The sequence below is a fragment of the Scardinius erythrophthalmus genome, assembly GCF_964197995.2.
Source record: "Scardinius erythrophthalmus genome assembly, chromosome: 3".
NCBI classification, from domain to species: domain Eukaryota; kingdom Metazoa; phylum Chordata; class Actinopteri; order Cypriniformes; family Leuciscidae; genus Scardinius; species Scardinius erythrophthalmus.
This window is the reverse complement of record NC_138223.1, coordinates 56,441,877-56,586,055: the sequence shown is the minus strand read 5'-3', so window position 1 is coordinate 56,586,055 and position 144,179 is coordinate 56,441,877. Positions and strand designations below refer to the sequence as shown.

General features: G+C 38.2%; 6 protein-coding genes across 10 annotated transcripts; 2 read left to right on the top strand and 4 right to left on the bottom strand.

Annotated features, from left to right (window-relative positions):
• Nucleotides 1–9,128: 9,128 nt before the first annotated feature.
• Nucleotides 9,129–15,253, top strand: LOC308687974 (sialoadhesin-like; the record flags this gene model as incomplete). Its single annotated transcript, XM_081360791.1, has 4 exons — nucleotides 9,129–9,168; nucleotides 9,285–9,641; nucleotides 11,381–11,620; nucleotides 14,967–15,253. 4 exons carry the CDS (start codon nucleotides 9,129–9,131, stop codon nucleotides 15,251–15,253), a joined length of 924 nt encoding a protein of 307 aa, XP_081216917.1.
• A 24,892-nt stretch (nucleotides 15,254–40,145) lies between these two features.
• On the bottom strand, nucleotides 40,146–56,220 carry LOC308687510 (uncharacterized protein). Its single transcript, XM_081360100.1, has 4 exons — nucleotides 56,195–56,220; nucleotides 55,472–55,639; nucleotides 54,873–55,266; nucleotides 40,146–45,620 (listed from the first exon to the last, which is right to left on the bottom strand). The coding sequence occupies exons 2-4, from the start codon at nucleotides 55,637–55,639 to the stop codon at nucleotides 44,521–44,523; spliced, it is 1,662 nt and encodes a 553-aa protein (XP_081216226.1). The 5' UTR covers nucleotides 56,195–56,220; the 3' UTR covers nucleotides 40,146–44,520.
• A 3,420-nt stretch (nucleotides 56,221–59,640) lies between these two features.
• On the top strand, nucleotides 59,641–65,587 carry LOC308687973 (NACHT, LRR and PYD domains-containing protein 3-like; the record flags this gene model as incomplete). The annotated part of the gene is made up of 6 exons (XM_081360790.1): nucleotides 59,641–59,780; nucleotides 60,678–62,513; nucleotides 63,529–63,702; nucleotides 63,831–64,004; nucleotides 64,896–64,942; nucleotides 65,040–65,587. 6 exons carry the CDS (start codon nucleotides 59,641–59,643, stop codon nucleotides 65,585–65,587), a joined length of 2,919 nt encoding a protein of 972 aa, XP_081216916.1.
• A 12,149-nt stretch (nucleotides 65,588–77,736) lies between these two features.
• LOC308687511 (uncharacterized protein) lies at nucleotides 77,737–96,611 on the bottom strand. Its single transcript, XM_081360101.1, has 5 exons — nucleotides 96,586–96,611; nucleotides 95,857–96,024; nucleotides 95,258–95,651; nucleotides 80,360–80,416; nucleotides 77,737–79,343 (listed from the first exon to the last, which is right to left on the bottom strand). Exons 2-5 carry the CDS (start codon nucleotides 96,022–96,024, stop codon nucleotides 78,325–78,327), a joined length of 1,638 nt encoding a protein of 545 aa, XP_081216227.1. The 5' UTR covers nucleotides 96,586–96,611; the 3' UTR covers nucleotides 77,737–78,324.
• Nucleotides 96,612–107,636: 11,025 nt separating this feature from the next.
• LOC308687513 (uncharacterized protein) lies at nucleotides 107,637–122,147 on the bottom strand. Of its 2 annotated transcripts, none has more exons than XM_081360105.1 (4): nucleotides 121,701–122,147; nucleotides 120,811–120,978; nucleotides 120,275–120,659; nucleotides 107,637–109,749 (listed from the first exon to the last, which is right to left on the bottom strand). In XM_081360105.1, exons 2-4 carry the CDS (start codon nucleotides 120,976–120,978, stop codon nucleotides 108,737–108,739), a joined length of 1,566 nt encoding a protein of 521 aa, XP_081216231.1. In that variant the 5' UTR covers nucleotides 121,701–122,147; the 3' UTR covers nucleotides 107,637–108,736. The 2 variants fall into 2 exon arrangements, with proteins under 2 accessions (XP_081216231.1, XP_081216230.1); XM_081360104.1 differs by having other exon boundaries at nucleotides 121,547–121,710.
• A 1,750-nt stretch (nucleotides 122,148–123,897) lies between these two features.
• Nucleotides 123,898–133,320, bottom strand: LOC308687517 (uncharacterized protein). Of its 4 annotated transcripts, none has more exons than XM_081360114.1 (4): nucleotides 133,215–133,320; nucleotides 132,456–132,623; nucleotides 131,883–132,252; nucleotides 123,898–127,375 (listed from the first exon to the last, which is right to left on the bottom strand). In XM_081360114.1, the coding sequence occupies exons 2-4, from the start codon at nucleotides 132,621–132,623 to the stop codon at nucleotides 126,360–126,362; spliced, it is 1,554 nt and encodes a 517-aa protein (XP_081216240.1). In that variant the 5' UTR covers nucleotides 133,215–133,320; the 3' UTR covers nucleotides 123,898–126,359. The 4 variants fall into 4 exon arrangements, with proteins under 4 accessions (XP_081216240.1, XP_081216239.1, XP_081216241.1 ...); XM_081360113.1 differs by having other exon boundaries at nucleotides 133,067–133,222; XM_081360115.1 differs by having other exon boundaries at nucleotides 133,198–133,222.
• Between the last annotated feature and the right edge of the window lie 10,859 nt (nucleotides 133,321–144,179).

Below are 144,179 nucleotides of genomic sequence, written 5' to 3'. Positions count from 1 at the left end.
ATTTTAATAAAATAGATTTGTTATGGTGAGAGAAAATATGATCAGATGTTTCTTGATGATGTCATAATCAACAAGTGCTGATCTGGTCAAGTTTATGAGTATATGGATGGTGTGCATTTAATTTATTTATGTGCTGTTAGTTATAACACTCTTGTGACACTACCTCATGCTGTCCAGCAGTGCAGAATAATAAATAAATGTTTTCTGTAAATTTTAATCTGCAGCAGAAACTAGTCAAACACAGACATCAAGAATCAGCGTATGAATCTCAACAATGGTGACAAATGAAAAGCTTCATGCCGCAATGCATGCTGGGAGTCATGGATGAGATTTGTACTAGGGCTGGGCGATATATCGCGCGATATTGTTATGCGCATCTCGTCAGTAAAGCCGGTTCTTTGATTAGTAGTAAATCGCCATCACCTGCTTTCAGATGGAGCGGCATTTACTACAAAGAGCCGTAATTAACTGACAAGCTGAGCCATATCGCATTAATATCGCGGACGTATCGCCAGCGATATTTAATGCGATATGGCTCAGCTTGTCAGTTAACTACGGCTCTTTGTACACAGCGAAACATCCAGTGTTAAATTAACACTCCTGGGAGTGTATGAGTCCACACTCAAGAGTGTTTAAGTTAATGAGATAATTAAGTGATTAATTTAGTGATGATTGACTATTATTGAAGACACCTGATGTTAACAAGCAGAATCACAGAAGGAGAAAATCACAAATTGTAAGTTACCATTGTGGTGATGGGTGTTTGCTTTAGTTGGTCTCTTGAGCCTTATGTGTTTAGTTTAGACTTTGTTTGGCTGTTGTATCTGAGTTATAACTGCCAGATGAGCAAAGAAAAAAAAGTGACTTGATGGTGTTGGTTATATTATGACATTCATCATTTGAACTTGATCATTAAACTCATTAAGATCCTTCTTTCTGACTTCGATGTATGTAGTTGGTTTCAGCATTACTGTGAATCTGCATAAATGCCCAGAATTTTTAATATAATATAAAAGATTTCTTAAAAGTTGTTTTAATTTTTATTTTTTTTTAGGCACACACAGACGTCAAGATTCAGTCAATGTATCTCAACAATGGTGACGAGCAGAATATTCAATTAGGAAAAGTAAATTACATAGACAATTCTGATCATAATTTAATCATACCGCAATGCATGATGGGAGCCATTAATGAGTTGTGATTGGTGGCAGCCACTGCAACATGCTTTATTATTGTCACCATTGTTGAGATTCACAGGCTGATTATTGATGTCTGTGTTTCTAAATAAATTCATTTGAAAGTCTTTTGATCAGGACAATGTTTATTAAATATTTTTGAATTACAAGTAAAATACTGATAATCGTAAGCTGAAGAATCACAAAACTGCAGCTAACAAATCAAACCAAACTATCTCAATAAATTTCTTTTCCAGATCACAGCATTATTATGTCAAAACATAACCAATACTATCAGATCACACTTTACTTTGTTCATTTAACTGATATAAATCAATAACAGCAGACAAACAACAGTATAAATTAAAGTAAACATGTAATGGTCTAGAGTCCAACTAAAGCAAACACCCATCACAATAATGGTAACTTACAATTTGTGATTTTCTTCTTCAGTGATTCTGCTTGCTAACATCAGGTGTCTTCGATAATGTTCAATCATCACTAAATTAATCACTTAATTATCTCATTACCTTTAACAGTCTTGAGTGTTAATTTAACACTCTTATTTTAACACTTTACACTCTTGAGTGTGGACTCATATACACTCACAGCCCCAGGAGTGTTAATTTAACACCGCTCCATCTGAAAGCAGGTGATGGTGATTTACTAGTAATCAAGGGAACCGGCTTTACTGATGAGATGCGCATAACAATATCGCGCGATATATCGCCCAGCCCTAATTTGTACTATGGTGGCACCCAGCATGCATTGCGGCATTAAGTTTTATGTTGGTCACCATTGTTGAGATTCATACGCTGATTCTTGAGTTCTGTTTGATACAATAGACTGTAAGAGTCTGTACGCACTGTGATTTTTAAATTTCAAGTTAATTGTAATATGTTAATCTGTTTAAATAACACCTTTTATATATTACATTCATCTTTAACATATTAAACGCTTGTTGAGTTTAACAATGTTACATGTCCATGATGATAATATTATCATCTGAGCATATTTTCCTCATGATTATTTCTGCTGTTTCAAATGTGTTAAAATAAACACACATTTACAGCAATAAGAGAAAAATAATGTTAAAGGGTCAAGGGTCAAGAGCCCAAATAAAGCTGACACTAAGCTGACACTGTTAAATGAAATATTCAATGAATCGTCAACACCAAAACCTGTTAACTCTTGTTGTGGCAAAAATATTCATTAAACAATCATCACCTGCGTAAGAGACATTTCTGAGTCAAATTGTCTTTTAAAAGTATTTATTCTTGCAAGAAGGCCCAGTTGCCACACAGAAGTCACCAGTACAGTCTGTGAAACAAGTGCGACCAGGGAGGGAGGGCAGGAGTCTTTATACTGATTTCAAGGTCTCTTGCTTACAGGCCCTTATCTAAACAAAGGAAGGTTTCTCTGCTAGTCATCTAATTCTGCTGAGTTTATTCTTACAAACTCACAAGTTCTAAATTGGCCGGCCTCTGACCCTAGGGGTCAGAGCCCCTTTTCAACCTGCCTCCTCCTGATGTCTCACCTGTTTCCCAGTGTTTAAAAACATTAGTCATATGTTGGCAGACTACGTACAGTCCAGCAAAGATCATTTCAATGTCTTAATAATGAAAATAATGAAAATCAACACTGTGAATCAATGAAAATCTAAATTTTCCATTACACTCTCAATAAGAGCTTCTGTAGAGTCTGACAGAAATAAAGTTAATCTGGTTATTAATAACAAGTGAAAGCCGCATTTGTAAAAGACATTGAAAAAGAGGCATGATGTGATTGGCTGCAAAAAAACACCCGTTAATCTTTAAGTTTTCATGAATTAAGATTTAATTTATTTATTTGAATGTATTGCTTTATTTATTTTAGAGTATTTTATGGGATACTATATAAAATATACCTATAATTTTGTTCATTAACACAAACTGCCCTCCACCCAGTGCTATTCTATCCAGAGTTACATTTTAACACACATTGTGTGCTAAAATCTACACAACATGTGTCAAAATGCCATCTACACAGTCACATATGTTGTTTTTTGACACATCTCTTTTTTGCAGTGCAAGAAAAGACTTTCCGAAATACTAACAGAAATGAAAGACTTTGCCTTTAGATAAACTTTATATGTTCTTCTACTTCTAGCTCTGACACCATTGATTGATAATGAAGTATAGTAGAAAATTATACAGGTTAAATTAATTAAATGCAATACAATAGTGTTTTGTTAGTAAAAGAAATATACGTGTGTTATTTAAAAAAAAAAAATATTTGGGTAAAAAGAACAGTGCCAAAAAACCATTGCAATGAGTCTGGCTAAACCGTAATAAACACCAGTCCCTAATAGTCCAGTCATTTTAAGCCAAAATGTGGGTCAACCTTGAACAAATTGCAACAGAAGTAAACTCAACTGATTTTGTATCCTCAATATGTCCTGAGTAAGGGGAAAAAAAGTCCCGAAGAATCCCATTAGGGAAAAGATTAGAAAAAGACCCAAATATAGCCTATTCATACGCCTATTCATTCTTTTTCTTATGTGAATAGGGTACATTTTTTAACCTTTAGATATCACCATGAAAATTACTGAGTTGATTACTTATATCAAGGGTTGGGTACCGAAACTCGGTTCCAATAGGGAACTGGTTCCGACGTAAACGGTAGTAACCAGACCGAATAAGAACGAAACTCGCGTCTCAGATGAGTATGTGCGCGGAGAGTTTGTGTGTGTGTGTGTGTGTGTGTGTGTGTGTGCTCGCGTCTCAGATGAGTATGTGTGCGGAGAGTTCTGCGCGTCTCGTGTGTAGAGTTTGCGTGTGTGTGCGTGAGCGACTTTAAAAGTTGTGCATTTCATATGTATTAGTTTGAGCATTCAGTAGTATACATGTATGTGACTACCTAATACATGTGTATGCAAGGGTTTCATATGTGCGTGAATGAAGTTTGATTTAAGCCCTAGAAGGCGCCTCATATCTATTCGTTCTGGTGAAATCTCAAAATATAATGGACACAAAGTGTCCCTGCTTGATATACAACCACTGATGAGCATAATCGGTTTTAAAAAACTAAAAAAAAAAAACAACAACTACGAATGCGGATTAGAACCCAAAACCTCTGACACGCTTGACTAAAGTTCAAGTTCAGCTGCCAGTGTTCCTCTTCGGGTAAGTCTAGTATTTTAATGCCAACTGCAAATCTTGAATATCAAGTATGAAGGATATCATTATCAAGTATATTTATATGGCTATACTGTGTGTTAAATATTTCTGCTCAGTGTCAGATATTTCTCAGTTTTGTAAAAGTCATAATATGAGAAGACAAAATTTTGATCTTAACTCAAGTGTTTTGTGCTACATCAGTAGCCTTTTAAAAGGGCACAATTTTTCATTTAATCAGAAATCAGAAAATCTTTTTCCGAAAATCACACACACACACACACACACACACACACACGCACGCACGCACGCACGCACACACACACACACACACACACACAGAGGTATTATTTTTTTGATAAAGTGTGTACGGTTTAGTTTTCTTAAGTACCGTTTCAAGAACCGTTTAAGCACCGGAACCGTTTGAAAAATACCGAGTAGGTAATGGTATCGGATAAAACCTAACCAATACCCAACCCTAATCAAGACAAACAAAAAGTGTATTACAAGTTTTTTGAAATTGTTTTTTAAGATGGACAAACGGTGCATAATCTAATTGTGTATGTGCTAATTTGCATAAATACCACAACAGATCTAAACATTGGGTACAGCCAGGTGAAAATGTCTTGTTGAATCTTGTTGACATATAACAGTAAAATACTTAATGTTAAGGTCTGAATGGAACCCATTACGGCTACCCATGAGCATTAACACACAGAGGCAGGAAGAAGTACTTTAGAAACCAGCCTTTATTCATTTTTAAGAGATGGGGTTTGGGGCTGGATCCATGGGACTGTTTCTGGGGGACTAGTCTGAGGGAAGAACAGGAGACAATGGTACACAGCAAAATCCCCAGTGTTAAATTAACACTGCTCAGAGTTTATATGAGTCCACACTCAGGGTGTTATAATTAACACTGAAGCAGTGTTAAAGTTAATGAGATAATTAAGTGATTAATTGTGTGATGATTGAGCATTATTGAAGACACCTGATGTTAACAAGCAGAATCACTGAAGGAGAAAATATTTTTTTTAAATGGTCACCATTGTGGTGATCATTGTTTATTTTAGTTGGGCAGTTGACCTTTATATGTTTAACTTTAGATGTTGTTTGGCTGCTGTAACTGAGTTATAACTCTCATATTAGTTATAAATCAATAACAGCAGACAATCAAAATTTAAAGTGAATGTATAAGGGTCTAACTAAAGCAACTACCCATCACAATAACGGTAACTTACAATTTGTGATTTTCTCCTTCAGTGATTCTGCTTGTTAACATCAGGTGTCTTCAATAATGCTCAATCATCACTCAATTAATCACTTAATTATCTCATTAACTTCAACACTCTTGAGTGTTCATATACACTCCCACTACGGCGTGTTAATTTAACACTGGAGTTTTTGCTGTGTACAAAGAGCCGTAGTTAACTGACAAGCTGAACCATATCGTAGGGCTGGGCGATATATCGCGCGATATTGTTATGCGCATCTCATCAGTAAAGCCGGTTCCCTTGATTAGTAGTAAATCGCCATCACCTGCTTTCAGATGGAGCGGTGTTAAATTAACACTACTGGGGCTGTGAGTGTATATGAGTCCACACTCAAGAGTGTAAAGTGTTAAAATAAGAGTGTTAAATGAACACTCAAGAGTGTTAAAGTTAATGAGATAATTAAGAGATTAATTAAGTGATTATTGAGCATTATTGAAGACACCTGATGTTAACAAGCAGAATCACTGAAGGAGAAAATCACAAATTGTAAGTTACCATTATTGTGATGGGTGTTTGCTTTAGTTGGGCTCTAGACCATTATATGTATACTTTAATATTTACTGTTGTTTGACTGTTGTTATTGATTTATAACAGTTAAATGAACAAAGTAAAGTGTGATCTGATAGTGTTGGTTATGTTTTGACATAATCATTCTGTGATCTGAAAAATGAAATTTATTGAAATTGCTTGGTTAAACTTGATAGCAGCAGTTTTGTGATTCTTCGGCCTATGATTAAAAGTACTTTACTTATAATTCAAAATATTTAATAAACATTGTTCTGATCAAAAGACTTTCAAATGAATTCATTTAAAACACAGACTTCAATAATCAGCCTGTGAATCTCAACAATGGTGACAATAATAAAGCATGTTGCAGTGGCTGCCACCAATCACAACTCATTAATGGCTCCCATCATGCATTGCGGTATGAATAAATTATGATCTGAATTGTCTATGTAATTTACTTTCCCTAATTGAATATTCTGCTCGTCACCATTGTTGAGATACATTGACTGAATCTTGACATCTGTGTGTGCCTAAAAGAAAGATTTTTTTAAACAACTGTTAAGAAATCCTTCATATTATATAAAAAAATTCTGGGCATTTATGCAGATTCACAGTTATGCTGTAAACAAAACCAAACATCAAAGTCAGAAAGAAGGATCTTAATGAGTTCAGAGATCAAGTTCAAATGATGATTATCATAATATAACCAACACCATCAGATCACTTTTTTTTCTTTGCTCATCTGGCAGTTATAACTCAGATACAGCAGACAAACAAAGTCTAAAGTAAACGTATAATGGTCAAGAGCCCAACTAAAGCAAATACCCATCACAATAATGGTAACTTACAATTTGTGATTTTCTCCTTCTGTGATTCTGCTTGTTAACATCAGGTGTCTTCAATAATGCTCAATCATCACTAAATTAATCACTTAATGATCTCATTAACTTAAACACTCTTGAGTGTAGACTCATACACTCCCAGGAGTGTTAATTTGACAGGAGTTTTTGCTGTGTACAAAGAGCCGTAGTTAACTGACAAGCTGAGCCATATCGCATTAAATATCGCTGGCGATACGTCCGCGATATTAATGCGATATGGCTCAGCTTGTCAGTTAATTACGGCTCTTTGTAGTAAATGCCGCTCCATCTGAAAGCAGGTGATGGCGATTTACTACTAATCAAGGAACCGGCTTTACTGATGAGATGCGCATAACAATATCGCGCGATATATCGCCCAGCCCTACCATATCGCATTAATTATCACTGGCGATACGTCCGTGATATTAATGCGATATGGCTCAGCTTGTCAGTTAACTACGGCTCTTTGTAGTAAATGCCGCTCCATCTGAAAGCAGGTGATGGTGAGTGTTGCCAGATGTACGATAATTATCGTAGGCTATTTGTACGATAATTTTGACCTCTGTAAGATGTACGATCAATAATGGAAAAAATCCTATAATGTACGATAATTTCAGAAATGTGTGACACTTCAAATGATGGTCATTGTAATCATAGGGCTTCTCATTGATCTAGCTGTGGATTCTACGTCTACCGGCCGGAAGAACGTGTAGAGAGAGGGAGCGAGAGACCTTGCGTGTGTGTGCTAGTGTGCCTCACGAAGCGCATGTCATTACGTGATGACGTAAAAGAACTGGTGAACCGATTGAAATGAACTGTCCGAAAGAACAGGTTCGCGGAAAAGAACCGGACTTCGCATAACTAGAGTTAAGTTTACCTTATGGATTATAGAACCACTGTCCTTGAAGAGCATGCCATTTTTAGCCTTGTCAATGAAATCCAAATGATCAAATCAATTACAAAAAAAAACTTTTTAAAAGTATTTCATGTAGGCACACACATACATCAAGAATTAGCGTATGAATCTCAACAATGGTGACAAACATATCAACTCTGAACATAAGCTCATTATTTATTCATGCAGCAATGCATGATGGGAGCCATTCATTTTTTTTAATTGGTGGCACCCAGAATGCACTGCAACATGCTTTATAATTGTCACCATTGTTGAAATTCACAGGCTGACTCATGATGTCTGTGTCTACAAGCAATATAAAGTGTCCTTGTATGTGAACAAGTTTTAAGAGATTATTTGGATTACATTGTAAAAGTTAAAAGTAGTATTCTTTTCAAGGACAGTGGTGCTATAATTACTAAAGTAAATCGAACTCATATATTGGGTTCTATATGAGTTCAGTGATTCAGATTAATTGGTTCGGAAATAATGATTATGTTGAAACACAACCAACACCATCAGATCACCTTTTCGCTCTGTTCTTCTGGCTGTTATAACTCAGATACAATAGCCAAACCAAATCTAAAGTAAATGATTTAAGGGTCAAGAGCCCAACTAAAGCAAACACTGATCTCCATAATGGTAACTTACCAATTACATTTTCTCCTTCAGTGATTCTGCTTGTTAACATCAGGTGTCTTCAATAATGCTCAATCATCACACAATTAATCACTTAATTATCTCATTAACTTTGACACTGCTTCAGTGTTACTTATAACACCCTGAGTGTGGACTCATATAAACACTGAGAGTGTTAATGTAACACTGGGGATTTTGCTGTGTAAGGAGAATGCAGAAGACAAAAGGTAGGCAAAATAAAAAGTGAATCCCCAGAAACAGTCCCACAGATCCAGCCCTAAACCCCATCTCTGCAATAATAATTAATAAAGGCTGGTTTCTAAAGTACTTCTTCCTGTCTCTATAAATGTGGGCTGCATGTGGGCCATAACAATGTTGCTATGTGGGGTGCGTCTCATTTTTATGTATGAATCCTTGCTTCCTTTCCTTGCATCTTAGCAAGGAAAGCGTCACAAGTCATTAGTAATTTGATGGCAAGTATTACAGGAGAAACAAGAAAGTATTTACAAATATGTTTACTAGGTATTATTAAAAGTACAATGAGAGATTAATACAACTTCAGTACAATATAAATGAGCCACTGTGCTTTTGTTGTAGGTGTTGCTTTGCTGATGTCAGTCAGAAGAATGGCTCCTCTTTCTATGATCTTTCTGCTCATGATTCACGGTGAGTGGCTTCAACACTTCAGAAACTCTCAAAGGATTTTGCAATTTGTGTACAGATGTTTTTCCAGTATCTTTGATGCACAGGCTAATTCATTCAGTCTGAATTCTGTGTTTCAGGGGTTTCTAGTGGTGATTGGAATGTGAGTTACAGTCCTTCACACATCTGTGCACTAAAGGACTCAACAGTGATCGTGAGATGCACTTATACATACCCTACTGGACATCAGATCGAGAAAGCGTTCTGGACCAAAACACTGGTAATAGATCATGTCGAGCCTCCAGATCTGTCTAATGACACTGAATACAGTCAGAGGCTTCAGTATCTGGGAGATAAACAGCAGAACTGCACCGTCAGACTGAGTCATGTGACACAGAAGGATGAAGACGAGTACTATTTCAGATTCATCACTAATATAACAGAAGGAAGATGGATTGGCGCTTCAGGAGTGACTCTGACTGTCACAGATGACTTTGGTGAGGTTTATCTCTTCTTCTGTGCATTATGTTGAATAATAATCAGTGTATTGCACTAGATATAATGTGTACACAGCAAAATCCCCAGTGTTAAATTAACACTCCTCAGTGTTCATATGTGTCCACACTAGGGATGGGCGATATATCGCACGATATTGTTATGCGCGTCTCATCAGTAAAGCCGGTTCCTTGATTAGTAGTAAATCGCCATCACCTGCTTTCAGATGGAGCGGCATTTACTACAAAGAGCCGTAGTTAACTGACAAGCTGAGCCATATCGCATTAATATCACGGACGTATCGCCAGCCATAATTAATGTGATATGGTTCAGCTTGTCAGTTAACTACGGCTCTTTGTACACAGCAAAAACTCCAGTGTTAATTTAACTCTCCTGGGAGTGTATATGAGTCCACACTCAAGAGTGTTGAAGTTAATGAGATAATTAAGTGATTAATTTAGTGATGATTGAACATTATTGAAGACACCTGATGTTAACAAGCAGAATCACTGAAGGAGAAAATCACAAATTGTAAGTTACCATTATAGTGATGGGTAGTTGCTTTAGTTGGACTCTTGACCCTTTTATGTGTACTTTAGATTTTGTTTGTCTGCTGTATCTGAGTTATAACTACCAGAGGAACAAAGAATAAAGTGATCTGATGGTGCTTGTTATATAATGACAATCATCATTTGAGCTTGATCACTGAACTTCTTATTTGCTTATTTCTGACTTAAATTTATGTTGTTGACCACAGAGTAACTGTGATTCTGCATAACTATTCAGAGTTTTTGATGTAATATAAAAGATTTCTTAAAAGTTGTTTAAAAAAATATATATATTTTAGGCACACACAGATGTCAAGATTCAGTCTATGCATCTCAACAATGGTGACGAGCAGAATATTCAATTACAAAAAGTAAATTACATAGACAATTCAGATCATAATTTATTCATACCGCAATGCATGATGGTAGCCATTAATGAGTTGTGATTGGTGGCAGCCACTGCAATATGCTTTATTATTGTCACCATTGTTGAGATTCACAGGCTGATTATTGATGTCTGTGTTTCAAAAAAATGTTTTAAAGTATTTTGATCAGAACAATGTTTATTAAATATTATGGGTTAAAAGAAATATACTGAAAATCATGCTGTAGACTCACAAAGCTGCTGCTAACAAGGTAAACCAAACTATCTCAATAAGTTTCATTTTTCAGATCACAGCATGATTATGTCAAAACATAACCAACACTATCAGATCACACTTTTGTTTGTTCATTTGACTGTTATAAATCAATAACAGCAGACAAACAAAATTTAAAGTGAATGTATAAGGGTCAAGAGCCCAACAAAAGCAAACACTGATCGCCAAAACGGTGGCTTACAATTTGTGATTTTCTCCTTCAGTGATTCTGCTTGTTAACATCAGGTGTCTTCAATAATAGTCAATCAACACTAAATTAATCACTTAATTATCTCATTAACTTTAACACTCTTGAGTGTTAATTTAACACTTGAGTTTTTGCTGTGTAGTAAATGCCGCTCCATCTGAAAGCAGGTGATGGTGATTTACTACTAATCAAGGAACCGGCTTTACTGATGAGATGCGCATAACAATATCGTGCGATATATCGCCCAGCCCTAGTGTGGACACATATGTACACTGAGGAGTGTTAATTTAACACTGGGGATTTTGCTGTGTGTGCAGCACTAGATATAATGTGTGTGTTGTGTTCAGATCTTCAGGTGGAGTCTCCTGAGAGAGTGACAGAGGGAGATTCAGTCAATCTGACGTGTAAAAGCAACTGCGTAAAAGCAACATTCATCTGGTACAGAAACTCACAGAGGATATTAACTGAGAGTAAATACAGTAACAAACTCATCCTCGATCCAGTCAGAAGAGAGGATTTAGGCAGATATAGCTGTGCTGTAGACGGACAAACTCACATCTCTCCTGCTGTTTATCTCAATGTCATGTGTGAGTATGAATTCAGTCAAACATTAATATATATAGTAACAAATGTGCTTTATAAACTCAAAGTTGGTACAGTCTGAGGAAAACTAATATTAACAAAATGAAAAGGTCAAGAGCCCAACTAAAGCAAACACAAATCACCATAATGGTAACTTGAAACAAAAAAACATAAAACATTACCGTCTAAACTTCTGTTGAATCTCAAGAACTTTTGTCGATGTATGACAGAAATAAAGTCAAACTGGTAAAAACAAGTGCTATAATGTGTAATGGCTCGAAGTCAGTTGTAGTTCTCGTGTTTCTCTTTTTTCTGTTATTGTTTTTTCTCTTTCCTTCAGTGATTCTGCTTATTAACATCAGGTGTCACCACTAATAGCCAATCATCACTTAATTAATCACTTAATTATCTCATTAACTTCAACACTGCCTCAGTGTTCATTTTTACCCCCTGTAGTTGGACATAGGGCTGGGCGATATATCGCACGATATTGTTATGCGCATCTCGTCAGTAAAGCCGGTTCCTTGATTAGTAGTAAATCGCCATCACCTGCTTTCAGATGGAGCGGCATTTACTACAAAGAGCCGTAGTTAACTGACAAGCTGAGCCATATCGCATTAATATCGCGGACGTATCGCCAGCGATATTTAATGCGATATGGCTCAGCTTGTCAGTTAACTACGGCTCTTTGTACACAGCGAAACATCCAGTGTTAAATTAACACTCCTGGGAGTGTATGAGTCCACACTCAAGAGTGTTTAAGTTAATGAGATAACTAAGTGATTAATTTAGTGATGATTGACTATTATTGAAGACACCTGATGTTAACAAGCAGAATCACAGAAGGAGAAAATCACAAATTGTAAGTTACCATTGTGGTGATGGGTATTTGCTTTAGTTGGTCTCTTGAGCCTTATGTGTTTAATTTAGACTTTGTTTGTCTGCTGTATCAGAGTTATAACTGCCAGATTAGCAAAGAAAAAAAGTGTTTTGATGGTGTTGGTTATATTATGACATTCATCATTTGAACTTTATCACTGAACTCATTAAGATACTTCTTTCTGACTTCGATGTATGTTGTTTGTTGCAGCATTACTGTGAATCTCCCTAAATGCACAGAATTTTTAATATAATATAAGATACTGAATAATCGTAAGCTGAAGAATCACAAAACTGCAGCTAACAAATCAAACCAAACTATCTCAATAAGTTTTCTTTTTCAGATCACAGCATGATTATGTCAAAACATAACCAATACTACCAGATCGCACTTTACTTTGTTCATTTAACTGATATAAATCAATAACAGCAGACAAACAACAGTAAAAATTAAAGTAAACATATAATGGTCTAGAGTCCAACTAAAGCAAACACCCATCACCTTAATGGTAACTTACAATTTGTGATTTTCTTCTTCAGTGATTCTGCTTGCTAACATCAGGTGTCTTCAATAATGCTCAATAATCACTAAATTAATCACTTAATTATCTCATTACCTTTAACAGTCTTGAGTGTTAATTTAACACTCTTATTTTAACACTTTACACTCTTGAGTGTGGACTCATATACACTTACAGCCCCAGGCAACACATTCGCCCCATGAGTGTTAATTTAACACCGCTCCATCTGAAAGCAGGTGATGGCGATTTACTACTAATCAAGGGAACCGGCTTTACTGATGAGATGCGCCTAACAATATCGCGCGATATATCGCCCAGCCCTAGTTGGACACATATGTACTAGGGCTGGGCGATTTAAATCGCGATATTGTTATGCGCATCTCTTCAGTAAAGCCGGTTCCTTGATTAGTAGTAAATCGCCATCACCTGCTTTCAGATGGAGCGGCATTTACTACAAAGAGCCGTAGTTAACTGACAAGCTGAGCCATATCGCATTAATATCGCGGACGTATCGCCAGCGATATTTAATGCGATATGGCTCAGATTGTCAGTTAACTACGGCTCTTTGTACACACTCAAGAGTGTTTAAGATGAGATAATTGCATGAGATAATTAAGTGATTAATTTAGTGATTGAACATTATTGAAGACACCTGATGTTAACAAGCAGAATCACTGAAGGAGAAAATCACAAATTGTAAGTTACCATTATGATGATCAATGGTTGCTTTAGTTGGTCTCTAGACCATTATATGTTTACTTTAAATTGTGTTTGGCTGTTATATCTGAATTATAATTGCCAGTTGAACAAAGAAAAAAAGTGAGCTGATGATGTTGGTTATATTATGACAATCACCATTTGAACTTGATCACTGAACTCATTAAAATCCTTCTTTCTGACTTTGATTTATGTTGTTAGTTGCAGCATAACTATAAATCTGCATAAATGCCCAGAAATTTTATATAATATAAAGAATTCTGTAAAAGTTGTTTAAAAAAAAAAAACATTATTTTAGGCACACACAGACGTCAAGATTCAGACTATGCATCTCAACAATGGTGAGGAGCAGAATATTCAATTAGGAAAAGTAAATTACATAGACAATTCAGATCATAATTTAGTCATACCGCAATGCATGATGGGAGCCATTAATGAGTTGTGATTGGTGGCAGCCACTGCAACATGCTTTATTATTGTCACCATTGTTGAGATTCACAGGCTGATTATTGATGTCTGTGTTTTAAATGAATTTATTTGAATGTCTTTTGATCAGAACAATGTTTATAAAATATTTTGAATTATAAGTAAAGTACTGATAATCATAGGCTGAATAATCACAAAACTGCTGCTAGTAAGTTAAAGCAAACTATTTTAATAAGTTTCCTTTTTAAGATAATAGCATGATTATGTCAATACTTCACCAACACTATAAGATAACATTTTACTTTGTTCATTTAACTGTTATAAATCAATAACAGCAGACAAACAGTAATATTAACATAAGCACATAATGGTCTAGAGCCCAACTAAAAAGCAAACACCCATCACCTTAATGGTAACTTATAATTTGTGATTTTCTCCTTCAGTGATTCTGCTTGTTAACATCAGGTGTCTTCAATAATGCTCAATCATCACTAAATGAATCACTTAATTATCTCATCAGCCCTAAATGCCGCTCCATCTGAAAGCAGGTGATGGTGATTTACTACTAATCAAGGAACCGGCTTTACTGACGAGATGCGCATAACAATATCGCGATTTAAATCGCCCAGCACTAATACTGAGGAGTGTTAATTTAACACTGGGGATTTTGCTGTGTAGATTTATATTTATTGCAAATAAATGTCATTATGAATTCAAACAGTGTGATGACATGGTTTCTTAAACTCTACTGTAGTACAAACTGTTTTAAATTGCAAAAAACAACTAAAAATAACCCATTTTCTTCTAGATCCTCCACAGTACACTTTTGTTGGGGTGAGTCCATCTGGTGTAATAGTGGAGGGAGATTCAGTGACTCTGAGTTGCAGCAGTGATTCAAACCCTCCTGCAGAAATCAGCTGGATTAAAGGAGGAACGATTGTAGGATCTGGAAGAATCTTCAACATCTCAAAGATCAGCTCTGGTGACAGTGGAGAATACAAGTGCAAGTCCACCAATGAACATGGGGAGAAATACTCTGATGCTGTGACTTTAAACGTCATGTGTAAGTTTAAAATAAAACACAAGATGCTCTAGAACATTCCAGTATGTCTATTATGATATCAGTAAATATTAGTAGCACAAAAAATGGTTCATGATCTTTGCCACAATAAGTTTGGTAATAATTTTTAGACCCTCCCAGGAATGTCTCACCCAGCGGGCACCTTGACGTCAATTTGACAACAAATAGTCAAGATGTTGACCTAGGGCTGGGCGATATATCGCGCGATATTGTTATGCGCATCTCGTCAGTAAAGCCGGTTCCTTGATTAGTAGTAAATCGCCATCACCTGCTTTCAGATGGAGCGGCATTTACTACTAGTGATGGGAAGTCCGGTTCTTTTCCGCGAACCGGTTCTTTCGGACAGTTCGTTTCAATGAACCGGTTCAAAAAACCGGTTCACCAGTTCTTTTACGTCATCACGTAATGACGTCAATTCTATCATCCCGGCGTATAAATATACATTCAAATAAAGGCATTTGTAATCATAACTTCAGTTAAATAATAGTACTCATCGTCATAATCATCTTGGATAGGTTTCTTACATTTACGTTTTGAAAATGAACCCAGTAGGCCCAAGGCAATGCGCAAACGCGGATGTTTTACATGTCTTAAAGTGAATAAACTGGTCTTCATCATTTTTATTTTATTTGTAATTAAATAAACTTACATTTCGCCGCTTAAACTTACATTCGGCCCCTCATTCAAGTCCTTGGTTCACCCGTGCTCATGTAACAGCACAGCACGCAGTATATAAACACAGCATCAGTTGGCCAAAAGAAAGTTCGGTTCAGAGACGGTGCGATCACGCATGCGCAGTCTCTCCAGCTCATCGGTTCTCCGTATCGAACGTGTCCGAAAGAAACAGTTCTCGGTTCTGTACTGGTGATCCGAGAACTGCTGCAACAATCAGTTCTTGACTCGAGAACCGTAGCATATGCCTGTGTGTGAGCTGAAAACTACTGAAACCTTACTAGGCTAATTCAGTCGACAAAACTAAAAACTTGATGCATGTCTGACTCCAGTAGGCTATGTTTAATACGTTATGTTTTGATTAACACATTATAAACATTTAATTTGCACCCTTTAAAACCTTGGAAAGAGTTTACGTCAAAAATGTATATCAACTTACTTAGAAATTAAATGATCTGTTCCTGAAAATAATGTTTTAGTATAATAATAAATGTTTAGTTTTATAATCCATTCATTGTGTTTCCAATCTTTAAAATAATACAGTGAAAAGGTAGTAGCCTATGTGATAAACATGTTTCTAACATGTTTTATTTTGTTACACTTATTGATGTTCAATAAAATACTTAAGAAACATGCATTTCGTCCCTCTGAAAAAATTGCACGCATGCTCAGCTCATCAGCTCATCGGTTCTCCGTATCGAACGTGTCCGAAAGAAACAGTTCTCAGTTCTGTACTGGTGATCCGAGAACCGCTGTATACCTGTACGTTCGGTAGTGCGCGCATGCTCAGTATCAACTGCTCGTGCTCATCACTTCTCTCAGCACAACATGTCTCAGTTCAGTGAACTGTTGGATTTACTAGAGTAACATATATGCCTATTTCGGGATATTGGTTTATTTTGAGTCGAAGGGACTGTCAGGACTCAGGCATGTCCGAAAGTGAGTAACTTAACTTGTGGATCAGCGCTGACGCAAGACGCGAACTGTTTCAAACGATTCAGTCCGATTTAGTGTACTGGTTCGACCAGTTCACTAAAAAGAACTGGTTCAAAAGAACGATTCGTTCACGAACCGGCCATCACTATTTACTACAAAGAGCCGTAATTAACTGACAAGCTGAGCCATATCGCATTAATATCGCGGACGTATCGCCAGCGATATTTAATGCGATATGGATCAGCTTGTCAGTTAACTACGGCTCTTTGTACACGGCAAAAACTCCTGTCAAATTAACACTCCTGGGAGAGTATGAGTCCACACTCAAGAGTGTTTAAGTTAATGAGATAATTAAGTGATTAATTTAGTGATGATTGAGCATTATTGAAGACACCTGATGTTAACAAGCAGAATCACAGAAGGAGAAAATCACAAATTGTAAGTTACCATTATTGTGATGGGTATTTGCTTTAGTTGGGCTCTTGACCATTATACATTTACTTTAGACTTTGTCTGCTGTATCTGAGTTATAACTGCCAGATGAGCAAAGAAAAAAAAAAGTGATCTGATGGTGTTGGTTATATTATGATAATCATCATTTGAACTTGATCACTGAACTCATTAAGATCCTTCTTACTGACTTCGATTTTTGGTTTTGTTTACAGCATAACTGTGACTGCATAAATGACCAGAATTTTTTATATAATATAAAGGATTTCTTAACAGTTGTTTAAAAAAATCTCCCTTTTAGGCACACACAGATGTCAAGATTCAGTCAATGTATCTCAACAATGGTGACGAGCAGAATATTCAATTAGGAAAAGTAAATTACATAGACAATTCAGATCATAATTTATTCATACCGCAATGCATGATGGGAGACATTAGTGAGTTGTGATTGGTGGCAGCCACTGCAACATGCTTTATTATTGTCACCATTGTTGAGATTCACAGGCTGATTATTGATGTCTGTGTTTCTAAATAAAATCATTTGAAAGTTTTTTGATCAGAACAATGTTTATAATATATTTTGAATTATAAGTAAAGTACTTTTAATCATAGGCCGAAGAATCACAAAACTGCTGCTAACAAATTAAACCAAGCAATTTCAATAAATTTCATTTTTCAGATCACAGAATGAATTATGTCAAAACATAACCAACACTATCAGATCACACTTCACTTTGTTCATTTAACTGTTATAAATTAATAACAACAGTCAAACAACGGTAAAAGTTAAAGTAAACATGTAATGGTCTAGAGCCCAACTAAAGCAAACACCCATCACCTTAATGGTAACTTACAATTTGTGATTTTCTCCTTCTGTGATTCTGCTTGTTAACATCAGGTGCCTTCAATAATGCTCAATAATCACTTAATTAATCTCTTAATTATCTCATTAACTTTAACACTCTTGAGTGTTCATTTAACACTCTTATTTTAACACTTTACACTCTTGAGTGTGGACTCATATACACTCACAGACCCAGGAGTGTTAATTTAACACCGCTCCATCTGAAAGCAGGTGATGGCGATTTACTACTAATCAAGGGAACCGGCTTTACTGATGAGATGCGCCTAACAATATCGCGCGATATATCGCCCAGCCCTATGTTGACCACCATGTATGACATGCATGAATATGCATATTTTCATTATATTTTGTAATTATTTCCTTTAGTGGTTGTAAAGATGCCTAACAAAGGTATCAATCTGACATGTTTTTTCTTGTCCCTACATCTCAGGTCAATATCATTGACATTAAATCGATGTTGATTTGATGTCAGGAAACAAGACGTCAAATTGATGTGAAATTTATGTCAAAACCATGTCTGAAATGTCTGAAAAAAGTATATTTATTACTCATTATAAATCAATGTGACAACATCTAAAAGACCTAGCCTGAATGATCTTGAAAGTTGTAGACCTAGGTCTATGTATTTTGCATGTGTGTTTTTATTTATTTAAATCCTAGCATATTTACATTTACTTTACATTTAAAATGACAGCAGACACTACAATTGCATATACTATAAAAGGTAAATTTAATCTGATCTGAATCTTAAAGCTTGATATTGAATGATATCAAAATAGCATTAAAATGACATCAACATCATGGCATCCTGACGTCAAATAGATGCCCAGCAGGCACAGGATATAGACTATAACATCGGTCAGTCGTTGGATTTTGGTTGAAAATGAAAGTCGGGTTGATGTCTAAATCCAATGTTTGTTTGACGTCAGGCTCCAACGTTGGGCAGTCATTGAATTTTGGTTGGAATGAAATGCATGGCCGTACACTTATTACCAGCTTCACTTAAAGCTAACCAGATTTACTTTATTTAATTTCCGGTTTAATGAAATCATATTTTGTATTTTAAAGTCGCCATGATGGTGGTTAGCGTTTGCTTTAGTTGGACTCTTGACCCTTGACTCTTTAAATTAAACTTTTCTCTGGCTGCTATAATTGTGTGTTTATAAAGCACAACTGTTGTAGTTAAAAAAGCCATGAGAAACTGAGATCAGGAGATCTATATTTTTGTTTGATTTATTCCAACCAAAATTCAATAACTGCCCAACATTGGGGCTTGACGTCAAACAAACATTGGATTTAGACGTCAACCCGACTTTCATTTTCAACCAAAATCCAATGTCTGACCGACGCTGTAGTCTATATCCTGTGCCTGCTGGGATCAGCATCATGACATCTTGACGTCAAATAAATGTTGAATTGACATCAAATGCCAACAAAGCATGACATCAAAATAACATCAAAATGACATCAGCAGAGGTCAAAATCTTGACATCAAATTGACATCGACACTTTGACGTCAATATGACTTTCATTTTTGACCTATTTCGTGACGTAATTTTGACATCAATGTTTGATGTTACATTGATGTTTGTTTAATTGACATCAAATGCCCACTGGGCAGTGTCCATTAGTTAGGCTGGTCAGATTAAGTGGGAGATTCAGTGACTCTGAGCTGCAGCACCAGCTCTCAAAAAACATGAATGTCTAAATTTAAGATTTATGTATTTGAATTTCATAGAAAATTTCCATCCATGTGGATTACATAGTTTTAACATACACAAATAATAAAGTGAATGTGATTCATATATGTCAGTCATACATAAATTACACAAATAAGATTTATGTAATTTGTGTAATATTTGCGGGCATGTATGATTGCGGGCTGTCTGACATTGGAGCTTGACGTCAAACAAACGTTGGGTTAAGACGTCAACCAGACTTTAATTTTCAACCAAAATCTGAGTCTAAATCCTCAGTCTCGTTCTGACTTAGGCACAATATGTACGATTTTTCGTTAAAATATCCAAAAACCACTTGAACAGTGTTATATATTTTGTTGATTTGTGTACTTAAATTATCCCAAATGTTTCTAAGAATGTTTAAATCCAGAGAAATAAGCAGTTTTAACCAGGACACGGATAGTGTCTGTGCGTCGCCTATCAGTGACATCAAACCTCTATGAATGTCTTTGTTATGCTGAACACAGAAGACGATAGAGTGAAGAAGGTGGGTAACCAAAAATAACTTTTTTTACATACTATGGAAGTCAGTGGCTACCGTCGTCTGGTTGTTACCCAGCTTCTTCACTCTATCTTCTTCTGTGTTCAGCATAGCAAAGACATTCATACAGGTTTGGAACAACTTCAGGGTGAATGATGACAGATTTTTTTTTTTTTTTTGTCTGAACTATCACTTTAAATTAATCATTCTAAATTGAAGTAAATTAATCTTTTCGGATGTTATACTTTTTGTCTCAGCTATAGGATGTTTGGAGATATTATACATATCCATTGGAGTGGTTTGTGGAGCTGCAGTGATCATTACCATGGTGCTAATTGGGTAAGATGTTTGCAATATTTGACTGCAGTTACTTGTACTAACATGTCTTTTTTTAAATGTACACTAAATATTATCCCATAGTTTAGACAAACTAAACTGAAAGGTTTTCAAATAAAAATCTGATCACATCACATGAATTGGTTTTCAAGGGTAAGCAAGTGGATGAAAAAGAGAAACGACACACTCAAATCTCAGGTGAGAAAAAATGAATTTGGTTATTTACTAATCAGGCAAATGAACTGCACTCAGATTGAAGTCCTGAATGTAGTCGTGACTTTTATCTAGTGGGTGTTGGAATATATTATTCATGCATTTTTCTCTATTCTGTTTTTTTTTGTTTGTTTGTTTGTAATGGAAAAGATGAGTCAGTCCAGAAATCATTATAGCAGACGTGAAGCTTCTGGTGAGGAGTTAAGTGAACCTGTGTATGAGAATGCAACAGTAAGTGTTTTAACTGAACTTTTCACACTATTCACTGAATATCAAATGTCTATAGACTAAGCATATAACAAAGATAAAAAGCAGTATTACTTCTATATTCATTCACTTACTCTCATTATTTTTCTCTTCATTTTTTCTTTCTTTCAGCCAAACATGACGCCGTAGTGTTTGGGACACAGAGCAACAAAACTGTCCGCTTGCAAATTCCTTTATGTACAGTGGAAATGGAAAGTCTTCACATCCCTTTGTGAAGCTGGGCATTTTTTATGTAAAAATTTAAACAAAAGATATATCATTTCAGAACTTTTGCATATTTAATGTAACAATTACAACCTATGCAATGCCACAGGACTCCGTTTGGATGGGAGTCTTATCAGTTTGGCACATCTTGACATGGCAATATTTTCCCACTCTATCTTTTATTTGCAAAAACACTTTGATTCACGATTCCATCCACCTTTCAACAATGAGAACCCGTTGATGTTTTGTATAAGCTCTTTATTTTTATCTTTGGTTGTCATTTTTTACATTAAATGTGCAAATGCTCTGACTGAGTTATCTTTGCTTCATGTTTTACATCACTGTTTTAACAGGAGTGTGTAGACTATTAATATCCACTGTATCTCTTGTGTGTGGAGCCCTGAAAAGCAACGTGAATATAAAAGTGTGTAATCATTTGTGTGTATTGTTTTTGTTGCATATAGTTTGTTTAACTTAGATGTTTTAAGATGTTTTGTTTAACTTTAAGCCTCATTGTTTGTTTTCAACGCAGAAAATAAAGATCTGATATTGCAAGTTTACAGTCTTCTGTCATACAACAGCATAAAAAGCTATTCATTTTTGGGGCATATTACGCAGTTTTCAACTAAAAACTGAAAACTTTGTATGCCTTTTCACTGTTCATTTACACAACAGTGTTCTGGGGCCTGAAAACGCAAAACTTTTGAAAATGGGTTTCAAGGTGCACGTTTCTTGTCTCAGAGTCAATTACAATAAAATTTGCTTTTGTGTACTTTCTTTACAATTAAGGTTTATCTGCCATTTTAATTAATAATTTCCACAAAGTGCCATAGAGGAAGTCCATATGATTGATGAGTAATATTTCTGAAGCAATACGACAGCTTTGTGTGAGAAACAAATTTAAACTGTAAGTGATACTGTATATTAGTTGAGGGAGGACTGTTGATAACTCTGACATTACTCTAAAAAAGCCCTGGATTTACACCGACATTGAAAGTGAAGAAGCAAACCAAGAGCACCAGAATAAAACTCAACTTCTCTGAAGAACATCTTTCACTAATATTAAAAAACAAACAAACATATATCTTTGTTTTTTCCGAACTTTAAATTAAAAGTCATTAAACACTAAAGTATTCTCTTAGATTTTAACGGAGGTATGTGCGTTCACATAATAAAAGACAATGACAGCAAAATTTACTGGATTTCAGATCATAAAAAAATTAATAATAATCAAATAGGCCTACTTTTAAACATTGCTTTAATAAGTAGATGTGAAAATCAAGAGTGCTTCAAAATTAATTTGTATACAAGATCTTACATTCTATAGTATCATAAAGACACCTAAAGACATGAAGAATCAGCATATGAATCGCAGCAATGGTGACGAATGAAAATGTAGCTTTTCATTCGTCACCATTGCTGAGATTCATATCTCAGCTGCAATGCATGCTGGGTGCCACCATAGTACAAAACACCTCCATGACTCCCAGCATGCATTGCGGCATGAATAAATTATGCAGCTGAATATTCCTACTATTTGCTTTTATTTTTGCTGTTGTTTTTGTTTTGTGTTTGTTTTGTGATTTTAGTTGCTTTTTGTTCAGAGTTGATCTGTTCAAATGAATAGTTTGTTGATTATAGGCCGCTGTACGTGAGCTGTATCGTTCAGTTTCGTTCCGACAAATGGGGCACTACTTTTTCTTTTGCTCATTATGTTCAACGTTAATAAAAGGTATCCAAGCAAAAAGTTCTCCACACATTATCCTGCAGTTAATGAGAAATTGTAATATATCGGCGCACTATATTGACCGCGTATTGAGACATATAAAACTGTTGAGCTAGATTTTCAACCAATCAGCATCGAAAATGTAAGTAGGTCACAGCCGAAATCAAGCCAATATCACTACGCACATGTAAACAGAGGAGGAGGACGTAAGCAGCGCATCTTCATCTGATAGCGGCGATCAAGCTCGATTAACACCCGTAAAGTGTATTCTTCATGTCGGAAAAGATGGTGGGAAAGGTCCGCAGCCCTTTACTGAAGTCCGATGGGAAAAAATCAAGCATAGGAATGGCTCAAAACGTCGGACACTACGGAGCTAACATTAGCTATTGCTAATAAACATGTTGCCCTCCTGGACAAACCGGTCTCTGATGTCCCAACAACTACGGGTTTCACCCGGCCTGCTATCTGCGTTATATAGACGCTTGACTTGTGTGCATGTGTGTGATGGGTAGATTTAGGGGTCAGGTTAGTGTGTGTGTGTGTGTGTGTGTGTGTGTGTCTGTGAGAGAGAGAGAGAGAGAGAGAGAGAGAGAGAGAGAGAGAGAGAGAGAGAGAGAGAGAGAGAGAGAGAGAGAGAGAGAGAGAGAGAGAGAGAGAGAGAGAGAGAGAGAGAGAGAGGCCGCTGTCGGTAGCCTAAAAGAGGCCTAGAAATAGGGTTTCGTTCCACCAAGTGGGGCACTTATGATATGAAAAAAATCTCAGCTCTCAGATTCTGTCAATTTTATTACGAAATTCAAACAATAAATACCGTTTTGGTGTTTGTAATTGATCCCTAGCGGCACGTGACCCGATCATCTCTACTAGCTAATAGTAAATAAACACGAATGAACAATGTTGAAAGAAACAGTACAGCTTACCGAAATGTATATTCTTCATACATAATATCGATCAATCAATCAAACAAAGGGGTCAATAAAACAGCTGGAGAACAATTATGTCACATAACATTTACCTCAGGAAAGCCATTTAATGACCATAATACAGACACGTTAGTTGGCTAGAAAGAGCTATAGAGAGTATATTTTGCTAAATATGTGTACTATATTACATATTTATTATATTTGTACTTATATCATTAAATAAAGTTGTTATTATAATAAAAAACGCATTATATTTAATTTGAGTTATTTTTAACCTTAAATAATACTACCAGCTGATAGGTCTGTCTGTCAGTATTTACTGTGAACCGATGTGTTGAAAACACTCTGTTCAGCATTAGTTAATCTTTGTTTATGTTAACTCGCACATATACTAATGCATCTATTCACGTTAACAGCACAATTAGCAGGGTTTTTCCTGGGTCAAAATTGGTCTTCGGTGGTGGCTGACCGACATGGTCATCCACACACAGCAAAGAGTACCCTAGTACCCACATGATCCGCAAGCCCAATATTGACAATACATGTTAAATTTAAAATAAATACAAAGAAACAGTTTGTGATTATTTTCTTAACCTATTTATTCAGGAAAAAACGATCACTGTCAGGCTAGATAGTAAAAGAAAGCGATTACAACTTATTTTATATCTATACCTTGATGTTTGTTTCTTTTGTTCCTCGTTGTTAATATTTGGTTGTTCATTCTTTTATTTTATTTTTTTGGGGGGCCATTTTCTTCCAGACTGGAGAAGGGTCTGACTGCAGAGCAGCAGAGCCACAGTTTCACCCCAGCAGTTTCACCCCAGCAGTTTTACCCCGCTCATTATTGGAGAAACAGAAATCTGATTTATCTGTCATGGTTTTAAATAGTCCTAGACTTAGTCTAAACCAGAGTTAGATTTTGCATAGGGCTGAATTGGGAGAGTAACGTTAGTGGTTTTGGGGTTACCATTGTGGTGAAGTGTCGAGCATGTGCTTGGGTTGAGGACCTGCTAACAACCATTCAAATTTAATTTAATAACAAATCAATCAATATTGTAGTGTTATAAATACAATAAGTCTAGCCTGGGAAAACCCAGACTACTTCCGACGAATTTCATTTCTCTCTTCAGGATAGTCTGGAGAAGAGCCCATTCAAACTCATTTCTGTGCCGCCGATATCGCGGCACCAATCAGAAACGTTTGGGGAGGGATTTACATGATGACGACAGAGCAGCGACGCTGAAGGAGTTCTCACGCAGTGAAAAATACATTGTGGAGCAGAGAGGAGACTGACAACACGCTGGCAGACAGGACAGAGCAGGCTACTTTTCGGTTACGTTTGATATTAAACATATTAAACAAAGTCTCAGCTTTCAAATTTGGTAATTTTTTTAAAGAAATTTAAACAATAAATACCGTTTTGTTGCTCTTTAATGTGCCGTGACAGATCGCTGTAGAGCATCAGTTAAAGCTGTTCTTGTGAACCGATCATCTCTTCCTTCTAGTTAATTTATAGCCTCAAATAAACATGAACAAACATATGAAGGAATGTTGTTTTAACCACGGAAAGGCGTCAGTACACTCCGTTTTTCAAGTTCAAATCCTCCTATGTTAATCTACTCTCCTGACTGCTTTGTCGGACAAAATGGCGGATGGCGAAGTATGATTGGTCAGATCACCTGTCAATCAAGCTGAGCTACGTCGGTTGGTGACGCCCCTTTGGAAATGATTCGTCTACATAGCTTCCCCAGACCCTTCACTCAGTTTCAACTGAGAAGGGTCTGGTTTTAACCAGGCTACAATAGGTCTGAAACATTAATACATTGACCTTAACACATTGACATTGTTCATCTTTTTTACGGTAAAGTACTGGAAACCAGCTGCCAGTTTTTTACCGTAATCTTTAGTTCGATGATGTAAAACTTTGTAAAAATAGTTAAAAAATTGCTACCATATTCTTTACAGTAAGGTACGGTAAATGCAATGGTAAGGTTTTTTTTTTACAGTGTACTTCCAAAATCTGTACATTTAACAGTATATTACTGTATATTACTGTAAAATTACATGAAATGTCCCATGAGAGCTATTACAGTTTTTCATTGTCCATAGTGAGGGCACATACTGTTCAGCAATTAACATTTCTTTTCCGTTTGCTTTTTTTAATTTTTTTACCGTTAAAATTACGAAAAAAAAATTACAGTGTAGATTTTGTTTAATATTCTATTCAAAATTCAATATTGGAGAATGAGTTGCCCTTTAAGACATTTGTTGTTGAAGAGGACTTTGTCATTTATTCTGCATGACTCTCTCTCTCCTTTTCTGCTGTCATATCAGGTTTAGTCGAGTTGCAATGAGTCTGCAACATTATCAGTGATATATAAGCATTTACTGAAAAGAAATGCACAGTAATTACTGTTGATGATACTGACTTGTGAAATTTGTTTTGTTGTCTAGTCATTTGAATACACACAGCTAAAAACACCACTTGAGGGCACTATAAACGTGCACTTGAGCAAACCTTGCCAGCTGTGTGCAAATTAAAATGTGCAGTTTCCACTCCTATGTCGTAGTAAAAATTAATAAAGGGCACCTTGTTTTGAAACTAAATGAGAAAAGACGATGAACCGTAAAAACAGTAATATGTACTAAATGCAACTGAGTTCACAGCACTGAAATATTACTGAGACTTGAATGACTGAAACAGAACTCAAACTGAATGAGTTATAGAACATTTCTAGATCCCAGAATGATAATTGTACAAATAAGTGATTAATTGAATGATGATTGAGCATTAGTGATGAACACCTGCTGTTAACAAGCAGAATCACTGAAGGAAAGAGAAACACAAGAACTACAACTGACTTCAGACACAGCCTCAGATGAAATCAACTGGAGATAAAAGAAGACATTAAATATCTCAAGATCTCAGCAGAGGAGGATTAACCCTCTGAGGTCGACAAACGCGCCGGCGCGTTTTGCTGCATTTTCTCCACATTGTAGCACTATAAACTTAAATTTCTCCGTCATTTATGGTCATACAGAAAAAAGAAATATAAAAAAAGAATCTGTGGTATTTCTACTTTTGTATGTGTCCACTTCCAATCAAATCAAAACATTGTGCTTTTGTAAAATAAAGAAAATAAACAGGGTGTGCGTTCTGCCTCTCCGTCGCGGTGAACTTTTTTTTCTTGAGCACGTCTATAAACTGAAACAAAACTCAGCGAATACTTGTCACACATTTATGAGCCATATACCTTTATAAACATTTAAGTGTGTACTTTTAAATGATCGGATTCAAAACGAAAACAAATATACTCTGTTTAAGTAATTTGTATAAAACCAACAAGATGTCCAGCTTCTCAAACGCTTCCTAATTATTTTTTAATTTACCACGCCCACTCGCGCAAAAGATATTCACATGCAAATCTCCACATGGAACGCGATCGCCCTCATTACCTCAACAACAAAACACTTCACTTTTCGTCGAGTTTGAAAGACGTGCCTGAGCTTAGATTGGATTTACATCAGAAGAAGAAGAACGATATTTGAAGACAAGAAAGATGTAAGGTAAGAAATTCTTACGTATTAGTTTGCTATTGTTGCATAAATTTCACATTGCAGTTGAACTGTTGCTAGATATATGGTGAATATTATAATATTTAGACCCGTGTTTACTGTGTTTGTGGATATCTGCTCAAACGTAGATATGTATATGGTAGGCCTAACCATAATGTTTTATATTTGAGCGCGATCGCGTTTGAATGTATCATATTTTTGATCGCGATCGCGTTTGAATGTATCATATTTTGGAAAAGCAAAACGCTCCAAACGGCTTCATGTTTTTACTATTATCTCATTTCATATCATCATAACGGATGGAAACATTTGAAGTAACATGATAATTAATATATTTTTCTCTAACTTAGTTGTTACTGAAATCTTTTTGAAAATATATATAGGCTGCTATATTGTTATTATTTTATGCAGCACTGCGCATAGCCTATACCTAGAAGGCACAACAAAACTGGTGTTCATTATATAATATATTGTTGGAAACATTTGTGTGAGTGTGTGTATTCTGTGAATTTTAAAAAGCAATTTTAACAAGAAAAATCTAAAATGTATTCCCAAAATCGTGCAGGCCTTTCTCTTGATATCAGTATGTTCACTTTTTTTTTTTTTTTTTTTTCAGGGCCCAGATGCCACTGAGTCCTGCTGACTTCAACATTCACAGTACATGTCTCTGTACATGAACATGGTAAAGTGAAAATCAAACACCTTAGAAAATGAAAGGTATGTACATACAATGTTTTTAGGAATGGCACAAAGGTCTCTTTCTTCAATAAGTGCTTTTTTGTTGTGTATCTTTGGATTATGTTGTGTTGTAAATAAATCCAAACAATTTTAAAAGTCATTCTTTTTTAAATCTCCTCATTCTTTGTGCAAGGGTGCTCAGAATGATGGGCCCTGATAAGCTCGTAATAGGGCCATTAGGGAGGTTCTTTGTCTTTCTCAGGTGTGGAAAGCTTTCATATTAATGAGATGATCCGCCCCTTCGCATATTGCTTTATAACACAAAACACGTCGTAAATTTTTTAAATCAATATATTGTCTTTGAATGAGCAGTCAGGGTGATTCTCAGATAGTTTTAGAGCAAATATTCTAGGCTACGTCATACAATTTTCAAAAGTCTTGTGAAGAAATAATCAGTATGGGTTTCATGACCTTATTTCAGTGAGAATTTATTTTTGTATTTTCACAAACCACGCATAAATGTCATTATCTCAAAACTACAAACTTTTACATACATGCTGCTGATATATTATTGTAGCAGAGTTTGTGCTGAATACAGTGTAATTTAGCCATGAAAATGTCACAAGTAACAGAAATAACCAGAAATGTCAGAGCATGTCAGAACACCTCCAGGGCCCAGAAAACAGCTCAGACCCCAGAGGGTTAAACAACTCAACGAACAGCATTACCAGCTTCACTTATTACTAACCAGACTGACTTTATTACTGCCATTCGTCTACAGAAGTTCTTATTAGAATTAACAAAGGTTTAGAAGTTGATGATTTGAGTTTCATTTAAGGTTACCATGATGGAGATCAGCGGTTGCTTATGTTGGGCTCTTGACCCTTGACTTTTGCACTTAAGATTTTCTTTGGCTGCTATAATTGAGTGTTTATAAAACATATTTGTTATGGCACAAAAGCAAAGGAAAAGTCTGATCGGGTGATGATGGTGAAGGACTGATGATGACAATCATCATATAGTGATTTGATTCACCAGGGCCGTGCACAGACCTTTTGAGGGGCATGTGCTGAAACTGAAAAAGGGCACCCCCCTCCCTTTTTTATATCAAAATTATTTAGTAAGCCTACATAAAAGGAAGAAATGGTCACGTCTTCATGACAAATTCAATAACACAAAATAATAGTCTCAAAAGCTGTAGATTTATTCACGATTAATAACAACCATAATAATAATATAGATAATATAGATAAACAGGGTTTTAAGGGCCTCTTAACCTAAATACAACAGCAACCTTCTGTTGCTCTTGTGTACTCCCTCTTTTTTAAATTGCATTTATAGAAATATATGTCAAAAATACTTGACTCATACATAAACATGTTAACCAAATAATACAAATTAGCTTACAAAACCAAACAGAATAGCTAAAAAAATTCTGTTTTTTTTTTTATTGAACTTTGCAGAGAAATATATATATATATATATATATATATATATATATAGAGAGAGAGAGAGAGAGAGAGAGAGAGAGAGAGAGAGAGAGAGAGAGTTCAGATGCAAAAGCCTCTAAGTGCCATCTGAAATTTTCTTCTAGAATGATCATTTTTATCAAGCTTGTATATTTAAGTTCAGTAATTTCACTTAAATGGCAATTAATAGCTAATTTTCATTGTCATTTAAGTGAAATTACTGAACTTAAATATATGAGCTTGATAAAAATGATCATTCTAGAAGAAATTTTCAGATGGCACTTAGAGGCTTTTGCATCTGAACTCTTCATTATTCTCTTTTTTAGCTATTCTGTTTGGTTTTATAAGCTAATTTGTATTTTTTGGTTACCATGATTATGTATGACATTGAGAAGAGGGGAAGGTAGAGCAATGAGTCAAGTATTTTTGACAAACTATTTTGAAATATAATTTGAGTAATTATGTCCAAATCAATTCCAGATTATAAGAAACTATAGCCATACCTTTACTATATCCAACATGTATCCGCCTACCTGGCAAAAATTTGATACTGTGCTGTGGAGGACAAGGGATGTTGGTCTCTTGAAGGTCTCTTATTCACTAAAAATATTTCACAATATGACTGTTTTTGCTGTATTTTGGATCAAATAAATGAAGCCTTGGAATTAATTCCAATACATCATGAATTACATTCTGCATGATACAATATAAAGATTTCACAGTGATCTTCTGTAATGTTTTTTTTTTTTAGTTACTACTACAACATTACTGTAGTAAAACCATGTTTTACTACATTTTATACATGTGAGGATGAGCGGAGAGTATAGAATAATATAGATTAAAAATTAGCTAGATAGCGAATACATGCATATTAACAGCCTTGAATTAACCATAATTGAATATTATTATCATAACATGATTATCCTAAATGTTAATGAATTAAGTGTATCTGCAATCATAAATCAAAGAAGAAATTTCTTAGAAATATGTTACCTAGGTGATGAGGATCGCTTTGTGTAAGTTCCAGTACGAAACAGCGCGGGGGCGCACCTGTTATGATTTTCCGATGGTAAAAACAAATTATATATTGTTGTATTACTTATCAATATATAGTTTTTGACCAGCGAATGTGTGCAAATGTGCATTTTTTTTGTCCGTCATTGGCGCAGGCGGTATCACATTACATTTTCATCAACAGGTTACAAACTAGTTTGTTTTTCCTGTTGTAAAATACATTTGGCCAAAATCGCATTTTATAAAAGATGAAATACTACTGTATGCACAGGATATTTAAGTTATTTGCGTTAGGCTATGTATTGGCTATGACTAGATGGCAAATGCTAGCCTAGACCTCTCTCTCAGGCGACGTCCCACATGTCTCAGTCAGTGAGTCATCAAATAAATAAAATGTGAGCCTTTATAGATATAGTGTTTAGTAGTACTTATTCAAACAACAAGATATTTATTTACCCTTCGCAAAACTTCGTTCAGCTGCTGTCTACTGTGCGGCTGCTGTGGAACTTCAGTTGATTCAGTGAATATAGAGGGGGCGGAGTTATCAGCTTACTGACAGCTTGAGGATCGAATAAGATTTACACAAGCTCGGTTTAAGAACTTTCATTGGCTAAATATTTGTAAAACAGACAGACAGACGTAAAGGATGACCAATAGCATTGATAAAAAAAAAAAAAAAAACACCACCAAAAAAAGGGCACTTCGGAGTGTGAGGGCAAAAAGGGCATGTGCTCTGCACAGGTTGAGCCCTACCTGTGCACGTGCCTGTGATTCACTGATTTCATTCAGAGTCTGATCTTTGATTAAAAGGGCAACATATTAGTTTCACTCAAAACTGTGTTTCTACAGCATAAGAGCTAGCCATGTTGTGTCCATCAGATAATATGAAGGATTTTATAAATAGTTGTGCACAAAAAGTTTCACAGGAAAGGTATTGCATTACTAAGACTCACATAGACATCAAAATCAGCATATGAATCGCAACAATGGTGACCATTAATTCATGCTGCAATGCATGCTGGGTACTAGCATAATTCAAAACTCATTTTTTAATGGTCACCATTGTTGAGATTCATATGCTGATTCTTGATGTCTGTGTGAGTCAGCATGATACCATAGAGGTTTTTAAAATCTGATTGTCACAACAATGGGCCTTACAGCAAAATCAGTTCTATTATAAGGAATAATACAAGCAATACATCACCTGTCTAATCAGAGATCAGGCTCAGGAAAACATCAGAGAATCAAGTCACTAAATGATGATTTTTATCATCTGAACACAACCACATGGTCATATTTTCTTTTGGCGTATGTGCCATAACAAATGTGTTTTATAAACACTCAGTTACAGCAGCCAGAGGAAAAACTGGTGTTATAAAGTCAATGTCGGTCAGATGTTTTGACTATTTTACATTTACTTGAACTCGATTTTCTAAACAATTTTAATAAATTTAACGTAACAATAAGTACATGAGCTTGTTTATTTTCCAGCTAATCGGCCTAGAGGAAACAACGAGAACAAATGCTGAAAAGTGATACAAATTCCTCTCTTACTCTCATTCTCATAGAAACACTCAAAGAAAAGTGTAACGGATGATCATGTTCTGTCAGCATGTCTTGTAAAGGCCGTCCAGAGGCTGTTAAATCTCACATAAAGACACAGAACAGTCTGACTGGAGCAGGAGATCCAGCATAGAGGGGTTCAGTGAATGTGTGTGTGTGTGTGTGTGGGAAGGACAGAGTGCGTTTAGTCATACGGTTTTGTGCGAGACAAGATATCTTAAACGAGAACACTTCACACCGGATAGCTCTGGGATCTCTGGGATCTAGGAATGTTTTCCTGGTTGCGTTCGCACCGCCAGTAGGAACTCTGAAGTGACGTGAGACAAACTTGTTGTTGTGACTTTTATTTTGACGGCGCTGAGAACGCCAGAACACACAGTGCTCACATTCTCCCTGTTCATTAGTTTACAATCTAATGCGTTATTAGACAGAACTGTTATACATAGAAAGTAGACGGTAATGAAAAGTTATTAGCGTATGCCGTGTGGTTGATGTAGCAGAAATGCATAATCATGTTTCTCTTGGTCTCCTCAAAGTTGTGTTGCATTTTCTCCTCAGGTTAAGAGGCTCATCTATCACTGTTTTCCATGTTCGTAGAGTCAGTTTCTGGAGTAAATATATAAGCTATAATCTGTGTGTTTTAGAAATGGCGGGTGCTGGTGTTTCGCATGCGTTCGGCCAATCAGCGAACACTAACGTCACGGATAGTTCCTATAGCGCTGGTTTAGACCGACTCTGAAGAGGGGCTTTCTCACCGGAGGAACCTCTTCATCGTTCCTAGAACTATTGGCGGAGGTTCCCGGTTTTTGCCGTGTACGCACCACAGGAACTAGGAACCATTTTAGTTCTAGGATCTCTTTTTGGAGGAACTAATTTATCCTACTTCAGAGAGCAGTGAATCAGCGTGAGTGAAACTAATAATGATGGTGTGACGTGCAGCTTCTTCTCCATAGTTCTCCTCAATCCATTTCACAGCGTTCTTCTTTTCGCCTGTGAATCTCTCTTCCAGTCTGATGACCAGCAGAAACACACGAGGACCAGGAGCAGATAATTCCATACACTTTATTTCTGCCTTCATTTTGTTTCAATACATTTATGTTGATGTATCTTGGAGGCCTGGAGTGTTGATTATAGAGATACTCCTGCTACCTTTTCTTCTTATTTTTCTCTCAAGATTGTTTTGTAACTGACTCTGGATTAATATCCACTGTAAACTGTCAGTTAATCAAACAAAATGTATTATGGATTAGAAGTTATATGGTACTTTTTGTCCTTGAGGTTTCACAGCGATCACTTTTTGATTTTCTCCTGGCAAGATAAAAGATAAAACTGGTGAAAAGTCTCATCGACTTTTATATTAAAGGACAGACCTGAGTCATAGAGATTTAGTAAACAATGGACCAGTAAACAACCACTTAGAACAATCAAATGACACCAAGTTTCTTAAGTGCTAAGTGGTTTAACAAGTACCAATGGAAAAATAAATCATGTTTAGTACTATTTTTTTTACCATTATGATTTCTTTCTTATAACTATTTCCCACATGCTTACACAACATAATTGATTCATTTATGAATTATTCCTCTATCAGGTCGAGGAATAAACTGATTTCTTGCCACTTTAACAGTTTACCTAGCCTGGATGCCAGCCGAACTTAGCCCCGCCCAAAAATTTTTTAGGTCGGGAAGTTCGGTCTGGACTCGATCCGTTGAGGGGCTATTATGCCTGAAAAAAAATTGTTCGGACAAATCAAATTGTCAGGGCGGGCTTTTCTTTCCTGGTTCGGTTGAAACACGCCCCATAATCACAGCCCAATGGTCTCGCAGTATCAGACTCACATTCTGACTAGAATCTGAGTATGACGACGTCAGGCTACAGTTTACCTGAAGTCAGGGTTTTTTCTAACTCTTTTTATTGTATTTATTTTTCTGTATTTTCCGTTTGATCTTTCATATTCTCATTAGTTTTAAATTTGCTTCTAAAATGTGTTATAGCTGTATATCAGTTTTTATCAAATTAGTAACTCATTTCTCAAATTTTCATTCTCATGTGGCCCCCATAATTTTCCAATTAATTTGACAATTTGTTTTTTTAAAAACCATTATTAGAAATCCAATAGCTTCGTTTATAAATAAAGTCAATACTCTAATTTTGTTAAGTAATCAAATGTTGTTAGAATGTCCAGAATAAGATTAATTTTCTTCTTGATTAAAGGGACAATGTGTAGCTTTTTAGGCATTTTATTATCTAAAATCAATATTTTTATTCATAAATATGCCTTCAATTATTCATAAATATGCCCTCAATGGTGTACAAATACCTATGCCAATGATCAGACTAATCCTCGTAAACGAAGAATTTATTATCTTTATATACATAGGACGGGTAGGTCCACGGAGGCTTCCATGTAGTTCCGCCATCTTGAAAAACTATAATAGCAGAGAGGGACAAAAAGTACTAGGCCAACGCGTTTTCGTTCAGAGCCAGCGTCACGTGACTGAAGCCAGCAGAAGTGGAGGAGCAGAGCAGTGAGAGGCGCTTGTCACTGCCCCGGCAAGTTTAAAAGGCTGCACTGCACGGTTATTTATACACTGTTCATTCATACATATGCTGAGTCACAGGATAAGGAGTCCTCGTCGTCGAAAAAGTCCAAAATAGGCCGTAAAAGGAAACGTGACCGGAGATTACAAAAACAAGGGTTAATGTCGGGATAGCTAATGCAGGAGAAAGCTTTCAAAAGAGATGCTGAAGTTTCCTGCTTTCTTCTCGTCAGGTAAGTCAATTTTACGGTCTTAATTACAAGCTTTTTTTTCATTGCTTGGTTGTGTACTTTATTATATAGACAGAAGAACATTTATAGTTCTACTATCTATTTATTTATTCTATTTATAGTTAAAAGGCTCTTTGATGAATAGCAGCTATTGAGTAAAGAAACGTTAGAGAAGGCTCTTATGATGATGATATCTAACAATGCACGTACTTCAAAAAGTATAACGAATAAAGAAGGCATTCCTACTAATTACCATAGTTAATGTTTTTCACAGTCAGTAATTCATACTGTAACATTGTTTTTTTTCGTTGTTTCAAGTTTCAGTTTGTTTTAAATAACAAACCTGTTCACCTGAAGGAAAACTCGAAGTGTTATTATAAGACATCCTGTCAAAGCTTTTCAGAGGTGTCAAGTAACGAAGTACAAATACTTCGTTACATTACTTAAGTAGAAATTTTGGGTATCTATACTTTACTGGAGTAATTATTTTTCAGACGACTTTTTACTTCTACTCCTTACATTTTCACGCAATTATCTGTACTTTCTACTCCTTACATTTTAAAAATAGCCTTGTTACTCCTATTTAATTTCGGTTTGTTTTCATTCCGGCTTGTCGTCGTTAAAAAAAAAAAATTGGCCAATTACACAAACGGTTAATAGATCTGAGTCCCGCCTCCTGAACACACATCGCTAAACTGATTGGCTTTGTGTTTTCTTTCTAACTTGTGAGAGGCTGTAGTCACATTTGGTTGTGCGAAGCGCCAAAACTCCTCCGAGTCCTAAGGAAACCTAGATGCGGGGGAGAAATCAACAGTTCTGTGCTCAAGAATACGGGGCAAATCGCGTCAAATATTGATCTGGGGACAGACGTTTTTACAATATGACAATCGTAACATAACACTAACATAATCGTTAGTGTGTGTGTGTGTGTGTGTGTTTGAGCGAGAGAGAGAGTGTGAGTGTGAGTGTTGTGTGTGTGTGTGTGTGTGTGTGTGTGCGCAACTACATTATAGGGTCAAAATATCCCCACAAAGATGTCAATATCCAAAATCCTTGTCCTTTTGGGGATTTTTTTTTCTTCTTCAGAAAACAGCTTATAAATCAGACTTTTGTTTTTTGAAAATGTAGAAATGCAGACAGTTTTCTGTAATAGGTAAGGTTAGTCTATAGGGGGGTAGAATACACAGTTTGTTTGTACAGTATAAAAATCATTATGTCTATGGAAAGTCCCTATAAAACATGAAAAAATAACATTGCTTGGTCTGTTGAAGGCTGGTCTTGTTGAAATGAGAGGCCTGTTGATCAAATCATCCCAGTCTCATCAGCTGGACTGAAAGAAGTTTCAGTGCTCTTAGGACACTGAAAACATGGCTCAGAGCAATGGTCACAAGTGACACTTGACAGTATTGCTGTGTGTCGTGTCCAACAGGACAAACTGGACAGTATTGATGTGAAACATATGCCAACAGTTAATTTCTGTTAAATGATTAATTCACTTAGTTAAAAATGAAAATTCTGTCATCATTTACTCACTCTCGAGTTGTTTCAAACCAGTTTCTTTCTTCTGCTGAACACAAAAGAAGATATTTTGAAGAATGTTGATAACCAGACAGTTGATGGTAGCCATTGACTTCCATAGTATTTTTTTTTTCCTACTATGGAAGTCAATGGGGTCCATCCACTGTCTGGTTATCGACATTCTTCAAAATTTATTCTTTTGTGTTCATCAGAAGAAAGAAATTCATACAGGATTGAAACAGTTTGAGGGTGAGTAAATGATTTTCATTTTTGGGTGAACTATATCCCTTTAATGAAAGATGCAGACATGTGTTTGGCTTCTTCAAAAAGCAAATTTTTCAACATCAACATTTTAATATAATTATAGTCAAATATGGCCTTTAGAAAAATGTGTTTTTTTGAGGAGCTGGGGTAGTGCACTATATAGGCCCCTGTGGCGCGGCCTAAGCTTTTGTCCTTAATGGCATTTTTTTCCTTACATTACTTTTACTTTTATACTTTAAGTAGTTTTGAAACCAGTACTTTTATACTTTTACTTGAGTAAAAAGCTTGAGTTGATACTTCAACTTCTACAGAAGTCTTTTTAAACCCTAGTATCTATACTTCTACTTGAGTAATGAATGTGAATACTTTTGACACCTCTGAAGCTTTTTGGTACATAACGGCTACCGTAGATGCAACGCGCATTTGAAAAAGTGAGGTGCTGGAGAGCACTATTTGTTTGAATGCAAAATACAATTTCACCACTAGATGGGAGAAATTCCTACACATTGTCCCTTTAACTGCATCAGATTAATCAGGTGATTTACTGACCTGTAATTGGTGGTGCCATTTATCAAGAAATCCTCTTTTTCTGATTCAGATGCTCAATGATCACTTTTACTTGCACTGATCACTGCTCTCTCTCTCTTTCTTGATCTGGATGAATCAAAGATGGATGAATGGAAAGGACAGACTGAAACTGCTCAGGTTAACTTCTGTAGAGGATTTGAAAGAAGGAAATTACAAACTAAACATAACTCAGATAATGGTTATGTTTCTAAACTAGAATATGCTCATCAACTGTAGCAGTTTGCTGGTAATTATAAGGGAATTTCGGTTTTTATCAAATTACTTTAAAACGTACAGTCATTGTGTGTGTGTGTTTGGATCCTATTTTCAGAATATAGTCACGTATTTGTAGTTTATTTGTTATATTTTTCATAGTGTAATTATATTGCAACCTAAAAGCTGTCAAATATCCCCACCTAGTGTTCAAGTCAAATATCTATACCTACAGACATATTTTACCTGATTACAAGAAGATATTTTAATTAAAATAATGCACTTTTATGTATGCACTATTATTCACCACATAAAACGTCTCGGTTACTCATGTAACCCTCGTTCCCTGAAATGAGAAGAAAAGGTAGCAGGAGTATCTCAATAATCGACACTCCAGGCCTCCGGGAGACGTAACGTTGACCTGATGACGTAATTGGGATCGCCTTGAGAGACCAATCTACTTCGAGAGTATTAAAACGAGCCAATGCACATTGGCATGCGATAATTGCATCAGCTGCTCTGCTTGCAGCGCAAGCATATAACAAGCAGCAGGTGCGAAACATTTGTTTTACGCTGAGGAGCAGAGACGTGTTTGGCCATACAGCGATGGTCAGCAATGGTGACGACGGGACGTTACGTCTCCTGTTCCTTCCTTTAGGAAACGAGGGTTACATCAGCAACCGAGACGTTCCCTATCAGTCGCTCGCCGTAATTGGGATCCCTATGGAAAACACCCTATGCAAGACTCTCAGACCCCAATTTGCTGGGGCGGAAGGCCTGCGTAGGGGGAGTTCAAACTGCTGTTCCATTATATCCCACACAGTGGAACACTTTGGATAACACTGGGAAAGCGTGCCTTTCCAGAGGAGAGGGACGTTGCGGAAGCCACATCCTGCCCGAAGGGAGGTAACATGTGGAGAATACACATATGACCTGGACGGTTAGGCGCAGGGCAACATATGGAATATCACTGGAGTGGCTCCAGCTAGAATTCTCAACGGGCCTGAAAATTACAACCCGACCCGACCCTGCCCGTGGCTTTTAAAGCCCGGACCCGATGAAACCCGGCACATAAACATGAATTATTTGCCCGAACCCGACCCGCGGCGTTTTTTTTTTTTCTCTCATACACGTATTATCATGACCAGCAGACGGGAATTCAAATCAACCTTTAATGTTCACGCCTTTTAACAATACAAACAATACAAACAACTGAAACAATACACTTTAAATATATAAATAGGCTGTAGTAGCGACGGTGAATTCACCTGCGGCAAGTCTACTTCTCACCAACTCCATCTTCTTCTCCAGGCTAAAGACGGGCACGCAGCGGCAACAGGTCTGCCCCCGCCCTTCTCCATGATGCACGTTACACGCAGCAGCCAGACTTTCTTTACAGTGACCAGCAGCGATGATTAATAAATGTTTTTTTTTTTTTTTTTTTTTTTACTGAGCGGAAAAGATTAAAGGAGAAGTTCACTTTTAAAAAAACTTTTGCTGATAATTTACTCACCCCCATGTCATCCAAGATGTCCATGTCTTTCTTTCTTCAGTCGAAAAGAAATTAAGATTTTTGATGAAAACATTCCAGGATTTTTCCACATATTATGGATTCCATTGGGACCCAAACGGTTCAAGGTCCAAATGACAGTTTCAGTGCGGCTTCAAAGGGCTTTAAACAATACCAGACGACAAATAAGGGTCTTATCTAGCGAAACGATCGGCCATTTCAAAAATAAATAAAAAAGTTTAAGTTTTATAAGCACAAATGTTCGCCTTGCTCTGTTCTGTGATGCGCGTTCGTGACGTCACGTAATACGCAATTACGTTGAAAAGGTCAAGTTTGATGTGTTTACAAATGTGCGGAAGGAGGACCATATACACATTTTCAAACGTATTTGTGTCAGTTTATCCTTTAAAATGCCCATTTCGTGTGCGCATCCTGGGTGTTTTAATATTAAAAAGCCAAAAAGAACATTTTCTTCAATTTTTCAAGCGTGACCTTTTCAACGTAATTGCGTATTACGTGACGTCACGAACGCGCATCACAGAACAGAGCAAGGCGAACATTTGTGCTTATAAAACTTAAACTTTATTTATTTTTGAAACGACCGATCGTTTCGCTAGATAAGACCCTTATTCGTCGTCTGGTATCGTTTAAAGCCCTTTGAAGCCGCACTGAAACTGTCCTTTGGACCTTGAACCGTTTGGGTCCCATTGGAATCCATAATATGTGAAAAAATCCTGGAATGTTTTCATCAAAAACCTTAATTTCTTTTCGACTGAAGAAAGAAAGACATGGACATCTTGGATGACATGGGGGTGAGTAAATTATCAGCAAAAGTTTTTTTAAAAGTGAACTTCTCCTTTAAGCCCGAGGTCCGACCCGACCCGAGTCATTTGATTATATTTTCGACCCGAACCCGCAGGTCCCGTTGGGTTTGTCGGGCCGACCCGACCCGTTGAGAACTCTAGCTCCAGCCTGAGAACGGGGAGGCTACACCAGACAGTGACGGTAGAGTGGACTCTGCCTAGGGAAAGACACAGGGGGTTCTTCTCAATATCCCTCCTTGTCTCCTCGCTCCTCTGTCCTCCATCCTATGACCCGAAAACCGATCGAGCTCAGCCGTCTTGAAGGATATCTCAATTCTCTAATTGCATCGCGAGGAGGCGAGCATCGAGGAGTGAGGAAGGTGTATCCTTTGCGAAAGAGCTTTATTGACTCGACGCACGTATAAATTCTCCTCCCCCTTCACATCGGTCACAATAATTTAAATGTATATTTTACCTTAGCAGTTTATATAAACCACACATCTCACATATTTCAACAGGGTATCTTGCTTTATTGTTATTTATTATGAATTTCTTAAATAACCAAACTAATACAACATAAGGGCAGATCCTTTGTGCGCAGCTGATGACGCGGTGAAGTGACGTTTGAGGACGCTGGAGTGAAGTATTCCAATGTATAAAAGAGCTTTTATTCGATTCCTCCGTCCTCATTTTCTTACCTTGCTTCCTTCCCTCGCATCCTACAGGGAGTGGAGCTGAGACGCGAGGAAAGGAAGTGAGAAAAGGAAACGAGGATGCACAAAAAAGTATTTACAAGCACCCAGGCTCACCACAGGGAGCTGGTCGTGGAAGAATAAGCATTTGGGATCACCGCAGGGATCACCACATATGGACCACAGCCTAGGACAGGTTACACAAGCCTACGAGCATTAGGCCAGGCGTCAAATGCTCTGCAACGTCTGACCGCCGAAAGGGGTGGGGAGGTACTCAACAGGGTTCGCCTAAGTGGGGAACTCGACTGGAGCAGAAAAGTGCATGTATCCACTCCATGAGGAGGGGAGTGGTGCAGCAAGCCGACAGTAGAGCAGGCACACAGGAAGAAACCGGCTAAACACTTAGGCTATAAAACCTAGCGTTAGGTGTTGCCCAGCCTGCAGCTCTACAGATGTCTGTCAGCGAGGCGCAGAGTGCCAGCGTCCAAGAAGTGACTCTTCCAGTGGAGTGGGGTCTCAACCCGGGCAGGTAGGGCACACCTTGGGCTTCGTAAGCCAAAGCAATGGCATCCACCTGGTCCCGGAACCCTCTTGATGGAGGCCAATGCAATCAGGAGTACTGTTTTACAGGACAGAATTTTTAACTCTGCTGACTACAAAGGCTCAAAGGGTGGTCTCTGAAGTGCCGAAAGGACCAGGACAAATCCCAAGAGGGTATAGAGAGCGGGTATATAGATTTAGTCTCCTCGCCCCCCTCAGGAACCTGACAATCAGGTCGTGCTTTCCCAGTGACTTACCTTCAACTGCATCGTGATGTGTGGCGATAGCGGCAACATACACTTTAAGGGTGGAGGGAGACAGCCTTCACTCAAACCTATCTTGCAGGAAGGAAAGCCGTGCTCTGATCAAGCAAGTTCGGAGGTTCTCCTCGTGAGAAGATCACCACTCAACAGACAGATTCCCCTTCAACGCATAGAGGCGCCTTGTATAGGGGCTGCGCCTCCATATCAGCTGAACCACCTGGGGATTGAGTCTCCATTCTCCCGGAAGCACCTGCTGCCATGAGAGCTCATCGACTGCATGGTTGAGCAGGCCTGGAATATGAACTGCACAAAGTGACCTCAGATGCTTCTGACTCCAAAGAAGATGGCAGGCGAGTTGTGACATACGGCGGGAGCATCGACCACCCTGGTGGTTGATGTATACAACGGTCGCAGTGCTGTGCGTAGGGACCAATACTTGCTTGCCTAGTAGTGGCGTTTTGAAGCGGCCCAGCACAAGATGTACTGCTAACAACTCGAGGCAGTTGATGTGCCAATGCAGTTGAGGCCCCGTCCACAGACTTGAAGTGAGCTCACACAGTTCAACACTGACTGGACATGGGACTCTGTGAGGCGTGCTGTCATGTTGATCAAGTCCAGCTCCATACTGAGAAAAGAGATCCTCTGCCCGGGGGTGAGTGTGCTCTTTTCCCAGCTGACCCGAAGCCCTAGGTGGCTGAGGTGTCCTGTGTTTGCAAAACTGCTCTTTCGACCGAGCCAGAATGAGCCAGTCGTCGAGGTAGTTGCAATTGCGAACAACACGCTCGCACATGGGAGCAATGGCTGCCTCCGTGACTTTCGTGAAGACACTGGGCGACAGGGCCAGCCCGAAGGGTAAGACTTTGTTCTGATATGCCTGCCCCTCAAATGCAAAGTGAAGAAACAGTCTGTGTCGAGGGGGAATCGAGACAAGAAAGTACACGTCCTTCAGGTCGATCACTGCAGACCAATCTTGGGGGCGGATGCACTTGAAAATGTGCTTCTGTGTAAGCATCTTGAAAGACAATCTGTGAAGGGATCGGTTCAAGACACGCAGGTCCAAGATAGGTCATAACCCACCGCTTTTCTTGGGTACAATGAAGTACGGGCTGTAGAAGCCAGTCTTCATATCGGCTGGAGGGATCGGCTCGATTGCGTCCTTCGCCGGTAGACTGCAATCTCTGCCTGGTGAATGCCAGGGGACGCCGGGAGAACTGAATTGCATAGCCGAGTCTGATGGTACGGATGAGCCAGTGAGACTGGCTGGGAAGCGCCAGCCAGGCTCCCAGACACCGTATTGACGGTGTCTTGACAGACGTACCCGGGATGGGGCAGCACGGTGGAATGCAGGGACCAGACTAAGAAGGCATAGCGGCCCGAAGTGGGGTCTGAGTGTGCAGTGCAACACTAACCTGACTCCACCGATCGGCAGGGGATGAGTGAGATGGCATAGAAGCAAGCACATCAGGCTAATGCTGGTGAAGCAAGAGGGTGGCAAAGCATAGCGTCGCACACCGCCAACCTCGCTTTCTTGGGACCCAGAGATAGAGAAGCTGCTTTTGCTGAGAATTTGGTACAGAATGATTCAACAAAAGTTTTCTGGCCGGCTCTCCTCCGGGGAGGAGGCTTCCTGCAAAAGCTTGACGTCACAGTAGGGAACTGACACCCTTGGTGACAAACAGACTGGGGGCAGCCCACCAGTGACTCAGGGAGCACATTGTGGCAAGCTTTTGGTAACCTCAGCCTGCTTTTGAACTGTGGAGATCCGCTGGGCACAGTCTCCAACAGTATCGGCGAAAGGCCACCTCATGAGAGGGGAGCATCGAGAAAGCGAACTATGGCAGTGTCTCACACCTCTGCAAGGTTTAGTCAGGGGGGCTCTTCTGGACCACTAGGGTGGACATCATCTGGCCGAGGGCCAGCGCTGTGACTTTAAACACAGTCAGTAACAAGGTGCAGCTCAACCCCGACTCAGAACTACCTTCATGCATTATGACTGACCCGGGAAAGCATGGCTGCCAAGTCTGAATGTGATTCAGCAAGATAAAGGCAAGACGAACAACGTGCTGATGTGGTCATGCTCTCATAAGAGAATATAACCACCCACAAACAGAGTCTCAACATGTTTGTGATGCGATAGAGGAGTGAGGGGGAGTGAGATCGCGGCCAGCACTGTCTGCGCTGTAATACCAACACCAGATTGAAGAGGCGTTCTCCTGAGGAAGCAGACTCGTTTTCTTCTTTTGAAGTGCAACACTGTCAGAAGATTGTAGAGCAGGAACAGTAGAACCGCTCGGCTCTAAAGCAAGAGACAAATATGCGACACACCTGCTGCTTGTGATATGCTTGCGCTGCAAGCAGAACAGCTGATGCAATTATCACATACCAATGTGCGTTGGCTCATTTTAATACTCTCAAAGTAGATTGGTATCTCAAGGCGATTTTAATTACATTGACGTTATGTCAAACGTGAGCGACTGATAGGAAACCATATAAAGTGGTTCTGATTTATAGTATGTTAAAAACTACCAGCTCACATAAAAAGCCATCGGTCAAACTGACCAACAAAACACTGATCACAATAATGATGACCAAATATATTCAAGACAAAATCAACATCTAGTTGTTTAGTCCTCCTCTGCTGAGATCTTCAGAGATTTAATGTCTTCTTTTCTCTTCAGTTAATCAGAATTATAACCAGACTCACTTTATTTTCCGGTAGACGTCTACCGGAGTTTGAGAATTAACTGAGAATTAACATTTATTAGCTGAGAAATAACATTAATTAGATTTTTTTGTGGCTGCTGTGACAGTGTGTTTGTCAAACATATTAGCTAATAGTAATAGGTCAAGTTACAATCATTGTTCTATTCTGTCCAAAACAACTTCATTTCCAGAGTTTGGTTCAATCCATTTCTACTCTCTCAATCCACAAGCTCAATGTGACACTGCCTCCTACAGGCAGAAAGAGCTCAATGTACAGTTTCAGGATGAGCTCAATGAGTCCTTTATCCAGATTTACTGATGAAAATACACTATGATGATTCTGGAGCAGTTTGTTCTTTAGCGTGTTTCTTCTGGTGGGTCTGAAAACTCCCTAAATAAGCGAATCTCTCGTCGCAGATGGAGCAGCGGTAAGGCTTCACTCCTGTATGAACTCGCTCATGAGTCTTCAGGACGTCCGATCGAGCAAACGTCTTGTCACACTGAGAACACTTGAACGATCTTTCTCCTGTATGAATCCGCTGGTGATTTTTTAAGGTATTCTGTTTAGCGAAACTCTTTCCACAAACGCCACAGTTATACGGTTTTTCTCCAGTGTGAACTCTCAGATGAAGTCCAAAATTAACCGGACTAAAGAAGCTCTTCCCGCAGTAGGAGCACAGGTACGGTTTCTCTCCGGTGTGAGTCCTCTCATGGCAAATCAATTGAGATTTGTGACGGAATTGTTTATCGCAGTGTGAACACTGATATGGTTTCTCCTGAGAGTGTATTTTATGGTGTGACTTTAGAGAACTTGAGTTTGTGAAGGTTTTCCCACATTCGCTGCACTGGAACGGCTTCTCGTTTGTGTGAATGCGCACATGCGTCTTCAAATGGGATCCATGGTTGTAACTCTTCTCGCAGTGAGGGCACTTGTACGGCCTTTCACCCGTGTGGATTCGCTTATGAGCATCAAGATTCCCTTTGGTGCTGAAATACTTGTCGCACTCACTGCACTGGAAAGACTTTTCACCAGTGTGTGTTCTCTTATGACATGAAAGTTGTTGTTTGTTCCTGAAATACTTGTCACACTCACTGCAGTGGAAAGTCTTTTCGCCAGTGTGTGTCTTCATATGAACTGTCATATTAGATGTAGTGGTGAAAAAATCCTTCCCGCACTGTTCACAGTGAAACTCCTTCTTCACTCTGTGCTCTTTTGAATGACGTCTCTTCTCTTTTAAGGTAGGAAAGCTGATGTCGCATCTCTTGCATGTCAAGTCTTTCTCTTCTGTGTGTGTTCTCTCATGTCTCGCTAAATGTCCCTGTGAGCTCAATGTTTTCCCACAGGTGACGCAGGAGAAACTCTTGACCTTCAGCTGCTCTTTTGATGTCGAGGTTGTTTCCTCATCAGAAGATGAACCTCCATTCACATCTGAAAAGAAAAAAAGGTATTAAAATCTTTGTTAATGTTAAAGGTGCAGTGTGTGATTTTTAGCGGCATCTAGTGGTGAGATTTGCGAATTGCAATCGATCAATAATTCGCGGCCTTTCCTTGAAATTTCAAACTCGAATGAGAGGCTACGGTGGCCGACGTAGGAAGCCGCGTCTTTTCCTGCTGCTTCTCATTCAAGTTAGTGATGAAACGCGCTCTGTAGCGCTGTCTGTTCGCTGTCGGCTACGGTAGAAACATGACGTCACGATATGGCGACCTTCATAGAAGGGGTGGCCGCGGTTATGTAAATATAAATGACTCATTCTAAGGTAATTAAAACATAACGGTTCATTAAGTAAGGTCTTTATACACCACTGAAAACATAGTTATGGATCTTATATTGCATTTCTGTCAATAGATCCTCAGAAATATCACACATTGCACCTTTAACTCACACATATACTAATGCATCTATTCGCGTTAACAGCACAATTAGTTAAGATGCACTAACCATGAATAATGCCTGTGAAAAGCTTTACTGTTTTGTAAGGTTAACCAAAATTCCAGTAGTCGGTAGTGATACCATTCAAATTTTACGGTTCTCGGTACCACAGCAAAATCTGTTGGAACTATTTTTCTATTTGATTTAACTATTTAAATTTTTTTTTTTTATTCAATTCAATGACTTTATTATTTATGACGGTAAGCATAAGTAAATTATACATGACCATTGAAGGCTATATGCTGTTTAAACGTAAATACTGCTAAAAAAAATCAAGTGAAAAATAACCTTCTATGCACAGATTATTATTATTATTAGTAGTAGCAGTAGTATTTTTAACCCTCTAGGCGCCACGGTCGAGTCTACTCGACAAGATGCGGCACTGAATAAAACAGCCGATTTTGACAAATAGAGTGTCAAATTTCATTCAACCTCCCCTCCACTAAATGGCAGACATGTCATACTTCATCCCCGACTCAAAAAAACGTCATGCTTCTTTACAAAATCTTCGAGCTAGAGCGCATTGAATCAGTGTGAACAAAAGCGGAGCTAGTGTGCGAGTGAGCCATTTTATCAGAGCAATATTGTCAACGTCAGCAAGTATTTGCATTAGATTATTGTTATTATTATTATGATTATTATTATCTAATGGCATCAATAAAGCTTACGCAATGAAGTGTTGGGTCTTCTATTCACGGACCCTGATTCTGAAGGGGAATATCTGCCTTCAGAAGATGACGGTGATTCTGAAAGTGAAAGTATAGCCCTACACCAAGCACAAAAGGTGAATCCTTTGCCCAATATAGATGGTCCTTTGCCCAATGTCAGTGGTGGGAACAATGTTCTCGGTAGGGGCACCGATCCACATTTTTTCACTTCTGATCTGATCCCGATACCTGAATTTGGATATCGACCGATACCGATACTATTCCGATACCAGAGCTGTGTTTGCTTTTATATTGTTGTTATCATTATTGTTTATTTTATATGATGCTGAAATAAACTTCTCTCAACAGGCAAGTATGATATGTACGTATGTATGCATGTATGTCCCAAAAGGCAACTTGAGGTAAGTATAAGGTCAGAAAACCAGGAAATCCTGTTAACAGAAAAAATCCCATTCTGAAAACAAATATGCAACTGTAAGGCTTTCAAATTGATTGTCATTTCAATATTTATTACATTCCCAAAATGTCAAATTCTTATACTAAATATATGAAAAGTGCAAGTGTAAACATTTTACACACACTTTCTGAAGGGTGACCCTCTTTCCGATGCGGTAACTCTCTCTCGATGAATGCTCGATCAACATCGGCATCTTTTATTAGTATAAACTTAGCTTTTAAAAGCTAATCTGCTAACATTCTAATTTGCTAACATATTAGCAAAAGTATGTTATACAGAAGCTCTTGCTGTATGAGCGTATCAATATAAAGGGATTATTTGCTCTCAAATCAAGCTGCATGCACCACTTGTCACCATGATGGTAACTATCCTACACCGTAAAAAAAATCCTAATTTTACAGAAAATAACAGATTTTTTGACGATCATTTTCTTTCATTTTAAATTGTTCTCAAAACACTGTAAAATTACAAATAATATCTGTAAAATAAAAAAGCAGCTGTTATTTTAGGTATTGTGACATTAATGACAAATTTCTAGTAATTCACATTTTTTATACAGAAAATTGATTGTATTTTTCATATAGTATTTTTTTCTGTTTTCTTAAATGACATAAAAATGTATGTAAAATTACAAATATAATCTGTAATTAAACAGTAACAGAACAGTTAAATGATAAAATGGTCAACTGACTGTCAGCTCCCCAAAAAACTGTAAAACATCCTAAATTAAATAAACTGCACTGTTATTTTACAGATAGTTCCTGAATAATCACGATCATATACCTTCTTTGTAAAATAAAATCTTTAAAAAATGGTCAAATGACTGGCAGCTACGGCTGCCAAACAAAAACCATAAAATTAATGTAAAATATGCTAATTTAAATAAAGTGTAAAAAACTTTAAAAGAAATTTGATGTCACCATGATTGAGATCAGTGTCTGCTTTAGTTGGGCTCATGACCCTTGAGTTTTTAACTTTAGTTTTCTCTGGCTGCTTTAACTGTGTATATGATACACATTTGTTATAGCAATAAATGCAGGAGAAATTATCAGATTTTGGTCAGTTAATGGTGATGTTATAGTCATCATATGATGGTTAAATCTCTTAATATATTAGCTTAGATTACATAATATGTAGAAGGATTTTAGCTTTATACAAAGTCTAAAATTAATGCCATAATTTTTCACATGACCCTTGAAATATTATGGAATCATTATTATAACAATCTGAAAAAAAAAAATTATTCAGAAAAGGTTTTGAGCTGATTAATTTTTATTGTAGTATAGAGACATCAAGAATCAACATATAAATCTCAACAATGGTGACAACCAACAAAGCTATTTTGTGACTTTATAGTAGTTCAGAGTTAGGGCTGGGCGATATATATCGTGAGATTGTTATGCGCATCTCGTCAGTAAAGCCGGTTCCTTGATTAGTAGTAAATCACCATCACCTGCTTTCAGATGGAGCGGCATTTACTACAAAGAGCCGTAGTTAACTGACAAGCTGAGCCATATCGCATTAATATTACGGACGTATCGCCAGCGATAATTAATGCGATATGGCTCAGCTTGTCAGTTAACTACAGCTCTTTGTACACAGCAAAAACTCCAGTGTTAAATTAACACTCCTGGGAGTGTATGAGTCCACACTCAAGAGTGTTTAAGTTAATGAGATAATTTAGTGATTAATTTAGTGATGACTGAACATTATTGAAGACACCTGATGTTAACAAGCAGAATCACTGAAGGAGAAAATCACAAATTGTAAGTTACCGTTATGACGATCAATGTTTGCTTTAGTTGGACTCTTGACCCATATATTATTAACTTTAGATTTTGTTTGGCTGTTGTTTCTGAATTATAATCACCAGTTGAACAAAGAAAAAAGTGATCTGATGGTGTTGGTTATGTTATGACAATCATCATTATGAACTTGATCACTGAACTCATTAAAATCCTTCTTTCTGACTTCGATTTATGTTGTTGGTTAGTGAATCTGCATAAATGCCCAGAATTTTTGATATAATATAAAGGATTTTTATAAAGTTGTTTAAAAAAAAAAAATCATTCTTTTAGGCACACACAGATGTCAAGATTCAGTCTATGCATCTCAACAATGGTGAGGAGCAGAATATTCAATTAGGAAAAGTAAATTACATAGACAATTCAGATCATAATTTATTCATACCGCAATGCATGATGGGAGCCATTAATGAGTTGTGATTGGTGGCAGCTAGGGCTGTCACTTTACATTCGAAAATCGATTGCACAATCGATTGGACCAACCAACGCAAGTTTCGAAAACGAAAATAGGGAATCGATTTTAACTGTCTTTTCTCGGAGTGCGTCCAGCTCGTCACGATACGCCCGCAGCGAACGCGCGTCATACAGCAACTGCAGGCTCTGACAAACACGTATAATAACAGCAAATTATCCTTCTGCATAATGCGTCTCTTTTTTCTACAAAACTGTGAATTCTGCCAGTATGCAGACAGTCTCATGCATTCAGATACAAATTCGGGCTACGCGTCTACAATCGCCTACGTAGGCGACATTTGTTTGACTTTTCTAACCGTAAACAGGCATGTTGAAGACTGAGGTAATGTTTTTCATTTATGCTATGGCAGTCCACTCTGCTTATTGTTTTTTCGAGAATGTTGCACTCCTGTTTGTCACTGTGTACGAAACTTCACGCCAATAAATCATCAGAAATATTGCAGACTTGTGCGCGTCTCAAGCGCCCTCTTTACGTTCGTCCTAATGCCTGTTAGTTGTCCGTGGATTTGCCCATATTTTGCGGTTAAAATGGAAACGTCTTTAGACATGGAAAATCGATTTTACAATCGATTCAATGAACACTTATGTCTCAAAAATCAAACAGGATTTTTTCACAAAAGTGACAGCCCTAGTGGAAGCCACTGCAACATGCTTTATTATTGTCACCATTGTTGAGATTCACAGGCTGATTATTGATGTCTGTGTTTGAAATGAATTTATCTGAATGTCTTTTGATCAGAACTATGTTTATTAAATATTTTGAATAAGTAAAGTACTGATAATCATAGGCTGAAGAATCACAAAACTGTTGCTAACAAGTTAAACCAAACTATCTCAATAAGTTTCCTTTTTCAGATCACAGCATGATTATGTCAAAACATAACCAACACTATAAGATAACATTTTACTTTGTTCATTTAACTGTTATAAATCAATAACAGCAGACAAACAACAGTAAATATTAAAGTAAACATATAATGGTCTAGAGCCCAACTAAAGCAAACACCCATCACCTTAGTGGTAACTTACAATTTGTGATTTTCTTCTTCAGTGATTCTGCTTGTTAACATCAGGTGTCTTCAATAATGCTCAATCATCACTAAATTAATCACTTAATTATCTCCTCAGCCCTAAATGCCGCTTCATCTGAAAGCAGGTGATGGTGATTTACTACTAATCAAGGAACCGGCTTTACTGACGAGATGCGCATAACAATATCGCGATTTAAATCGCCCAGCCCTACTATAAAGTCACAAAAAAGCTTTGTTGGTTGTCACCATTGTTGAGATTCACATGTTGATTCGTGATGTCTCTATACTACAATAAAAATTATTCAGCTCAAAACCTTTTCTGAATATTTTTTTTTCATATTGTTATAATAATGATACCATAATATTTCAAGGGTCATGTGAAAAATTATGGCATTAATTAAAGCTAAAATCCATCTACATATTATGTAATCTAAGCTAATATATTAAGAGATTTAACCATCATATGATGATTATAACATCACCATTAACCCTCTGGAGTCTGAGGTGTTTTCTGGGCACTGGAGGTGTTCTGACATGCTCTGACATTTGTGCTTTTTTCAGTTATTTATAAACATGTTAATGGCAAAGGTGTAAATTCACTCTATATAGCACAAACAGGGCTACCAAAATATGTGATCACCATGCATGTATATTTTTTTATTTTTAAGAGAATAATGCTTATGCGTGGTTATTGAAAAAATTAAAAATGAAAGTTGCTGAAAGAAGACCTCAAAACTCATAATAAATATGCATGAATAAGACTTTTGAGAAATGGATGTTCTTCCTTCGAGTTCTGGCTTCAAAATTATGTGAAAATAGTCTTGCTTTATCGTTCAGATAAAACAATACATTGATTTAAATTGATGTAAAACAGGTTTTGCTTGGAAATCCATTATGCGAGTGGGCGTGAACGAGGAGTGGTTTACAACTTGGAATACAAAATGTCCCACCCATTATGCATAATGACTCTGCATAATTAGCCATTCATTCAGGTGTGACTCTGACTGACTGAGCCACAATGCAAGGACAAAAAATTTGAAGACGACTTATATTGACCATTTAAGATTTTGCTTACATCTATCTTGTAAATAGGTTGTGCTATTTTATTAAAAAGGTTACAATTACAACAATAATTAAAATTTCAACAATATTTGAAGTGTACTCTTTCTTTGTAAAAAAAAAAGAAGATTATAGGCCTACATTTTAGGCCTATCTATGTATTCATTAGTTTGAATATAGCCAAAATTGGAACAGCTAACATCTTAGTTGATGACTTTATTTTATATATATATATATATATATATATATAAAAATTGCTAAACAAAAGCTTATTTGATATATATATATTCAGTATATTCTACAGTAAAAACTGTACTCAAATCTAGTCAACAAAATGTTGTCTTTCATATTTCGCCTGACTGTAACGTTGTTTTTATGAAATATTAGGGCATATAAATGTTAATTTGCAGTTTAATACGTATTGCTTATAATACAAATAGCCTACATTTTATTTCAACATATTTCAGTCGATTTTTACTCATCTCAGTATAGTAATACAGTTTGCTAAAACATCATCATTCATTCACACACGCGATTTAAATTTAAACTGTCTTTTTGCGAGCTGTGGTAAACAGCGCGCATCTCTGCCGTTCATTCATCAAAAACAGAAACCCGATTCACGTGAGAAGAAAAAAAAACTTACAGTATTCCTCAGCTCGCTCCTCGATATACCCGCACTTCTGAGGTAGGCTACTTTTTTCATCAAAAGCTTATGTGGCAGTATATTCTACAGTAAAAACTGTACTCAAATCTAGTCAACAAAATGTTGTCTTTCATATTTCGCCTGACTGTAACGTTGTTTTTATGAAATATTAGGGCATATAAAATTGCAGTTTAATACGTATTGCTACGTACAAATACGTACAAATAGCCTACATTTTATTTCAACATATTTCAGTCGATTTTTACTCATAGTAATACAGTTTGCTAAAACATCCTCATTCATTCACACACGCGATTTAAATTTAAACCGTCTTTTTGCGAGCTGTGGTAAACAGCGCGCATCTCTGCCGTTCATTCATCAAAAACAGAAACCCGATTCACGTGAGAAGAAAAAAAAACTTACAGTATTCCTCAGCTCGCTCCTCGATATACCCGCACTTCTGAGGTACTTTTTTCATTATTGTTATTGCTCACAGCGCTGCTGAGACGGTGTTAAAGTAATGATCTGAATAAACTGATATGTGGGCGTTCACAGGTTTGCTTGGATTGCCTCATTCATTTGCGTTTGAATAGTGCGCGCTCTCCATAGGCGGAGTCACATTACATTTGAATTAGCTCTAATGAGGTCGACTGGAATCGCTCTCTTTTAATACAGATTTCACAACATGAGAATATTTGTTTTTTATATAAATTACTTCATTTAAGAGAAGAGAATTCAAGCTTCATGCCTGTATGTCTGTTTGCCTGTTTGACTGAGTATTCGCTGAGTTATTGTTCATTTTCGGACGCGTTTCAGAATGGACGACACTGGCAGATAGAAGGCAGAACTCGCATCACGTTTATTTTTCTTTATTTGGCAAAAAGCACAACACTTTGTTTTTATTGTGAGTATACACAAAAATAATACACATTTAACAGAATCGATTGATGTATGAAACTTGTTTTGTAAAATCAAAGTCAAAAGAGTATTTTGGGTCTCAATTCAACTCATAAGGAAAAAAGCGAGCAGATCACGCCGGCGTGATCTCCGACCTCTGAGGGTTAACTGACCAAAATCTGATATTTTCTCCTACTTTTATTGCTATAACAAATGTGTATCATATACACAATTAAAGCAGCCAGAGAAAACTAAAGTTAAAAACTCAAGGGTCATGAGCCCAACTAAAGCAGACACTGATCTCAATCATGGTGACATCAAATTTCTTTTAAAGTTTTTTACACTTTATTTAAATTAGCATATTTTACATTAATTTTATGGTTTTTGTTTGGCAGCCGTAGCTGCCAGTCATTTGACCATTTTTTAAAGATTTTATTTTACAAAGAAGGTATATGATCGTGATTATTCAGGAAATATCTGTAAAATAACAGTGCAGTTTATTTAATTTAGGATGTTTTACAGTTTTTTGGGGAGCTGACAGTCAGTTGACCATTTTATCATTTAACTGTTCTGTTACTGTTAAATTACAGATTATATTTGTAATTTTACATACATTTTTATGTAATTTAAGAAAACAGAAAAAAATACTATATGAAAAATACAATCAATTTTCTGTATAAAAAATGTGAATTACTGGAATTTGTCATTAATGTCACAATACCTAAAATAACAGCTGAATTTTTATTTTACAGATATTATTTGTAATTTTACAGTGTTTTGAGAACAATTTAAAATGAAAGAAAATGATCGTCAAAAAATCTGTTATTTTCTGTAAAATTAGGATTTTTTTACGGTGTAGGATAGTTACCATCATGGTGACAAGTGGTGCATGCAGCTTGATTCGAGAGCAAATAATCCCTTTATATTGATGCGCTCACACAGCAAGTGCTTCTGTATAACATACTTTTGCTAATATGTTAGCAAATTAGAATGTTAGCAGATTAGCTTTTAAAAGCTAAGTTTATACTAATAAAAGTGTTCACATTGAGATTACATGAAAGTTTTAAGTTAATTGTATGAATTAATGTACTTTGAATTTCAGAACTTAAAAAAATTGAGGCAATTGATTGTCTTAAATGTTTTGAGTTCTGCCAACTTATTCGGGTTTACAGTGTACTTCATAGATTTGAGTTATATTAATTGAATGGACTTAGTACTATTTACCAAGTTATCTTAACAATAAGTTATTGAGTTACTTGGACACAAATCAAATATTTTTATGCTTAAATTGTTTGAGTTAATAAACCTAAATGATTTAAGGCAATCGGTTTCCTCAAATGGTTTGAGTTAAGCTAAATGAGCACTTTAATTTAACCGTCATCAAAAGGTACAAGTAGCAGTAATCCAACCTTTTAAGTTCTGGGAAAATTGTGACTTTTAAGTTAATCAACTTAAAAAATTTGAGGCAATCGATTGCCTCAATTTTTTTGAGTTCTGGTAACTTATTTGGGTTTACAGTGTAATTAACTAATTGTGCTGTTAACGTGAATAGATGCATTAGTATATGTGCGAGTTAACATAAACAAAGATTAACTAATGCTGAACAGAGTGTTTTCAACATGTCTGCACCTGCTGATTTACGAACACAACTACATGTTTACACACATTCTGACTATGATTTGCCATAACAAAAGATCATAAATGGAAGATACACACCTGAAGGAATAAAATCATCATTGTCGTCATTTTGATTATCCTCATCCTCATTTTCTTCATCCTCAACATCATTTCCTTCATCATCCTCATTCTGAACATCATCTTCATCATCCTCCTCCTCCTCATGGCTCTGTTGTTGTTGTTCCTCTGCTGTGGTTTCTTCTCCTCGTCTCTCTATCAGGTTCCTGCAGTCCTCCAGTTTGACGAAGCACATCTTCATCTGCTGTTCTCCAGCATTACAGTCAGAGGTTTGATCAGCGGATCCATGATCCTGAGCGTCAGTATAACACAGTAAAGTGAGGCTGAGCTCTGAGTCCTGTGTGTCTCTGGATCTCCAGACTGAATCCTGAGATTCTGTCCCATCACTCACACACACTGAAACCTTCTCCAGATCCTGACAAACACATCATAGATCAACACAAATAAACAACAACCTGTTGATATTAGCCTAATTTCTCAGCAGTTATCTCTAGTGGGTATAATGGTGATTTGTTTGCATATTTTGCTGCTGTCTTAACTTGAGATGTGCATAAGAAGTGAGAAGCTAACAAAGCTTAGGTTTGATTGAGCTGAAGGATGAAATGATGAGCTGCTCAAACCTCTCTGTTGGGGTTGTCTCCTCTTTCTCTCAGCTTTGCCTCCAGTGACGCCACCTCTTTCTTCAGCTGACAGATTTCAGTGATGAAATCCTCAATATCCAGCATGGACAGATCCGTTCCTACTGATTTACAGCAGATCACATCCATCTGCGCTCTCATGGTCAACATCTGAAGACAAACACAACATATTTATTACAACAGGCATTTATAATGAACTGACACTGATTTAAACTCAAACTGACAAAGAATAAGAAAATGATTGCATTATAATATTAATATACCAGTAGACATTAATTTCAGATATAAATAAACATGTTTAGGCGTGTTTATGTTTAAATTAATTATCGTAGGAATTATAATACATTATTATTAACTAAAACTGCTGGATTTAAATGCAGATTTCAGAAATTAAACATGATAATGTGATACTTGTACTCGTTTCTAAGCATCATTTAAGTGTCCAGCATTGAAAATTAATCGTGTTAACTTTGGTTTTAATATCACAGTTAAAATACAGCCACTGTAGTAAGCAAAGGCGAATGTGTGTTAATAACTACAATATACTTACTATTATTACAAATACCCTTTACTATGGTTACTGTGGTAAAATCGCGGTTAATTCTTTTTTTTAATGATAAATGCGAATAAGTAGTTAATTTAAAGCTCATTAAAACACTACAGACAGAAAATCAACAATCAAACACACAGTTAAAAACAACACACCTCAGTCTGAGCCGGGCTTCCTCTTCTTCAGTGGTTTAACCGGCGGACTGAAGAGCGTCACAGAGACTCCTACAGGTCTCAGGAAGAAACGCTAGTCAGTAGAATTTCTTTTTCATTCAGAGGATTAATTTCTTTGCGATAATTATTTTACCTGACATGGTGACACAAATGCTCTGGGAAAACACATGGCATTGAAAATGCATAACCCATGGCTCTTTCTTGATTAAATAATATTTAAAATCCCAATGATTTTATTATGGCTTTTATGAATGGCTTCTTAGCTCAATCAATCTCTCAAGTTTAAGATACAATCATTGTTCTATTCTGTCCAACACAACTTAATTTCCAGAGTTTGGTTCAATCCATCTCTACTCTCTCAATCCACAAGCTCAATGTGACACTGCCTCCTACTGGCAGAAAGAGCTCAATGTACAGTTTCAGGATGAGCTCAATGAGTCTGTATCCTTTTACTGATGAAAAGACATTATGGGGCGGTTTCCTGGAGAGAGATAAAGCCTTGTCTTCAGATTAACAGAAATCTGACTTATCTGTCATGGTTTTAAATAGTCCTCCTAGACTTAGTCTAAACCAGAGTTTAAGCTCCTCCAGGATATATAATTGTGCATAGGGCTGAATTGGGAGAGTAACGTTAGTGGTTTTGGGGTTACCATTGTGGTGAGGTGTTGAACATATTAATTTAATAACAAAACAATCACTATTGTAGTGTTATAAATACAATAGGTCTGAAACATTAATACATTGACTTTAACACGTTGACATTGTTAATCTTTTTGACGGCAAAGTACTGGAAACCAGCTGCCAGTTTTTTACCGTAATTTTTAGTCCGATTATGTAAAACTTTGCAAAATTAGTTAAAAAACTGCTACCGTATTCTTTACAGTAAGATACAGTAGGCTAAATGCAATGGTAAGGTTTTTTTTTACAGTGTACTTCCGAAATCTGTACATTTAACAGTATATTACTGTAAAATTACATGAAATGTCCCATGAGAGCTATTACAGTTTTTCATTGTCCATAGTAAGGACACATACTGTTCAGCAATTAACATTTCTTTTCCGTTTGCTTTTTTTTTTTTTTTTTTACTTTTTTTACCGTTAAAATTATGGAAAAAAAAAAATTTGAGTTTCCCTGTAAGACATTTGCTGTTGAAGAGGACTTTGTCATTTATTCTGCATGACTCTCTCTCTCCTTTTCTGCTGTCATATCAGGTTTAGTCGAGTTGCAATGAGTCTGCAACATTATCAGTGATATATAAGTATTTACTGAAAAGAAATGCACAGTAATTACTGTTGATGATACTGACGTGTGAAATTTGTTTTGTTGTCTAGTCATATTCAAAGATTGATGTTTAAGTTAGACAATTAAAAAACAAACATGCTTTAAAATCAAAGGTTCAAACCTGAACGCTATGACTAAAATAATAAGAGCACTTTAAAATATCAGTTTTTATATTCTATTTCTATTGGGAAGAACAAAGCATTTTTCCCCTTACAGACTTTGAATACACACAGCTAAAACACCACTTGAGGGCGCTATAAACATTCACTTAAGCAAACCTTGCCAGCTGTGTGCAAATTAAAATGTACAGTTTCCACTCCTATGTCGTAGTAAAAATCAATAAAGGGCACATTGTTTTGAAACTAAATGAGAACGCTACGTGTTCACCGTAGTACAGGCAAAATTCACTGTTTTGAGTTACACACGCTTACAAATCCTCTCCGTCATTATTATCAGGGATGCATTTCAACTTATTGGCTAGCTTGCTGTTTTTCCCCACTAAGTGCACATGTGCTTCACTGTTTGTGAGTTGGGGTTATATACAGTTTATACAGGTGTTCAGAGCTACATTATCCTTTTCATTTTTGAATATTTGATTTAAATGGTGTTTGCAGTAACACATGAAATAATTGCAATTTGTATGTCTTTAAAGGCACAATATGTATTTTTTTGCTTTAAAAATATAAAAAATCACTATATCTATGTTATATATTTTTTAAAGTTGTGTATTTACATTATGCCGAGAGTTCCAATTAACTTCTAAATCCAGAGAAATTAATATTTTAATTCGAAGACACGGACTGTGTCTTTATTTCCGTTATGTCGCAGTCAATGGCGTCATATCCGCTTTGTCCCTGGTTTCCGCCTATGGTTTCCGCTCGTACTGCCATGGTAACCAGAGCTATGAGCAGAGCCCTCTGATTAACCAAAGCGACAGACTCAGACAACCGTGGAGTTTGCAATGTCTATCTGCACGCTGTTGTTGTTTCGTTCAAACATTATGGACCATGGCAAGCAGACTTTAGATAAAAAAGGAGAACTAAAACGAGAATCAATATCAGCGCAGTGTTTTCGAGATGCCGAGAGCTCCCATAGACAGTATATAAACGAGAGCTCCACGTCCGAGACTTCGACCGCTTCTACATGTACTTTATTAAACAGGTGGGCACATTTACATAAAACTAATCAATGTAACAATGATAAAATGTTATAATATGATCTGTATGTTATTCTCATGTTGATGTAGCTTACTGCTAGTCTCATACAGACAAACTAACACAAAAATTTCAACACACTGAAATGCAGTTTAGTGTGCTAAATGTAATGTTAGACCAAGTGAAACAGCGCTGCGTTACCTCACAAGTTTAATTTGTCTAATAAACTGACCTGTGAGTAGTAATTCTGCACTTGCGTGTAGTTCGGTAGAATGAAATGTTCAATTCCTTTTATATCCGCGGGACTCGCAGCGCGTTTGGAGCTGATAGCTGTCTCTTAGCAATCCCGAACTGCTTCATATCACAGTCATGATAAAAGCATCGATGTATTCAGTCATCCATAAACATTATTAGATCGGCCGGCTTGACGTTGACGACAAGATCCATAATTCTTAGCATGTGTTGCGTCATCAAACTACGCCTTTGTTATTGTAAGACGTTAGCGACCCCTAGTGGACAAAAAAAATCCATACTGTACGTTTAATCAAACTTATTCTGAATAGCTTGTGTTTTTCTTTGAACTACATTGCTTATGCTGTGAGACGGGTTAAAAAAACAAACATGGTAAATGTAAAGGTTACCAGCATTTTTCCTTTTTCAAAACATGTTTATATTAGACACTGTTCTGCTTTTGCCCTGTTCTGCAACTACTTCATGAAACTCCTCCTTGAACTCTGAGTAAAGCAGGTGTAACAAGTAGAACATCTAAAACTGAAAGCAGAAACACAAGAGCTTCACATCGGAAAGGAAAGAGGCTGAAAAAGCTGCATAAACCAGCAGGATATTTTATGGTAAGTAAAAGTTTAAAGCAAATGGCTTTTCTGTATGCTGTGTCTTTGTATGGATAAATGATGTGAATTTTCCTAATTTATAAAGTATATTGGCAGGACTAATATCTTTCTGTATAGAAAGAAGAGTGACGCTGCTTCTAAAATGAGTCTCTATGAGAAAACAGAGGAGGGAGGTTCTCAGTCCCAGAGATCTCAAGATCACAGCCGTGTGTCTATGAAGAGTAAAAGATCTATGATTAATCCTCTTGAGTTCAGTGATAAACTAGTGACCTCTGATACTATGTGAGTATAAACTGATAAAAGTATTTTAACTGCTAACATATTAGTTCATGTGTAAACATTCATTACAAAATATACACAGAGGGAATACATTTTCTAACTTAAATTTTCATTCTGTATAAATATTAAATCTATGGAAGAGCCTCAATTATATCTAGTGAAACGAATATATGCCATTAAGCATTGTAGGAATTAACAACAAATATTTGAGTCATTACCAGAGATGGAGACTTCTGGACATGAAATACCCAGCCATCAATGTCATGTAATTCTTTAAATGTGCAGGTTATTATTTGCCTACAGTACATCATTAATCTACAGTATGCCTATGTAGGCAGAGGTGGAAAGTAATACTATTAGTTGCTGACGAGTTAATAATTCAGTGTAATGGTACTGTTATTGGTATAAATACTATAAATCATAGTGCTATTACAATATATAACAATTGCTTTATCCAAATGAATGTCACAATTATTGCACTTTCTATCTGTTGTGCTCAGCCTGTTTAGTGTGCCTGTATCTGTGAATTTTAACAGAAACTCACTTGCTGTCAGCACAAGTGTTTATGCAAAATAGAAATATTCAGGTAACGCAGAAACATGTCTCCAACACATTTAAGAGCACACGCATCTAACAAAGCAGATCATATTCATTATCAATTACTATTGATTTTATCAATTACTTGTTGTAGCTCTATAATCAACTTTGTTTCTAATTTTGGAGAAAAAAAAGTGAGTACAAAAAAATGACATTTTTTTTCCTGTATACTGCTTGTTTTGGTTTTAATCATTATATATACAACAAGCTAAAACCCACACCTAAAGTTAATTTCATTACACTTATGCATCTCTGTAGTTATTAGTGGATCCTGCTCCCCTGTATGCTCTTATATTTTGGCAGTGTGGAAACAGATGCCCATACTGAAGACAAGCAGAAGGATTCTCCTCAAACAATGGATAATGAACTACAAAGAGTCAAAGACCAGCACAAATCCAGCATGAAGGTCAAGTATGAGGGATTATTTTTTGAGGGAAACAAACTACAAGAGAATGAAACCCTCCTGAACAGGATCTACACACAGCTCTACATCATAGAGGGAGAGAGAGAAGGAGTGAATGAAGAACATGAGGTTTCACAGATGGAGAAAACAGCCAGAACACAACACTCACAAGACACTCCAATCTACTGCAATGACATCTTTAAAGCCTCACCTGAACCAGAATGTGAGGAGAAAGACCAAATCAAGACTGTTCTTACTAAAGGCATCGCTGGAATTGGGAAAACCGTCTCTGTGCAGAAGTTCATTCTGGACTGGGCCGAGGGAAAAGCCAATCAGGATGTAGATTTCATATTTGTGCTTACATTTCGAGAGCTGAACTTGATCCGAGATGATCAGTACAGTCTTCAGAAACTTCTACAGGACTTTCATCCTGAACTTCAAGATCTGGACTCAAAGATTTATGAGCAGTGTAATGTTCTGTTCATCGTTGATGGTCTGGATGAAAGCAGAATCACACTGATGTTTTCAGACACTCAGAAAATTTCTGATGTGACTGAGACTTCATCAGTGGGTGTGTTGATGTCAAACCTTATTAAAGGAGAGCTTCTTCCCTCTGCTCTCATATGGATCACCTCCAGACCAGCAGCAGCCAATCAGATCCCCCCCAAATACATCAACCGTCTGACAGAGATTCAGGGATTCAATGAGCCTCAGAAGGAGGAATATTTAAGGAAGAGAATCAGTGACGAGCATCAAGCCAGCAGAATCATCTCACACATCAGAAGAGCAAGAAGCCTCAACATTATGTGCCACATACCCGTCTTCTGCTGGATCTCATCCACTGTGCTTCAAAAGCTCCTGGAAGAAGATCCGAGTGCAGAAATCCCTCAAACTCTGACTGAAATGTACATCCACTTCCTGCTGATTCAGATCAACATGAGGAATCAGAAGCACGAAGAAGGAGATCCAGAGAAACTACTGCCGTCCAACAGAGAAGTGATTGTGAAACTTGCTGAAGTGGCTTTCAAACAGCTGATGAAGGGCAATGTGATGTTCTATGAGGAGGACCTGATTGAGAGCGGCATAGACGTCACTGATGCCTCAGTGTATTCTGGGATTTGCACTGAGATCTTTAAGGAGGAATCTGTGATTCATCAGAGGAAAGTCTACAGCTTCATCCATCTGAGCGTTCAGGAGTTTCTTGCTGCTTTCTATGTGTTTTACCATTATGTAATGAAAAATGTTGACACATTGCAGTTTATTGATGTAGTGCATACTCTGCTAAAAGGTGCAGTAGATAAAGCTCTTGAGAGTGAGAATGGACAGCTGGATCTGTTCCTGCGGTTCCTGCTGGGCGTCTCACTGGAGTCAAATCAGAGACTCTTACAGGATCTACTGACACACACAGAGAACAGCTCAGAGAGCATCAGGAGAACCACACAGTACATTAAAGAGAAGATCAAAGATGGACATGGACTCTCCACTGAAAGATCCATCAATCTGTTCCTCTGTCTGCTGGAAGTCAAAGATCAGACTATGTCCAGAGAGATTCAAGAGTTTGTGAAATCAGACAAACACTCAGAGAAGAAACTCTCTCCTGATCACTGCTCAACAATCGCCTACGTGCTTCAGATGTCAGAGGAGGCGCTGGATGAGCTGGACCTCAAGAAATACAACACATCAGATGAGGGGAGAAGAAGACTGATACCAGCTGTGATCAACTGCTGGAAAGCCATGTGAGTGTATTGTATTACATTGAAAAGTTTCTGAATATAATTACAATTGTTGTGATAACTTATACATCTTAAGTTTATATTTTATTATTTTAAAAAAATGTATTTTTACAAGGGCTGGGGGAATTAATCTGTTAATCTTTGTGATTAATTTGAGATGTTTAACGCATTAAATAAAATAATGCAATTGACGCAGCACCTTTTTATTTGCCTCGTTATAATGACTTCCTGTTGCGGCTGCTATTGAAAAGGCCGAAAATATGCCGTCCAGCCCCTCCGTGTTCTGCGATCAGGTTTCATTCTCGCACAGCTTGTTTAGTAACTTCACGAGCGCGTCTTTTCCGCTCCGTGTGTGCACTGCGCTCTCCGTTCCTTTCTGTGTGTGTGTGTGTGTGTGTGTGTGTGTCTGCGCGCTGCGCTCTCTCCGAAATGTTCTGCTCCGTGTTTGCACTGGCCATTCTGTTCTGTCGTTAACAGCCCAAATGCTCGAATCATGTACCGATCACACACTGGAAAAGCTAAAATTCCGCTCAGAAAAGTCCGCTCAAATAACGTGAAATTACTCAGTAGTAGACTTATGTTTGCTAAGCTAGTATAGCCATGCTGGGCAACAATGGTAAAATTACCTGCTCTGATCACATGCTCTGTTAATAATAGCATTGTATGACTATACTTTAGTTTGATAATTAGTCAAAAAATAAATCTGTTAAGTCTGAGTATGTTGCATAGAACTGAATGAAGAATAATATATTGATATATCTCATGTTTAATATTTTAATATAGGGCTATTTTCTGTCCTATTTGTGTGGACATTTTCTTTCCGTCCCCCTGCTTTCCGTTTTTTTGTGTGTTGTTTAATTTAAATATTGATGATTACAAGTTTGGGGGAAATGCGATTAATTACGATTAATCACTTTTTTTTCGATTCCTAGCCCTAATTTTTACATGAATGCTGCTGATATTATTTAAATCTTAATTGTAGAATGCAGTTAACAAATATAAATCTCATATCTTTCAGTCTTGCTGGCTGTAATCTCACTGCTAAGTGTTGTGAGAGTTTGTCATCAGCTCTTCAGTCCTCAAACTGTGTCCTGAGAGAGCTCGATCTGAGTAACAATGACCTGCAGGATTCAGGAGTGAAACTGCTCTCTGATGGACTGAAGAGTCCAAGCTGTCGGCTGGAGATACTCAGGTTTGACTTTTACATTGAGTCATTCATATGTTGATAATTATTTGAAGATTATGATTCCATACTCAGCTTTAAAACAACCCGTTCACTGTTGATGTGTGCCTATAGATGATCTGACTGTGTTTCTCTAGGCTGTCAGGCTGTATGGTGACAGAGGAAGGCTGTGGTCATGTGTCTTCAGCTCTGAGTTCAAACCCATCACACCTGAGAGAGCTGGATCTGAGCTACAATCACCCAGGAGATTCAGGAGTCAAGCTGCTCTCTGAGAAACTGAATGATCCGAACTGCTCACTGCAGATAATCAAGTATGTGGGGTACAAGTTAAGAATGATTCTCGTTTCTTATGATCTCTGCATTTAATAATTAAATCCATATTTATAATGTATAGCATAATGTAATTTTACTATATTATTTATTGCAGTTTTTACATATTTACAGTAAAAGTGCAATATTGGCAGAAAGTGCTTGCTTGAAATACAACTAAAAACATTAAGTATACAAATTAGAATATATAGAATATATATACGTTAAGATTTTGAAGGTGGTAGAGATAACCATGAAGTGTTATTTACAGAGTTACTGAATGCACATAATTTACAACTAAGTGAAGTTCACAAACATAATTTCAGATGGGGTGAACCCATCTAATCTTTCAATTAACTGCCAGAGCATAGAATCAGCCGCTCACCTTGCTCTGACATCAGCTGTTTTGGTATCCCTCCAACTCCAGCAACATAATTTAGGCATCTTGCTACCATACTTATCATCCAAACATTAGTAGTCCCACTGGGGGTATATCTAAGCTCGAGTTGAAGCTGCTTCCTCAAGCCCCTCCACTGCGGACAGCAAGCCAAATATTCTTAACTTTAAAGCTTAAAGATTGTAAGGGCAAATAAACTTGTTTTACAATTATATGCATATATAAAATCATTTGTATCTCCTTTGGCTGTTCACTAGGGGCTCAAAAACACTACAGTATATTTCCTATAAATCTGTTCACTGGGGCCTGAACATATCAAGATGTATAAAAATCTCAAGTCATTGAGACATGCAGCTCTGTGAAGTTGCTTTGGAACAATATGTATTGAGAAATGTGCTATACAAATAAACTTGACTTTATATTACTAGTCTGTATGTGAATATCTATTCAAACTACTTACAATTTGTTTTGTCTGTGTCTTTATGTATCTTCTTAGTTTGGATCATGGAGGACGCTTCAGGATAAAATCAGGACTACGAAAATGTAGGGTCTTTCTCTGGCACACTCTTGCACATTTAATGAAAACAAATGAGAAAAAATAAACTCTTGTGTTATTTGTTATTTGTACTCTTGTGTTCAGATGCCTGTGATCTCACACTGGATCTAAACACAGCAAATACTCATCTCATTCTGTCTGAGGGGAACAGAAAGATCAAATATGTGAAAGAGCCGCAGCTGTATGCTGATCATCAAGAGAGATTTGCTGATAATCCTCAGGTTCTGTGTCGAGAAGGTCTGACTGGACGCTGTTACTGGGAGGTTGAATGGGGCTCAGGGGTTGTTGAACGGACTGGCTGGGCTCGTGTAGCAGTGGCTTATAAAGGTATCAGCAGGAAAGAAGGAATTGTCTGTAAGTTTGGATACAATGACAAATCATGGTGTATTTTCTGCACTGGTAATGGATTTGTTGTCTGGCACAATAATGAGAGCAATAACATACCAATCCATGTAACAAAATCTAAGAGAGTAGGAGTGTATCTGGACTGGCCGTCCGGCACTCTGTCCTTCTACAGCGTCTCTGACACACACACACTCACACACTTATACACATTCAACACCACATTCACTGAACCCCTCTATGCTGGATTTAAAGTTTTTGAGTCTGAACTGTGTCTGTGTCAGATTTAACAAACAAACACTGGCTTACATCCCAAGGTAGACTGAGTACAGACTAAATATTTCTCTTCTCACACAAGTTGCACACAGATGATGAATGAATATGCACATACACACTGGCATGGGGACATTTCTTAGAAAGTAATTTTGTTATAATAAATCCCATATTTATCCTGGCCAGCATTTGTGCAGGACAGCAAAAAATACAATTGCACTCAATCTACTCTACTTAATTATCTGTCCGTTCATTATGTGCTGAAATATCACACTACTTTATTTATTTATGGCTAATAACTTTTGGTTGTAAAATTTATAATGGCCTGGGAGTATGTTCTGAAAAAAACAAGAATACAATATTATAAATGGCCAGTTTTAATATATGGCAACAAGTCCCTAAACATTTCCACTCCCTCCACCCCGAATTTCCTTTATTATTTGTCTGCAAGTATCACGCCACCACTTTGTAAAATCAAAAATTAATTTTAATCTATTTTATGTATTTGATGGGAGCTGAGAGGAATTTAGTTAGAAATACACACAAAAGGAACAATTATATTACTTTACCAACATTTATTGTATTATTCTTTAAAATAAATGCAAATTAAGCTCACAGCAATAGGTTGTTACTGCTTTCAAAATTTGTTGAAGAAATAATGTAACTACAGACTTAGTAAATGAAAAATGTAGTACATGTAAAATAAAAAAAAATAGAAATTGTAAAACATGAATGGTTAAAACACTATCTAAATAATAAAATAACAAATGTGAATTAAAGAAACAAACATGTCTTTATTGGATCAACACTGTCATGTACTTTTCATTTACAGTAAAGTTTTAGACATTCAGTTTTGTTTCCTTTTACCCAGCATTACATGTCATTTTTGCCAAAATACCTTGTGAGATGCATGATATTCTATCATGTAAGCAAAGTCAACAGTGATTACAAGGTGTCTGGTTTCATATCTGACATGTTATCTAATTGATGACTAGTCTATTCTTGGGCGATGGTTTAGACGTCTATTAAATTTTCACCGACAGCCCAAATTTTGGCATGTTTTAGCCTAGATGTCTGGGCTGTGTTTGTATGGCTATTAGATGTCTTTTAAACTCGAAATTTCTTGCTGGGTTATGTTCCTTTCCTTTTATTTACAGAAATGTGGCACCTTATATACTGTTGGCCTGTTGTCAGCATAAAAAGTAATACATACAAATGTTCTTTTAAATGAACTCGCTGTATGTTGTCTGTTTACAGTGAAACTGTTCTGCTATTAATGTTAAAAGAGTGAGGGCATCGTTTCAGGGTTACGAACAAACTGACTTTGACTGTCACTGTGTGTATGACAGTCTTTACTCTTCTAGAGATACTCTGATATGTGAAGAAACTCCAGCAGCTTTCATCTATTGACTGTCAGATAGCAGACACACAAATACAGCACAGAATATACAGAAGATGTTTGTAAATCATAGAGACATTCAGCAGTAGTTACTCTTCATGCTTCAGATGTCAGAGAGTGTTGTGTAAGCATCACAGGAGGCTGGTGAAACCATAATAAGTCATAAGAGTCACTGCAGGAGTCACTGAGATCCTGTTTTCTCAGGATTGTGTGCGAGACAAAAGCAAATTAACTGGTTCCTCCAAATGTACCGTTACTGCAATGTTTTATTGTAAATCTGCAGTGTTTTGTGTCCTATATCCATCACACAGTTCAACCAACAAAATGTATCAATGTATTTATACTGCCCAAAATCTGCTGCGTTTCCACTGTCGGGCCAGTGCTTCACTAAAACACGCCCCCCACATAACAACATTGTTTCGGCCCAGATCCGGCCCACATCTGGCACACGTGGAAAGATGATCTGGCCCACATGCAGCGTGGAATTACGGCACTTGGGTGGGCAGCTCCTATTTGCCAGATCTGGGCCACAAGCAGGCCATAGCAATGCCACATGTCAGCCGAGAGCAAAGAAATAAACCAGAACTGGACCTTATCTGAGCCACAAAATCTGTGTATATTAAATATGGAGTCATCTCAGCCTTAACCCTCTGCGGTCTGAGCTGTTTTCTGGGCCCTGGAGGTGTTCTGACATGCTCTGACATTTCTGGTTATTTCTGTTACTTGTGACATTTTCATGGCTAAAGTCTAATTACACTGTATTCAGCACAAACTCTGCTACAATAATATATCAGCAGCATGTGTGTAAAAGTTTGTAGTTTAACCCTCTGAGGTCGACAAACGCGCCGGCGCGTTTTGCTGGATTTTCTCCACATTGTAGCACTATAAACTTAAATTTCTCCGTCATTTATGGTCATACAGAAAAAATAAATATAAAAAAAGAATCTGTGGTATTTCTACTTTTGTATGTGTCCACTTCCAATCAAATCAAAACATTGTGCTTTTGTAAAATAAAGAAAATAAACAGTGTGTGCGTTCTGCCTCTCCGTCGCGGTGAACTTTTTTTTCTTGAGCACGTCTATAAACTGAAACAAAACTCAGCGAATACTTGTCACACATTTATGAGCCATACACCTTTATAAACATTTAAGTGTGTACTTTTAAATGATCGGATTCAAAACGAAAACAAATATTCTCTGTTTAAGTAATTTGTATAAAACCAACAAGATTTCCAGCTTCTCAAACGCTTCCTAATTATTTTTAATTCGGCCACGCCCACTCGCGCAAAAGATATTCACATGCAAATCTCCACATGGAACGCGATCGCCCTCATTACCTCAACAACAAAACACTTCACTTCACTTTTCGTCGAGTTTGAAAGACGTGCCTGAGCTTACATTGGATTTACATCAGAAGAAGAAGAACGATATTTGAAGACAAGAAAGATAAGGTAAGTAATTCTTACATATTAGTTTGCTATTGTTGCATAAATTTCACATTGCAGTTGAACTGTTGCTAGATATATGGTGAATATTATAATATTTAGACCCGTGTTTACTGTTACTGTGTTTGTGGATATCTGCTCAAACGTAGATAGGCTATGTATATGGTAGGCCTAACCATAATGTTTTATATTTGATCGCAATCGCGTTTTAATGTATCATATTTTTGATCGCGATCGCGTTTTAATGTATCATATTTTTGATCGTGATCGCGTTTGAATGTATCATATTTTGGAAAAGCAAAACGCTCCAAACGGCTTCATGTTTTTACTATTATCTCATTTCATATCATCATAACGAATGGAAACATTTGAAGTAACATGATAATCAATATATTTTTCTCTAGCTTAGTTGTTACTGAAATCTTTTTGAAAATATATATAGGCTGCTATATTGTTATTATTTTATGCAGCACTGCGCATAGCCTATACCTACAAGGCACAACAAACCTGGTGTTCATTATATGTTGTTGGAAACATTTGTGTGAGTGTGTGTGTGTATTCTGTGAATTTTAAAAAGCAATTTTAACAAGAAAAATCTAAAATGTATTCCCAAAATCGTGCAGGCCTTTCTCTTGATATCAGTATGTTCTTTTTTTTTTTTTTTTTCAGGGCCCAGATGCCACTGAGTCCTGCTGACTTAAACATTCACAGTACATGTCTCTGTACATGAACATGGTAAAGTGAAAATCAAACACCTTAGAAAATGAAAGGTATGTACAATGTTTTTAGGAATGGCACAAAGGTCTCTTTCTTCAATAAGTGCTTTTTTGTTGTGTATCTTTGGATTATGTTGTGTTGTAAATAAATCCAAACAATTTTAAAAGCCATTCTTTTTTAAATCTCCTCATTCTTTGTGCAAGGTTGGTCAGAATGATGGGCCCTGATAAGCTCCTAATAGGGCCATTAGGGAGGTTCTTTGTCTTTCTCAGGTGTGGAAAGCTTTCATATTAATGAGGTGATCCGCCCCTTCGCATATTGCTTTCTAACACAAAACACGTCGTAAAATTTTTAAATCAATATATTGTCTTCTCTGAATGAGCAGTCAGGGTGATTCTCACATAGTTTTAGAGCAAATATTCTAGGCTACGTGATACAATTTTCAAAAGTCTTGTGAAGAAATAATCAGTATGGGTTTCATGACCTTATTTCAGTGAGAATTTATTTTTGTATTTTCACAAACCACGCATAAATGTCATTATCTCAAAACTACAAACTTTTACATACATGCTGCTGATATATTATTGTAGCAGAGTTTGTGCTGAATACAGTGTAATTAGACTTTAGCCATGAAAATGTCACAAGTAACAGAAATAACCACAAATGTCAGAGCATGTCAGAACACCTCCAGGGCCCAGAAAACAGCTCAGACCTCAGAGGGTTAAGATAATGACATTTATGCGTGGTTTGTGAAAATACAAAAAAAAATTCTCACTGAAATAAGGTCATGAAACCCATACTGATTATTTCTTCACAAGACTTTTGAAAATTGTATGACGTAGCCTAGAATATTTGCTGCAAAACTATGTGAAAATCACCCTGACTGCTCATTCAGATAAGACAATATATTGATTTAAAAATTTTACGACGTGTTTTGTGTGATAAAGCTTTATGCGAGAGCTCATGATATGAGCTCATAATTACTCATAATATGTAAGCTTTTCACACCTGAGAAAGACAAAGAACCTCCCCTAACGGCCCTATTAGGAGCTATCAGGCCCTTTCATTCTGAGCAATCTTGCACAATACTGTAAATGAGGAGATTTAAAAAAGAATGGCTTTTAAATTGTTTGGATTTATTTACAACACAACATAATCCAAAGATACACAACAAATGCCAAAAAAGCACTTCAAAGACAGAGACCTTTGTGCCATTCCTAAAAACATTGTACATACCTTTCATTTCCAAGATTTTCACTTTACCATGTTCACGTACAGAGACTCAGAATGTTGAAGTCCTCAGTGGCATCTGAGCCCTGAAAAAAAAGTGAACATACTGATATCTAGAGAAAGGCCTGCACGATTTTGGAAATAAATATTAGATTTTTCTGGTTAAAATTGCTTTTTAAAATTCCTTTTTAAAATTCACAGAATACACACACACACACACACACACACACAAATGTTTCCAACAATATATAATTAAAATGAACACCAGGTTTGTTGTGCCTTGTAGGCATAAGGTATATGCGCAGTGCCAGATAAAATAATAATAACAATAAATAACCTATAGCAGTATAAATCTTCCAAAAGATTTCAGTAACAACTAAGCTAGAGAAAAATATATTGATTATCATGTTACTTCAAATGTTTCCATCCGTTATGATGATATGAAATGCAAGGGCGTAGGTTTGGCCTCAGCTTTGGTGGGGACATCCCCCCTCCCCTTCCCCCTGGAATTATTTTGTTGTAAGATACCAGTGCTTTAATGGCGATTTCAGACTGTTGGCAATACAGAATATCACAATACAGAAGTGAATCTACTTCATCTCATTATATTGTATCCTGACCCCAATACACCATCCTGTATACTGTCCCTAAAGAGCTAGTATAACTGTATAGGTCCAGCTACTTCTTCCTCAACATGCTCTGTGACATCTTCACAAGATGTCTGAGTTTTCTGTATGTAATTAAATAATGAACAAATGAATAAAATACACACGTATCATAGTATGCATTCAACACAACAAATCCATTATTTTTATCTATTATTATTATTATTATTATTATCCATGATTACAGTATTCCATTAATACTAAAATTGTATATACTATTCTATATCAAATTCTATTGATATATTCTATTCTTAAATATTAAATTCTTAGGCTACACTCACTCACAAATACATTACATACATTACATAAATAGAATGTAGAAACGAAAAATGTCTCAGATCCACTGTTTATGTTGACTGCAAGATACTAAGTTAAGGTCAGCTAATTAACATTCAGTGACTTGCTAACGTAGCATTCTATCATGATAGCGCGACTTCTATGAGTCTATCAGTGCTGTGCTGCACAGCCTAATCAATACTCTTAGTTGAAAGATTGCTGCAGCTAGGTTTAACTGTAACACATACTATCACCAATACTATTTTCCACAGTAGAATCTGCATTTGAAAGCCTGGTCAGTCACTACTACTGCTAGTTTATTTGTGTGGCTAGTTATTTTGACTACTTACACTCTGCTTTATGAAAAAAGCTTTGTATGTCCCCTTTCTTCTTCTTGGGTGGCATAGCTGATCTATCTACAAAGTACAAAAAGTGGCAAAAAACGGAATATTAAAATGTTTTACTCTGGCCTTTGTATGTGGCAGAGAGACAGCCCTGGTAACTTACCGTCGGCGTCGCGCGCGCGCGCGCACACACACACACACACACACACAAACACACACACACACACACCACCCGCTCGCTGCCAGTGCAAGCACAAAAGTAGTCCCGGCCCGCGCGTGTAGCCTGTCAGATACACCGCCGCCAATCAAATTACGGCGTTTCTTGTACTGTCGTTGTTTGGGCCGTTGGAATCGATCCAAATAGCAGCGCAAAGATCCAAATAGCAGTTCAAAGGAGCTTTGCTAAATATTGGTGGGGACAAATTTGTCATCTCAAAATATTGATTGGGACTAGTACCTAGCGTCCCCCCCTAAACCTACGCCCATGATGAAATGAGATAATAATAAAAACATGAAGCCGTTTGGTGCGTTTTGCTTTCGTCCGAAATATGATACATTCAAACGCGATCGCGGCACGATCGCGTTTGAACGTATCATATTTGCAAAATATGATACATTCAAACGCGATCGCTATCCAAAATATTATACATTCAAACGCGATCGCGATCCAAATATGATACATTCAAACGCGATCGGGCTCAAATATAAAAAATTATGGTTACCATATACATACAGTATCTATGTTTGAGCAGAAATCCACAAACACAGTAACAGTAAACACGGGTCTAAATATTATAATATTCCCCATATATCTAGCAACAGTTCAACTGCAACGTGACATTTATGCAACAATAACAAACTAATATGTAAGAATTTCTTACCTTACACCTTTCTTGTCTTCAAATTGCATTCTTCTTCTTCTGAGGTAGCCTAAATCCAATGTAAGCTCAGGCACGTCTTTCAAACTCGACGAAAAGTGAAGTGAAGTGTTTTGTTGTTGAGGTAATGAGCGAGTTCGCGTTCCATGTGGAACATTTTCTCACTGGTGAATGACACAAGATGTAGGCTATTGCAGTAACATTGTGTGGTGGATTTTTAATAGATAAAATAGTAAACTGTATATTAAACTAACCATGTTTCTAACATCTAACGTTACTTCTCTTTTTCAGGCCTAACATGACAACTCTTTGAAAAACAATGTGCTAAAACATTCTGTCCTGTGTTTTTGGATGTTGTATTGTTGCCATACCCCTTTGACATTGGTTGTGTGAGTGTAAAAATAACAAATTTGTGAACTGAAACTAGACAGACTAGACACTAAATTTGAACCTTGTGATTAACAATGAAGTAATCATTAAAACAAAGTTTGCTTTACCTGGTAACAGAAGGGTTTGTCTATGAAAACCAATCAAATTGTGGGGAAATTATGTAATGCAGCATGACATTTTTGCCATACCTCCTTATTCTATAATAAACTGTTGTATTCGTGTTAGCTGGTGGGATTATCAATGGGATTTGTCAGAGATCCTCCGGCCTTGCTTCTTCTTGGGGGAAATTCTTTGAGAACTACTCGAGAGATCCTCCGGCCGCGATTAAAGCATTTAAAGGACATTTGCCAAGGTCTGTTTGTCGATTATTTCTGTGCAGGAAGAAAGCTAGTTAGGGAAGCAAGTTAGTTAGGTAGACTATATATTAAGAGTTGATTGGAGACGTTAGGGATCGTCAATTGGAGACGGCCCAGGTATTTATTAAGCGTCGATTGGAGACGTTAGGGATTGTCGGCTGGAGATGGCCCAGGGAGATCGTCGATTGGAGACATCTCCGGTAGACTTAGGTCAGATGAGATAGGACTTAGTTAGGTAAAAATCTACAACAGTGTTTCCGGTCTGGCTGTACGTGTTCATGCTTTCAGGAGGCGTGGCTTTGGATAGCGATTTGCAGGCAGGGTGGGACATACGCTTTTAGTGCTATTAGGCTAAAGTTAGCATTTTCCCAGATGTCCTACAGCACCTTTAAAGGGGAGGTTGATTATGATTTCACTTTTCTATCTTTAGTTAGTGTGTAATGTTGCTGTTTGAGCATAAACAACATCTGCAAAGTCACTATGCTCAAAGTTCAAAGCAAAAGGAGATATTTGCTTTTAAAGAAATGCTTTTTAAGGACTAGAACAAACAGCTGGTAGGAACTACACAACATTCCTCCCGGATTAGTGACATCACCAATCCTAAGATTCACATAAACCCCGCCCCCTGAACACGATTTATAGATTATCAAGACAGAATATGCTAATCAATGACTAGAAGATAACTACATATAAGCTACATAAATTAATCAACTAACCATTCAGAAATGTTGTCTACATGTTGTCTCTTCTTCTTGAGCCTCTCCATCTTTCTGACTCCAGTTTGAACATAAAAGGCTAAACGTTTTTGAAATGTTCAGTGCATGTCTGTGTGAGTGCAAGCTGTTGAAGCTCTGCCCCCTGTGCCGGGAGCAGCAGCTCATTTGCATTTAAAAGGACAGACACAAAAACGGTGTGTTTTTACCCTCAAAAAGGGAAAATTTTAACATGCTATATAAAAATATCTGAATCTAAAAGTTTTGAGCTAAAACTTCACATACACACTCTGGGGACATCAGAGACTTATTTTACATCTTGTGAAAATGGCATTTTACCACCCCTTTAAGTAGATTTATAAACATATACAACAGTAACTCAGTTATAACTTTGGCTACCCTTGTTAAAAATAAATATACTAAAATGCACTTGAAATACATTTATTTTAGGCTAATTATGCAACAATTTTAGACATGCAGTTCGTTTCCTTTTATGAATTTCCACATTAATAAATGTGGCACCTTATATACTGTAGGCCTGTTTTAAGCATAAAAAGTAATACATATAAATGTTCTTTTAAATGAACTTACTGTATGTTGTTTGTTTACAGTGAAACTCTTCTGCTAGAAATGATTAAAGAGTGAGGGCATCGTTTCAGGGTTACGAACACACAGACTCTGACTGGCACTGTGTGTATGACAGTCTTTATTCTTCTAGAGATACTCTGTGTGAAGAAACTCCAGCAGCTTTCATCTCGTGACTGTAGAGAGGAGACAAACTATTTCATATGACACAAAAATACAGCAGAGGACATACATAAGATGTTTGGAAATCAGAGATATATTCAGCAGCTCTTCATGCTTCACATGTCAGAGACACTCTCTATAAGCGTCACAGGAGGCCGGTGAAACCATAATAAGTAATAAGAGCTGAGGGTTGAGTAATGCTTGAGCAAGTCACTGAAAGTCACTGAGATCCTCCCCTTTTCTCAGGATTGTGTGTGTGTGAGACAAAAGCAAATTAACTGGTTCCTCCAAATGTACCGTTACTGCAATATTTTATTGCAAACATGCAATGTTTTGTGTCCTGTATCCATCACACAGTTCAGTCTTATAAAACCCACACTCTTAGAAAGAATGTGTTAAAAATGACACAACCTGTGTTAAATTTTGACACATGTGTGGGTGAGCTCCAGGACTACTAGTTTTGTGTTAATTTTAACTCATTCACTGTGTAAGTCATTTTAACACACAAATTGTGTCATTGTAAAAAATAAAGCGAAAGGGCCAGATGCAACAATATTAACCGTTTAATCAATAGTCGAGTACAGAATGCATGTGCACACAACTTGTGTCAGATATGTGTCACATGTGACTGTAGTCGGTGTGTATTTGCCAGAGTCACTTCCTGTGTTTTTACAACTGAGTGTTTGGACAAACACTGAAATGTATTGTTAACTTGTGTTTATGGATTCCAGTGATGTTTAATAAAGAGTTTGTTTGAACATTTGGATGGTTTAGACATCATGAATCTACATAGACAAGCTCTTATTGAGAATTCACTGAGTTTTAGATGTTGATGTTTCATTGAATGTGTTATTTGTAGTCACCAGAATCGTGATTAATGGCTCCTTTATTTGAGCTCTTGACCCTTTACTCTTCATTTAGTTTTTCTCTGGCTGCTGTAACTGTATTTTAATAAAATACATTTGTTATGGCGGGTGAAAAGATGATCAAAGCCGTGTGTGGGCCGGATCTGGGCCAACGCTGTGTTGCTGTCTGGGAAATCAGATTGTTTTATTCTTTTTTCAAATGTTTTGAGTATTTTACATTTACTTGAACTCGATTTTCTAAACAATTTTAAGAAAGTTAACGTAACAATAAGTACATGAGCTTGTTTATTTTCCAGCTAATCGGGCTTAGAGGAAACAACGAGAACTAATGCTGCAAAGTGATTCAAATTCCTCTCTTACTCTCATTCTCATAGAAACACTCAAAGAAAAGTGTAACGGATGATAATGTTCTGTCAGCATGTCTTGTAAAGGCCGTCCAGAGGCTGTTAAATCTCACATAAAGACACAGAACAGTCTGACTGGAGCAGGAGATCCAGCATAGAGGGGTTCAGTGAATGTGTGTGTGTGTGTGAGAAGGACAGAGTGCGTTTAGTCATACGATTATTGTGCTAGACAAGATATCTTAAACGAGAACACTTCAGCTGCCAAGACCGTGCATTACAGCCGGACAATTAGTCATTATGGGCTTTCGCACCGGATAGCTCTGGGATCTCGCCACCAGGATGATTCCCCGAGAACTAATGGTTCCCCTAGGAATGTTTTCCTGGTTGCGTTCGCACCGCTAGTAGGAAGTTCCTGGTTTTTGGCGTGTTCGCAACACAGGAACTAGGAACCATTTTAGTTCTAGGATCTCCTTTTGGAGGAACTAATTTATCCTACTTCAGAGAGCAGTGAATCAGTGTAAGTGAAAATAATAATAATGGTGTAACGTGCAGCTTCTTCTCTATAGTTCTCCTCAATCCATTTCACAGCGTTCTTCTTTTCGCCTGTGAATCTCTCTTCCAGTCTGATGACCAGCAGAAACACACGAGGACCAGGAGCAGATAATTCCATACAATTCTTAATTTCTGCCTTAGTTTTGTTTTAATAAATTTTGATGTACATCTTGGAGGCCTGGAGTGTTGATTATAGAGATACTCCTGCTACCTTTTCTTCTCATTTTTCTCTCAAGATTGTTTTGTAACTGAGTCTGGATTAATATGCACTGTAAACTGTCAGTTAATCAAACAAAATGAATTATGGATTACAAATGATACGGTACTTTTTGTCCTTGAAGTTTCACAGCGATCACTTGTTTGATTTTCTCCTGGCAAGATAAAAGATAAAGATAAAACTGGTGAAAAGTCTCATCGACTTTTAAATTGGAGGACAGACCTGAGTCATAGAGATTTAGTAAACAATGGACCAGTAAACAACCACTTAGAACAATCAAATAACAGCAAGTTTCGTAAGTGTCAAGTTTAGCAAGTACCAATAGGAAATGAAACTGTTGTTATGTTTAGTACCATTATGATTTCTTATAACTATTTTCCACATGCTTACACAACATAATAGATTAATTTATGAATTATTCCTTTATCAGGTCGAGGAATAAACTAATTTCTTGCCTTTTTAGTTTACCTGAGGTCAGTGTTTTTTTCTAACTCTTGTCTTTTTATTGTATTTATTTTTCTGAATGATCCATTTGATCTTTCATATTCTCATTAGTTTTAAATTTGCTTCTAAAATTTGTTACAGCTGTAAATCAGTTTTATCAAATTAGTAACTCATTTCTCAAATGATTTCATTCTCATGTGGCCCCCATAATTTTCCAATTCATGTGACAATTTTTGATGTCTTTTTTATTTTATTTTTAGAAATCCAATAGCTTTCTTTATAAATAAAGTCAATACTCTAATTTTGTTGTTAAGTAATAACATTTTGTTAGAATGTCAGAATAAGATTAATTTTCTTCTTGATTAACTGCATCAGATGTAATATTGAATACAAATATTGTAGTTATTAATAATTACATAAAATCTCTTTGTCACTTGTAACAATATTAGCTCAAAGGGAAAATATTAATAATAATCCATAATTACCAATTATGATTAATTATTAATATTTGGGTCAGTTAATTAGATTCACTGAGGTAAGATAACTTAATATTACAATCAATTAATCAGTTCCAAACAACTCTTTGATAATTAATTTATTCTAAGAAAAGTGTCTCTTTCATGGTCACTGAAAAATAACTATTCCTTAGCTTGTACAGCACTTAGAACATGTAACAAGATCAAGATTGTAAAATGGACTTAGTATGCAAACAGAGGATCAGAAACCAAATGCATAATTGTGCACAAGTTTTATTAACTAAATCACAAACATAACTAAACTAAACAAACAAACGAACATACATACATTCATCCATACATACGCAGGTAATAGAACTATGGAAAAGATCTATTTCGGTATGAAAAGAACCATCAGCTTATCATTTTCAGAGCACCTCATTAAATTGACACTTGCATAGTTTGTGGGTGCAGGACAATTCTTGAAGTGGTTGAAAATTGTCCGTGAATGTCAAAAGTCATGGTGCAAGTTTCAGTCTTCTCTGCTGGGTGGAGGAGATATGATACACTTGCATGGTGGTTTCAAGCACATGGCTGTTGTAAGTGGAAGCCTGCTGAGGGCACGCAGGCACTGCCTCCTACTGGCAGAAAGAGCTCAATGTACAGTTTCAGGATGAGCTCAATGAGTCTTTATCCAGATTTACTGATGAAAAGACGCTATGATGATTCTGGAGTAGTTTGTTCTTTAGCATGTTTCTTCTGGTGGGTATGAAAACTCCCTAAATAAGCAAATCTCTCGTTGCAGATGGAGCAGCGGTAAGGCTTCTCTCCTGTATGGACTCGCTCATGAGTCTTCAGGACGTCCGATCGAGCAAACGTCTTGTCACACTGAGAACACTTGAACGATCTTTCTCCTGTATGAATCCGCTGGTGATTTTTTAAGGTACACTGTTTAGCGAAACTCTTCCCACAAACGGCACATTTATACGGCCTTTCTCCAGTGTGAACTCTCTGATGAAGTCCTAAATGAGCCTGACTAAAGAAGCTCTTCCCGCAGTAGGAGCACAGGTACGGTTTCTCTCCGGTGTGAGTCCTCTCATGGCAAATCAAATAAAATTTGTGACGGAATCTTTTATCACAGTGTGAACACTGATATGGTTTCTCCTGAGAAGAGTGTGTTTTCTGGTGTGACTTTAGACAGGTTGAGTTAGTGAAGGTTTTCCCACATTCGCTGCACTGGAACGGCCTCTCGTTGGTGTGAACGCGCACATGCTTCTTCAAATGGGATCCATACATGAATCGTCTATTGCAGTGAGGGCACTTGTACGGCCTTTCACCCGTGTGGATTCGCTTATGAACATTAAGATTCCCTTTGGTGCTGAAATACTTGTCGCACTCGCTGCAGTGGAAAGTCTTTTCGCCAGTGTGTGTCTTCATATGAACTGTCATATTATAAGGAGTGGTGAAAAAATCCTTCCCGCACTGTTCGCAGTGAAACTCCTTCTTCACGCTGTGCTCTTTTGAATGACGTCTCTTCTCTTCTAAGGTAGGAAAGCTGATGTCGCATCTCTTGCAGGAGAAGTCTTTCTCTTCTGTGTGTGTTCTCTTGTGTCCCGCTAAATTTCCCTGAGAGCTCAATGTTTTCCCACAGGTGACGCAGGAGAAACTCTTGACCTTCAGCTGATCTTTTGATGTCGAGGTTGTTTCCTCATCAGTAGATGAACCGCCATTCACATCTGAAGAGAAAAAAAGGTATTAAAATCTTTGTTTATGTTAACTCACACATATACTAATGCATCTATTCACGTTAACAGCACAATTAGTTAACATGAACTAACCATGAACAATGCCTGTGAAAAGCTTTACTGTTTTGTAGGAGTGTAACGGTACGTGTATTCGTACCGGACCGTTTCGGTACAGGGCTTCGGTACAGGGCTTTCATTCTAATCAACCAATCACATGGCAGTTGCTTCAATGCATTTAGGGGTGTGGTCCTGGTCAAGACAATCTCCTGAACTCCAAACTGAATGTCAGAATGGTAAAGAAAGGTGATTTAAAGGGATAGTTCACTTTGAAATTAAATTTTGGTATGTTTTAGCTTACCCAAAGGGCATCCAAGATGTAGGTGTCTTTTTTTCCGCAGTAGTTTAAATTTTGATATTTTTAGGTCAAACCGTTCTTGTCTGTCAGTCATTTCATGCAGGTCTATGGTCACGGTCTCAAAGAGCATGCACAGAATCCAAATTAAAACAATTCCCCATCGTAAGTACACATTGATGGCCTAAGACACGAAACGAGCGGTTTGTGTGAGAAAACGAACAGTATTTATATCGTTGTTATCTCTTGAACACAGCCGCGTCCAAATGATCTGAGGGCGCGGGCGGGTATAGATATATACACTAGATGTCGCCTTGTCTACGGTTTCGTTCCAATGAACTGCAGTAGCCAAGGCGACGTCTAGTGTATATTCTATACCCGCCTAAAAACATCCAGTATGCGGCAGTCCTGTGGGCGAAAATGCCTTGTTGATGCTAGAGGTCAGAGGAGAATGGGCCGACTGATTCAAGCTGATAGAAGAGCAACTTTGACTGAAATAACCACTCGTTACAACCGAGGTATGCAGCAAAGCATTTGTGAAGCCACAACACGCACAACCTTGAGGCGGATGGACTACAACAGCAGAAGACCCCACCGGGTACCACTCATCTCCACTACAAATAGGAAAAAGAGGCTACAATTTGCACGAGCTCACCAAAATTGGACAGTTGAAGACTGGAAAAATGTTGCCTGGTCTGATGAGTCTCGATTTCTGTTGAGACATTCAGATGGTAGAGTCAGAATTTGGCGTAAACAGAATGAGAACATGGATCCATCATGCCTTGTTACCACTGTGCAGGCTGGTGGTGGTGGTGTAATGGTGTGGGGGATGCTTTCTTGGCATCGTTTAAATGCCACGGCCTACCTGAGCATTGTTTCTGACCATGTCCATCCCTTTATGACCACCATGTACCCATCCTCTGATGTCTACTTCCAGCAGGATAATGCACCATGTCACAAAGCTCGAATCATTTCAAATTGGTTTCTTGAACATGACAATGAGTTCACTAGGGATGGGCGATATATCGCACGATATTGTTATGCGCATCTCATCAGTAAAGCCGGTTCCTTGATTAGTAGTAAATCGCCTTCACCTGCTTTCAGATGAAGCGGCATTTACTACAAAGAGCCGTAGTTAACTGACAAGCTGAGCCATATCGCATTAATATCGCGGACGTATCGGCAGTAATAATTAATGCGATATGGCTCAGCTTGTCAGTTAACTACGGCTCTTTGTACACAGCAAAAACTCCAGCGTTAAATTAACACTCCTGGGAGTGTATGAGTCCACACTCAAGAGTGTTGAAGTTAATGAGATAATTAAGTGATTAATTTAGTGATGATTGAACATTATTGAAGACACCTGATGTTAACAAGCAGAATCGCTGAAGGAGAAAATCACAAATTGTAAGTTACCATTGTGGTGATGGGTGTTTGCTTTAGTTGGACTCTTGACCATTATATTCTTACTTTAGATTTTGATTCTGAATTGTAACTGCCAGTTGAACAACAAAAAAGTTGTCTGATGATGTTGGTTATATTATAACATTCATCATTTGAACTTGATCACTGAACTCATTAAGATCCTTCTTTCTGACTTTGATTTATGTTGTTGGTTAAAGCATAACTGTGAATCTGCATAAATATCCAGAATTTTTTATATAATATAAAGGATTTCTTAAAAGTTGTTTTTTAAAATAAATCATTCTTTTAGGCACACACAGACGTCAAGATTCAGTCTATGCATCTCAACAATGGTGACGAGCAGAATATTCAATTAGGAAAAGTAAATTACATAGACAATTCAGATCATAATTTATTCATACCGCAATGCATGATGGGAGCCATTAATGAGTTGTGATTGGTGGCAGCCACTGCAACATGCTTTATTATTGTCACCATTGTTGAGATTCACAGGCTGATTATTGATGTCTGTGTTTTAAATGAAGTAATCTGAACATCTATTGATCAGAACAATATTTATTAAAGATTTTGAATTATAAGTAAAGTACTGATAATCATAGGCTGAAGAATCACTAAACTGCTGCTAACAAGTAAACCAAACTATCTCAATAAGTTTCCTTTTTCAGATCATAGCATGATTATATCATAACATAACCAACACTATCAGATCACATTTTACTTTGTTCATTTAGCTGTTATAAATCAATAACAGCAGATAAACAACAGTAAAAATTAAAGTAAGCATATAATGGTCAAGAGCCCAACTAAAGCAAACACCCATCACCTTAATGGTAACTTACAATTTGTGATTTTCTCCTTCAGTGATTCTGCTTGTTAACATCAGGTATTTTCAATAATGCTCAATAGTCACTTAATTAATCACTTAATTATCTCATTAACTTTAACACTCTTGAGTGTGGACTCAAATACACTCCCAGCCCCAGGAGTGTTAATTTAACACCGCTTCATCTGAAAGCAGGTGATGGCGATTTACTACTAATCAAGGGAACCGGCTTTACTGACGAGATGCGCATAACAATATTGTGCGATATATCGCCCATCCCTAGAGTTCACTGTACTAAAATGGCCCCCACAGTCAACAGATCTCAACCCAATCTTTGGGATGTGGTGTAACGGGAGCTTCGTGCCCTGGATGTGCATCCCACAAATCTCCATCAACTGCAAGATGCTATCCTATCAATATGGGCCAACATTTCTAAAGAATGCTTTCAGCACCTTGAATCAATGCCACGTAGAATTAAGGCAGTTCTGAAGGCGAAAGGGGGTCAAACACAGTATTAGTATGGTGTTCCTAATAATCCTTTAGGTGAGTGTACATTTATATGGACAAAAAAAGGACTCTTATTTTGCTATTCTGGTTGAGGAGTCGAGAAACGTAACAGTGAACTGCGCGTGCTCCCTCATAACTGCAGCGGAGCTGTAAAAGAGCAGACGTGACTTTTCACTTTATTCTGTTTTACAGGTAAAAACATGGACATTCAAAAGAGAAACATTTAACTATACAACAGCGATTGCACTATCACCAAGTATGGTGAATGTAAAGTGTTAAATGTGTTTTAGTTTCTTTCTGCAAAGTTGAACGATTTTTGCCAGATACACCTCAGTTTGTAAACGCCACTGAATTGCATCAAGGAAGCAAATCTACAAAACACTTTTCTTCACCTGAATGGCTGGTTGAAAAACATTTCAAATGGAATGACGACTAAGAGGAAGTTATAAACCAGCCAGTAAACCAGGCTAAAGTCTTGTGGGACAAACGACTAAAACCCAAAGGACTGCTCGTCGGACATTTGAATATAAGAAGTATTGTATCAAAGACGGAGCAGATTGGGGGTCTGCTGATGGACTCGAATTTTGACTTTCTTTTTCTCTCTGAATCATGGCTAACTGAGTTATCACCAATGACTGCTTTTGCTGTACAGGGGTCTCATGTTTTTAGGAAAGATAGAAAATACTGGGCGGAAGAAGCTAAGAGATATCAACTAAACAGTATAGCCTATCAGATCAGTATAATCTTACACAAATGATCCTTGGCCCAACTAGGGTTACTCAATCAACACAAACTCAGATAGATTTAATTTTTAGCAATAAACCTGAAAGAATTGCACTTATTATTTGGTAACAGGTATGTCAGACCACAACTTGACCTTAATTGTAAGAAAGTTGACAAAACAACGATTTTTATATAAACAAGAGGGCAAAATCCCTAGTTGGTCAATTCGAGGATAAATTAAAGCACCTGGACTGGAATGATGTTCAGCAGTCTGGTGATATAGGAAAAGCATTTAATACTATGATGGATAGAGTTAATATGACTAAAAATGAATTTTGCAAAAATGTCTCTTACTCGTCGAGTAAAGCTGGAAGCTAATGAAGCAGAGAGACTTTATTAAAGGCAGCTCTTAAATCTAAATTACCACATGATAAGAGAAAATTCCAGAATTTGCGAAATAAAGTAGTAAATGAATTAAGGTAGGCCAAAGCTGATTATTTTATTAAATTAATTGATGATTCTAAAGGAAATATTGATACAATTATAAAGAAGGAGAATAAATCAGTTCAGAATTGGATTATAAAGGACCGATCGAAATTAATTGAAGATAAAGAACAAATAGCCTAGCTAAAATTTTTAATTCATTCTTTTTCTCTGTACAGTGTCTGGCTCGAATATTTGATCCTAGATTGGGAGTACCAAAACCTACAAACAATGAAACTCATGTTTTCAGAATTGAAAATAATTGATAATTTAAAAGGATCTAGGTCTAAAGATGTTTATGATATCGATGCACGATTTTTTAAAAACTTATAAATCACTTTTTTGCAAATCTCTAACACACCTGATAAATCTGACAATAACAAACTCCTATTTTAATTGATCTGCTGATCTGCCTTGACGTGGATGAAATCATACCTGACTAATAGGACACAATGTACAAGAGTGGTTGATAAGTGATAATAGGAAATAGCTGTCCTTAGGGGTTCCTCAAGGGTCTATTTCAGGACCCATTTTATTTAGTATTTATATTAATGATCTCCCTTGGGGAACCCCTATAGGACAGCTATTTCCTATTATCACTTATCAACCACTCTTGTACATTGTTTCCTATTAGTCAGGTATGATTTCATCCATGTGCAGATCGTGAAAATCAAGATTTTTTATTTCTAAAAATCACTATTTCAACATTAACTGATGTGTTACTAACATTTGTAGACTCTTTATTAACATGACTTACCATTAATAAAGCATTTAATAATATAATAATAATAATTTATTAATGGTTAGTCATGTTAATAAAGAGTCTACAAATGTTAGTAACACATCAGTTAATGTTGAAATAGTGTACACTTTACAATAAGGTTCACAAAATCTATTAATAAATACTTTGTTGAATGCAAGTAATGATAGTAAAGTGCGTATAAACAAACATATTTTCCCGCTAGTTTCCGCTGTAGAATTATGATCACCAACAGCCCAAATCAATGCCTTACTATTAAATAATGTTGATAAGGTACACAACAGCATTTTTACCTTTAGGGTAAGATGGTGATTTAGAAATGTTCATCCTTAGTGTGTGTCAACTGCTACATAAACTAATGTATATATGTACAGTAAGTTAACCTTACAAAACAGTAAAGTTTTTCACAGGCATTGTTTAAGGTTAGTTCATGTTAAAGGTCCCATGACATGCTATTTTTTGTAGGCTTTAATATAGGCCTTAGTGGTCCCTAGTACTGTATCTGAAATCTCTTTTCAAAAATTCAGCCTCGGTGCAGAATTATAGCCACTACAAGCCAGTCCCAGAATGAGCTTCCTTCAGACAGGCCGTTTCGGTGTCTGTAGCTTTAAATGCTAATGAGGAGGAGAAAGGCGGCGCAAGGTGGAGGGTGGGTAGGGCTGCACGATTATGACAAAAATCATAATTGTCGATTATTCCCTTGAAATTGTAATTGCGATTATTAATTACGATTATCACAATTTACATTGAATATATATATATTAGGGGTGTAACGGTACGTGTATTCGTACCGAACCGTTTCGGTACAGGGCTTTCGGTTCGGTGCACGTGTGTACCGAATGACTGAATGCAATATTTTGTGTGCGGAACATAGGTACATTTTCGTGTTTCCACACGAACATATTAAGTGGCGGAAGTCTCCGCGCTCAGCGCAAATCCCGCCCTGCAGCTGATTCTAATGTTTTTTCCTATTAGACATTCTCTGGTTTTACCCGTGTTTTACCCGTCGTCACTGTAACAATGAAATAGACTGCAGGGCGGAAAAAAGCTTTTCCGCTTCGTGTGCGCCGCCGCACTCTCCGTTCCGTGGCGTGCGCGCGTGTGTCTGTCGACGACCCGCTGCGCTCTCTGCTCAATGTTCGAGTCCGTGTTTGCGCTGCGCGTTCTGCTCTGTCGTTAACGGCCCAAACACTCCAATCATGTACCGATCACGCACTGGAAAAGCAAAGTCCGCTCAAATAAGGTGAAATTTCTCAGTAGTAACTTAGATTTCTGTTTGCTGAGCTGGTATGTCATGCTGGCAACAATGGTAAAATGACCTGCTCTGATCACATGCTCTGGTAATAATAGCTTTGTACTATTAGTCAGGTCCGAATCTTCAAGATTGTGTAACCCTGTAGGCATTTTTGAGGAAAAGTTGTTATACCACATTTTTAGAAAGTTCAATGTCTCCTGAATAAGGATCCACCGTATAACATTGAAATAAGGGTCCCATTTTCTTGTAATTGTTATTGAAACAATAGGTGCATTATTCACAGCCGAAACACTACAGATGGATAGGGTAACATTTTTAAGTTATAGATATCACCATAAAACCTTTCCAGTTTTTCACTTACATAGAGACAGACATTTTTTGTATTACAAGTTTTCTGAAATGTCATGTTTACATATGCAAATGAGGCATACCAGTATATATATATATATATATATATATATAATTCGAGGGGCAGGCATACCAGTACGCGGTTCTCCCTTTCGGGCTAGCCCTGTCTCCTCGCGTCTTCACGAAGGTTGTCGAGGCAGCCCTTGTTCCTCTCGACTGATCCTAGCTCACTCTCGAGACAAGGTTTGCGAACACAGGGACCTAGTGCTCCGGCACCTAGCTTGTCTGGGCCTTCGGGTCAACTGGGAGAAGAGCAAACTCTGCTCCATGCATAGGATCTCTTTTCTCGGTATGGAAATCGACTCGGTCGCCATGTGCGCGCAGCTTACGACCAAGCGCGCGCAGTCACTGCTAACTTGCCTTCGTCAGTTCGAGGGCAAGAGTGCGGTTCCACTGAAACTATTTCAGAGGCTCCTGGGGCATATGGCATCCGCAGCCGCAGTAACGTCGCTCGGTTTGCTTCATATGAGACAACAAGATCTGCAAAGTTTGCAACATGGCACGCTCCGAGTTCCAGTGACTTGCATATATATATATATATATATATCTTGCAGATCGTGTTGCAGATCTTGCAGACTTTGCGCAAGATCAGGGAGGACGAGGAGCAGGTAATTTTGGTTGCCCTGTATTGGCACAACCGCACCTGGTTCCAAGAACTAGTACTCCTCGCGACAGCACCTCCCTGGCCAATTCCTCTGAGAAAGAACCTGCTTTCTCAGGGACGGGGCACCCTATGGCACCCTCATCCCGATCTTTGAAATCTCCATGTGTGGTTCCTGGACGGGACGAGGCAGGTTTGAGTACCCTACCACCAGCGGTGGTGGCTACCATCACTTCCGCTAGAGCATCGTCCACGAGACATGCCTATGCGTTGAAGTGGAACCTCTTCGTCAACTGGTGTTCTTCTAAACTTCAAGAACCCACGAAAGGCCCGATCAGTGTCGTGCTTTCCTTCCTGCAAGAAGGGTTGGAGTGAAGGCTGTCTCCCTCCACCCTGAAAGTGTATGGTGCCGCCATTGCCACACATCATGATGCAGTTGATGGTAAGTCCATTGGAAAGCACGACCTGATCATCAGTTTCCTGAAAGGAGCGAGGAGACTGAATCCTCCTCGCCCTCCTCTCGTTCCCTCTTGGGACCTCTCAGTGGTTTTAACTGCTCTGCAGAGTGCTCCCTTTGAGCCTCTGCAATCAGTGGAGCTTAAGTTCCTGTCAATGAAGACAGTGCTCCTGGTTGCATTGGCCTCCATCAAGAGGGTAGGGGACCTGCAGGCATTTTCGGTTGATGAAGCGTGCCTGGAATTTGGACCGGCTAACTCTTACGTGATCCTGAGACCCCGGCCTGGATATGTGCCCAAGGTTCCCACCACACCCTTTCGAGACCAGGTGGTGAACCTGCAAGCGCTTCCTTTGGAGGAGGCAGACCCAGCCTTGGCACTGCTCTGTCCAGTACGCACCCTCCATGCTTACGTAGACAGAACGCAGTGTTTCAGGACTTCAGACCAGCTCTTTGTCTGTCATGGTGGGAAGCTGAAGGGAAAGGCTCTCTCCAAGCAAAGGTTGTCTCACTGGATAGAGGACGCCATTGCTTTGGCTTACCAGCAGCAAGGTCGACCATGCCCCCTTGGTGTGACGGCCCACTCTACCTGGAGTGTGGCATCCTCTTGGGCTCTAGCGCATGGCGCCTCGCTAACAGACATCTGTAGAGCTGCAGGCTGGGCGACACCTAACACGGCCTCTGGGCGACCCCCACGTGTGTAGTCCACTGTAAGCCTCTTTGAGCATGTGTCTTTCCCTCGGCAAGCCACCTTGCCACCCCTGGGTTTGAAAAATTCCACCTGCGGCTGGACACGCCAGTGATTCTCAATATGCAGCCCCCTGGGGTCATGTGTATTCCAAGTTCCCCCCTTCGGGCTGGGCATAATTGCATATTTCCACTGATATATGCTTCCCAGTGTACCTTGGTACCTTGGCATAATTCCAGCAGCCATTAAAAACTGTCCCTTTCATGTTAATGTTGTTTTTTCATTGTTTACATGTTTAAATATTCTGAGAATGCATAGTTTATTTATAATGTTTAATGTTTAAACTGCAATAAATGCATTAAAAGGTTTTTTTTTTTTTTTTTTGGCAGCCATTTTGTTTTTATTGTTTATGCCAAAACAGTGATGTTTACAACTTGTTATACGGCAGAAATGGATTCAGCACCTAAAAATCATATAGAAACAACACTTGAAGTACTTTTCCTCAAAAATGCCTACTGCATCTTATCCAGGGCTATTTATCTATTTTGGGACTCGACTATATAGCTTTGGACTATATTTTATTTTGATAATTATTAAAAAAGTGGGGAAAAAAAATCTTAAATTGATTATGTTGATTGATTATTGAAAAATAATAATACATTAATATATTTGTTTAATATTATTTTAATATAGGGCTATTTTCTGTTCCTGCTCTGTAATCATAGTTATTTATTTATATTTTTCATTATATTTTATTAAGTGATATTGGTTTGAGACTGAGAGTATTTTATTTAGTGGAGAACTTTGCAGCAGTATTTTATTTCTTATTCTTTTTTTATTTTATATCTATTTTATTATATTTTATTAAAAAGTGTTTAAAAAAGTGTAAACAACTTGTAAAAAAAAATGATAGTAATAAACAACCTGCAGTTTAATGTTTGCATTTCTTTCCCTTACTTTTTTTTTTTTTTTTTTTTTTTTTGATTGGGACAGTGCAATTTAATGAACATAACATGGAGTACATGCATGTAAAAATGCCGGATTTTAGCCAAGGGCTAATTTCCATCCGTAGTCCCACGGGCTAGGATCACACAACTAACAAAAACAGTACAGAATAAAATTTACATCTACAGTCAATTCGTAAACTTGCTAAATCCTTTATACAATATTCACACAAGACTACATTCAACTTCACGAACACTCATCCATATACACATCACAACATAAAAATAATTTTTTAAAAAGGATAAAACATACATACTAATGTGTGCAGCTTTGATTTGCCCATAGCCATTTTTTCAAGTGGACTTTAAACGAGCTATATGTATTACATTCTCTTAATGTTAGAGGAAGACTATTCCACAGGTTCCCACCCCGGACAGACAGGACCGTCTGACCGAAGGTGGTACGCCTGTGAGGTATAATCAAGGGTCCTCTAGAAGAGGCTCGTGTGGTCCTCAGAGAATTTTCTTTGGATTTAATAAATTCCTTCAGAGGTGGCGGAGCGAGGGAGTGAAGAACCTTATATATCAGACAGGCCATTTTCAAATTAATCATATTTTGAAAATCTAATAGTCTATGTTTTTTTAGCACTTGACAGTGGTGGTGGGATAGCGGTTTTTTATCTAATGTTTTTAATGCGTTTTTATACAGACTTTCTATGGTTTTAAGTGTTGTGGGGCAAGCAAGAGACCAGGTAGTCAAACAGTAATCAAAATGAGAAATAATCATCGAATAAAAATATGTTATAGCAGCACCCATAGTTAGATTATTTCGAATGTGCCTAAAATTTTGAAGATTAAATTTGACCACCTTTACGACTTTTTTTACATGACTTTTGAAAGAAAGTGTTGAATCAAGGACTACTTCAAATATCTTGGGGTAGTCCTTGATTCAACACTTTCTTTCAAAAGTCATGTAAAAAAAGTCGTAAAGGTGGTCAAATTTAATCTTCAAAATTTTTCCTCTCCGTTCAGGAAGACATTTGATCTGCTTACTTCGACGTGGCGTTTTGAGAAGTACATGCACACAGTTTTTCTGGTGTTCAACATGAGGCATGAATTCCTGAGCCAGTCCTGCACATAAGATAGTGCAGCTGTGAGTTCAGCAGCTGCTTGTTGAATGGTTTTTGCTTGAGTGTAAATTACTGCGTCATCCGCATACATCTGCGAGAAGACGTTTGGACATGAGTTTGGTAGGTTATTGATGAAAAGAGAGAACAGAACCGGCCCAAGAACAGACCCCTGCGGGACACCAACTCCAGATTCTAAACAAGGAGATTTGACACCATCTACTACCACGTACTGTTTCCTGTGGGACAGATAGGATTTAAACCATAAAAGTGCTTGATCAGAGATGTTAAATTGAGTCAACCTGGAAATTAAAATCTGATGGTTAACAGAGTCAAAGGCTTTCTTCAAATCTAAGAAGACAGCCCCGACACAAGGACTCTTGTCAAGCAGACCTTTTATGTTTTCTGTTAACACACACAGGGCACTATCGGTGGAGTGATGGGTCCGAAAACCGAACTGTAATGGATGTAGTGAAGGTTGGACATTTTCCAGATGAGCAGTCATCTGTCTGACTACCCACTTCTCTGCTATTTTTGATATAACGGGAAGTATGCTGATAGGTCTATAATTAGACATGTCTGTTGTAGCACCTGATTTAAGTATTGGTATCACTGCAGCCACTTTCCAATCTGCAGGGACTATAGAGTGGTTAAAGGACATATTAAGAAGATGGGTTATTGGACGTATTAAATAATCCTTATACTCTTTAAAGAAATGTGTATTAAGGCCAAATGCATCAAGAGCTTTTGACATTCTCATGCCATCAATAATTTTTGTAACTTCATAGTCTGAGATTTCAATGATTTTAAGTACAGGCTGATGTGGATCAGAGATATTGTCAGAACACAGAGATGGATCAAAATGCTGCGTAATCTCTTTCACAGACTTTATAAAGAAACTGTTAAAATTGGTGGCTATGGAAACTGGATCTTTAATAATTGAATCATTAATTTGAAGCTCCATTTCCTTATTGTTTTTATTTAGATGTCGACCAAGCAGTTTGTTTAGATTTTGCCATACTAATTTTCCATTGCCGTTTGCATTCTCTATTATTTTAATGAAAAAATTAGCTTTGGCCTGTCTCAGACTGCGTGTTACCTTATTTCGTATATGGGTAAACCTTTGACGGTCTGTTGTTAAACCTGATTTTAAAAATTGCTTTAATATCAGGTCTCTAGCTGACATTAGATTTTTACATTCTTTGTTCAGCCATGGCAAATGGCACCTTTTTTTACATTTATATCTTCCTCTACTTGAATGGGTTGAGATAACATCCTTCAGAGATTTAAGAAATTTACTGGTACATAATTCAGGATTGTCATCATACAGAATTGTATCCCATTCCAGTGATGACAGGGCTGTTGCCACATTTTGTCGTTGGCTGTTAGGTATAAATTCATAAGGAGACCTGTTATTTGTGGGGTTAAGGAAATCATTATTAACCCTCAACTTGGACAATTTCCTAGAAAAAAGTATAATATTATGATCTGAGAGACCAGTCAGGAAATTGTATGATCTAATTATCCTTTCAGGTCTGTTGCTGAAAAGTAGATCTATTTTAGTTTTAGAGTGTTTCGTCATCCTTGTTGGATGCTGAACAAGTTGAGAAAAATTAAGATTTTCCATCGTATGCTTTAGTGTTTTACTATCTTTTTTACAGTCCCAGTTCACATTAAAATCTCCAATTACAATAACTTCATTAGACTTGTTATATGTTGTATGATGTTTAAGTAAAATAAATACTGTACCGAAAATAAACCGAACCGTGACTTTAAAACCGAGGTACGTACCGAACCGTGATTTTTGTGTACCGTTACACCCCTGATATATATATATATATATATATATATATATATAGGCATATTATTATATATGTTTACTTAAAAATTGTGAACACACACACTGTCCCCCTTTACTTAACATACACATAAATTGTAAGAATATGACTAATAGTAAAGACTACTAATAAATAAACATTAGGCCTATGCTACAGCTACAGCAGTCCCAAACTAGCTTTTGTAAATACAGTGTTGGTATGAGCCACCACAGTCATTTATATAAAAAATAACTTTTTTTTTTTTTGTGAAAATAAAGTGGCATTTGGGGGTTAATATTAAAACGACAGTTACCATGGTGATACACAATACTAACAAGAACTGTTAATGAAACATGAAAACGGCTCCTGCATGCAAATCCTTCTCAGCTAACACACGACGTACCAGTAACGTGATTTATTGGTATTTTACTTTTATTTTGTGACTTACCAATTTACAACGTAACAACGTTGCATGCTCGTAGTTTCCTTTGCACTTTTATACACAGCGCGCGTCGCCGCATTTGCGCCTGCAATTGACCTTTCGCCGAGCCCCGCCCCCCTTAGTTACTGTTGCTACGTCCGACAAACAAATGGTCAAACACGACCAGCGCGACAGATTGCCATGACGGAAAGAGGTATACCCGTGCGTGTCAGTGACCTTTTTTGGAGCAATACCTCCGCGATATCCTCCAGATCGAGGCAAAAAGTGTTACAGTATGCAGTGGAGGGATATATTATAATATAAAAATACGCAATGAAGGAGACACGACTACTATCTACGTCTCTATCGAGGCTAATGCTTAACGTTACCGGTGTTCATACACATCATTTGTGAGTATGACAAAGAACAAGGAAACAAGTGTTTAAAAGCATTGTAAGACACTTACTGTTGTGTTTTTGTGTGAAAGAAAAAACTGTCTCTGAAAATAAAAGTGCTGTCAGCAATAATTTCTTATGTGTGTTTTTTCGCATAACACGACTAAAATTTTAAATGCTGCAAAACACATGGGAGTTATATTCCAGATGCTGTAGTTTATTTGATCAGTCACAGTATATCATTAATCAAGCTTAATTTGACTTTTCAACTACAATTAGGCAGGGTGAACTGAAAGCTTTTACAATCTTTTAGCTATAACTTAGGCCTATATCATTGACAAAAGTATGTGGTGCATTTTATTCCAAAAATGATTTTCTTTCTCAAATTCATGCTTCAAGTTGACAAAGCACAATAAACGAAATCACACAATAACTGTTTAACCAGACATAGCCTTAATTTGCATTTAAATAACTTTCATTGATTGTCTTTCATAATGCACTTACCATAATATTTATTAGGGGGACAACAGATCACAAAAATCGCGGTTGAGACCATAATATTTATTAGTGGTGCAACGGATCATAAAACTCGTGGTTCAGACAATATTATGTTTTTTGAGTTACAGATAGGAGTTTTTCAGATCAGAAAAACAAAACAAAAAAAACTTTAAGTAACTTAGCCATCGATACCACAGCCAGCAGGCGTATTTATGCCTCGTAATGTTCGACACATTTAACTGGGATTGGGGCCGTCCACACTGTTTTATCCATTGTAGGCACCGCTCACGTTGTGTTTTCGGCTTTGGGAATGGAAAGAACACAACTCCTCCAGACAATCTCTCGGGGTTTGTAGTGTCCGATTTACAAACGCCATGGGTGCACGCTTCACCGTCTTGCTAATGTTTGTCGGACCTGCTCACATAGTAACGGTTGCTATGATGTGTGATTGGACAATGGCCGTTTTGGGGGAGGGGCCGGCGAAAGGTCAATTGAAGAGTGTGCGCTTACGAACACAGTAGCCTATAACGGCTGACATGACAGGAACGTTCGTTTTTCTGAAGTGAAAGACTTTTTATTTCAGCGTACACATACGTCGCTGCCTGGTAGTTCCTTCCTATTGTGCTGGGTTTTCTGAAGTAGCTGTGATTTGCCTCTCATTACATGCCCTAAATGCACGCAGAGTGGATTTTTTTTTTTTTTGTAATCGCGGCTTTGGACGATTACGTAATCGTGGCATCCATAATCGTAATCGCGATTAGAAATTCGATTAATTGTGCAGCCCTAAGGGTGGGTGTGGCCTTGACCATCTGCGGCAACGGTACCGGTCCGTGCATGTTTACGTTGGATATAGCAATGGCACGAGGACACGCAGTCGTTCAAGCATTTCAGTTTGACCCAGAATCTGATCCGGATGGAGAAGCAACAACTCAGCGGTTCCAGCAGGACATTTCCGAATGGTTAGTTTAAAATATTATGTCTGGATACGGTACTTTATTCGGATGGTTTACAGTTATTATCATGTAGCTAACGCTAACCTACTGTTGCCTTTTCATGAGAGATCTGTAACGTCTGTATTTATCTTATTACAATTACATCATCAAGCTCTGCGATCTTGAAATGCGGATATCGCGCGCGCCGTATAACCAACAGGAAAACGGTTATCCAAATAACAAAGAAGTGTAAAACACTCGCGTTACAGTGTGTGTATTCACACACATAAACTGCATGGCTGCATAGCTAATGTGACAGCCACATTCTACGTGTAACAGTCTAGGCAAACATAAACAGTAAAGCAACACACTTATATATCATTAGTTGACTTACTGTTCCGAGGTGTGTAGCTGAGCCAAAGAGAGTGATCCAGACTTTAGTTTCAGACGTTCAGCAAGCCCAGCTCTGTATTAACCCTTCGGTGTTCATTTGTACATCCAATTATTGAGCAATTATTATGCTTCGCTCGCTCAAAAGCCATGATATCTCTCGTGGACAAACTAAAATCGCGCGCGTGTTCTACTTCCTAGCTCATTTTCTCATGGGCGGAAAATATTCTCTGGGCGGGCAAAGCAGAGACAGGGGAGGTAACATTCCTCCTTATAACGTCATAAGGAGGAGATTCAAGATCAGCGCGATTGAGCTTCCATTTTCTCAAAGGCAGAGAAAGATAGCAAAAGCTCGATTTACAGCGATTGAAATTTCTAGAAACTTGGGGACCATATACAGGCTAGGGGAACTCATATTAATGTTAAAAAACCTCAGAAAGTGAAAATTTCATGTCATGGGACCTTTAACTAATTGTGCTGTTAACGTGAATAGATGCATTGGTATATGTGTGAGTTAACATTAACAAAGATTAGGCTAACTAATGCTGAACAGGGGCGTTGTTCATGGTTAGTTCATGTTAACTAATGCAATAACTAATGGAACCTTATTGTAAAGTGTTACCGAAATGTCTAACTTTAAATGAACACAAATAGATTTAATGAATCATGCACTTACCATCATGACATCCTATACTATCAGTCTACATTTTTTTTAAACTTTAAGAGCTTAAAATTTAAAGATAAATGTGAAATTGTGATGCAGCTCATGATACAGTGTTTTCAACACATCGGTTCACAGTAACTAATGTCTGCACCTGCTGATTTAGGAACACAACTACATGTTTACACACATTCTGACTATGATTTACTATAACACAAGATCATAAATGGAAGATACACACCTGAAGGAATAAAATCATCATTGTCATCATTTCGATTATCCTCATCCTCATTTTCTTCATCCTCAACATCATTTCCTTCATCATCCTCATTCTGATCTTCTTCCTCCTCCTCCTCCTCCTCCTCCTCACGGCTCTGTTGTTGTTCCTCTGCTGTGGTTTCTTCTCCTCGTCTCTCTATCAGGTTCCTGCAGTCCTCCAGTTTGATGGAGCACATCTTCATCTGCTGTTCTCCAGCGTTACAGTCAGAGGTTTGATCAGCGGATCCATGATCCTGAGCGTCAGTATAACACAGTAAAGTGAGGCTGAGCTCTGAGTCCTGTGTGTCTCTGGATCTCCAGACTGAATCCTGAGGTTCTGTCCCATCACTCACACACACTGAAACCTTCTCCAGATCCTGACAAACACATCATAGATCAACACAAATAAACAACAACCAGTTGATATTAGCCTCATTACTTAGCAGTTATCTTTAGTGGTTATTCTGGTGATTTGTTTGCATATTTTTCTGCTGGCTTAATTTAAGATGTGCATAAGAAGTGAGAAGCTAACAAAGCTTTGGTTTGATTGAGCTGAAGGATGAAATGATGAGCTGCTCAAACCTCTCTGTTGGGGTTGTCTCCTCTTTCTCTCAGCTTTGCCTCCAGTGACGCCACCTCTTTCTTCAGCTGACAGATTTCAGTGATAAAATCCTCAATATCCAGCATGGACAGATCCGTTCCTACTGATTTACAGCAGATCACATCCATCTGCGCTCTCATGGTCAACATCTGAAGACAAACATCATTATTACAAGAGGCATTTATAATGAACTCACACTGATTTAAACTCAAACTGACAAAGAATAAGAAAATGATTGCAATATAATATTAATAGTATCATATTAATATACCAGTAGACATTAATTTCAGATATAAATGAACATATGTTGAGGCGTGTTTATGTTTAAATTAATTATCGTAGGAATATCATTATAATATCATTTCATTATCTAAAACTGCTGGATTTAAAAGCAGAAATTAAACATGATAATATGATACTTGTACTCGTTTCTAAGCGTCATTTAAGTGTCCAGCATTATAAATTAAAACGTGCTAACTATGGTTTCATTACAAATATCACAGTTAAAACACAGCTACTGTAGTAAGAAACGGCTAATGTGTGTTTACAACTACAATATATTTCCAATACCCTTTACTATGGTTACTGTGGTAAAATCACGGTTAATTCGTTTTTTTTTTATGATAAATGCGAATAAGTAGTTAATTTAAAGCTCATTAAAACACTACAGACAGAAAATCAACAATCACACACAGTTAAAAACAACACACCTCAGTCTGAGCCGGGCTTCCTCTTCTTCAGTGGTTTAACCGGCGGACTGAAGAGCGTCACAGAGACTCCTACAGGTCTCAGGAAGAAACGCTAGTCATATATCGTGTCTACAGAAGGAAGAGGAAGAAAAAAGTTTTTCCATCCAGAGGATTAATTTCTTTGCGGTAATTATTTTACCTGACATGGTGGCACAAATGCTCTGGGAAAACACATGGCATTGCAAATGCATAACATCGTGTGAAAGGAAAACCATGTCTCTTTCTTAATTGAATAATGTTTAAATGAAAACCATCCAACAATGGAAAAAAATGGTGCAATTGCCTTACAATCATCCTTGAGCCACTTTCAACACTCACTGATGTTTATCAGCGTTATGAAATCCAGGAATTCATACTATTTTGAGGCTTTTTAATAAGTAAAGATCAATCAATCTCTCAAGTTTAAGATACAATCATTGTTCTATTCTGTCCAACACAACTTCATTTACAGAGTTTAGTTCAATCCATCTCTACTCTCTCAATCCACAAGCTCAATGTGACACTGCTTCCTACTGGCAGAAAGAGCTCAATGTACAGTTTCAGGAGGAGCTCAATGAGTCCTTTATCCAGATTTACTGATGAAAAGACACTATGGGGCGGTTTCCTGGAATAGCCCTTTAAACCAGATTAACAGAAATCTGCTTTACCTGTCATGCTTTATCTAGTCCTAAACTTCTGGTCTCGTCCAGAGTTTAAGCTCCTCCAGGACCAAAATGAGGAGACCTCCAAGTTGTGCACGTTTATAGCGCCAACAACACTGATACTTCTCTTTATTTACTGTTACTCTAGAGAAAGATCCTCAACAGGAGCGATTAAAAATAATCTTATAAAAAAATCATGCAATATATTTATATTTTGTATTATTTTCTGTTGAAACAGAATAGAAAAAGAAATATTTCAGAGATCTGTTTTATTATTTTAGTCATAGTTATCAGTTTGAACCTTTCAATGCAAATTTAAAACAATATTATGTTGTTTTAAGTAATTATCAAGCAACATTTTCTTGTTTTGTACACTGTAAAATCCAAGAGTGATTCTAACTAACACTTTTTAGTTAACTTTACTCAGTCTTAACTTACTTGTAAAAATCTAGTAATCTGTTCTATTCACATATATGCTTTGTTTACTCAGAAAACCCAAGTTAAGATTAATGGATTGGTTTGAGTGTGGTTTTTGAGGCGGGGGAAATCTCAATGGACTTCTCACTTCTGCAGTTATTTTTCTCTGTTTGCATTCACTCATTCCCTAAGGTCATCTTGAATGTTGAAATTTTAATACAACTGAAAAATTTGAGAGAACATCACATAAGCACACTTCATAAATTGATGTTGATTTTCCTAAAATGTTTTAGTCGCCATTATGGTGATTAGTGTTCCCTTCGGTTGGGCACTTGGAACTTCATTTATACTATTGTAATTATCTTCCCATTGATGCTGCTATGCAACAAGAAATCAGTTATTCGGTTTCAAAGAAAGAGAAGTGTAATTATATAATATAATAATAATAATAATAATAATAATATCTCTCTCTCTCTATAAATATATAGTGACTCTTGAAGGACCAACACCACATCCTCTTCTACCACTGTTTGAAGAATTCATCTTCCAGAATACGTTTTAATACGTTTTGTGAGTTTATTTTTAGTCCATCTCCTACCCCGAAGTCCGTTTTGCAGAGATGGACTAAAAATTAACTCCCAAAACGTATTAAAATGTATTCTGGAAGATGAATTCTTCAAACAGTGGTAGAAGAGGCTATGGTGCTGGTCCTTCAAGAGTCACTCTCAATCTGTCTGTCTATAAAGCCTATTAAAAAACAGTCTTCATGTATTTAACAACACTTCAGCTTGTGACTCTTATTAAGAGGGGGTCATTTTTTAGGATTCTTTGCCTAACCCAAGTCTCTGAGACTCTGACACCTTGCTCTTCTGGAGACTCCAGGTAGGTTGCAGTTCTGGAAAATGGTGGCGCTGGAGACTTAAGGGTTCCTGATGGTTTCACACTTAATTCTTCACCTTAATTCTTCATTCTTTTGCAGTTAACATGTGTTTTTTCTTCTCCACCTGTTTTTGTCTGACCCTGCTGACCCAATGAGCATTTCACTGTCCAATGGTCATGCCTTAACTGCAATCTCTAGTATTGTATTAGTTTTGCATTCTTCTCATGGGGATTTAATAATTTTTTTTACTTTTCAGTCTTTGTTAAATCTCATTTTTGGCTTATTTTATCTGTAAAAGAAAACTTGCCTAATAATTCTGCACACCTGAAAATACGGCATTTTTCATTTCCAGCCTTCATGAACAATTATATATCACTTATACATGATTAAATAGAAAATTAATAGTAGTTATTAAGTTTAATATGGTTTGGAATTGGCAAAATGTTCCTGGAAATAAAATATGATCATAAAATCAACGTGCCTAATAATTCTGCACACACTGTATAATCCCTCTATATTTGTGACAATCTTGCAATTGATCATACTTGAGTCACACAGACTTCAACATTCAGCCTGCAAAACACAACAATGGTAACAATTATATTTTATTACATTTTTTTAAATTAAATTTATTATTTGATAAGTAAATTATCAAGTACTCTCTACAGTTCTTTTTTAGTTACTAGAACTCTTGTGTAAGTGAGTTAACTAACTAAGCATTTGTCAGTGCAACACACTATTCCTATTTACATGTTTTTTTAAGGCAATCGGTTTGCATGCTTTTTTTTTTTTAAACGTCGCCAGTGTGTATGTGTGCCGTTCAGATTGAATGGCCAGTGTGCGATATACTGATGAGGAATTAATTATGGAGAATTTTTTTTTCTGCAAAGAACTAACAAGTCGTGCAACAGGGGAAGAAATGTTTATTTTCATCGATACGTACTTGAAAGAATGTGGTCTAAACTGGGGCATGTGTCATAGTATTTGCACAGATGGAGCGGCATCTATGACTGGAAAAGTAAAAGGACTGGTAACTATGGTGAAGAACCAAAACCCAGATGTGAAGATTACCCACTGCATGCTGCACCGCGAAGCACTCGTCGCAAAAGCAATGCCCCCAGATCTGACTGTAGCATTAGAACAAGCTGTCAAAATTGTAAACTACATTAAGTCACGACCATTGAAGTCCCGATTGTTTAACATACAGTGCAATGAAATGGGGTCTGAGCATCAGAGTCTTCTGCTGCATACGGAGGTGCGCTGGCTGTCACAGGGCAAGGTGCTTTCCCGTGTCTATGTGCTTCGAGATGAACTCAGGCAGTTTTCAACTGAGCACGACATAACCCACAAAGAACAGATCAACGACGACTCGTGGTGGGCTAAGATTGCATACCTCGCATATATTTTTAGTCACTTAAATGAGCTTAACACAAAGATGCAAGGAACGAAAGAAAACATTTTAACAGCAACAGACAAACTTAACGGTTTCAAGGCCAAACTCAAGCTGTAGAAAGAAACTCTGAAAAATAAAAACATTGACATGTTTCCCTTAACAGCAGAGGACCCCACTCGCAAGACTCCAGGTCTATTCAAATCTATAGCTGCACATCTGAAGACGCTACAGGAAAGGTTTGAGGTGTACTTCCCCGCTGGCGCTGATAATGAAAACTTTGACTGGATCTGTGACCCCTTTAACCCTCTCTCATCAGAATCGGCAAAAATGTTACCAATCAAATCGCAAGAGGAACTGGCGGAACTTCTTATGGATCGCACTTTAAAATTAAAATTTGGAGAAATGTCTTCAGATGAATTTTGGCTGCATGTGGGACACGAATACCCATCTATCTCAGAAAGCGCCGTCAATGTGCTGTTGCCGTTTTCAACCTCTTACTTGTGCGAGCTAGCGTTCTCATCCCTAGCATACGTGAAAAACAAAAAAAGGCAGCGTCTGTCAGTGGAGCAAAATCTACGAGTTGCACTATCCTCAATCAACCCCTGTATCAAGAGGCTGTGCTCGCAAAAGCAGGCACATGTCTCCCATTAAAATGCCCGCGACAGTTCCCTGCAAAGATATTTTATTTAAGTTATAAGGTCAGGTTTGAACAAAGCAAACGAGGAACTAAATAAAAAAAATATTTGGAGTTGTTTATTATTAAAATAATTAATTATTATGTTTAAATCAGTTTTGTTCCAATGATTCTCAGATACAGTAGCCTAATTGGTTAAAATCAGTCTGTTGACGTGTGTCCAGTAATAAATGGACAGATGATTCATCTGAAGGGGTTGTTTCGCCTCATATTATGTCTGTTGTGATGCATTCATAATAAATTCATGCTGCTTTTTATGCTTCATTTGTTGTTTGCTCATCTGGATATAATTGTATGTATGTACATATGTTCGGTTAGTTTAATTGGGTTAGGGTGCCGTGGAAAAAAAACACTACAAAAGGGTGCCATGCTTTCAAAAAGTTTGGATAAAGTAACAGGACATCCTACTATGTTAAAGTTGTAGTGTGAGAGGTTTTGTGGGCGTTTTTTCTTTTTTGAACCGATGATTAGTACCTCTGTCTTGTCTGGATTTAATAAAAGAAAATTGCGCGTCATCCAATCTTTTATATCTTTAACACACTCTGTCAATTTGGATAATTTAGCGTTTTCATCTGGCCGTGATGAAATATAGATTTGAGTGTCATCAGCATAACAATGGAAACTAATTCCATATTTCCTTATAATATTTCCAAGTGGCAGCATATATATTGAGAATAACAGAGGGGCTAACACAGATCCCTGCGGCACCCCATAGTTTACTGGAGTTATGATAGATTTTTCTCCATTTAAATAGACAAAATGGTAGCGGTCAGATAAGTATGATCTGAACCTGCTTATTGCTTGTCCTTGAACACCAGTATAATTTTGTAGTCGATCTAAGAGTATTGTATGATCTATAGTATCGAACGCAGCACTAAGATCAAGTAAAACTAGTATTGAGATACAGCCTTGGTCAGAAGCTAAGAGTAAATCATTTGTGATTTTAACGAGCGCAGTTTCAGTGCTATGGTGCGGCCTGAACCCAGACTGAAACTTTTCATAGATGTCATTTTCTTGCAAGAAAGAGCCCAGTTGAGCGGACACCACTTTTTCTAGTATTTTAGACATAAAAGGAAGATTTTAAATGGGTCTATAATTTGCTAGATTATGTGGGTCTAATTTCTTAATGAGAGGTTTTATAACTGCCAGTTTAAATGTTCTTGGAACATGACCTAAAGATAAAGACGAGTTAATAATGTTGAGGAGAGGCTCTTCAACTACAGGTAAAACTTCTTTCAGTAGTTTAGTGGGTATAGGATCTAATAATCATGTTGTTGCCTTAGATGAAGTGATAAGTTTATTTAACTCTTTTTGTTCTATAGTTGTAAAGCACTGTAATTGTTCTTGCGGGGTGATAATTGAGGCTGAATTATAAGGCGCGATTGAGGATTGAACTAGGGGTGCACGATATATCGGCCGCCGATATAATATCGGCCGATATGGTCATTTTTTTTACACATCGGTATCGTTCCGATGTCAAAATATGGCCGATGTGAACAGGCCGATATTTGACGTGTGAAGTTGAAGATGAAGTTGACGATGCTGACTCGCGATCTTAGCAGTAGTGAATGCACCTGAGAGAAATACACACTTCATACAGATGACATAAGCAGAGAACAGTCTGTTTTCTTTCGTTTTGAATTGTTCTGTTTAAAAATAGATGTTTCAAGCTTTCTATATATGTCTTAGGTCTGTGAACTACGGCAGGTAGGTTTCGGTTCATTTGAGACGCGCTTCAGTTCACGTGCCGTCGCCTCCATGTCCTTAAATAATATTTTCTATTATTTACTTCTTATTTATTTTGGATGAAACATTGATCAAAATTAAGATACAATTAATACAAAACGAAATTAAATTTAAAGACAGGCTTTGTGCTTTCTGTTTGAGGTCTCTGTGAAAGTTTTAAAGCTGTCTTTTAGTGCTGCTTTCAGACGTGCGTAACAGAGAACTGTCCCGTCAGTAACATTGTTAACGCAGTTATGTTTTTTCCCTCTTCATGAAACATTTTTGATTGATCGTTTTTTGACTCGTAGATATTTGAATATATTGCATGATATTTGATACCCGTTCGAATTAGATTTTTCTCAAAAGTGACAGCACGTGTGATTTGTGGATTACTGATAAGCGCGAGTGGAGAAACAGGCGTTTATTTATTCATTCTCAGTGTTGAGAAACGTAGCCTTCATGTGTTACGTTATTGTGTTTATAATAACTAAAGTAGCCTACCTAATTATGTTACATATTTATTTTGTATGAAAACTAGCGCGTTCGTTACTTATGGATTAAAAAGTAGGCTACCGTTGTATCAGTGCTGCGCGAGCTCTCCCTCACAAACACGGACGCGCGCACACAGAGAGAGAAGATAATTGTAAAATGAAAAATTGACGGGCTAAGTTTAAATTTTGTTCTTGCTTGTTTTTTTTTCTATCAAAATGTCAGAAAGCATTTTGTATTATCCATCCGTGTTTTAAAATTCGTTAAATGACGGACGTTTTACTGTTAACACAGCCCATATGTCGGATTCGTCTTATAGCCTTGTTATTATTTTTAGAATAAGTGATTCGTTATGCTATTATTGGACTCCTGTCTATTAATTGTCAACTGTTTTCTATAAATGTTTGTATTGGCTAACATTTATTCAGCTAATGCCTGTCCTGTTTAAAATGTGCAATGTTCAAAGGCAAAGACAGCACGTCACAAATAGAAGCCCTTTTCCCTGTGGTATTTAGTGTCATATTTGGTTATTGGAATAATAAATTAAGTAGCCTATCTTAATTGTACACAATGTTCCTGTTTTTTTTTCTGTTTTCTAAGGGTTTCTTAATTTTAGACAAGTTGACCAGCACACATTATATGCAATGCAATATAATGCATGTTTCGTATGTGTGACATATTTTGCATAGCCTACAGGTAAAGATGCCCAATATCAGTAATTTCTAAAGTAAAAAAAAAAAAAAAAAAAGTGTTTTGGAAAATAGCTCTTTATTTGATAATCATTAAAATTTGTTTTCTATACAGAGATATCGACATCGGTAAATATCGGTATCGGCCATAACAGCAATATTAATATCGGTTATCGGTATCGGCCACAATTTTCACATCGGTGCATCCCTAGATTGAACGTTTACAATTGTGGTTCTGATGTTTTCTATTTTCTCAGTGAAGAACTTCATGAAATCATTACTACTAAACTGTAACGGAATATTTTGTTCAGGTGATGCTTGTTTATTTGTAAGTCTAGCCACGGTGTTAAATAAAAACCTTGGATTATTTTGGTTATTTTCTATTAGTTTGCGGAGGTGCTCAGCCCTGGCCGCTTTTAGGGCCTTTTTATAACGTGACATACTGTCTTTTCAAGCGATTCTAAAGACCTCAAGTTACACTGAAAAAAAAATGATACTTTGGATTAACTTAAAAAAATTTATGTAATTTGTTACAGCTAATTTTTTTAGATTTTCTAAAATTGTATTTATGATTTAGTTAAAACCATAAATTTTGATTAATGTCAAACCAAAATTTTAAGTTTTACCTTTACCCAAAGTACACAGCAAAAACTCCAGTGTTAAATTAACACTCAAGAGTGTTAAAGTTAATGAGATAATTAAGTGATTAATTTAGTGATGATTGAGCATTATTGGATACACCTGATGTTAACAAGCAGAATCACTGAAGGAGAAAATCACAAATTGTAAGTTACCATTATGGAGATAGGTGTTTGCTTTAGTTGGGCTCTTCACCCTTATATGTTTACTTTAGATTTTGTTTGTCTGCTGTTATTGATTTATAACAGTCAAATGAACAAAGAAAAGTGTGATCTGATGGTGTTGGTTATGTTTTGACATAATCATGCTGTGATCTGAAAAACGAAACTTATTGAGATAGTTTAGTTTAACTTGTTAATTTCAGCAGCTCTGTGATTTTGCAGCATATGATTTTCAGAATTTTTCATAAAATCCAAAATATTTAATAAACATTGTTCTAATCAAAAAACTTTCGAATTAATTTATTTAAAAACACAGACATCAATAATCAGCCTGTGAATTTCAACAATGGTGACAATAATAAAGCATGTTGCAGTGGCTGCCACCAATCACAACTCATTAATGGCTCCCATCATGCATTGCATTATGAATAAATTATGATCTGAATTGTCTATGTAATTTACTTTTCCTAATTGAATATTTTGCTTGTCACCATTGTTGAGATGCATTGACTGAATCTTGACATCTGTGTGTGCCTAAAAGAAAGATATTTAACTTTTAAGAAATCCTTTGTATTATATCTAAAATTCTGGATATTTATGCAGAATCACAGTTATTCTGTGATCAACAACATAAATCTACGTCAGAAATAACGATCTTAATGAATTCAGTGATCAAGTTCAAATGATGATTGTCATAATATAACAAACACCATCAGATTACTTTTTTTTTCTTTGTTCATCTGTCAGTTATAACTCAGATACACCTCCTAACAAAATCTAAAGTAAACATATAAGTGTCAAGAGCCCAACTAAAGCAAACACCGATCACCATAATGGCAACTTACAATTTGTGATTTTCTCCTTCAGTGATTCTGCTTGTTAACATCAGGTGTCTTCAATAATGTTCAATCATCACTCAATTAATCACTTAATTATCTCATTAACTTTAACACTCTTGAGTGTTAATTTAACACTGGAGTTTTTGCTGTGTACTTTGGGTTAAGGTAAAACGTTGAGTTGAAAAAACAAAAATTTAGGTTTGACATTAATCAAAATTTATGGTTTTAACTAAATCATAAATACAATTTGAGAAAAACTAAAAAAATTAGCTGTAACAAATTACATCAATTTATTTAAGTTAATCCAAAGTATCATTTTAGAGGGTGTAACACTTTGAGGCAAAGTGAAAACAGAAGGTATAAACTGAAAATCACAATTTTCCATTGGACCAATGCAAATATATATTTTGAATGAATTGCACTGATGTTTCACTTTTTTCAGTGTAGTTTTTTTTCCATTTATGCTCTAAATTACGGGTTTCTCTCTTTAGAACATGCGTAGTATTGTTGTACCGTGGTGCTTTACTTTTCTCTCTGACCTTTTTTAATCTAATGGGTGCAACAATATCCAATTTTCCAGAGAGAATGGTGCTCATAGTGCTAGTTAATTCCTCAAGTTCATCTGTTTGTTTGCGTTCACTGAGCAGCTGAGACAGATCAGATAAGCAATTTGAAAAATTATCTATGGTAGATGGGAGGATTGTTCTGCCTGGTCGATAACGCGGCGCAGCATGATATATTACAGGAGTACGTAATATGCAAGTTACCATGTAATGGTCAGTGACATCCTCACTTTGTGGAATGATATCTATATCGGTTGGATCGGTTCCATGTGATATAATTAAATCGAGTGTATGATTAAAACGATGAGTTGGTCCGGTAACGTTTTGCTTGACCCCAAAGGAGTTTAATAAATCTATAAACGCAGCCCCTAACGCATCATTTGGATTATCTACGTGTATGTTTAAATCTCCAACAATTAATGCTTTATCAAAATTAACTAATAGGTCTGAGAGAAAATCTTCAAACTCTTTTAGGAAATCAGCGTAAGGCCCAGGCGGTCTATATACGGTAGCCAAGGCTAGAGATAATAGGGATGTTTTCTAACATCTAAGAGCGTAACATTTAGTACAAGTACTTCAAACGAAATAAACTTATAACCCGTTTTCTGAGTAACATTGAGAATATCTCTATAGATTGTTGCAACACCACCGCCACGACCAATCAGACAGGGCTCATGCTTATAGGAGTATCCTGAAGGAGTAGACTCATTTAGATTTAATTTACAATAACTGCCTTAGATTAGTGATCTAATGTTTAGAAGACCTAGCTTTAGAAATTGTTTTTTTTTTACTAATAGCAACATTTTCTGTTTTAATAACAATTAGATTTTTCCTAGATCCTGCAGTAGATTTATTATTTGATCTCACTAAACAAGGAATAGACACAGTTTCTATGCAATGTTCTACCAAATGAACCACCAAAGGAGAAAATCTCTCTTTTAAAAGTTACCATTATGGTGATCGGTGTTTGCTTTAGTTGGGCTCTTGACCCTTAAACTAATAACATTAGATTTTGATTGGCTGTTGTATCTGAGTTATAACTCTCAGATGAACAACAAGAAAAGTTGATCAGGTGGTGTTGACTATGTTTAGACAATCATCATTTGACCTGAATCACAAAACTCATTTAGAGAGTTAGGTTTACCTTGTTTAGCAGCCTATGATTCTACAGTATACTCTTTTCAGCATTTTCAATATAATCAACATATTTCTTGAAAGTTGTTCTGGGTGCCACCAATCAAACCTCATCCATGGCTCCTATCATGCATTGTGGTATGAATGAATTATGATCTGAATTGTCTTAGTAATATTCTTTTTGTCACCATTGTTGAGATTCATACACTGAATCGTGATGTTTGTGTGTGCCTGAAATAAAGATTGTGTTTTTTATATCAGAACAACTTTTAAGAAATCATTTGGATAATATTGAAAAATCTGGATGTTATTCAGTAAAATCACTGTGAGCCTGTAAAGACCAATATACATGTAAGTCAGAGATGATGATTATGTTAAAATATAACCAACACCACCTGTTCACCTTTTCTCTTTGTTCAACTGACTGTTATAACTCAGTTACAGCAGCCAAACAAAATCTAAAGTTAAACATTTAAAGGTCAACTGCCCAACTAAATCAAACACTGTTCATCATAATGGTGAATAAAATTGTGATTTTTCTCCTTCAGTGATTCTGCTTGTTAACATCAGGTGTCTTCAATAATACTTAATCACTTAATTAGCTCATTAACTTTAACACTCTTGAGTCTGGAGCCAAATAAACTCCCAGGAGAGTTAATTTAACACTTTAAATGTTTAGCTTTAACCTTTCAGAGATATTGTAGTTATTAATAATTAATAATTAAATCAAATCTTTTTGTCACTCTAAATGGAAAGTTTTAATTTACTTTGATGCTTCTTGGATAATTTAATTGTTTAATATCTTAGTACATTTAAAGTTTCATTTGGTACATGAATCTTCTGTAGAGGATTTGAAAGAAGGAAAGGACAAGCTAAACATAACTCAGATAATGGTAATGTTTCTAAACTGGAATATGCTCATCATCAACTGTAGAGTTTGCTGTTAAAGGGATTTTGGTTTTTATAAAATTACTTACAAATGTAGGCTACAGTCATTGAGTGTGTGTGTGTGTGTTTGGATCTTATTTCCAGGATATACTCACATATTTGTTATATTTTAGTATATGTTACAATGCATGACCTTCATTGTGTAATTATATTGCAACCTAAAAGCTGTAAAATATCCCCACCTAATGTTCAAGTCAAATATCTCTACCTACTGCCAAATAACAAATTTGACAGGCAGCAATAAGTGGATTAAGCTATTTTTACCACATAAAACCATATAAAATTGTTCTGATATATTGTATGTTGAAAACCTCCAAATCGCATAAAGAGCCAAGAGTCAAACTGACCAACAAAAAGAAACACGGATCACCATAATGATGACCAAACATTTTCAATGTTCAAGACATCAGTATCTAAACATCTGTTAATTCCAAATGAAAACTTCTGTAGACGTCTGACAGAAATAAAGTCAGTCTGGTTAGTAATAGTAAAGCTGGTAATGCTGTTTGTGGAGTTGTTTAATCCTCCTCTGCTGAGATCTTCACAGATTTAATGTCTTCTTTTCTCTTCAGTTAATCAGAATTCTAACCAGACTGACTTTATTTCTGTCAGACGTCTACAGGAGTTGTTATTGAGAATTAACATTAATTAGATTTTTTTTGTGGCTGCTGTGACAGTGTGTTTGTCAAACATAATTAGCTAATAGTAATAGTTCAACTTACAATCATTGTTCTATTCTGTCCAACACAACTTCATATACAGAGTTTAGATCAATCCATCTCTACTCTCTCAATACACAAGCTCAATGTGACACTGCCTCCTACTGGCAGAAAGAGCTCAATGTACAGTTTCAGGATGAGCTCAATGAGTCCTTTATCCAGATTTACTGATGAAAAGACACTATGATGATTCTGGAGTAGTTTGGTCTTTAGCGTGTTTCTTCTGGTGGGTCTGAAAACTACCTAAATAAGCAAATCTCTCGTTGCAGATGGAGCAGCGGTAAGGCTTCTCTCCTGTATGAACTCGCTCATGAGTCTTCAGGACGTCTAACCGAGCAAACGTCTTGTCACACTGAGAACACTTGAACGGTCTTTCTCCTGTATGAATCCGCTGGTGTTTTTTTAAGGTACACTGTTTAGCGAAACTCTTCCCACAAACGCTACAGTGATACGGTCTTTCTCCAGTGTGAACTCTCTGATGAAATGCAAAATTAACCGGACTAAAGAAGCTCTTCCCGCAGTAGGAGCACAGGTACGGTTTCTCTCCGGTGTGAGTCCTCTCATGGCAAATCAATTGAAATTTGTGACGGAATCGTTTATCGCAGTGTAAACACTGATATGGTTTTCCCTCAGAATGTATTTTATGGTGTGACTTTAGAGAACTTGAGTTTGTGAAGGTTTTCCCACATTCGCTGCACTGGTACGGCCTCTCGTTGATGTGAACGCGCACATGCTTCTTCAGATGGGATCCATGGTTGTAACTCTTCTCGCAGTGAGGGCACTTGTACGGCCTTTCACCCGTGTGGATTCGCTTATGAGCATCAAGATTCCCTTTGGTGCTGAAATACTTGTCGCACTCACTGCAGTGGAAAGACTTGTCGCTATGTGTCTTCATATGAACTGTCATATTAGATGGAGTGGTGAAAAAATCCTTCCCGCACTGTTCACAGTGAAACGCCTTCTTCACTCTGTGCTCTTTTGAATGAAGTCTCTTCTCTTCTAAGGTAGGAAAGCTGATGTCGCATCTCTTGCATGTCAAGTCTTTCTCTTCTGTGTGTGTTCTCTTGTGTCTAGCTAAATTTCTCTGAGAGCTCAATGTTTTCCCACAGGTGACGCAGGAGAAACTCTTGACCTTCAGCTGCTCTTTTGATGTCGAGGTTGTTTCCTCATCAGAAGATGAACCTCCATTCACATCTGAAAAGAAAAAAAAAGGTATTAAAATGTCGGTAACACTATACGATAATGTTCCATTAGTTATTGCATTGGTTAACATGAACTAACCATGAACAACGCCCCTGTTCAGCATTAGTTAATCTTTGTTTATGTTAACTCACACATATACTAATGCATCTATTCACGTTAACAGCACAATTAGTTAACATGCACTAACCTTGAACAATGCCTGTGAAAAAAATTACTGTTTTGTAAGGTTAACTTACCGTACATACATACATTAGTTTATGTAGCAGTTGACACACACTAAGGATGAACATTTCTAAATCACCATCTTACCCAAAGGGTAAAAATGCTGTTGTGTACCTTATCAACATTATTTAATAGTAAGGCATTGATTTGGGCTGTTGGTAATCATAATTCTACAGTGGAAACTAGCGGGAAAACATGTTGTTTGTTTATATGCACTTTACTATCATTACTAGCATTCAACAAAGTATTTATTAATGGATTTTGTGAACCTTATTGTAAAGTGTACACTATTTCAACATTAACTGATGTGTTACTAACATTTGTAGACTCTTTATTAACATGACTAACCATTAATAAACCATTTAATAATGGAATTTATGAACCTTATTGTAAAGTCAGGGCCCTGAGGTCCGGACCTCAGTAATTTTTCTGTGTAGGCTATATAATGAAGGTTGTGAAATAATTGCCTGACATTAACTCTAATGTGGTGCGGGCGGCAATGATTAGCACATCGCGACGATAATAGACCTTCTCATCTGAGCGGCTTCAGCACTCAAACACAGAGTGACCAGATGACCAATCAAATCACAGTAGAATTTAGGGCTTTATGTTCATGTGATACACACACACACATAATCTATACAATTGTTTTTTTCCCCTTTTCCCCTTCTCTGAATGTATATTGTTACGAGTTAAATGACTGCATTATTTTCTTATGCAGTGTTAATATGCAAATTAACAAATATATATTTACATTTATATGGACAAAAAAGGACTCTTATTTTGATATTCTGGTTTACAGCTCCTCTGCAGACGTGACTTTTCACTTTATCCTGTTTTACAGGTAAAAACATGGACATTCAAAAGAGAAACATTTAACTATACAACAGCGGTTGCACTATTACCAAGTATGGTGAATGTGAATTGTTAAATGTGTTTTAGTTGATGACGTTTTGTTTGTCTTGATGTATGCTCACTCTAACATGAGGAAAATGAGATAAGTATGCTCCAGTGGTCATTATATCTAACTATAGTGTTGTATTACTAGTTTTTGTGTCATAAAAATTTGTTTGCTCATGTTAATGAGTAGCGTTCAGGGTATCTTTGAAGCTTACACCGTGATCGTATTTGGCGCGCTTGTCAGTCACCTGACCAGGCACTGAGAGAAGCATACAAAGCCACTGAATCTCTGTGTATCCATCAATAATCCATTCCTATAGAAGTAAAAATGGCGGAGCAGACGGGGAGTACGGCAGGTGCTGCAGGAGTTTGCCTGGCCGAAACCAAATATAAGTACAAAACTCATCTCAATAAGAATGGTATTTGTTGCAAATCAAACTTCAAACCGAGAACTGGAACAGGATTAAGGCAATTTATTGGAAATATGGCGTACAGAGGTGGCATGATTATTTACATCATTGCTCTCCTGCTGAATTTGTACCGTTGCTGCTGGTCCGGCCGAGCCAGCTGTGTTGTGTGGGGGAACCATGTTGTCTTCGCTCAGTGGAGTCATCAAGTTGTATATTCAAATATCCTGAGCAATGGAAAGGCTAATAATGCCAACTACTGCCCAGCCACGCTTTATGATGAAACCTCCAAACTCAAACTACAGGCTAACCAGCTACCAGCTAATTACGAGCCTACTGGCAGGTGACATTCAAATCTGGGACCAGTCTGCGATAGCTATCGAAGTTGAACGATAGCCATTTTTTGCCAGATACACCTCAGTTTGTAAACACCACTGAATGCATCAAGGAAGCAACAACCGATCTGTAAGTCCGATCACAATTCTATAATAAACTATTCTTAACCTGAATGGCTGTAAAGAACATTTAAATAGAATGACGACTAAAAGGAAGTTTGAACTTTTTCGACCAGTAAACCAGGCTAAAGTCTTGTGGGACAAACGACTAAAACCCAAAGGACTGCTCTGCAAACATTTGAATACAAGAAGTATTGTATCAAAGACGGAGCAGATTGGGGGTCTGCTGATGGATTCAAATTATGACTTTCTTTTTCCCTTGGAATCATGGCTAACTGAGTTATCACCAACAACTGCTTTTGCTGTACAGGGGTCTCATGTTTTTAGGAAAGATAGAAAATACTGGGTGGAAGAAGCTAAGAGATATCAACTCAAAAGTACAGCCTATCAGATCAGTATAATCTTACACAAATGATTCTTGGCCCAACTAGGGTTACTCAATCAACAAACTCAGATAGATTTAATTTTTAGAAATAAACCTGAAAGAATTGCACTCTCTTATTATTTGTTAACAGGTATGTCAGACCACAACTTGATTGTAAGAAAGTTGACAAAACAACGATTTTTATATAAACAAGAGGGCAAAAGCTTTTTTTAATATTATACCAAAATCCCTAGTCGGTCAATTCGAGGATAATTTAAAGTCTCCTCCTTGTGGGGCGTGCCCGGAACACCTTCCCGGGAAGGCGTCCAGGAGGCATCCGGAACAGATGCCCGAGCCACCTCAGCTGACCCCTCTCGATGTGGAGGAGCAGTGGCTCTACTCTGAGCTCCTCTCAAGTGACCGAGCTTCTCACCCTATCTTTAAGGGATCGCCCAGCCACCCTGCGGAGAAAGCTCATTTCGGCCGCCTCCTTTCGCTCCAAAAGCTGTGCAATGCTCATGACCATAGGTGAGAGTAGGAAAGTAGATTGACCGGTAAATCTACTTTCCTACTTACCACGACAAACCGGTATATCGACCACATTACTGCAGAAGCTGCACCGATCCGTCTGTCAATCTCCCGTTCCATCCTTCCCTCGCTCGTGAGCAAGACCCCAAGATACTTGAACTCCTCTACTTAAGGCAGGAACTCTCTCCTTAAGTGGGCAAGGCACCCTTTTCCAACTGAGAACCATGGCCTCGGATTTGGAGGCGCCGATTCTCATCCCAGCCACTTCACACTCGGTTGCAAACCGCCCCAGTGCATGCTGAAGGTCCTGGTCCGAAGGGGCCAGCACGACAACAGCATCCACAAAGAGCAGAGATGAAATCCTGTGATCCCCAAACCTGACACCCTCCGGCCCCTGGCTGCGCCTAGAAATTCTGTCCATTAAAATTATGAACAGAACTAACGATAAAGAGCAGCCCTGCCGGAGTCCAACATGCACTGGGAACAAGTCTGACTTACTGCCGGCAATGCGAACCAAGCTCCTGCTCCGGTCGTACAGGGACCACATACTCCCAGAGCACCCTCCACAGGACGCCGCGAGGGACACAGTCGAATGCCTTCTCCAAATCCACAAAGCACATGTGGATTGGTTGGGCAAACTCCCATGAACCATGAAAGGGTATAGAGCTGGTCCAGTGTTCCACGGCCAGGACGAAAACCGCACTATTCCTCCTGAATCCGAGGTTCTACTATCGGCCGTATTCTCCTCTTCAGTACCCTGGCATAGACTTTCCCGGGAAGGCTGAGAAGTGTGATCCCCCTGTAGTTGGAACAAACCATCTGGTCCCCCTTCTTTAAAAGAGGGACCACCACCCCAGTCTGCCATCCCAAAGGTACTGTCCCCGGCTGCCACGCGATGTTGCAGAGGTGTGTCAGCCAAGACGGATCTCATCCACTCCTAGTGCCTTGCCACCGAGGAGTTTCTTGACTACCTCGGTGACTTCAGCTTGGGTGATGGACGAGTCTACCTCTGAGCCCTCAGCCTCTGCTTCCTCAATGGAGGACGTGTCGGCGGGATTGAGGAGATCAGGGGTGCAAACACATGTATGGTCAAAAAAGAGAGAGGTAATCGAAGCCCTCGTCCCGCGGCAAATATCCAGATACTACATTGCCACCATCCCCAACCCACCCCTATAGGCACATAGAGTCAAATTAAATTTAGAAAAACTATCTTGCACTTCTTTTTCTTGCTTTACTGCTACTTCCTGAAAACAATTTCACCTGATGATTTGAATAGCTCTTTTTGTAAAGAATTAATAATTCTAGGATGATTGGGGTAATTGTGTAGGGTAGGCCTAGTGCATCTGCATAGAAACTAATAAACAAAATACAAATATAAATACAATAAATCACAAATACAAGAGAAATAAAGCAGTGCTTTATGTTTTTCAGGTAAATTAACTGTATTAAGTATTAATACAATTTATCTTTTGACTAAACTTTGATTAACTTTGGTGACACAAACAGCTGCAGGTATATTGGGTGCTGTCCCTTTAAGACGAATGCACGTATCTAATACCGGTAATGACACGCGTCCGTTTTATTTTGACTGCGTTTACAGGAAAACTCGTTGAGACGGACACTGGCTTATTTTTTCGTGCACATGTCTGTTCAAACACAAATAGATAAGAAAGAAAAGGGAATTCGGTGTTCACGAACTTCACGTGCTGTCTGCGACTGCGTAGCTCTGTGCGCCGACAGATCTACATTTGGATGTTAGACATAATATATAGGCCTATAGCCTGATACAGCAAACACAATGTCGGCAGTATTGACGGCAAAATAGGCTACAGAATTTTTCGTTCTGTTGGCCTATTGACGGGGCAATATTTGAAAATCGATAATTAGGCCTATTTTTTAAATTACAATTATATATGCATTTGTCAAAACCGAGAGACTTTCAAGCATCAAAATGTAATTTATTAATATGTATTTGCGCCTTCTATTTTGTCTGAAAACTTCCAACTCGTGCGTGTCGCGTGAAAAATAGGCGTCGGTTGCGGTTCTATTTGTAGCACGCGGTTTCGCCGCGGCTCGAGAAGTGTGTGTGTCACGCAGGCATTGTGCTCTAACACAAGCTCTCTAACCAGTTAACATGAGAGCCGACATAAAAACGGACACTCCACGCCATGCAGAGATAAATGTGATGCAGTGGCAGATCCAGAGTGAGACAGAAACACTAGTGGTTCACGCTTGCGCACATACTGCTGGTTTGGCGCGCAGTGCTCTGATTCGCTTATTTCCTATTTACTTGTTGGTGGACGCAATCCAGAATTACTGTTGGTTAAATTATAATCAGACCCTCTCAACCCCCCCCCCTCCCCTCCTAAAAAAAAAACTCTTCGGATCTGCACGATTCACACAAGTCACCCAAACTAACGTGAAAAAAGCGGGAGGCGCCGAAAAGCGCGCTGTTTGCACCCCTGGGAGATCCTCGAAGTATTCCTTTCACCATCCGATAACATCCCCAGTTGAGATCAACAACTGCCCACTTCCACTGTAAACAGCGTTGGTTGGGCACTGCTTCCCTCTCCTGAGGCACCGGAGGGTTTGCCAGAATCTCTTTGAGGCCAGTCGGTAGTCCTTCGGTAGATGCAAGCAGTGTTGGGAAAGTTCACTTTCTACATGAACTATTTCAAAGTTCAGTTCACAAATTTTAAAATGAACTAGTTCAGTTCAGAGTTCATACTTCAAAAATTTGAAATAAGTTCACAGTTCCAAAAATGAACTAGTTCATAGTTCTTTTTTTCCATATGTTGCTATGAGCTATTTTTTTATGACCTTGTCATAAAACTCGTTTAAATGATCATACGACGCCTCCTTGCTGCTTTGTCGTCTACATGCTGCTTTTTGTTTTGATTACGCATGCGGCGGTGCGACACTGGTGGCTGGTGTTGCCAGATTGGGTGTTTTTTCCACTACATATTAAGGCCTGTTTACGGTGTGTTTTAGGCGGGTTTTCGCCTAGGAAGGCTCTATAGAAATCGGGCACTCTAATGAACGAAGTTAAAATGAGAGAGCGTGCCGTTCACAGACACCAGAATGAACGAGTTCACAGTAACGTTCATCAGGCAGTATTACGCAGGGCCGTTTGAAGGAATTTTCCCAATAAAAAACATATCCGTTCGAAAAAAAAGTTGCACTAACTGTTTGTTACAAGCAGCATTTGCCGTCAGGCAGGTAGCTAACATAAACATATTTTTTTTCTAGCCTACCTGCTGCAAAATTACACCATTTGTACAAGACAAGTGGAGCTATTTTATCCAGTGTAATTTATCACTTACCACTAGGGATGTAACAAAATTCACGGTTCGGTTCAATACGATACACGTGTTACGGTTTGGTATGTTTTCGATACAGCAAAAAGAAAGAAATGCCAATTTCCTTGATTTATTTATTTTTCTTCTTTTTTTAATTAAAACTAGCACCATAAAATATTATTTCTTTTTACTTTGAGCAAATCTGGAGCTATAATTGACTCTTCTTAGGAGCATATAAAACAAAACAGCTCCTTGGAAAAAAAAAAAAATATATTGTATATTGGTTATAAACAAATGTTTATTTTAGTTAAGATTAACATTTGAGGGTATTGTATTCATAATGTCAAAATAAAACCGACGTAATGTTTCTTGAAGGCATTATAGCCTACTATTCCTGCCAAACAATGTGAATGTTTCTCACTACATCTCGCAGCGATGTTATTACTTCTGTGGCGAATTCAAATGCTTTCTTTACTGGATCTCTTATTAGTGCTGTGTAGTAACAGTGTCGCATGATCACGATCGTCTCGCGCTGCACTGGTCCAAACTGATAAACAACGACCATCAAAGGGGCGCTCACACAGTTTGTCGTTGCATTTTATTCTTAACCAGTCGTTGTCTTGGGGCCCCAGGCCAGCTCGGGGCCCCAAGCAATTGCTTGGTTTGCCTGCCTTGTCGCGACGGGCCTGGTATTACGGTACGTTCAGTTCACATCCGCCCAAAATATGAATGAGTTCATGAACTATCGTTCAATGAACATGTTCAGGCACAACAGTGGATGCAAGTTGCGCAAACACAAGCAAGTAGAGAATAGGGCTGGGCTATATATCGCATGACATTGTTTTGCTCATCTCGTCAGTAAAGCAGATTCCTTGATTAGTAGTAAATCGCCATCACCTGCTTTCAAATGGAGCGGCATTTACTACACAGAGCCGTAGTTCACTGACAAGCTGAGCCATAGCGCATTAATATCGCGGACGTATCGCCTGCGATAATTAATGCGATATGGCTCAGCTTGTCAGTTAACCTGTTAAGCTGCAACGCCACTTTTGAAAAATCCCCAGAAATGACATACCCACACTGAAACAGATACAGTTCATGAACCCTTTGCACTAAAAGCACAAGTATGATCTCATTTGAAAGCTGACACCTGGCAGTTTATTGTAAATTTAGAATTAATTATTGTCATAATGAATTTTTTTTTTATAAATAGCTTTAAAGTTTTGTAAAGTTATTAGAAATTTATTTTTATGAAACATCTTCATGAAAATAAAATTGAAGTTGACCCTGTAGCAATCTAGAAATGCACTACAGCTAAAGTCACATGTCTAAACATTTTATGTTTAAAATCTGAAGATGATAAGTCTAAAACTCTGTATTTAGTTCATTTTTTTCAAGATAGAAGCACCTAGAGCTAGCTAGCATGTTAGCTTAGCACACCATCAATACATGACAATTTATGAGATTAAAACCATGTTTGTGCTTCAAACTTACTTTAAAATAATCTTCTGTGATCTAATTTGACATCAGATAAAAAAAAATCAGACAGAAAATATACTATTTGATCATATTCTGCACAATGATGGTCTATAGATTAGCATTACATTATACATATAATCTATTATTATTAAAATACCTGGCGTGGCTTGAAAAACACAGGTAACTCGAATATCATTGCAATCATGTTTATTGTCTTCAAAATATCTGTATCTGCATGATACAGCGCTATCTCTTGTTAGCTTTGTGTGTATCTCTGGTATCAGTGACGTCCTGGAATGTCACATGATCATGGCTCTTCTTCATGTCCCATATATGGGTTATTATTGTGCTTATAGCGCCCTCAGGCTTCTGGTATGAATTGAAAACACAGTAAATGAGAGTGCCAAACGCTCATAAAGATTACATCGACGCATTTGGGTATAAATTCAATAAATATTATTCCTGTCAATAGAAATCTGATGTAAACCTATGAGAATCTATCAATATTTCTCCAAATCTGCACATTTTTGAGCTAAAAGCCCTGAGGGACGTTGTTTTGTGTATCGCTGTCATGACGACGGCACGGGAGTTTTTTATGAATGAAAGCGGCTGACGCGCATAATTCATATTAAAGGTATCGACCCATTTTTTCATTTCATAACTCCTGACAGAAATTTAGAAATAACTGTCGCTATAAGTTTCTCAGAATACAATAGTGGTCAAATACTGAAACTTGAGTATTATATCTTTTTAATGATGTATAGTTTGTCAAGGCATAACATTAAATCTGATAGTAAATTTGAACTAAATAAAAAAAAAAACGCTTCAGTGCGCGGGCGCACTGGCAACGGTTAACAGGTTTACTACGGCTCTTTGTTAGCCTAGAAATCTAGACGCACCCTAGCAGCAGCAAAATGTATTTTGCAGCCAGGGTAGTCTAGACACTCTCCATAGACTTTCGAGTAGGGGTGCGCCGATCCGATATTCGGTATCGGTATTAGTCCGATACTGGCCAAAATCACTGGATCGGATATTGCATGAATCGCGGGAGTATAACCCGATACGATCACGTCCCTTAGTCCTAAATTGTCATACAAATGCTTAACAACACCTGAGAGACATGCCGTAAAGAGAGATGAGCAACACGCGTCACACAGGGTTGCCAGATTTTCACATACAAATCCCGCCTAATTGCTTCTTAAAAATAGCCAATTCGGGGTGGGAGAGACCGCGACTTCATCTGGCTGGAGTTTCACGTTACTTTCTCCCGGATGCCTGTTAGATCACAACACTGGAGTAGAGAGCACTACTGTTCAGAAATTAAAACTGTTACAAGGCTCAAACTAATTGCATAATATAACACTACGCATCAATATCTCTTCCCTTTGTGCTTTGAACATTTCAATGCGAAGTGCTGTCGCTGTGCACTGTGACTCCATGTCGCTTCAAGCGCATCATTCTGCGCACGAAATGCGCATAAGCGTTTCGTGCCGCTTGGAGCCTTTCATATTACAATACTTTTGAGCAACGAAAGTTTATTGATAGCTTTAGTTGTTCTGTCCTATCTATCATATGTTGCTGCTTCATTAAAAAGCTGCGCTTAAAATTTTAAAAGAAATGTTTTTTAATTATATAGTAGCCTATATATTTTGTCCGTTTTTTGTTTTACAAAGTTAAGAAAATAATGTTTAAGTTAAGCTTAAAAGCCTTTCTCAAAAGAATAATCACAGTCTCTTCCCCACAGTCAAGCATACAGATACAGTTTATTATGTAATTCAGCACTTTTTTGAATTATTATTATTTTAGTATCGGATTGGTACTCGGTATCGGCCCATACTGAATCCCAGGTATCGGAATCGGTATCGGAGGCAAAAAAGGCGGATCGTGCCACCCCTACTTTCGAGCTGCAAAAACGTAAATTGGGTCAGGCCAATCACGTTGCGTATAGAGTAGGCGGGGCGGGCTTAACATATGACGACAGAGTTGCGACGGTGACCACTTGAAAACACTGAATGGCGGCTGCTGCTGGAGAACAGTCTTTCGAATCGGCTTTTGGCCGCGACTCTGGAGGACTTGGAGTTAAGTTTTTCTTTGAGAAAAGAGCAAAGAACGGCACTTAAGTCATTCTTTAAAAAAGGAAGATGTGTTCATTGTTTTGCCGGCCAGATTCAAAAGTTGAATCTATCAACTAACGTAGGCTCCGCTGTTTGGAAAACGCTCTGGTTGGTTGAAGCGCTGTCCTATTGCGTGCAGAGGGAATTTGAAAGACAGACGTTTATCCCGCCCCTCGGATTGAGCCGTGTCAATAATAATGCGATATGGCTCAGCTTGTCAGTTAACTACGGCTCTTTGTAGTAAATGCCGCTTCATCTGAAAGCAGGCGATGGCGATTTACTACTAATCAAGGAACCGGCTTTACTGACGAGATGCGCAAAACAATGTCATGCGATATATCGCCCAGCCCTAGTGGAGAAATACAAACAATGAAAATTCCCAGTGTGGATATTAGTGAAATATTCAAACACATTCGATATAAACAAATATATTTATACAATAATAATGGCAATATATTTAATATGTACTTGTGTTGTTAAATTGAGCTTATAGTTTCCACTGTAATTGGCAAAGAACGTACAGTATATCTGTGTTAACTAATGAAACCTTATCTAATCTAATCTATATTTTTCTTAAAAATTACAGATAAATGTGAAATTTTGATGCAGCTCATGATACAGTGTTTTCAACACATCGGTTCACAGTAACTAATGTCTGCACCTGCTGATTTAGGAACACAACTACATGTTTACACACATTCTGACTATGATTTACTATAACAAAAGATCATAAATGGAAGATACACACCTGAAGGAATAAAATCATCATTGTCATCATTTCGATTATCCTCATCCTCATTTTCTTCATCCTCAACATCATTTCCTTCATCATCCTCATTCTGATCATCCTCCTCCTCCTCCTCCTCATGGATCTGTTGTTGTTCCTCTGCTGTGGTTTCTTCTCCTCGTCTCTCTATCAGGTTCCTGCAGTCCTCCAGTCTGACGGAGCACATCTTCATCTGCTGTTCTCCAGCGTTACAGTCAGAGGTTTGATCAGCGGATCCATGATCCTGAGCGTCAGTATAACACAGTAAAGTGAGGCTGAGCTCTGAGTCCTGTGTGTCTCTGGATCTCCAGACTGAATCCTGAGCTTCTGTCCCATCAGTCACACACACTGAAACCTTCTCCAGATCCTGACAAACACATCATAGATCAACACAAATAAACAACAACCTGTTGATATTAGCCTCATTACTCAGCAGTTATCTCTATGCATAAGAAGTGAGAAGCTAACACAGCTTTGGTTTGATTGAGCTGAAGGATGAAATGATGAGCTGCTCAAACCTCTCTGTTGGGGTTGTCTCCTCTTTCTCTCAGCTTTGCCTCCAGTGACGCCACCTCTTTCTTCAGCTGACAGATTTCAGTGATGAAATCCTCAATATCCAGCATGGACAGATCAGTTCCTACTGATTTACAGCAGACCACATCCATCTGCGCTCTCATGGTCAACATCTGAAGACAAACACAACACAGTTATTACAAGACACATTTATCCACATTTATATCAATCTAAGTTGTAATGTAGACTTATGCAATTTCTGTAAAGCTGCTTTGAAACGATGTGTATTGTGATTGTGAAAAGCACTATACAAGTAAATGTGAATTGAATTATAATGAACTTACACTGATTTAAACTCAAAATGACTAATGATAATGAAGGAGAACAGAACTACACAGAATAAGAAAATTATTGCAATTTCTGAGAATATTAATACACAGGTAGATATTAATTACAGATATAAATAAACATATGTTTAGGCATGTATATGTTTAAATTCATTATCGTAAGAATATCATTATAATAATACATTATCATTATCTAAAACTGCTGGATTTAAACGCAGATTTCAGAAATTAAACATGATAATGTGACACTTGTACTCGTTTCTAGGCATCATTTAAGTGTCCAGCATTATAAATTAAACGTGTTAACTTTCGTTTTATTACAAATATCACAGTTAAAACACAGCTACTGTAGTAAGCAACGGCTAATGTGTGTTTATAACTACAATATACTTACTATTATTACAAATACCATTTACTATGGTTACTGTGGTAAAATCACGATTAATTCGTTTTTTTTTATGGTAAATGCGAATAAGTAGTTAATTTAAAGCTCATTAAAACACTAGACAGAAACTCAACAATCACACACACAGTTAAAAACAACACACCTCAGTCTGAGCCGGGCTTCCTCTTCTTCAGTGGTTTAACCGGCGGACTGAAGAGCGTCACAGAGACTCCTGCAGGTCTCAGGAAGAAACGCTAGTCAGTAGATATATCGTGTCTACAGAAGGAAGAGGAAGAAAAAAGTTTTTCCATCCAGAGGATTAATTTCTTTGCAGCAAATATCTTACCTGACATGGTGGCACAAATGCTCTGGGAAAACACAGGGCATTGAAAATGCATAACATTGAGTGAAAGGAAAACCATGTCTCTTTCTTGATTAAATAATATTTACAATCCCAGTGAAAACCATCCAACAATGGAAAAAAGGGTGTAATTGCCTTACAATCATCCTTGAGCCACTTTCAATACTTAACACATGTTTATCAGCGTTATGAAATCCAGGAACTCATAGATACTATTTTGAGGCTTTTTAATAGATCAAGTTCAACCAATCTCTCAAGTTTAAGATACGATCATTGTTCTATTCTGTCCAACACAACTTCATTTACAGAGTTTAGTTCAATCCATCTCTTCTCTCTCAATCCACAAGCTCAATGTGGCACTGCCTCCTACTGGCAGAAAGAGCTCAATGTACAGTTTCAGGATGAGCTCAATGAGTCTTATCCAGATTTACTGATGAAAAGACATTATGGGGCGGTTTCCTGGAGAGAGATAAAGCCTTGTCTTCAGATTTACAGAAATCTGACTTATCTGTCATGCTTTATCTAGTCCTAAACTTCTGGTCTTGCCCAGAGTTTAAGCTCCTCCAGGACTGAGGCTTAAATTAAACCAGGTTTAACTTCAGATTAATGTTGTGTTTCAAAGAAGACTCAAGTATTACTTGGATATAGATAGATAGACAGACAGACAGATAGATATGGTAAATAAAGTTATCTTATGTAACTAAATCATGTAATTTTTTAGTTTCTGTTTTCTTCTGACCCCCTAGCGCCCTCTTGCGGCCCTAGTGTAATAATACTAATGATATTTAAGATTTCAGTGCATGTAACAATGTTTTGTTGAAATCATTTTGTTGTTGGACGCTACTTATTGGAATTTTTTTAACTATATATATTGGAATGTTCAACAATACACTTCTGAATTTCTGTCATCTTTGTTTTTGATACATTTCTGTTGATGTATCTTGCAGGCCTGGAGTGTCGATTATTGAGATACTCCTTTTACCCTTTCTTGTCATTTTTATCTCAGAATATTTTGTAACTGAGTCTGGATTTAAATCCACTTCGAACACATCTCTGCCCAGGATTGTGTTTCCTGTTGCACTCTTTCCAGCTCCAGTCACACCCAACATAACAATCCTCAGATCTCCTGAAGACAGAAATACAAATTGTTTAAAAATAACACACACACACTAGTTAATCATACAAAATGTATTATGGATTGGAAATGATATGGTACTTTTTGTCCTTGAAGTTTCACAGCGATCACTTGTTTGATTTTCTCCTGGCAAGATTATAAAACTGGTGAAAAGTCTCATCGACCTTTAAATTGAAGGACAGACCTGAGTCATAGAGATTTAGTAAACAATGGACAAAAAAAATCTAAAATTTGTTATAGCTGTATATTAGTTTTATCAAATTAGTAACTCATTTCTCAAATTATTTCATTCTCATGTGGCCCCCATAAGTTTTCAATTCATTGTTGTTGTCTTTTTTCATTTTTAGAAATCCAATAGCTTTGTTTATAAATGAATACAGCCAATACTACAATTTTGTTGTTAAGTGATCAAATTTAGTTAGAATGTCCAGAATAAGATTAATTTTCTTCTTGATTAACTGCATCAGATTAATCAGGTGATTTACTGACCTGTAATTGGTGGTGCCGTTTCTCAAGAAATCCTCTTTTTCTGATTCAGATGCTCAATGATCACTTTTACTTGCACTGATCTCTCTCTCTTTCTTGATCTGGATGAATCAGTGACGGATGAATGGAAAGGACAGACTGAAACGGCTCAGGTTAACTCCCCGTATTTGAGTATATGATCACATGACTGCAGCGTGCAAATGTTTCGCTTTAGCCTTTCAGAGATATTGTAGTTATTAATAATGAAATAAAATCTCTTTGTCACTCTAAATGGAAAGTTTTAATTTACTTGGATGCTTTTTAAATAATTTTAATTGTTTAATATCTTAGTACATTTAAAGTTTCATTTGGTACATGAATCTTCTGTAGAGGATTTGAAAGAAGGAAAGGACAAGTTAAACATAACTCAGATAATGGTAATGTTTCTAAACTGGAATATGCTCATCATCAACTGTAGAGTTTGCTGTTAAAGGGATTTTGGTTTTTATAAAATTACTTACAAATGTACAGTCATTGAGTTTGTGTGTGTGTTTGGATCTTATTTCCAGAATATACAGTACTGTGCAAAAGTTTTAGGCATGTTATTATCTTTAGACTTTTGCACAGTACTGTAGTCACGTATTTGTTATATATTTGTATATGTTATAATGTTCGGCCTTCATAGTGTAATTATATTGCAACCTAAAAGCTGTCAAATATCCCCACCTAGTGTTCAAGTCAAATATCTCTACCTACTGCCAAATGACAATTTTGACAGGCAGCAGACTTAAAAACACGTAATTAGCAAAACAAGACAGAGAAAAGTCCGGCATGCCAATGCACTTTCATGTCTGGACCTGCGGTCACTGAGACAGTAATTAGTGTTTGGCATGTAATAGAGTGGTAAATATCAGCATTAAACTATTTTTTACCACATAAAACTATTTAAAATGGTTCTGATACATAGTATGTTAAAAACCTCCAAACTGCATAAAGAGCCGAGAGTCAAACTGACCAACAAAAGGAAACACTGATCACCATAATGATGACCAAACATTTTCAATAAGACATCAACATCTAAACCTCTGTTAATTCCCAATAAAAACTTCTGTAGACGTCTGACAGAAATAAAGTCAGTCTGGTTAGTAATAGTGAAGCTGGTAATGCTGTTTGTGGAGTTGTTTAATCCTCCTCTGCTGAGATCTTCACAGATTTAATGTCTTCTTTTCTCTTCAGTTAATCAGAATTCTAACCAGACTGACTTTATTTCTGTCAGACGTCTACAGGAGTTGTTATTGAGTAGGGGTGTCCATGGTTAACCGATTAACCGATTAACCGTTAAAAATTGCGTAACCGAGTGAAACATTTTGCTCGGTTAAGTGGCGTCAATGGTGTGCATTGAATTTAGTTGTAATACATTTTTGCACCGCCAGAGACCGCTAGACCAGTTTTCTAATATGAAGCGGGCAAAGAAAGCGCGCGTCCGAGAATGAAGGCTGTGCGCGAGCCAGAAACAAATATAGTCAGTCAGTATCCGCGCCACTGATCGCAGCACAATAATATCTGTCTGCAGAGCCGCAGAGCCACAGCTTTACACCAGCAGTTTTACCCCGCGCATGCGCAGTTTCATCACAACAGTTTTACCCGCAGAGTCCGTTTACCGTTACATTAACCCATACAATTTGTATTATGCATTTCCTAAACATGTACTTGCTAATCAAACACTTTATATGAACAAACTACTAATCTATAAAACACAATCGGTCTTCCGACCTTTTACTGTGTTGATATGCGCGAGGGAGAGAGAGCAATACAGCGCTCGTGTTGTTTGAAGGCGGTGAGAGTGCGCGCGCGCGCGGCCGGGGCTCTCTCACTGTTTGTTCTTATGCGCCCTGTCCACTGATCTAAATAATTAGTTGTTACGACGACTTATTTGTTCCCTCGTTTTAATAAATCGTGGACACGTTGAACTATTTCCCTCCCTCATTTTGATTTAACGTGGCCAAAAACAGTTTGATACTATTAATTAGTGAATGCTAAAGACCTATATTTTGTGAATTGGTGAATATTCAGGTGAATTATTTCGTGGCCACGAATTAATAATAATTATTAAACTGTTTTTCGTCCCTGTGAAGATAGCTCTTCAGTGAAGGCCGACTACAGCTTTTTATTCCTTTTTTTTTTGTGAATTGGTGAATATTTATCAGTATCAGGTGAATTGTTGTGGCCACGAATTAATAATACCTCAGCACGTTTTACAAGCCCCTTCTCGATCGCAGCGGCAACGAGCACTTTGATCACTTGATTTAAAAAACAAAACATTTCAGCGCTAGATCGCCTAAAAAAAAAAAAAAACGAACGAAATGAATGCTCTGCTAGTTAACTGAAGATGTTTTGTTTATTTGTATTGGTATTCATGCCGCGAGATGTTTCAAAAGTGGTGACAATATCGACCTTAGAAAATAGTGGTGGGGACATGTCCCACCCGCAAATTTTGCCTATCTCGGGGTTGCGGCGCGCACACTATGGTTAACCGAGTATTAACCGCTAAGGGCCTCGGTTAACGGTTAATGAAAAACTTGAAAACGTGCAGCCCTATTATTGAGAATTAACATTAATTAGATTTTTTTTTGTGGCTGCTGTGACAGTGTGCTTGTCAAACATATTAGCTAATAGTAATAGTTCAACTTACAATCATTGTTCTATTCTGTCCAACACAACTTCATATACAGAGTTTAGTTCAATCCATCTCTACTCTCTCAATCCACAAGCTCAATGTGACACTGCCTCCTACTGGCAGAAAGAGCTCAATGTACAGTTTCAGGATGAGTCCTTTATCCAGATTTACTGATGAAAATACACTATGATGATTCTGGAGTAGTTTGTTCTTTAGCGTGTTTCTTCTGGTGGGTCTGAAAACTACCTAAATAAGCAAATCTCTCGTCGCAGATGGAGCAGCGGTAAGGCTTCTCTCCTGTATGAACTCGCTCATGAGTCTTCAGGACGTCCGATCGAGCAAACGTCTTGTCACACTGAGAACACTTGAACGGTCTTTCTCCTGTATGTATTCTCTGATGCAAAGCTAACTGAGTGTGTTGCTTGAAACTCTTCCCACAAACGCCACAGTGATACGGTCTTTCTCCAGTGTGAACTCTCAGATGAAGTCCAAAATTAACCGGGCTAAAGAAGCTCTTCCCGCAGTAGGAGCACAGGTACGGTTTCTCTCCAGTGTGAGTCCTCTCATGGCAAGTCAATTGAGATTTGTGACGGAATCGTTTATCACAGTGTGAACACTGATGTGGTTTCTCCTGAGAGTGTATTTTCTGGTGTGACTTTAGACAGCTTGAGTTTGTGAAGGTTTTCCCACAGTCGCTGCACTGGAACGGCTTCTCTTTGGTGTGAACGCGCAAATGGATCTTCAGATGGGGTTTGTGGTTGTAACTCTTCTCGCAGTGAGGGCACTTATACGGCCTTTCACCCGTGTGGATTCGCTTATGAGCATCAAGATTCCCTTTGGTGCTGAAATACTTGTCGCACTCACTGCAGTGGAAAGTCTTTTCGCCAGTGTGTGTCTTCATATGAATTCTCATATTAGATGTAGTGTTGAAAAAGTCCTTCCCGCACTGTTCACAGTGAAACTCCTTCTTCACTCTGTGCTCTTTTGAATGAAGTCTCTTCTCTTCTAAGGTAGGAAAGCTGATGTCGCATCTCTTGCATGTCAAGTCTTTCTCTTCTGTGTGTGTTCTCTCATGTCTCGCTAAATGTCCCTGTGAGCTCAATGTTTTCCCACAGGTGACGCAGGAGAAACTCTTGACCTTCAGCTGCTCTTTTGATGTCGAGGTTGTTTCCTCATCAGAAGATGAACCGCCATTCACATCTGAAAAGAAAAAAGGTATTAAAATGTCGGTCACACTATACAATAAGATTCCATTAGTTAATGCATTGGTTAACATGAACTAACCATGAACAACGACTCTGTTTAGCATTAGTTAAGCATTTTATATAATTTTCCTTTAAATGGAAAGATGAGTTTTATTAGCTTGTGTTCAAAGCTAATCTCTAGGTCAAACCATTACCCTTACAGAAAGGCTAGACTGCCAAAGAATTAAGAATGTGAACTGCAAACAATAAATGTTTTGTGATTCATTTTACATCTATTTGCAAATAAATACATCATAAATTGTTTTGTAGAGAGCTTAAATGCTACAGTGCCACAAAACGCATGCAAACTATAGCTAACAGAAGCTAACCTTGAATGAAAAAAAACTTAACATTTCTCAATGTGGGCACAATGAAAATTACTGATACTTATGCTGCGTTCACACCAAACGCGAATATGCGTCTAAATTTGCGCCTGCCGCATCTAGTTATACACGTGACCACTTTGTGTCCATTCGCGTGTCAAGAGAAAACTTTCGCCTCCGGATTTAGCCTCTGACGCGCGTAAATTTAGCTTCAAATTTTTTTTTACGCGCGTCAGAGGCTAAATCCGGAGGCGAAAGTTTCGAAACCCATTGGCGGCCATCTTTTTTAGATGTTTATCGAGCATTAGCATTAATCGAGAGTCACCACTCGTATATGCTCTGGTGAGCAGAAACAGCTGCGTAGGGGACATCGTCGCTGTACTCGGGTCCACCAGACCCTCCGGAGGGTTTCAGGAGTTTCACAATTTGCTCCAGGAGCTAGGTTTGGTGGACCTAACGGTGAGGATGCTGACGAGGACAGCGTAGGCCGTATAAGGCCTCGGCCTCGAGTAGTCGCTGCCTGACGAGCCCGCGCTGTACAGCCTGGCGCGAGGTTCACCCTCGCCCGCACCCACCTAATCTGTCATTTATTTTTGTTTTGATGATAAATGGAGCCAGTCTCCAAAAGTGAAACCTGTCCTGTGATTTTTTTTGTTCGTTGTTTTTATACACTAAATTGCGAATTCGCGTCAAACGCGTGAATGTGAACGCAGCATTAGTCCACAGTATATTTAAGCTCCATGCATGTATTTGTAAATATATCTTACATTTTTAAAAGAAAAGATTGTCTTTTTTCACCATTACTCACTGTGGAGCCATTTAAGACCACCTTATGTGTTTCAATGAGGAATCCCTCTAATTGCTAACTTTGATACATTTTCTGCAAGTGTTCAATGATAACATTTCTTTGTGTGCTTTTACCTTACAAACCTTTTAACCTTACTTACTATCTTAATTTACAACTATATTTAGATAGGCCTACAAATTACACACATTCATTCAAATGAGATAGAGCCTGTTTTGTCCTAAAGTCCTTTATGTATAACTGGGCATAATTCGGGAGCCAAGCTGAGTTAAGGCTTGAGATTCCGGGCATGGAGATGTTCCAGAGGGACCCTACATTCCCTACAGTCCTGAGCCCATGGGACCGTCCGGCTCAGAGATACTGCCAGTTCATGTCCAGCTTTGACCGAGTTGGGGCTCCGGACTCCGGGCATGGAGGGGTCACCCAGTGGGGGCAATGCCAGGAGTATTGAGCCCTAACTCGGCTTTCTTCCCGAGATATGGTCACTTCCTTTGGAACTTTGATCGGGCATAACTCCAGAGTCAAGCTGACCTAAGGCTGCATACTCCCGGTGTGGGGGGCCCACTAGGAGACCCCCCGAAACCTCATAGTTTGGAGTCCCAGCTCGGCTTCCTTCCCGAGATACACCCCGTTAAACTTCCACCTTTGACAGGCATAACTCGAAAGCCAAGCTGACTTGGCTTTTGAGTTATGAAACTCGACTCCCGGTGTGCGGGGCCGACTAAGAAGCCCCCCTAAGCCCAGAGTAAGGAGGCCCAACTCGGCTAAGCGCCCGAGATACACCTGGTCAAACTTCCAGCTTGACTCCAGCTACAACTCCAGTCAAGCCGACTTAAGGCTCCAGACCACCGGCCACTAACACCTACCCATCCCACCCAGGGCTCTACTCAAACATTAGCAAAAGGAATTTTTTTTAATACTTCCCTGTCACTGAATGAAGTTTTACTTCTTTAAAATCAATACGTTTTTATATTTTGTCAATCTATGATGATGTGAGCTTATTTGGAAAACATGGTTTTTCGATTAGAGTGGGTGGGACGTGCCCGGAACACCTTCCCAGGAAGGCATCCAGGAGGCATCTGGAACAGATGCCCGAGCCATCTCAGATGTCCCCTCTCGATGTGGAGGAGCAGCGGCTCTACTTTGAGCTCCTCCCGAGTGACCGAGCTTCTCACCCTATCTCTAAGGGATCGCCCAGCCACCCTGCAGAGAAAGCTCATTTTGGCCGCCTGTATCCGGGTTCTTGTCCTTTCCCAATCCCAAAGGTACTGTCCCCGGCTGCCACGCGATGTTGCAGAGGTGTGTCAGCCAAGACGGATCTCCTCCACTCCTGGTGCCTTGCCACCGAGGAGTTTCTTGACTACCTCGGTGACTTCAGCTTGGGTGATGGACGAGTCCACCTCCGAGTCCTCAGCCTCTGCTTCCTCAATGGAAGACGTGTCGGCAGGATTGAGGAGATCCTCGAAGTATTCCTTCCACAGTTCGATGACATCCCCAGTTGAGGTCAACAGCTGCCCACCTCCAATGTAAACAGCGTTGGTAGGGCACTGCTTCCCTCTCCTGAGGGATCCCGATTTTTTGGCTCCACAACCATCCGGGCTGCAGTCCGCTTGGCCTGCCGGTACCAGTCAGCTACCTCAGGAGTCCCACAAGCCAGCCAGGCCCGATAGGACTCCTCCTTCAGCTTGTCGGCATCCCTTACTTCCGGTGTCCACCACTGGGGATTGCCGCCTTGACAGGCACCGGAGACCTTACGGCTACAGCACAGAGCGGCCGCGTCGACAATGGAGGTGGAGTCTGAGTTCTCGGTCCACTCAGACTCAATATCTCCAGCCTCCCTCGGGATCCAGTCGAAGCTCACAAAATACAAACAATGAAAAGTCCCAGTGTGGATACTAGTGAAATATTCAAACACATTCGATATAAACAAATATATTTATACAATAATAATGGCAATATATTTAATATGTGCTTGTGTTGTTAAATTGAGCTTATAGTTTCCACTGTAATTGGCAAAGAACGTACAGTATATCTGTGTTAACTACTGAAACCTTATTGTAAAGTGTTACCAAAATGTCTAACTTAAAGGTGCCATTGCATGGATTATTTTATTATTTTAGAATGTTTCCTGGGGTGCCCTTATAATGTTAGTATGTTTTTTAGATCAAAACTTGTTATAATTTAGAAATAAAAGGCATATTTCCTAGCCTGATTTCATCCTCTGATTTGAACGCTCTGTTTGAAGGGGCGTGTCTGTGTGAGACTTCAGCGTAAACGCCCTCTGCTGTGATTGGCTGACATGCTTGCATATGAAATATCTAGCATTACGTATGGAACTCTCTCGAAAACTTTTACTATTACATCTATTATACGTTTTTACTATTACAGCTGTCAGGAATCGTAAGAAGTTTTTTAAGTATTTAGATCTATTCCCATCACATAAAAGGTTGCAGTCTGTTGATCGCATGAGTGAAGATCTTATCATTTGTGTCCAGATAAACTCGCGCTGTGTGATTGACAGCTTGGGCGACTGGAAAGGGATTGTTCTTTGATCGCTATCTGTATATTAATCACAGTTTAAATACGATTATTTTCATCCTACTAAGAGAAACGATGTGAAGTTGATATTTTAGTCACTGGCTTGAATTACTGATGCATAAACAGTACTGAACGACTTTGAGAGAAAGATTATCTGTCTGAACTTAAACAATTACACATCAGAAATTCACATAACCCACTGGTTCTTCAGAGGCTCGGATGAAGGAACTAAAAAAATACTTTTGTGTTCATTTGTACATCCAAACACTGAGCAACTGCCATGCTTCGCTCGTTTGCAAGCCATGATGTCTCTCAAGGAGAGCAGAGAAAGGGGAGGTGACCTTTCCCCTTATGACGACATAAGGGGAAGATTTCTAGATTTGCCCGTCTGAGCTTTCATTTTCTCAAAAATACCCAGGGCTTGGCTTACACACATCTAAACATCTAGCCACTGGGGGACCATAGGCAGGCTATAGGGGAACTCATATTAAGGTTAAAAAAAATCATAAAGTGACATTTTCATGCAATGGGACCTTTAAAATGAACACAATTAGATTTAACGAATCATGCACTTACCATCATGAAATTCTATAATATCTGTCTATTTTTCTATAACTTCTAGAGCTTAAAATTAAAGATAAACGTGAAATTGTGATGCAGCTCATGATAGTGTTTTCAGCACATCGATTCACAGTAACTAATGTCTGCACCTGCTGATTTAGGAGCACAACTACATGTTTACACACATTCTGACTATGATTTGCTATAACCAAAGATCATAAATGGAAGATACACACCTGAAGGAATAAAATCATCGTCATCATTTCGATTATCCTCATCCTCATTTTCTTCATCCTCAACATCATTCTCATTCTGAACATCATCTTCATCCTCCTCCTCACGGCTCTGTTGTTGTTCCTCTGCTGTGGTTTCTTCTCCTCGTCTCTCTATCAGGTTCCTGCAGTCCTCCAGTCTGACGGAGCACATCTTCATCTGCTGTTCTCCAGCATTACAGTCAGAGGTTTGATCAGCGGATCCATGATCCTGAGCGTCAGTATAACACAGTAAAGTGAGGCTGAGCTCTGAGTCCTGTGTGTCTCTGGATCTCCAGACTGAATCCTGAGCTTCTGTCCCATCAGTCACACACACTGAAACCTTCTCCAGTTCCTGACAAACACATCATAGATCAACACAAATAAACAACAACCAGTTGATATTAGCCTCATTACTCATCAGTTATCTCTAGTGGGTATATTGGTGATTTGTTAGCATTTTGCTCCTGTCTTAATTTGAGATGTGCATAAGAAGTGAGAAGCTAACAAAACTTTGGTTTGATTGAGCTGAAGGATGAAATGATGAGCTGCTCAAACCTCTCTGTCGGGGTTGTCTCCTCTTTCTCTCAGCTTTGCCTCCAGTGACGCCACCTCTTTCTTCAGCTGACAGATTTCAGTGATGAAATCCTCAATATCCAGCATGGACAGATCAGTTCCTACTGATTTACAGCAGATCACATCCATCTGCGCTCTCATGGTCAACATCTGAGGACAAACATATAATTATAAGAGGAATTTAATGAACTCACACTGATTTAAACTCAAAATGATGAACAGAATAAGAAAATGATTGCATTTTCTGATAATATTAATACACAGGTAGATATTAATTTCAGATATAAATTAACATATGTTTAGGCGTGTATATGTTTAAATTCATTATCGTAGGAATATCATTATAATACATTATCATTATCTAAAACTGCTGGATTTAAACGTAGATTTCAGAAATTAAACATGATAATGTGATACTTGTACTCGTTTCTAAGCGTCATTTAAGTGTCCAGCATTAAAAAATAAACGTTATAACAATGGTTTAATTACAAATATCACAGTTAAAACACAGCTACTGTAGTAAGAAACGGTAAATGTGTGTTTACAACTCCAAATAACTTACACTTAGGATACTATTATTACAAATAAGTTACCCTTTACTATGGTTACTGTGGTAAAACACGGTTAATTCGTTGTTTTAAAAGATAAATTCGCATTAGTAGTTCATTAGTTAGTTTAAAGCTCATTAAAACACTACAGACAGAACATCAACAATCACACACACAGTTAAAAACAACACACCTCAGTGTGAGCGCGCCGGGCTTCCTCTTCTTCAGTGGTTTAACCGGTGGACTGAAGAGCGTCACAGAGACTCCTACAGGTCTCAGGAAGAAACGCTAGTCAGTAGAGATCGGGTGCTTCTCAATACTTATTTGTGCATCCTCGTTTCCTTTCCTCGTTTATTTCTGCCTTAGTTTTGTTTTCACTATAAATTTTTTTTTGGATGTATCCTGAAGACAGAAATACAAATTGTTTTCAAAATAACACACACACGTTTGTTTGGAAATACTTGTGAGGACCACCATAGACGTAATGGTTTTTATACTGTACAAACTGTATATTCTCTCTCTCTGAAAAAAAAAAAAAAAACATGTTCTGTTTAGTACTATTTTCATTGATTTCTCTCTTTTGACTATTTTCCACATGCTTACACAACATAATAGATTTAGTCTAGATGGAAATAGGGGTCCACGCGCACCCCCGGCTTTTTTTATGCCACCTGATTTTTTAAAATCTTTAAAGTGTCTATTTTCAGAATCTGCCAGGTGCCAAGCTGAAATAATGTCCCAAAGGCTTCATTTTTAACCCTTTGCACCAAACCCGAAAAATCTAATGTGATATAAAGTGCCATAACTTTTGATGTAAACAACTCACAGAGACAAATGGACACATTTTTCCATACAATTCTGACCCAGGGAAATTGTTATTTGTTATATTTTACAACATCTTGACCATCTATGGTCAAAAACAGCAACAAAAAGCTAATTTGACACCATTTTTATTATACTAATAGCAGCCTGAAATGGGCTTTATTTTAATATTTTACTGCACCTATCCTGAATCTGAAGAAATTGAAAATAGCTTTACTTTTGAAGTAAACAAAACAAAACAAAGCAAATTAACTTAAAAAAAAAAATCCAAAAAGTTGACTAACTGCCAGTTTGGGAATGTTGGGGCTTTGCAGTTGGCAGTTGTGGCCGTTGGCTGGTGCCTGCAGATCGCCATCTCACACTGCTCTCTCTTTTGGAACAATTTCAGTACGTATTTGAAACTATAATTAAGATATACCTTTGTAGTCATAACTAAGTCGTAAGTCATTTTTCAACAGTTTTTACCAGAGATGGGGGACTCGAGTCACATGACTTGACTCGAGTCGCAAATTTAAGGACTTGAGACTTGCTTGACTAAATTAAGAAAATGACTCGACTTGACTTTGACTTGAGATCCAATGACTCGAGACTTGACTTGACTTGAACTGTATGACTCGAGAATGACTTGATATAGGCCTACATTTTTATATAAATCATCGCAACATCAATTGATGAACAAAATGAAAGCAACGGAACCATTGACGCCAGTCATCAGATTCTGCGCGATTGCGTGACGCTGCACAAGCCCAGAAAAAACACATCGCGGTGAGCGCGGCAGCGCGCTAAATACAAAAACATCTCCCAGCATCGTTTCTTTTTGGATATAAAGACTAAAATTGACCATATTCATACAAGAAGATTTGCTGTACGCATAATAACTGGCAAGGGATATCGGACGACCATCACAACCTCGAACAGTCGAACTTCATTCACCACGTCTAAAAGTAAGCTATGGCTTGTTTAACCTGTTTGTTAATTTGACTTTCTTTAAAACTAAATCTTTAAATCTAGAGAGAATATTGGTCAAAACAGCATGCCTCTTTATACACAATTATTTTTTCAAATGTAGCTTAAAGTTGTCAATATTCAAATGATAATTAATGATGGCATATGTTTTGTATAACATTTGCCACATTTATTTCCAATCATGCTTTAAAGCCAAATATGTCGTCCTTTCCAATGACAAAAAACAACATCGGGGTTAGATGTTATCAGGGGGTCGGGGGCAAAATGCCAGCAGAATTAATATACACCCAAAATTCAAAATGTGGTGGAAAAATTGCCCTAGTATTGTCACGATACCACACACGGGAAACAGGGGATCCAATAGCAGTATGTTATTTTAATGGGCAATCCAAATCGTAGTCATCAGGTAGGGGTCACAATCCATATAATCAATCCAATAAACAAGAAACAAGAACAGGCTCGGAACAAAGTGAAAACAGACCTCAGAAGTGGTGGACATTAAACAAGGACTCCGTGACAAACACTGAAACAACCAGGGTATATATACACACAGAGAACTAACAATGAAACAGGGAACAGCTGGGAACAATGATGACATGGAACAGCTGAACACAATGAACACTCAGTGACAGACAGGAATTGTGGGGAATGCAGTTCATGAATGTGGATGACACCGTGGGGAAGAGGACCTCTAGTGGACACCAGGAATACACAAACCAGACACTGTGACATAACCCCCCCTCTACGGAGCGGCTACCAGACGCTCCAAGAACACACTACAAAACAAAAAGTCCAGGAGGGAGGTGGACTGGTGGAGGATCAGGGGGAGGGATGGGGGGCCAGGTCCATGAAGGGGAACAGAAACAGGAGGTGATGACTTAGCCGGGGGCCAGGGCAAAGCAGACGGCCCCTCGGGCGGCCATGGCGAAGACGACCCATCGGGCGGCCAGGGCGGAGACAACAGTCCATCGGGCGGCAAGGGCGGAGACTTTCCCTCGGGCGGCCAGGGCGGAGAAAACCCCTCGGGCGGCCACGGCGGAGACTTTCCCTCGGGCGGCCAGGGCGGTGAAGACCCCTCGGGCGGCCAGGGCGAAGACGACCCATCGGGCGGCCACGGCGCAGGAACTGTAACAGACACCAATGGCTCTGGAACTGGAACTGGCACCAACGGCTCAGGCACTGGAACTGGTACCACCCGCTCAGGCACTGGAACTACTGGAACTGGCACCACCGGCTCAGGCACTGGAACTACTGGAACTGGCACCACCGGCTCAGGCACTGGAACTACTGGAACTGGCACCACCGGCTCAGGCACTGGAACTACTGGAACTGGCACCACCGGCTCAGGCACTGGAACTGGCACCACCGGCTCAGGCACTGGAACTGGCACCACCGGCTCAGGCACTGGAACTGGCACCACCGGCTCAGGCACTGGAACTGGCACCACAGGCTCAGGCACTGGAACTGGCACCACAGGCTCAGGTTCAGGAACAGACACAGACACAAACACAGACACAGACACAGACACAAACACAGACACAGACACAGACACAAACACAGACACAAACACAGACACAAACACAGACACAGACACAGGAACAGACACAGGGACAGACACAGGCTCAGGAACAGACACAGGCTCAGGAACAGACACTGGCTCAGGAACAGACACTGGCTCAGGAACAGACACTGGCTCAGGAACAGACACTGGCTCAGGAACAGACACTGGCTCAGGAACAGACACTGGCTCAGGAACAGACACTGGCTCAGGAACAGACACTGGCTCAGGAACAGACACTGGCTCCGGCTCAGGAACAGACACTGGCTCCGGCTCAGGAACAGACACTGGCTCCGGCTCAGGAACAGACACTGGCTCCGGCTCAGGAACAGACACTGGCTCCGGCTCAGGAACAGACACTGGCTCCGGCTCAGGAACAGACACTGGCTCCGGCTCAGGAACAGACACTGGCTCCGGCTCAGGAACAGACACTGGCTCCGGCTCAGGAACAGACACTGGCTCCGGCTCGGCAGCGGCCATCTTGTCCAAAGACCCAGGCTCGGCAAATGTGACGTGAACAGGCTCGGCGGCGGCCATCTTGTCCGAAGACACAGGCTCGGCGGCGGCCATCTTGTCCGAAGACACAGGCTCGGCGGCGGCCATCTTGTCCGAAGACACAGGCTCGGCGGCGGCCATCTTGTCCCCTCTCCGTCCGCGACGGCGAGACGGTGGCACCACTTGATCCTCCACCATCCCAGAGTCGAAGGGGGGCCATGGTGGAGAGCGGTGCTGGACTCCCCCTCGACCCACCAGTCCTCCGCGACCTCCACGGGTCCCACGGAAAACTACCAGGCGGGTTCCCCTAAACAAATCTCTCCTCTCCCGCTCGGCGGCCGGGGAAGAGAAGCCCGAAAACATACCTCTGGATCCTTCTGTGACGGAGTCCTTCTGCCACGATACCACACACGGGAAACAGGGGATCCAATAGCAGTATGTTATTTTAATGGGCAATCCAAATCGTAGTCATCAGGTAGGGGTCACAATCCATATAATCAATCCAATAAACAAGAAACAAGAACAGGCTCGGAACAAAGTGAAAACAGACCTCAGAAGTGGTGGACATTAAACAAGGACTCCGTGACAAACACTGAAACAACCAGGGTATATATACACACAGAGAACTAACAATGAAACAGGGAACAGCTGGGAACAATGATGACATGGAACAGCTGAACACAATGAACACTCAGTGACAGACAGGAATTGTGGGGAATGCAGTTCATGAATGTGGATGACACCGTGGGGAAGAGGACCTCTAGTGGACACCAGGAATACACAAACCAGACACTGTGACAAGTATGAGTTATTTTTATAATTAGCCTAGGTGGATTTAACTTCATATTTAAAAATATATAACTTATAAAAAGGGGATGCCAGTTTGAAGAATACCATTTGGTGGCATAGGAACCATTATACTTTTTGTGAATTGTTTTAATACCTTTTAATGGTCTTCTGCAATGTTTGAGGCATATTTATTTTTTCATGATTTAATGTTGGCCTAATTTCAGTTACATTTACATTTTAGGCTATGTAGTTTGAAATTTTATTTATTTTTTATATTTTTATTGTAGTAACCACTCAGCTGTATGTGGAAATGCATATTTTTTTTAAAAAAATGTTGCAAATAAAACCATCGTCCACAAATTCTGTAGTTTTAACTTATTTTAATATAAAAATTCAGTGAAATCATCAAACGTTTGTATGACTTGCCAGTGACTTGTGACCCAAGCTATGACTTGACTTGACTTGCTTGACATAAAGCAGTGACTTGACTTGACTTGCTTTTCTCAAAATTGACTTGGACTTGCTTGGGACTTGAAGGTTAAAGACTTGAGACTTGCTTGTGACTTGCACATGTGTGACTTACTCCCACCTCTGGTTTTTACTATAATCACAGGCTTTCGGAAAGCGAGAAGCTATCATATCTACACAGTATCCGAGATATGAGACTCTGTTAAGCAGCCAGTTCACCATACCGCATGATGGATATTTGTCAACAGATTCCATTAACATTAGAGGACTTGCCTTTGGATACAATTGGCTATCACCAATACTGCTATAAAAGCTTTACAGGGAAAATAGATTGTTTACAAGTGTCAAAGGCTTCTACATCTGGTGAATCATCATCATTGAAAAAGGACTGTCTGCGCCATGTCAAATCTCTGTCAATTCAATCTGAAGGAGCTCCAACAAGGTGTTCCTTCTTGTTTCCCAATCAGTGCATTTTCTGTGACAAAGCAAAATCCAAGTTCAAGCGCAAGACTGAAGAGCTTACAGAGTTTCAGAGTTGTAAACATAAGGAACCAGCCTGGAAAGTTATTGAACCTAAGGCACAGGAATTAAAAAAAGAGGCTCTTTATCGCAAGGTGCAGGACAAGGACACTTTTGCAATGGAAGCTAAGTATCATCTATCATGCAGAAACAACTTCAACACAGAGTTCCAAACCCATGAGCATGGAAGGGAGAGAGCAGAAAAGGCAGCAGACAACATTGACAGCCTGCAGGCCCAGAAGATAGCAGCACATAACAAGTCGTATTGTGTGGTAAATTATTACATTCTTAGGAATGTGATTGAATGCAAAGAGGTTGTCCAGCTAAGACCCATGTGCAACTTGTAGTGATGTATGTCTCGAGACCACTTTTACGTGGTCTCGGTCTTGTCACGGCCTTGACGGTCTTTGGTCTTGGTCTTGTCTTGGTCTCGGACCTCTCGGTCTTGTCTAGGTCTCGCTGTCTCAGACCGACATAGTGGTCGGGGGATTTAGCAATACAATACTACAATATCCACGACGACACAACGTTCGATAATGCAACATTATTATCCGCAACGGAACGGATTGAAGCGCGCGCCGGATTGATGACAGTGCGGTGTGTGCGCGAGCCACACGATAAAACACTGTATCCGCGCCACTGATCGCAGCGGCAACGAGCACTTTGATCACTTGGTTTAAAAAACACATATCAGTGACATGATGGGTTTTAACTTCATTCAGGAGATTTTGGGTAACTGCACAACTGACAGATGACTTTGAGCGCACCGCCAAACGGTGTGTGTGTGTGTTGTGTGTGTAACCATAGCGACAAAACGACCAACTTTCGGATCCTGCACTTAAGCCTATAATTTCGTTTTTAAAAAATTAATTATGTATTTAAAAGTTGCAGAATGGATTAATTTGGAGTCTGAGACTCCGAAATCGGCAGAGATAGACAGGCATATGCTTAGATGAATTTGTGTCTTTGATATCTGTGTGTGTGTGTGTTTGTGTGTGTGTTGTTTGAATACAGTGTTGTATTTAAGATGGTGTTAGACTAAATAAATGGTCTTTTAAATATCATCTGCATATCTCCGTTGTGTTGACTAAACATTAGGCCTAATCCAAGTTTATAATTGTGCATCTTTAATTTGCTGTTACGATTTCATCTACACATTAAGTATAATTTCAATTGGTTACATATTTCTCATTCTTTAGACAGTTGTTGGAGGAGCAAGATGGTGTTGGAGGTGTTTGATTTCTTGTCAGATGAACCAGTCAGTACCAGTCATGTCAGTTCTCAACAGTACACAAAAGTTAAGGGAGTCTCAATCCTCTAATAGTGCAGTAACAGCCGTCATGCAATAATTGCTCACATAGTTGATCTCACCCAGTCTGCAAAAACATTTACAGTGAGCTCACAGTCACACACATGACATGGTCTGTCTCTGTATTGTTCTGCCAACTGCGGCTGAACGCTATGCTGCTGTTCTTGAATTCATACAAGTTATAGCTTAGCTTCAACACTAGTCTGTTTTTTTTTTTCTCCGGTCTCGACTTGGTCTCGGTCTTGGTCTCGGTCTTGACTTATTCTGTCTTGGTCTTGGTCTTGTCTTGGTCTCGATACCCTCTGGTCTTGGTAGTGTCTTGGTCTCGGTTTAGGCGGTCTTGACTACAAGTCTAGCAACTTGTACTTGAAGACATTGGAAAATAATGGTCATTGGAATCGAGAACGGTCACTTCATATTGCATAGCTAATACGCAGTGGGAAACTCCTTTCCTCGAGAATATTGAAGCTAATAATTTAAAACGCAGTACAGCTGCACAGCGAACACAGCAGAGCGTCTAGCTCGCCCATTGGCTGTGCTGCGGCAACTGCACAACCTATGGCGCGCTCTGACGTGTTTGGCGCCAAGTCATCTGATTGGGTCGCACGTCAGAGCGCGCCTAAATGGGTGTGGCCTTAGTCTATAAAGGAAGCCCATTCTGACCAAATAGCAGGTTTAAATCGACTTAAGTGACAAATCCCAACAGATTGTAATAGTGCGGCAAGCTACGCAATACTCGTTCCCTTACTCTCAGGGAACCGAGGTTACATTAGTAACCGAGTATGTTCCCTTTCGAGATCGGTCACTTCGTATTACGTAGCTAATACGCAGCTAATACGCAGTGGGGACGCAATGTAAAATGCCGCACTATTAGCAAGTGGCTGCATACAACTGGCTCCTAGGGAAGCACCCTGAGGCTCAAAGAAACAAGCCATAACAAACCCCAACATAGTGACAGTAACCAGACGTGAGTCGGGTTTCATGAATAAGGGGCTGGAGTATAAGAGCCGGGCTCGCTCCGAACATAAGTCCCAGGACAATTGTGCTAATGGACAGTAATAGGTAGACTGATAAGATTCGGACCCTAGCTGGAGTACTGATGATGCAGAGGCCATGATACCAAGAAGCCTCTGAAACTTCCTGAGGGGCATGCACGCACCCACCCTGAAGGACCCCTTATAGAGAGAGCCCACTCTGGTGTGAGCCGCGCTCTCATCATTGTGGAGTCGTTAACTGTGCCCAGAAAGATTACGTTCTGGCTGGGTAACAGTTTGCTCTTGGAAAAATTGACCCTGAGCCCCAGGCATTCCAATAGCTGAGGAGCATGGATCTGTGTGTCAATAATTCGGTCTTCGACTGACAGATAATGAGCCAATCGTGGAGATAGTTCAGCAAGCGCACTCCGTTGCATCAGGGGAGAAAGCGCTGCGTCCATGCACTTTGTGAAAGTACGGGCTGCTAGAGACAGACCGAACGGTATGACCGTGTATTGATAAGCCTACCCCTCGAAGGCGAATCTCAAGAATGGCCTGTGATGGGGCGTTATCTGAATGTGAAAGTTAAGCCCAATTTATACTTCTGCGTCAAACTTACGCCGTAGCTACGTCGTAGGCTGTGTTTAGCGCTTACCCTTCGGCGTACCCTGACGAGCACCTCTCCAAAAATGTAACAACGCGTCAATTCTACGCGGACGCAAGCGCTGTGATTGGTCTACTAGAACCCCTCCTTCAGGTTTCACATGGTCCCTCTGCATGAGTAATTGCGTGTCAACGCGGACAACGACGCAGAAGTATAAATTAAAACCAATTACTTGCCTACAGCGTAGAGGCTCTGGCGTAGGTCCGATGCAGAAGTATAAATTGGGCTTAAGCGTATAAAAAGGGCGAACCTGCGCGATGATTTGTTTGGTAGTTATCATTTTGAATGGCCATCTCATGAGAGCTTTCTTCAGAAGTCTCAGATCTAGAATGGGGCGAGTGCCACCATCCTTTTTTGGTATGGTACAAGGAAGTAACGGCTGTAAAAGCCTGACCGGCTCAGCGCGTGCGGGGGGGGGGGGGGGGTGACTAATTCTATCGCCCTTTTTTATAGCAGATTTTGCACTTAGGTGAGAAGCACGTGAGCCACGCCGCTTCTCACGAGGTCTCGATGACCGCCTGAAACCGTGAGGGTCTGCGAGGGAATTGGAGCGAGTAACCTCACTTTATAATGTACAAAACCCATTTCGACACTCCAGGGATGGGTTGTGAACCGCTCTGGATCTCCAGCCAACAGCAGTGGGCGGGCATAGATGGGCGGCAACTGCTTCTTCGAGCGGAGGCAGCTTCTCATAACCTTTTTTTGCTGCGCCGTCAACAGAGGAGAGCGTGGCGGAAGTAAAAGCGCTCGTGCGTGCTGAGTATGGCGCACGCCATGATTTCGCGAGTTCGTCGTGGACCTCAGGGAAAAAAGGCGCTGGCTTGTGAGGGCGGGGTCAACCGAGCCCGTCCACTCTTCCTCAGACGCAGCAATGGAGACGCTGTCGTCGTGTTCTTCGTGCGATCCGCCGAGGGAGGCGAGACCTGCCACTTGAAGGGAGAGGGGCGTTGGTCTGCCTGAGTGAACAGGACCAGCGAAGTAGACTGAGATGGAGAAAGTGAGTGAGAAAGTGAGAAAGCGACGGTGTCGTCGTCTCGAAAGAGAGCGAGCCGTGTCCGCAGTGTTGAGATGGGCAGGCTCTTGCAGTGAGAGCAGCCCGCGGCAGAGAGTGCAGCTTCAGTGTGGGTGGGTCCCAGGGATTTAGGGGCGAGGCATTTAAAAAACATTCGCTAAATTTGACTCTTTTAGAACTGAGTGTCGCAGCGGCGAACACAACAGTAGCAGTAAAAGGATATAGCGTTTTTCTCGCCGGATGGCCTCAGGAAAGCAGCGACAGAAGAGAAGCGGCTTCGAGGTAAGTTGAAGTCGCTGTCTGCTGTATGCAAGGCTTGCTCTAGCTGTTATTGCTTGTTTCGACGGAGAAAGCTTCAGAGGAGGTCAGAGACGTGAAGAGTCGCTGAAAGAGATAAAATCTGCTATTTGGCCAGAATGGGATTCCTTTATAGACTACGCCCATTTAGGTGCACTCTGACGTGTTGGGCGCCAAGTCATCTGATTGGATCGCGCTTGGCCAAAGGTTGTGCAGTTGCCGCAGCACAGCCAATGGGCGAGCTAGACGCTCTGCTGTGTTCGCTGTGCAGCTGCACTGCGTTTTAAATTATTAGCTTCAATATTCTCGAGGAAAGGAGTTTCCCACTGCGTATTAGCTATGCAATATGAAGTGACCGTTCTCGATTCCAATGACCGTTATTTTCCAATGTCTTCATGTACAAGTTGTACATCGGGTGAGATCGGGTGCTTCTCAATACTTATTTGTGCATCCTCGTTTCTTTTCCTCTCCTCGTTTATTTCTGCCTTAGTTTTGTTTTCACTATCATTTTTTTTTTTTTTTTGGATGTATCTTGCAGGCCTGGAGTGTCGATTATTGAGATACTCCTTTTACCCTTTCTTGTCATTTTTATCTCAGAATATTTTGTAACTGAGTCTGGATTTAAATCCACTTCGAACACATCTCTGCCCAGGATTGTGTTTCCTGTTGCACTCTTTCCAGCTCCAGTCACACCCAACATAACAATCCTCAGATCTCCTGAAGACAGAAATACAAATTGTTTTCAAAATAACACACACACACGTTTGTTTAGAAATAGCCTACTTGTGAGGACCTCCATAGACGTAATGGTTTTTATACTGTACAAACTGTATATTCTCTCTCTCTGAAAAAAAAAACAAAAAAAAAAACCATGTTCTGTTTAGTACTATTTTCATTGATTTCTCTCTTTTGACTATTTTCCACATGCTTACACAACATAATAGATTCATTTATGAATTATTCCTTTATCAGGTCAAGTAATAAACTGATTGCTCACCTCTATTAAATTTTACGTCAGTGCTTTTTTTCTAACTTAGTTCTTTTTATTGCATTTATTTTTCTGATCTTTCATATTCTCAGAGATTTTAAAATCTCATTTGCTTCTAAAATTTGTTATAGCTGTATATCAGTTTTATCAAATTATCTAATTTCTCAAAAGATTTTCCAATTCAATTAATCATTTTCTTTTGTCTTTTTTTATTATTGTAATTTTTAGAAATTCAATACCTTCGTTTATAAATAGTCAATACTCTAATTTTGTTGTTAAGTGATCAAACCAGAATAA

Coding starts and splice junctions, on each gene's coding strand:
- LOC308687511 (XM_081360101.1), bottom strand. CDS start 96,024: ATGTTGACCATGAGAGCGCAGATGGATGTGATCTGCTGTAAATCAGTA. Junction 95,652..95,856: donor GAGACAACCCCAACAGAGAG/GTTTGAGCAGCT, acceptor TGTGTTTGTCAG/GATCTGGAGAAGGTTTCAGT. Junction 79,344..80,359: donor TCTTCAACTGTCCAATTTTG/GTGAGCTCGTGC, acceptor TTTTCTCTTCAG/ATGTGAATGGCGGTTCATCT.
- LOC308687510 (XM_081360100.1), bottom strand. CDS start 55,639: ATGTTGACCATGAGAGCGCAGATGGATGTGATCTGCTGTAAATCAGTA. Junction 55,267..55,471: donor GAGACAACCCCAACAGAGAG/GTTTGAGCAGCT, acceptor TGTGTTTGTCAG/GATCTGGAGAAGGTTTCAGT. Junction 45,621..54,872: donor TGATGATTTTATTCCTTCAG/GTGTGTATCTTC, acceptor TTTTCTTTTCAG/ATGTGAATGGAGGTTCATCT.
- LOC308687517 (XM_081360114.1), bottom strand. CDS start 132,623: ATGTTGACCATGAGAGCGCAGATGGATGTGATCTGCTGTAAATCAGTA. Junction 132,253..132,455: donor GAGACAACCCCGACAGAGAG/GTTTGAGCAGCT, acceptor TGTGTTTGTCAG/GAACTGGAGAAGGTTTCAGT. Junction 127,376..131,882: donor CGATGATTTTATTCCTTCAG/GTGTGTATCTTC, acceptor TTTTCTTTTCAG/ATGTGAATGGCGGTTCATCT.
- LOC308687513 (XM_081360104.1), bottom strand. Junction 120,660..120,810: donor GAGACAACCCCAACAGAGAG/GTTTGAGCAGCT, acceptor TGTGTTTGTCAG/GATCTGGAGAAGGTTTCAGT. Junction 109,750..120,274: donor TGATGATTTTATTCCTTCAG/GTGTGTATCTTC, acceptor TTTTCTTTTCAG/ATGTGAATGGAGGTTCATCT.